The 137,270-nt window shown below is 39.0% G+C and overlaps 18 protein-coding genes across 38 annotated transcripts; 10 read left to right on the top strand and 8 right to left on the bottom strand.

Moving 5' to 3' along the window:
- Nucleotides 1-18,334: 18,334 nt before the first annotated feature.
- On the top strand, nucleotides 18,335-19,885 carry LOC108114937 (transcription factor Sp5). The gene is made up of 2 exons (XM_017226122.1): nucleotides 18,335-19,103; nucleotides 19,170-19,885. Exons 1-2 carry the CDS (start codon nucleotides 18,452-18,454, stop codon nucleotides 19,406-19,408), a joined length of 891 nt encoding a protein of 296 aa, XP_017081611.1. The 5' UTR covers nucleotides 18,335-18,451; the 3' UTR covers nucleotides 19,409-19,885.
- A 4,346-nt stretch (nucleotides 19,886-24,231) lies between these two features.
- On the bottom strand, nucleotides 24,232-26,213 carry LOC108115008. Its single transcript, XM_017226250.1, has 3 exons — nucleotides 26,065-26,213; nucleotides 25,693-25,991; nucleotides 24,232-24,988 (listed from the first exon to the last, which is right to left on the bottom strand). Exons 2-3 carry the CDS (start codon nucleotides 25,907-25,909, stop codon nucleotides 24,528-24,530), a joined length of 678 nt encoding a protein of 225 aa, XP_017081739.1. The 5' UTR covers nucleotides 25,910-25,991; nucleotides 26,065-26,213; the 3' UTR covers nucleotides 24,232-24,527.
- A 74-nt stretch (nucleotides 26,214-26,287) lies between these two features.
- LOC108115007 (S-phase kinase-associated protein 2) lies at nucleotides 26,288-28,515 on the top strand. Its single transcript, XM_017226249.2, has 5 exons — nucleotides 26,288-26,440; nucleotides 26,618-27,488; nucleotides 27,546-27,945; nucleotides 28,003-28,162; nucleotides 28,219-28,515. The coding sequence occupies exons 1-5, from the start codon at nucleotides 26,382-26,384 to the stop codon at nucleotides 28,403-28,405; spliced, it is 1,677 nt and encodes a 558-aa protein (XP_017081738.2). The 5' UTR covers nucleotides 26,288-26,381; the 3' UTR covers nucleotides 28,406-28,515.
- LOC108115009 lies at nucleotides 28,450-28,854 on the bottom strand. The gene has a single exon (XM_017226251.1). The coding sequence runs from the start codon at nucleotides 28,828-28,830 to the stop codon at nucleotides 28,537-28,539; it is 294 nt and encodes a 97-aa protein (XP_017081740.1). The 5' UTR covers nucleotides 28,831-28,854; the 3' UTR covers nucleotides 28,450-28,536.
- Nucleotides 28,855-32,772: 3,918 nt separating this feature from the next.
- LOC108114972 (zinc finger matrin-type protein CG9776) lies at nucleotides 32,773-37,902 on the top strand. The gene is given in 8 exon segments (XM_017226190.2): nucleotides 32,773-33,599; nucleotides 33,657-33,824; nucleotides 34,338-34,525; nucleotides 34,594-35,271; nucleotides 35,518-35,666; nucleotides 35,734-35,738; nucleotides 35,741-37,630; nucleotides 37,729-37,902. Coding segments are annotated over 8 exon segments (3,783 nt in total). The 5' UTR covers nucleotides 32,773-32,905; the 3' UTR covers nucleotides 37,740-37,902.
- Nucleotides 37,903-38,001: 99 nt separating this feature from the next.
- Nucleotides 38,002-46,863, bottom strand: LOC108114973. 5 transcript variants are annotated; one of them, XM_017226191.1, is made up of 10 exons: nucleotides 46,582-46,860; nucleotides 44,860-44,999; nucleotides 40,718-41,088; nucleotides 40,429-40,646; nucleotides 40,154-40,365; nucleotides 39,799-39,972; nucleotides 39,643-39,727; nucleotides 39,502-39,583; nucleotides 38,819-39,441; nucleotides 38,002-38,645 (listed from the first exon to the last, which is right to left on the bottom strand). In XM_017226191.1, the coding sequence occupies exons 1-10, from the start codon at nucleotides 46,602-46,604 to the stop codon at nucleotides 38,516-38,518; spliced, it is 2,058 nt and encodes a 685-aa protein (XP_017081680.1). In that variant the 5' UTR covers nucleotides 46,605-46,860; the 3' UTR covers nucleotides 38,002-38,515. The 5 variants fall into 5 exon arrangements, 4 of the variants coding, with proteins under 4 accessions (XP_017081680.1, XP_017081681.1, XP_017081682.1 ...); XM_017226192.1 differs by lacking the exon at nucleotides 44,860-44,999 and having other exon boundaries at nucleotides 46,582-46,859; XR_001772773.1 differs by lacking the exons at nucleotides 38,002-38,645; nucleotides 38,819-39,441 and having other exon boundaries at nucleotides 39,785-39,972; nucleotides 46,582-46,862.
- Nucleotides 46,864-48,505: 1,642 nt separating this feature from the next.
- Nucleotides 48,506-54,748, top strand: LOC108114998 (synaptotagmin-14). 2 transcript variants are annotated; one of them, XM_017226239.1, is made up of 6 exons: nucleotides 48,506-49,041; nucleotides 49,095-49,256; nucleotides 49,338-49,661; nucleotides 49,773-49,945; nucleotides 52,105-52,314; nucleotides 52,371-52,636. In XM_017226239.1, exons 1-6 carry the CDS (start codon nucleotides 48,996-48,998, stop codon nucleotides 52,530-52,532), a joined length of 1,077 nt encoding a protein of 358 aa, XP_017081728.1. In that variant the 5' UTR covers nucleotides 48,506-48,995; the 3' UTR covers nucleotides 52,533-52,636. The 2 variants fall into 2 exon arrangements, with proteins under 2 accessions (XP_017081728.1, XP_017081727.1); XM_017226238.2 differs by having other exon boundaries at nucleotides 52,105-54,748.
- LOC108114997 (ATP-dependent RNA helicase SUV3 homolog, mitochondrial) lies at nucleotides 53,523-57,490 on the bottom strand. Of its 3 annotated transcripts, none has more exons than XM_017226235.2 (7): nucleotides 57,068-57,490; nucleotides 56,507-57,010; nucleotides 56,137-56,446; nucleotides 55,949-56,083; nucleotides 55,256-55,885; nucleotides 54,777-55,187; nucleotides 53,523-54,717 (listed from the first exon to the last, which is right to left on the bottom strand). In XM_017226235.2, exons 1-6 carry the CDS (start codon nucleotides 57,375-57,377, stop codon nucleotides 54,785-54,787), a joined length of 2,292 nt encoding a protein of 763 aa, XP_017081724.1. In that variant the 5' UTR covers nucleotides 57,378-57,490; the 3' UTR covers nucleotides 53,523-54,717; nucleotides 54,777-54,784. The 3 variants fall into 3 exon arrangements, with proteins under 3 accessions (XP_017081724.1, XP_017081725.1, XP_017081726.1); XM_017226236.2 differs by lacking the exon at nucleotides 53,523-54,717 and having other exon boundaries at nucleotides 54,739-55,187; nucleotides 57,068-57,394; nucleotides 57,451-57,482; XM_017226237.2 differs by lacking the exon at nucleotides 53,523-54,717 and having other exon boundaries at nucleotides 54,739-55,187; nucleotides 56,507-56,999; nucleotides 57,068-57,149.
- Nucleotides 57,491-58,112: 622 nt separating this feature from the next.
- LOC108114962 (charged multivesicular body protein 3) lies at nucleotides 58,113-59,285 on the top strand. Its single transcript, XM_017226162.2, has 3 exons — nucleotides 58,113-58,277; nucleotides 58,378-58,618; nucleotides 58,669-59,285. The coding sequence occupies exons 1-3, from the start codon at nucleotides 58,233-58,235 to the stop codon at nucleotides 59,058-59,060; spliced, it is 678 nt and encodes a 225-aa protein (XP_017081651.1). The 5' UTR covers nucleotides 58,113-58,232; the 3' UTR covers nucleotides 59,061-59,285.
- Nucleotides 59,195-62,719, bottom strand: LOC108114960 (melanization protease 1). Its single transcript, XM_017226153.2, has 4 exons — nucleotides 62,463-62,719; nucleotides 62,135-62,298; nucleotides 60,146-60,317; nucleotides 59,195-60,090 (listed from the first exon to the last, which is right to left on the bottom strand). Exons 1-4 carry the CDS (start codon nucleotides 62,530-62,532, stop codon nucleotides 59,366-59,368), a joined length of 1,131 nt encoding a protein of 376 aa, XP_017081642.1. The 5' UTR covers nucleotides 62,533-62,719; the 3' UTR covers nucleotides 59,195-59,365.
- A 3,341-nt stretch (nucleotides 62,720-66,060) lies between these two features.
- LOC108114963 (complexin) lies at nucleotides 66,061-85,985 on the bottom strand. 8 transcript variants are annotated; one of them, XR_005993645.1, is made up of 7 exons: nucleotides 85,872-85,985; nucleotides 84,911-85,063; nucleotides 81,479-81,490; nucleotides 73,943-74,100; nucleotides 73,524-73,656; nucleotides 70,789-71,816; nucleotides 67,998-69,482 (listed from the first exon to the last, which is right to left on the bottom strand). XR_005993645.1 is itself a non-coding variant. In XM_017226167.2 (6 exons), exons 2-6 carry the CDS (start codon nucleotides 84,963-84,965, stop codon nucleotides 67,038-67,040), a joined length of 420 nt encoding a protein of 139 aa, XP_017081656.1. In that variant the 5' UTR covers nucleotides 84,966-85,063; nucleotides 85,872-85,985; the 3' UTR covers nucleotides 66,061-67,037. The 8 variants fall into 8 exon arrangements, 2 of the variants coding, with proteins under 2 accessions (XP_017081656.1, XP_017081657.1); XR_005993647.1 differs by having other exon boundaries at nucleotides 81,482-81,490; XM_017226167.2 differs by lacking the exons at nucleotides 67,998-69,482; nucleotides 70,789-71,816 and adding an exon at nucleotides 66,061-67,099.
- Nucleotides 75,083-77,569, top strand: LOC108114959 (neprilysin-1). Its single transcript, XM_017226152.2, has 2 exons — nucleotides 75,083-76,318; nucleotides 76,468-77,569. Exons 1-2 carry the CDS (start codon nucleotides 75,427-75,429, stop codon nucleotides 77,349-77,351), a joined length of 1,776 nt encoding a protein of 591 aa, XP_017081641.1. The 5' UTR covers nucleotides 75,083-75,426; the 3' UTR covers nucleotides 77,352-77,569.
- LOC108114961 (ankyrin repeat and SOCS box protein 13) lies at nucleotides 81,497-92,175 on the top strand. 7 transcript variants are annotated; one of them, XM_017226157.1, is made up of 4 exons: nucleotides 81,497-82,132; nucleotides 91,391-91,636; nucleotides 91,708-91,912; nucleotides 91,975-92,175. In XM_017226157.1, exons 1-4 carry the CDS (start codon nucleotides 82,118-82,120, stop codon nucleotides 92,166-92,168), a joined length of 660 nt encoding a protein of 219 aa, XP_017081646.1. In that variant the 5' UTR covers nucleotides 81,497-82,117; the 3' UTR covers nucleotides 92,169-92,175. The 7 variants fall into 7 exon arrangements, with proteins under 7 accessions (XP_017081646.1, XP_017081648.1, XP_017081645.1 ...); XM_017226159.1 differs by having other exon boundaries at nucleotides 81,497-82,262; XM_017226156.1 differs by lacking the exon at nucleotides 81,497-82,132 and adding an exon at nucleotides 84,234-84,467 and having other exon boundaries at nucleotides 91,978-92,175.
- Nucleotides 92,176-104,586: 12,411 nt separating this feature from the next.
- Nucleotides 104,587-106,044, bottom strand: LOC108114934. The gene is made up of 2 exons (XM_017226118.1): nucleotides 105,789-106,044; nucleotides 104,587-105,740 (listed from the first exon to the last, which is right to left on the bottom strand). Exons 1-2 carry the CDS (start codon nucleotides 106,018-106,020, stop codon nucleotides 104,788-104,790), a joined length of 1,185 nt encoding a protein of 394 aa, XP_017081607.1. The 5' UTR covers nucleotides 106,021-106,044; the 3' UTR covers nucleotides 104,587-104,787.
- A 3,365-nt stretch (nucleotides 106,045-109,409) lies between these two features.
- Nucleotides 109,410-110,552, top strand: LOC108115041. Its single transcript, XM_017226289.2, has 2 exons — nucleotides 109,410-109,518; nucleotides 109,584-110,552. The coding sequence occupies exons 1-2, from the start codon at nucleotides 109,495-109,497 to the stop codon at nucleotides 110,490-110,492; spliced, it is 933 nt and encodes a 310-aa protein (XP_017081778.1). The 5' UTR covers nucleotides 109,410-109,494; the 3' UTR covers nucleotides 110,493-110,552.
- A 349-nt stretch (nucleotides 110,553-110,901) lies between these two features.
- Nucleotides 110,902-112,269, bottom strand: LOC108115043. Its single transcript, XM_017226290.2, has 4 exons — nucleotides 112,048-112,269; nucleotides 111,857-111,985; nucleotides 111,409-111,796; nucleotides 110,902-111,183 (listed from the first exon to the last, which is right to left on the bottom strand). Exons 1-4 carry the CDS (start codon nucleotides 112,102-112,104, stop codon nucleotides 111,017-111,019), a joined length of 741 nt encoding a protein of 246 aa, XP_017081779.1. The 5' UTR covers nucleotides 112,105-112,269; the 3' UTR covers nucleotides 110,902-111,016.
- Nucleotides 112,270-118,376: 6,107 nt separating this feature from the next.
- LOC108114936 lies at nucleotides 118,377-119,352 on the top strand. The gene is made up of 2 exons (XM_017226121.1): nucleotides 118,377-118,466; nucleotides 118,529-119,352. Exons 1-2 carry the CDS (start codon nucleotides 118,452-118,454, stop codon nucleotides 119,258-119,260), a joined length of 747 nt encoding a protein of 248 aa, XP_017081610.1. The 5' UTR covers nucleotides 118,377-118,451; the 3' UTR covers nucleotides 119,261-119,352.
- Nucleotides 119,353-122,511: 3,159 nt separating this feature from the next.
- LOC108114945 (odorant receptor 82a) lies at nucleotides 122,512-124,476 on the top strand. Its single transcript, XM_017226129.1, has 6 exons — nucleotides 122,512-122,815; nucleotides 122,873-123,071; nucleotides 123,125-123,470; nucleotides 123,531-123,635; nucleotides 124,220-124,372; nucleotides 124,426-124,476. The coding sequence occupies exons 1-6, from the start codon at nucleotides 122,512-122,514 to the stop codon at nucleotides 124,474-124,476; spliced, it is 1,158 nt and encodes a 385-aa protein (XP_017081618.1).
- The last annotated feature ends 12,794 nt before the right edge of the window (nucleotides 124,477-137,270 follow it).

The raw sequence follows: 137,270 nt of genomic DNA, 5'->3' as shown, positions 1-137,270 counted from the left end.
AGTACAATGGGAGATTTTGCGTTGGTGTTTACTTCCATATAAACATGTTGCCCTTGGTAAAAAAAATCGGAACTACTCAAAAAGTATTGTCTGAATAATATACAAAATAAATTGTTTTGGAAGAATGAGGTCATTGTGAAATCATTTAGAATTTAAAACCCGTTACTCGTAGAGTAAAATGGTATAAACAATAATAGATTCGTTAATAAATATGTAACAGGTAGAAGGAATAGTTTCCGACCCTATAAAGTATATATATTCTTGATAAGAATCAATAGTGAAGTCGATTGAGTCATGTCAGTCCTTCCGTCTGTCCGTATGAACGCGGAGATCCCAGGAACTATAAGAGATTCAAAGTTGAGAATATGCATGAAGATTCTTGAGGTCCATACGCAGCGCAAGTTTATTTCAGCATCCTGCAATGCCCACTCTAACTCCCACCAAGCTCCAAATATAAGTGATAGAGAGTTCCGATTAAGCTATAGGTTTTTATGATGCCTCCAATGCGAATTGGTTTTTTCCTATCTAGCCACGCCCACCCTAACGCCCACAAAATCCGGAAAACCAAAAATGAAAAAACTTTAAGAGCTAGAGATTAGAGATGCTACTCCAACTCGACACGAGCTTAATGTATGTTATAAGGCCGCACTTGGGCAGTGACGTCACTATCAGTTACTCAACATGCTTTTTCTAACAATAGGTGGCGCTTTGTGAATTTCCATTAGAATAATTAATATGTTAAAATTGTGTAAAACAATAACTCGACTATAGCGTTTAACCTTGTTTAAACTTAAACTTGCTTCTATTAAAAATTTAAAGATATTAAAAGCACATATTTTAAAATTAGTTTTAACGACTTGTTGAGGTCGTGTGCCTAAGCTACCAATTACAAATTCCTACAAATTCCAAATTCCAACAAAAATTCCTTATTTGAAGTGTAGTGTTTTTAGATTGAGTTGCAAAATCTTCAAAATATGAATTATTTATCCCAAATTTAGGGCTTTTATAGTTCCTGATACTTTCACTCTTCTGTCCAACCGATTTTCCTATCACGTTTGTTTTAGTACAATCTCTTTGGCACAGTGCACTAGTATACTAAGGTGAGGAACAGTCCCAGATCCATTATTTATCATGCAACACCATAAGAATTATATTGCTTGGAGCAACAGGAGTGTCCATGCTTCGTTTTGCACAATTTTTCACGACAATGTGGTTGAGACTGCCGCTGATTTGATAACATCCCAAATATGAAGTAATTGCTATAGCGTTGGGGGCTCTCTCTTCCTCTCTCTAAAGAGAGTTAGTGATGAGAGCAAGTGGGGACTTTTCAACTAAATACGAACGGCCATAGGATATATAGCAAAAGCATCGTTATGAGTGCGGAGCGGGATGTAAAGACCACGGCGGCGTCTGTCTGACAGAGTGACTAACAAAACCAAAAACATCACACCACCGTAAGCGTAAACCCAGTGCCTCCCTTTTGGGCCACTCGGTCATGCCGCAAAATATCGATTTACAGTAAGGCCCCCTCCTTCGTCGACGCCACCGCCTTTGCATTCCTCTCCCTCATTCTCAAGCGCCGTTGGGTAAGGTTGCAAGAGCGGGATAGCGTACGGTTTTCGCTTGACTTTTGTCGTTAGTTCCTGTTGTTGTTACTGATGATGCTGTTGTTGCCATATCTTGGGGTAGAAATGGAAAGGGGCTTGATGGGTATGGGTAAGGGATATTGGGTACGGGTTAGTGAGATTTCACGATGACGGCGTCATCTTATAAAAATAAATAGCTATGCAAACTAAATAGACGAGGAGAAAGTAGCGGTTGTAGAGCAGAGAGTGGTGGTTTTGTGGGTCGGTGACTTGGTGTCGCAGTGGCTCGGCTTACATCATACACGCTCATATTTTCTTTCAGCGACGCAAAACAATGGAACATGAAAAAGCAAAGCGCTTCTTTTGTGCTTTTTTTGATTTGAGCCTTATTCTCCAAAAAAAAAAAAAGAATGCATGCTAACAATTGACGTGCAATTTGCATTAAGCTAAAGGATGGGATTAACAAGGCTCAGCGTTTTAGGATTGCACCTTGCGGGCCATTTCATAATCACTTTTTACCATTTTCACTAATGTCTGGTGGTGCGACGGAGGTTCACTCTCTATGGCTTACGGGTCTTATGGACCCGTTAATTACAGGCGGCTGTTGGATTTTAGCGGAAAACAGATACAGAAGAAATCGTTGCCTTGGAAAACATGTGAGGAACTAGAGAAAAAGATGAGTTCACTTGGCCAGCTTTACTAATCCATAGAGGCCTTCATCAAAGGCTCGATTTGCTATGATTTCGAAATTTGACTAGCAGATCATTTTACAAATGGCTCTTAGTCGTTTTCCTACTCCGTACGCGCGTGGGTTAGATTGTGCCGTTCGTATCGAGCACTTCGCGAGACCGAGCCGAGCTAGCTTGGTTTTCCTCCGATGACGTCTGAGCGCGGACTAATGCAGCGGCGTCGCGTCTGGCGCACAACTTCGCACGGATGGAGCGTACATTACGTTGGGAGAACCCACCACAGCCGAACGCTTCGGCCGGAAATGTGATAGTGCGACGCCTGGGAAAATGTTATGGTACTAGTGTTCATGCGAACGGCAGGGTAAGTGCGTGGGGGCAGAAAGAAGGTCGGCCCGCTTGTCCAACAGCGCCATCTATGGACCGCTTTTTGAGGCACAGTTCGAATTCGTAAAATTTGTAAAACTTTAAATGGTGGAGAGCTTTCACGAACAAGCAGGTGGTAGTGACATTGACCCATTCAGACGGTATGATAATGAGCAAGTATATGTAGCATATACGAAGATTGCATTGGGAATAATAATAAAACTGTGCCCAATCTATAAGTCACGCCTTTAAATCCTATTCTTTTAAATCAATTTTCTAGACTTTAATGTATTCACCTCCTGATAAAATGCACCTAAATTCTCAAAACATGCAAAAAGGTCCATTTTCACTATAGCCATCAGCGACTTCTTCGATTCAGTTTTTATTTCCTTAATCGACTTGAAACGCATTCCTCGAAGTGGTCTTTTGAGTTTTGGGAATAGCCACGCACAGAGCAAATTACGCCGAATTGATTACGAATTATGTATGTACAAGTGCAGTTGCGACGCAAAAACCAAAAATTGCTGGCTTATATGATAACTCTCAAATAATATTTTTTATCAGCAGTTTGGTGAGGTGGTAAGAATGCACTAATAGGAAAAAACTGCCATAATGACCATCATTTTGATCGACTTTTACGCGCTCTTGTCGGTCTGGCCTCGCCTTAAGCAAGCATCAATCTAAGTCTCGTAACCCGCAACACTGCATTTGAGCTTGTCTTGACAGTCAAAAAGCAGAAAGCAAGAAATTGATCGTTTTCGATACCCAAATCGAAAATTGAACTTTTGGTCGATCAGTAATTAAAAGCGAAAATATATTACTTATAATGACATTAACAGGAAATTACAACCGAGAGTCTTCGATGTGACTTCAAAATATTAGCTGTTACAAATAATAAGTTAAGTAGAATCTGCTGCACGAAATAAGCTACGGCATGGAAAAGCCTGAAAATGTTTTTTAATAAATTAATTAATTTATTTTTATTTTATGATTATGAAAATCGCTTCACTTTATTAAACATCTTAATATTCCCAGTTAAAAAGAACTTCGTTTAAATTTGTTTATTTATTTTTAATTTAGCAGAAATATGCTGCGGGCCACTTTATGAAGTTAACAATTCTAAATTAGACTTGATTAATCCACTTTCGTCTCAATTATTTGTAGTTCCTAAGATCTCCACGTTCCTACAAAAAGGGTTAGAGTAACCGTAGCAGGAAAATTAAACCACCTTGAGCAATGCAGCCTAATCAAGAAAGTACCTGCTGAATCTCAGAATTCTAGTTCCTATAGAGGGTGTGGCCATATGCGGAATGGAATCTGCATGCTTAATACCGAACCTTCTATACTTAAAATTTCAGGTGCGTCCTCTTCCTACAGATGATTGGTGTGCGTAAGAGTGATCGTATCAGGATACTACCTTGAGGTGATCTGGTTTTATCTCTAAACTTTTTATATCTGAATTTTTTATGTCTTATAGACCAGCGTTAATACAAACAGACGGAAAGGCGGACAAACAGATTTGGCTAAATTGAATTGGCTATTGATCCTCAGCAAAAATATACATTTTTTTACGCACGCAAATTATTCGTACACTTCTCATTCTTGACTTCTATTTCTGAATTCAACGGCAATCCGCGATTCTTTTTATACCCGTTACTCGTAGAGTAAAAGGGTATACTAGATTCGTTGAAAAATATATAACAGATAGAAGGAAGCGTTTGCGACCCTATAAAGTATATATTATCTTGATCAGGATCAACAGCGAAGTCGAATGAGTCCACTTAATTCGCCAACTTTTCGTGCAAAAGTTTCACTCGTTGGTAAGAAATCTATTTTTAAGCTGTTTGTGTCTGTTGGCTATTTTGTGGGTTAAGGTTAACTATATTATGAAAATTGAATGCTTTGGATTTTACGATATTTTGAAATTTTTTTCCAATTTTGTTGTTCCTTTTAATGGTATTTCATCTTGGTCAATAAATAAATAAAATTATTTACTTAAAAATAGTTTGACTAAAAAATTTTTGTTAAATCGATTGTATTAGAAAAGAATATTTTTCAAGGTAAAACCCAAACACAATTATTAATGTTTAATGTATATGCCACAGTTGTTCATGGTTATGGGGTGAAAGAGTGGGCGGGGCGGAGCAATTTAAAAAAATATATTTTAAAAACAGACGATCCATCTACGCCACTATAAATATTATGGACTATAACTTCTTTGAAGTGGCTTGGTTAACTTTAAATAAATATTAGCAAAAGCTGCGCAAGCAACCACTTAGTTCTTACCGATCCTGAGAGCTCAGCACATAAAAAGATCTACTTAGCTAGTGTTCCTTCTTAAGAGTTTAACATTTAAACGGAAAGGCTGGTTTCCAACTTTACAATATGGCCTTCACTTAAGGTGGGGAGGTGGTTGATAATATAAAAATCTTCTCGATGAGATCTACGGAACCCCTGGTAAACCGGCAATTGCATTCAAATTCAACTCGGAACTGAATGTCATCCATATGGGCCAGAATCCTCGTGTCGGGACATGGCGTTGCATAGCTCCAAAGGTCTTAAGTCAGCCACCGGATCCCAAGCAGTTCGAGTAGTTTAAGCGGGTGAAGATGTATTCAATAGTTCTAATCCTACGGGAGATGGGCTGTTGCTGTTACACTTCGGGAACCAAGACAACGACCTTCTAGGATTACTCCGATGTTGTGACCTCGGATAGAGCTGTAAACAATTCGATTTTTAAATCGATTTAATCGATCTTTTTAGATAAGCGAAAAAATCAATTCTTTTTTAGGGAATCGATGCATCGACAAATTTGCTCATCTAAAAAAAAAATTAAGTAAGCGAAAATAGTATTTTAAAGTAATATAACTCAAGTAAACTAATAAATATTAATCACTTCCAGAATCAGTGTGTGTTGGTGTTGAGGAAAAAAAAGAGAACTTGATAACTATGTTCGTTTTCCAAATAAATAATGTAGATTGTTGTCCGCTCTGGATGCATAGTCACCGACCGCATAGCATCCTTGAAACCCAAAAACGTAGACATGCCTGTATTTACAAAAAAAAGCCCATTGTTAAAAAAAAAAACATTAAAACAAACAAATCAAACAAATTTTTTAATTTTTTAATTTTACTTTTGTTTGGAACTGTCAATTTGGTCTTTTCCTTAAAACTTTTTAAGTGAAATGTTCCTTTTTTATAAATTTTTTTTTCGTTTTCGGTCTTAAATCGATTTAACCGATTCTTTGAAGAATTTAAACGAAAAGGATCGATTCTCAAAAAGTAGAATTGGTTACAGCTCTACCCTCGGATCTTACGTTCGGGGACATGCACGCCTATAACATCACGCTGGCTGGAAGTAGAGCTGTAAACAATGGACAGCTTTGAGACGATTTCTCATGGAAGAAACTAACTTTTTAATGGATTCCACTGGAATTTTTGGCCATTCTTCCATAGGAACAGTATTCCGATCATTTTTGGTCGAAATCTTCTTCTTGTTTACAGCGACTTCCAACATTCCCCATAAATTTTCGATCACAAGTAAATCTAGATACTGTACTGGCGTTATATCGACACGAGGGCAACTCCTGATAAGACAGGACTTCACTTTTCCTGTTGAATGCTGCGGATGGTTGACCTGGTAAAATCGAAAACGATCGTGTATGCTCAGTTTTTTAGCAGTTTGCAGTAGGTTTTCCTGTAAAATATTGAGGTACATTTTGGCGTCCATAATCACATAAATGAAAATGAGGTTGCCCCCGCCAGTGGCTGCTATACAGGCCCAAACCATGACGTGTCCCCCGACATGTTTGACCATATATTTTAGGTGCTTAATTTCCAACTCTGTATTTGGTCGCCGCCACACAAATTGTCGTCTATCTGAACCAAAAATGTTATCTTTAGCAAAAAATATTGTCTTTAGCAAATATAACGTCATCCCAGAATGAAATCGGTAAAAGTATGTGCTCCTTTTTAAACAGCCAAGCAGCAAATTTATTTTATTAAGTAAGTTTTTTTTATGATTATGGAAATCGTTTAAGTTTAATAACATGTTAATATACCCTATTAAATTTTTTTGATATCTTTATAAGTTTAGGAGGAATAACGACTCAAACTTTTGTTAGGTAATTGCACGAAATAAGCTGCGAGCCACTGCACTATGTGGAATTTGACCCGTTTTTGTGGCCAAAATTAATATTTTTAAAATTAACAAGATTTTCCACTACAGGTTTCTTGTATAATGATGGTTATGACTAAAGGAAGATATTTTTGAAAAGTGGGCGTGGCAACGCCCCCCTCCGCCCACAAAAGTTTAATATTTAGCGCATGTTAGAGACCCCAATTTTGGAACACAGGATGAATGTCCGATTTCAATTGTGTCCTGCAAATTTGGTCCAGATCGGATAATAAATTTAGAAGTTATTAAAAAAGAAATTTTTTTGGTAGTATTATTCTAGTTATTCATTTTCAACTGCATCATTTTCATCAATTTCATTATTATTATATAAAAAAAGTATGTTTTTTTGTATATTTTCAAAAAATGAGTTTTGGCCACAAAAACGGGTCAAATTCCACATAGTGCACTGTATGCATATAGATCTGGAAGTTGCTTATTCGAAAAAGTGCTCTTGTTTTGTGTAGTTAGCAAATGAGTTCATAGATCGGTAACGATAGAGATATACAGTATATAAATTATATATTATATATCGTTATAAGCATTTCTGTAAATACTATATACATATGCATGTATATGTGGCCGTTTTAATTATCTAGGAGAGTTCTAATAAAGTTACCTTGTTTAAGCTAGATTTGACAGAATAGTGTGTTGGGTCAAAAATAAACTAAAAAAAAACTAGATATATGTATGTTTGGTAGTAAAGCGTTTAGGTAATTTATTCAAAAATTAAGAAATAAAAATAAAAAATATAGCTACAGTTCTTTAAATCAACAGAAACGGCTTTGATATCTGAAATTTGTTGAATATTATTTATTTGAGCCAAACCCCCTTGCCCATCCCCCGACAAGCGTCAAGTACTATGGCAAACAACAATCAAACGATGTCTGTCTGCACATCAATTGAAGTGCCGCAGAGGACAGCCATTGTTTGGATTTTGCCACATTATCCTTTAGGTTGTGGCTGGGCGACTCCAACAGAATCTTTGCTCAGCAAAGTGATATGCCGCATCCTTTGATCGGCCCGACATCCTTGCCTTCTCCTTGCGAAAACAAAGTTATTTATAGGATGTCTCTGGATCGTCACCTACAAAAAGTCCATTAGAGTAACGATTTTACCTGTTGACACCTTACAATTCCTCCAACTAATAGGAGCAGTCAAGGTAGTTTTGAGCTCATCCAATAAATATGACGGCTTCTCAATTGTGGTAGGTTCTTTGGCTCAATTACTAGTCGATGGAAGACTCACTGTCTGCAGAGCTCGGGAAATATTCGGATTTCCAAGAAAGAACAGAGGTTTCCTTTTTGGAAGACAACGCGGAAAAATCACATTAATTTCATTCACAACAAGATGAAACGCTATAGTCGAGTGCCGCAACTATACGATACCCGTTACTGTTTTATACAATTTTAAAATATTTATTTTGCTAGTGGAAATTACCCAAACGCAACCTATTGTCGGAGAAAGCATGTCGAGTAACTGATAGTGACGTCACTGCCCATGTGAGGCCTTATAACCTAAATTTATTCATAAGTAGCGAAACAATGTTCCGATTTGAAAAATCTTTGGTAAATCGATAGATATAAATAGAAATAAGTTATGCAACGTCAAACGAGGGCTTTCATAATATTATTATAGACGCCACAGTGTTCCGCGGTTTGTAGGCGTTAGAGTGGTTGTGGCCGAATAAAAACTCGTGGGAAGTTGCAGTGGCATCACTTAAATACGTATTCTTATGCCTAATCTTCTAGCTCTTTTAGTTCCCGAGATTTTTGCATTGTTGGCTGTTCAGGTTTTGTGGGCGTTAGTGTGGGCGTGGCTTGATCGGAAAAAAAACAATTCTCATTTGGGGCATCATAAAAATCGACATGTTTAATCCGAACTTTCTGTCACTTATAGTTACCGAGATATTAGGTTTTCTTGAAAATGCGAAAAACGTCTTTTGAGCCTTGTTGGCGTATGGGTGGGTGTGGCCAGATAATAGTACCACTAAAAGATGGGCTGACATCCAAAGTTTATACATACTGAATTTCAACTTTCTAGCTCTAATAGTTCCCGAGATTTTAGTTTTTCGCGATTTGTGAGCGTGGCAGGATGCTGAAATAAACTTGCGCTGTCCAGGGACCTCAAGAATCTTTATGCTTAATCTCAACTTTGTATCTGCTATAGTTCCTGAGATCTCAGCTTTCATACGGACGGACGGACAGACGGACATGGCTCAATCGACTTCGCTATTGATCCTGATCAAGAATATATATACTTTATAGGGTCGGAAACGCTTCCTTCTATCTGTTACATAATTTTCAACGAATCTAGTATACCCTTTTACTCTACGAGAAACGGGTATAAAAACTGAAATATTAAAGTCAATCAGATCATTATTAATGGTATTTGGTGATATATACTCTTATGATTTACATGTAAAAAGTTAATATACATTGTTATTAACAATTAATTACATACTATCTGGAAAACAGACGCCTTGAAACGGCATCTACATACATATGTACAGTGGATCGCAGCTTATTTCGTGCAGCTACCAAAAACAGTTTGAGCCGTTATTCCTGCCAAACTATAAAAGATATCAAAAAAATGTAAACGCAGTTTTTTAACAGGGAATACTAACATACTTATTAAACTAAAACGATTTTCATAATCATAACAAGAAAAAGCTTATGTAATAAAAACATAAAATTCAGCCTTTTTCATGCCAGAGCTTATTTGGTTCAGCAGACTCTACTTAAATTATTATTTGTAATTTAACACATACTATTTTGTATGTTATATTTTCTGGTTCAGGACAGCTTTGAGATGATTCCTCATGGAAGAAACTAACTTTTTGGTGGATGCCACTAGGATATTTGGCCATTCTTCCATAGGAACAGTATTCCCATCGTTTTTGGTCGAAATCTTCCTCTTCCTTACATTCTCGATCACTATTAAATCTACATACTGTACTGGCGTTATATCGACATGAGGGCAGCTACTGATAAGCCAGGACTTCACTTTTCCTACTGAATGCAGCGTATTTTGAACAGGTAAAATCGAAAACGATCGTGTATGCCCCGTTTTTCAGCAGGTTTTCCTGTAAAATGTTAAGGTACATTTTGGCATCCATGATCCCATCAATGAAAATGAGGTTGCCCGCGCCAGAGGCTGCCATACAGGCCCAAACCATGACGTGTCCCCCGCCATGTTTGACCATAGATTTGAGGTGCCTAATTTCCCACTCTGTATTTGGTCGCCGCCACAATTGAGTCCATCTGAACCAAAAATATTATATTTTGACTCTTTAGCAAATATAACGTCATCCCAGAATGAAATCGGTAAAAGTATGTGCTCCTTTTTAAAAAGCGAAGCAGCAAATTTATTTTATTAAATAAGTTTTTTTTTATGATTATAAAAATCGTTTAAGTTTAATAACATGTTAATATACCCTATTAAATTTTTTTGATATCTTTATTAGTTTAGGAGGGATAACGACTCAAACTTTTTTTGGTAGCTGCACGAAATAAGCTGCGGCTATGTTATGTGTTAGTAGCCCCTTATAGCGTTCGTTCTCGATTTAATTGTAAGGTTAAACCTATTCCAAGAAGTTACTACAAATCCAACCTTATTTTGGGACAAAAGTTAATATGCAATCGAGGGCGTCTAAAACGGTATACTGCAGATCTCTCGCCTGGTGTCATACTCGTACTTTACGGGTCGCACAGTTTCAAATTGAGTTTAAAATGAATTACAAATTCGTCGGCCAAAATGTGGCAGCTAATCGATTGCGCACGCTCAATTTAAGCGGCCCAGAAGCACGGCAAGAGGACAGGCTAGCCACATTGGCGACCACACCGCCACAGGACTCCTTGACTGCCGGAGCGCTGCAAGGGGTGTCACGTCATTGTTGAAGCTGATACAATTACCCGAGCGGTCATAATGGAGGAGTATAATCTGAGTTGACTCGTCTTTTGACGCAACTACCCGAAATTGGCTCGCTTGTCATTATTCATATCCCACTTTCTATACAAAGAAATCTGGGGAAGGTGTCAGCCCAAGGTGTCGTAGCGGTTACTTCCATTCTTGGTAGGGGAAAGACGTGCCGCTACTTTCCTTCTCCTGGATCCTTGTCTTCGGGTCCATTGTTCGTTTGTATTGTTGCTTTTTGCTTCATCGAGTGGCTGGGCCGTGGTTTATAGCGGAGATGAATGCCGAATAGGGGATGAGACAATACTTTGTATATGGCGACTCAATAAAACACTTATTGTGGACAAATTTCGACAGTTTTCTAGCGGTGTTTTCGTTTGTCTAGAATGTGTTCGATGTGTATGGCTGTGTTTCATCGGATTCAAAGGGAATGCTTGACTCTTAGCTAGAATCAATTTATTTTATGCGAAATAATCGTGTTGATGGCTTCGTTCTCGCCCCTTTTGCTCTTTCGGATACCCTTAGCTCCCTGCTACTATTTAGCTCTTATTCTCACTCCACTTACTGCGACATTTGGGTTTGGTTTCTGGCTGCGTCAACCCCCTAACAGCGATAGCCTGCAAACCTTCGGGCTGGATTCGGGCTCAGACTTGAAGCGACTAGGCGAAAAGAGGTGGAGGAAATTTTAATTTAGCCCATTTAGGTTTTGCGGTTTTCCACTCGGTCACATTACCTACTGATGCTTAATGATCTATTGGTTATATGGGGCGCAAAAATATAAGATTTCAAACCGATTTAAGTATTCTAGGTTAGTTACATAGTCTATAAGCGTTACTAAATATAATTTCGAGTTTGGGCAAATGCTGTAAATGTAATGTATCACTTTTCGTATTTTCGATTATTTATCATCATCATCATTTCGGATATCAAACAAACAGATTCATGAAAAGACTTTAACACGTGGTTTTTATTATCGGTATCAATCAATTTTTAAAATCCAGACTTTTTGTGGCCAAATAAGGTTTTTTATGTTTAACCACTCTATCAATCAAGCAAAAATCCAATGTTGTGCAATTTCAACAATTGCATGGCCTCCACACAGCATGGGTTTTGGCATCCGTAAAGTTGATCGAGAGGTCTTCCAAACGTCATGAGGGGATTTGCGCAAAATGCACCTACAAATCGTACACAATGAGTGAGGGCTTCATTTCAGCTTGGTTTCGAACTCTGTTCATCATTCATCCGACGCTATTCATAGAAATGCCATTCATTGACCAGGAGGGCGACTCTATCCTAGCACTTGACAGCTGACCAGGAACCGGAACCCTTAGGTAAACACGAATTTACCGGTTATTATTTGCACCTTTAAATCATAATTGCACTTTAGTTGACAGACGCATCACCCAGGCCCATTTGAATAGCCAATATCCTACTGTTTCTTTTACAGATCTGTGAGTTTTTTCACGGGGGTCAGTCGACCCAAATAGTATTGATAACTATGTGTGAAAAGGCTTTTCACACAACAGTGAACATTGGTCCTACGGTAGCATTGTGCGTATTCTGGCTAAATCTTTTCCCTTAAGAGACTCCTGCAGATTTCGATTTGCATTTGACTTCCTGGCTGTTGTGGGCGAGCCAAACCACTTATGAAATAGGGAGTTGCTATTCATCTTTAGTCCCTCAAATGCCTAGGCGGATCAATGTCCAAGCCGCTCCTAGATAGCTTATTTATTTCTATAACTCGGACCCATGAAACACAATTGTAACCTATTTACACTTCTTCCTTGATGCTTGCTTGTAAAAATATAAGAGTTGCAAAAGTATTACTTTTTCCGCAATAATCTGCAAAGCGTGTAATACGGCAAATTGAACAAGGTTGAATAGGAGTAAGGCTTTTAACTAATTCCAAGGAACGAAACTTAACACTTCTCAATTTATAATGTTTTGAAATTTAACTTTAAATTGTAGAAATTCAATTTGCATATTCATTTATTTCTAGATAAGTTTTACACGATTTACAAAAAATATATATTTCACGTTGTATACATATACGTATATAATTTTACTATCTTAGAAATTGTTCTTACAATTTTAAGCGTAATCATTTAATGTATTCTTTTGTCATCATATTGTATTTATGCACCTTCGATAAAGATTTAAAATGAATTTTGTAAATATATTGGAATGTTATAGATACTTCTCCATTGTTCATTAAAAAACCAATTTGCCAACTCACATAACAGTGCAGCTTGTTTATTTATATATATATACTATAATATACTATAATGCGAATGTATTAATCCTTGCTAAACTCTTTATGACGATGTAAAAAAACTTAAACTTAAAACTTAACTTAAACACAATCCGTGTTGTCACACACAGGTAACGAAATAAGGGGACAGACTGCGACTACAACTGTGAAATTGTTTGCTGTAAATATCTGTTAATAATGGAACGATCACTGGCTAAGGTCAACACTTGGCACACACTTCCAAAGGAGGCTGCAAGGCATTAATGCGTCTAAGGCCCATATGAATATTCAAATGGAAAACCATTGTCAACAAAGACTTGCTTTAGCCGTCCAGTTGTCATCGCATGAATGGTCGGCATTACAAGCGGATTATTGGATTTGAGGTTAAGTGCTTTTCCAGTGCCGCCAACTGAGTTTATAATTTTTTGTCGAAACTCTCTTTTAAATGTTTTGACTTGGCGGTCGACAAAAACGCACCCGGGAGGCGGAGCTATCTATGGACGCCATTGCTAGACCCAGCAGCTGTTCTTGCGCTCGCAGATGGCCTGTTTCTCATTCTTGGAGAGAAGTAAGCAATCTCATATTATTCAGCTACCAAGGCAGCCCCAAGAAAAATAGAGAGGACTAGACTGGCAGCGTACGCCACGGAGAAATCGAGGAATTGATACAATTGATCACATCAAAAGCGCGCGTACCCGTACCCTGAAAAATGGGAGGGGAAACGGTCTGCAGAGGGGTGGCTTTTGTGACGAGCCATTTAATGGACGGCATGGCCACTGCTCGGGCTTCTGTGGCATTGTGTCACGGGATTAATGCTCGTCGGTACTTGGTCGTATAGCTGTACGAGCCTTTTGTTGCCTATACTATATGCTGCGCCACCAACTCCACGAAAAGAGCAACCACGTTTACCACATAAGTGTTCGCCGCAGAATTAGTAGGGTGCATTCGGCTGAAAAACTAATTTGATTTATGTTTTCGTATTTCAATCTCCATGTTTTCCCAGTTGACACCCATAACAAGGCCGCAAGCTGTTTTCAAAACGCCCCGAAAAAAACCTGGAGTTAAGAGCTTCGAAAATAATTTTACCGCGATTTTCAAAAAGCTTTAACGATTCTTAGAAGTCTATTCCCACCGGATCGCTGAGGCCCAGGATGAATGCACAGTCAATGTGTATTTTTTTTAATCTATGCAATGCTATATCGGAAAAAACAATTCGGATTTGGGGCATCTTAAAAACCTACTTGCTTGATCCGAACTTTCTATCACTTAAAGTTACCAAGATATCAGCTTTTCTACAAAAAATGGTAATGGTATCACCATAAGATGCGCTGCCATCTCAGGATTATACATACTAAATTTCAAATTTCTATCTTTAATAGTTCTTGAGATTTCAGCTATTTTAGTTTTTGTTGGCGTTAGAGTGGTCGTGGCAGGATGCTGAATAAACCTGCGCTGCGTATGGACCTCCAGAATCTTAATGCTCAATCTCAACTTTGTATCTCTTAGAGTTCGTGAGATCTCAGCGTTCATACGGACAGACGGACATGGCTCAATCTTTTACTCTACGAATAACCGGTATAATAAATCTGATTTATAAATATTAAGGCTTTTTACGGGATTTGTGTTTTGTGTTCGAAAATTATTTCCTATATTTTTAAGGAACTTATATTGTTAATAAAACTTAAATAAATAAATCAATTTTATCCTTGAAAAACTAGCAATGGCCTTTAACTGGTAAACAACTTTCATTTGTATTTCTAAAATTGTTACATATAATTTAAGAGTCTTAAATGTACTAGAAATAATAAAATGTGGGAGATATTTCAATAATTCTAATACCAAACAGTTTTCCGTTAAATTCGGATATAATTTTATTGTAGAATAGATCCTGCTATTATTAAACCATTAAGAAATTTGTATCGTAACATAAATGTATCGTAAAGAAAAATAAATGACGTTCGTTAGCGAAATAAGAATTAATAAATGCTTTTTCAATGCTGACTACAATATAATAATAACGACAATATTCTTGGACTTTATTTTAGATGGGTTAGGGATTTAGGGAAATTATGTAAATTATTTTACCTATTCCTAATTACTTACAAAATCCACTCAGTTCGCCATGATGCCATATACCATGTATGTAGTTTCGTCTAACAAATAAGATTAGACACATGACCTATTAGTTTCTTTAAGCATTTGTTTAAAAACGTTAAGATTTGACCTTTAAGTAAAAAAAAAAAAAAACTTACAGCCAAAGGATGTGGGGCGGCTCTAAGAATTATAGGAGGCCACCTTAACTTCTGACTAAAAGGATAAAACCCCAATATAAAAATTTAAAATTTGAATTGTTTATTATAGTGGTTGGTGTCATCGAAAAAATATTCTTTAAGTTTTTGTATAACTTCTAAAAGGTTTCGATAATCGAAAAATTTGAAATTCGCGAAATTTGAAGAGTCACCTTACTTTTTGAACACACCTCGTATATTTTGGTTTGACCTTGTATAACTTATTTCTGTTAATATCTATCGATTTACCAAAGATTTTTCAAATCAGAACATTATTTCGCTATTTATGAAGAAATTTAAGTTATAAGGCCTCATATGGGCAGTGACGTCACTATCAGTTACTCAACATGCTTTCTCTGACAATAGGAAGCGCATGCGGAATTTCAACAAGCAAAATTAACAATTTAAAAATGTGTAAAACATTAACGGGTATCTTATAGTAGCGGCACTCGACTATAGCATTTCCTCTTGTTTTTCGTTCTATTTATTCTTTTTATATTGTAAAACTCGTTCGATCAATATAAATTGTATTTATGTTTATCAGAATATTTATCCTGTTATCATACCTTACATACTGAAATCTCTGAAATATAATCTTTCTTTCGCTTTAAAATAGATCCCGGGGCTTATCTGTATCTGCAAATGTTGTAGTGCACAGCGTCCCCTACGTCAACTGAAGTTTAGTTAGGATGGAAGTTTCCCTAATCATTCGTTGTCTAGGGTCTCTGTTTATCTTATATCAACAGTCAACGCATATGTGGAGTGGTCAAACTCATGCATAAACACATGTAAAATTTCCTAATTAATTTAAACATATATATATGTATATCTGTTTATAAATGTATACCCATCTGTTAGAGATCCGCCACTAGGCATTCCATGAATGAAATCATAGAGTGGTGTTAATATCTCATTATTTTATAACTTCCTTTCCATCTATTTATGAGTCCCGCATTGCCTTAGGTAGGTGCCAGCTCAAAACTAGTCGGTCTGTGAGACGATTGCGTGGAAATACCGGCGCTCATTACTTAAAGAATATACTGGGGAATTTCCCAGGTGGCTGCAAGCCCAAGTCCCAGCCTACGCAAATAAGCTCGTGGATTTTACAGCCTCACAACCCCTCAAAGCAACCCAGCCAACTACCTACTTGACAACGATGAGCCATTTATCCGTCCAGCCATCGATCCACCCAGATTGCAGGCAGCACTGCTCATGGCAATCCCAGTTTATGAATGAATCCATTAAATGACCTGAGCCGTGAATGAAGAGTTCTTCGCGGCCTGCATTTATGGCTGTACCAGCACCGTACTCTAAAATCTACCTAACCCACTAAAACCGTTTGCATTCATTAGCATTGAAGAGCGATAAAGTTGGACATAATCCAAGTGATTTCCCTTTTGTTTCAAATGACACGACAGAAGGCTTAAGGCGCTAGGACTGAAGTGCAGCTCTAAGGAAAGGAACTATCTTATAGGAAGTTGATAACGTATTGGTGAAAGAGCGCAGCAAGTAATGATAAATTGGTCAAGCAACATTCTCCTTGAGCTATGCACATTTTTAATTAATTGGATCGTAAGTTAATATACTAGATATATTAGATATCAATACAATACTAGATGTAAATTTACGGATCGGTTACCACAAATCATAGTTTAGAATATACATATATACATATATATATAAGACTCGTTTTTTTCTTTTATAAAACATCTGAAAGTTTAAAAACTCTATACAAGAATTGCAATAACTGAAAAATGAATTTGAAAATACGTTCAAACATATGTGAATCAAAGGATAACGCGATGTCCCATACTGATCAATTTAAAGATAATATATACAATTTTTTGTTAATATTTCATTGCTTATATACATACATATATACCTGAAGTCGCTATATACCTCGTAAACCAATTTAATTTTATTTTTAGGTGGTAAGTAAGAAATGTTGATGGTAAAATGTATAATAATGAATGGATAAATAGTTACCCTTCTGGTTAATTAATCGTATACAAAGAAAAATATTTGGTGACCAAACACTAAAACCTTTAGATAATTTTACTTACTTTAAAAATTATGCAAAAAGAAAACCGTACTTGAAATTATAAAAGCTGACAAAAAATATTTATAAATGTATGTACCTCCCTCATCCAATGTATTCTGTATCTACTTCTCTAATCCGCAGCCCTAACGCGAATAGGGCAAACGCCCACTGAAGGCAAAGATTTCGTTGCCCATCTCCCAAAGATGAAGCAAAGGCCAACTTTTATCCAAGGCGCTCTAGTGTCAGGCCTCCTGGCAATTGCGTTAGTACTGCTTGGATCCTTGGGCACGACTTTACATATCCCGGCTTGCTCTAACCCACCCTCGACGAAACGCTTAATTCAATAATAAATTGCCATAGAGTGCCGATGATAACTAAACCGCAGATAACCGAGTTGAACATTCGGCATCTGTATCTGTTTGGGTCCGGAGGGCAACACGATAAAACAGGGAATGGGTAAAGAGGGCAAAGCAAAATCCTAAACCATCGAACCGAAAGGCACTTGGGTCTTATAGGTGGGTAAGCGTAAAATTCATAATAATGAATGCTTTACTTCAAGTTCCGCCCAAAACTAAATTCACCCTGCTGGGATCGACCAGGGCAAATGCATATAAAATGGATATACACACAAGTGGTGGTTGGAGTGCCGAAAGCGCAAGTTATGAAAGCTGCCCGGCGCTTAACTTAAGCGTAGTATTCGATTTTGCCGACAGGGAAACTACACAGGACTATACATACACCGGACTCTTATGTACTTCTGCTGCGAGTGTGTGCGTGAGTGGGCCGCCATTGTTGCGCTGACGAAACGAAACTGATTCCAAAACCAAAACCCACCCTAGAACATCCCTCTCGCTCGCACATATTCAGACAAACAACAAATCGATGAATGAAGCGACCCTCAGTGTACTTGTGCGTGTGAGCGCAGGACGAGCGGGTGCGTATGTGTAGGTAGCGAAGGTAAGAAGAGTCCTCAGCTTAAATTAAGAGTCGACGGGGTAGAAGAGCTCAGTTCGATTTGAGATTTCGCACGCAGCGCACACATAGCAGTCGCCAGTCAAGTTACAAGCCCATTCCAAATCACAAGTGTTCCAATCATTGTCGCGAACAAGACTTTAGTCCTTTTAAAGAAACAAGGAAGATAGAAAATGTCGACTATTAACCTCCACCCACCACAAACATACTCGCGCCTGTTTCGTCCCTGGGATACGCAACGTCAGGTAGCGTCCTTAGCTCCCCGGTCGGTAAAGCAGGAGCCAGAGACCATCACCGTCAAAACGGAGCTGCCAAGTAACAGCTTTGGTCGGGACTGCGACAGGGACTTTTCATCCGCGTCCTCATCGTCCTCCTCGTCGAGCAACAGCAGCAAATCCTGCTATGAGGACGCAATAAATCACAGCAGCTACACTCGGACCTCCACCCCACTGTTGGATATCACTCCCCACCCCGTCTTCCCAAGCCCCCACCCTTCGGCTTCGGAAGCACCCACAGTCAGCTCCGTATCCTTGCCTCCACCGCAGCAGCATACTCCGTTCCTGCCGGCCCCAAGCGATCTGTACTACGCCGCCGCTGCAGTAGCTGCGTCCGCTGCCACCACTCCCACTGCTGTCACCGGCTTCGGCATGGATTCCTTTACGTTTGGCTTGATGGAGCAGGAGTATGCCCGCGTAATAGCGGAGGACGCACAACTGAAGACGCTGAACGCCCGCAAGCAACGCCCAAAGAAGTTCAAATGCCCACACTGTGACGTAGCCTTCTCCAATAACGGCCAGTTAAAAGGCCATATCCGCATTCACACCGGTAAGTCGATCATATGGGTTCCTTCAATGACAGCTAAACTCACAATTCGCCATTATTTCTTTCCAGGCGAACGCCCCTTCAAGTGCGACGTCGATACCTGCGGCAAGACATTCACGCGCAACGAGGAGTTAACGCGCCACAAGCGTATTCATACTGGACTGCGACCGTATCCGTGTAATGCCTGCGGGAAAAAGTTCGGGCGCCGGGATCACCTAAAGAAGCACATGAAGACGCACATGCCGCAAGAGCGTCAATTTGGCCCTGCCATTTTTGTGCCCATGTATCCTTACTTGTATGGTTATTAAAAGTTTCCCGAATTCCTAGCCTCCTCGCCACTCATTCGATCTATGAAGCGCTTGCACGCTTTAAACAAGCATATACGAAACCAACGAAATTAATGCCGGCCTATCTTGGACAGAACTACCTCAGCCGTACCTGGCGAAAAAGGCGCACTAAGCGAACTCATTTAAAGCTTACTGCCTTTGAGACCTCCGACGATATATGCAAATATTGAGATATTTATTTATTAGCGCATACTTACACTTCAAGATACGTCACAGAAATCACCAACATGTGTAAATACCTCCTTAAGTGATCCTTCATAATATGCTAAGCGATTAAGATATTTAAGAGATACCCGATTTGTATGTTCGCGTGCACACTATCTATACTAAAATTAAACTGATATTTTAACAGTTTTATAAGCTGAACGTGTTTATTAAATATATACAATTTATTACTATTGACTAGAGAATCCAAGTTAAATATTGAAAGTTGACTTGTATGAATTATGTATACACCAGAAAATACAAAAACTAAAAATATTAAATCTTGTTGTCACTTAAAAACTATGAATGTAAATTATATCTAAGAGGGGTCATCCCTTTGCAATTCTACAACCCAGTTAATGCATTAGTTGCATTATTAAGGACCAAATGATTAGAGACCATTCTGGCTACATATGTGGCAGTGCTACTTTCTACTGACCGCATAATTTGGCAAATCGCTCGTCACGCTGACAATATCAAAAGGAAAATTGGAAAATTACCGCTACCATCAAAGGCTTAAAATGTACAAGTCACTTGGACCGAATCCATCCAACTTCTATTCATAAATGGGCATATGTACATAAAATACAAAAACAATTTAGGCAGGAGAAAACGTCAATAGGCAGAGTTTTCCTTCTAACTGTGTATAAAAACATAGTGCATTTTTCTTGATTGGCTATATTTCCCACAGTCCCCTTCTGCACAGATCGCACGACCATGTCGACTCGGCATTAGTCACCTGACAACTTGCGTCACTCTGAAGGACAATAGAGTGGTCCACCTGAGTAAAGTGACCGAAACACAAAGTCGACATTCAAAAAATTACCTATGGGTATTTTTAGAATTCGTTAGGCGAAGAAGTCATCGTCTTGTACGAGCGGACAATAGATGCAATGTATGGAGAAGGTGGGCAACTGGCCGGTACCCTATTTGGTTCGATTGATAGAGGCGTGCAGATCTTACATTATCTGTTTCTTACCTGCTCGTTGTTCCTTTAGGGCTGAGAATATTTTTACTATACACCAGACATTGCGTCGTCGACCGCATCACATTTGTGACACAATGATCTATGTCTGTAACGTATCCCTTCCATTAAAACCTAAAAACTTTTATTTGATCTCGGCAAAGGGCTCTTTATTTCGAGTATCAAGATCTGCTGACATCAACAACTTTAAATACTCATTTCTATAATTGTTATATAGATATTAACAGAAATAAGTTACACAAGGTCAAACGAAGGCATTCATAATAATATTATAGACTCCACAGTTTTCCGCGGTTTGTGGGCGTTAGAGTGGGCGTGGCCGGATGCAACTTCGTGGCAAGTTGCAGAGGCATCTCCTAAATACGTGTTCCTAAGCAAAATTGTGTAGCTTTTAAAGTTTTCGAGTTTTTTGCATTTTTGGTTTTTCGGGTTTTGTGGGCGTTAGAGTGGGAAACAATTCGCATTGGGAGCATAATAGAAACCTACATGCTTAATCCGAACTTTCTATCTCTTATAGTTACCGAGATATCAGCTTTTCTAGAAAATCCGAAAACCGTCTTTTGAGCCTTGTGGGCGTATGGGTGGGCGTGGCCGGATAGTAGTACCACTATAAGATGCGCTGCCATTTAAAGATTATACTTTTTGAATTTCAACTTTCTAACTGCAATAGTTCCTGAGATTTCAGCAATTTTAGTTTTTGGCGATTTGTGGGCGTTAGAGTGGGCGTGGCAGGATGCTGTAATAAACTTGCGCTGTCCCGGGACCTCAAGAATCTTCATGCTTAATCTCAACTTTGTATCTGCTATAGTTCCTGAGATCTCAGCGTTCATACGGACGGACGAACGGACGGACGGACGGACGGACGGACGGACGGACGGACGGACAGACGGACATGGCTCAATCGACTTCGCTATTGATCCTGATCAAGAATATATATACTTTATAGGGTCCCAAAAGCTTCCTTCTATCTGTTACATACTTTTCAACGAATCTAGTATACCCTTTTACTCTACGAGTAACGGGTATAAATAGTTCGTATACGATAGGTATAGAAAACCAATTGTAATATGTCAAGCTAAATAATAAATGTTGCAGGTCTGCACGCAACTTTTTCCGCAGTTTGAGGACGTAGCCGGATGATAAAACCACCTATAGCAGACGGATCGTATTTGTGGGATTGTATCCTCTCATACTTCCCCTGATTTTAGCGCTTTTAGTTTTGCCGTGATTATGGCGTTTAGTAGCTGGGGCACATAGTGAAACAACATATAAGACACTATTCACTTCCCGAGTTCTCAGCTGCAATAGAGACCGCCGTTTTTCGCGATTGGTGCGAGGCAGAGTAGGCGTGGTTCTATGACAGAGCAGCTATGGCTATGCATTTTACATAAGTGCTGAAATCTTAGTCTTTATGCAGACAGACGGGCACAGCTAAATCGATTCGATTATTGATCTCGATCAAAATTGTATATTCTAATAGGGTCGGAAAAGCTTGCTTCTACATATCACATCTTTTTCATATATACTCTAAGAGTAACAGGCATAACATACATAAATATTTCGTCTTTCGTTTTATAACAAGCTAGATAGAAATGTTAGTTTCAATAATAATTCCTAATAGTTTTCACCAGAACTAAGCTCAAAAAAGTTTCGATAAGGTTCCAGAAACAATAATTTAAAATAACTAAAAATTAAAATTGCTATTTTCTTACAAAAAAAAAGAAGTTTGGCTAACAATAACCTTTTGACATCCTGGAACAATTGGTGTGTTAGACATTGCCATGTCATGACCACAAAAATGCCAAACAAGATTCGTTAGGTGGTCCAGAGAAAGTTCGCAACGAGTTAATGGCCTGGACTACCAGTACCACTTTTGTAGCACCATTTCTTCCTCTCCTGCCCACCCACAGCGCCCAGACTAAGAAATTGAAATGTCTTTTGTGCACTAATAGAGAAATATACGGGTCATAAGTTCGCAATACTACAATAGCCGAACCCGGAGCAATTGAGTCAGGAGCAGAGCGAAAACCCAATAACCGAAAGGAGCAAAGATTGTACAGGAATAAAAAATGGAGTCGTAGCCCAATGGATCAAGCTACCTTTCACAGCGCCAGTTCTTAGCCGGTGCGATGATGACCGCATCATCCCCTTGCTTAGCAACCCTCATCCCTTATCAACACGGATAGGGATGAATGACAGAAAGTGAGACAAGGGCCACCCGGTGGATGGCAGGGGTAGAAGACTTCTGTACCAAGTGTCGGAGGATCCATTTAATTGGGAAATTTATTGACCTAAGGAGCAACAATCTCGCAAGAATAGGAGACAGTTCGTCTGGCCCAGTCGTTGGTTATCTTTTGTCCTGTTTGTTTTGCGGTTCTGAATAGGCTTTCTCGATGAATAGAGGAGACATGACAGGACGGACTTGCTCTAAAAAAATCTAACAAGCGGCCTGAATTAGAGTAATATTCCTTAGTTCCGAGTAGAAGCTCGGCCTCAACCTCAACGTGGGTGGTGATCAAAGTTATATTTTTTAGTTAGTTTCTGCTTTTAATTACAAAACTTAGGGCATCACGAAACTGTAAGTAGTTTTCATTATCGACGCTCTTACTTTGTCCATTGCTATTTGCAATCGTATTTTACAGAAGTCTATTCCTAGATCCTTGGCAAAAAGTGGGTATGTCCCGACACTCGCTAAACGATGCGTTTATCTGCATAAACACCCTTAATAAGTCGATAGCACCAGTCCGTAATCTTGCCTGAGCTCAAAACTATATGATATCGCCTTCCCGTGTTATATACGCAATTTGTTTTCTAATCCTAACGCCTCAAAGGAAACGTTTCTTGCCTTGGCAAAATCCCCACACATGGTCTTAAGCTGTTTGTCGAGATAAGCCGCAGACCACAAATATGAATATGCATTGAAAGTTTTACCGATACTTACATTCTCTAGGCTCCTTCTGACTATCGCTTGACTATCAAAAAACTCACCCAGTCCATCAATGCGCAATGTCAATTAAATCAAACCAGAAACCAACCAAGACAACACTCGAAAGACGCGCAGCAGGGTATTGAGCCCACAACGCAAACAGTAGGTGGTGCCGGAAGTGCAGAGGATTTTTCCCATCGCCATGAGTCCTGAAATCTAATCAAATCTAATGATGGCATAATTGACTCTATCTGCACACATTATCGACACCCAATATTTGTAGTTCTCTGTGGGTCTTGTTACTCAGTAGGAAGTGCCTCTAAGACCTAGCCACACAAATCGTCCAAAGTCCAAGAAAACAGGAAATAGGTAATGGATTTCTTTGCAAAATTGAATGCAATGACACTTAGATTTTGCGATCGCCGTGTGGTCCATGCTGCTTCCGCTCCTATAGACGTTATTTAGCTGTAAAGCTAGAAATGTTATGACATATAAGAAAAAGTATAGAAAAGGTGTGCTAGGGCAATTCATCAAGGCATTGACACATTGACTGGTTCTTCTAGCTTGGATCTTACCAAGCGAATGCGTAGCGTGTGCTCCTAAAAATTTCGAATTTACCTAGGAAGTGACCCTGATCTGATATATCAATTAGTAAACAATGCTTTTGTGTTTTGTTTCTTTTAACAATGACTGTTTTTATATTTGTAAATATGCACATAAAAATACTTGGATGCCGGTAGCAGTAAATGCATGCTATGGAGGAATAAAGGTAATACGAGTACAGGCAGTTTGCTGAGTTATTTCTTAGGTGGTGGAAGGTACCCATTAATTTAGTACATAAGAAAAGGCAACGGCATTCATAAGTAAGGCACACACATGTGGGCCACTGAGATTTCTTGGTATCCCTGCTCGGCCGCTTCCGAGCAGATTAAATGAGGTTAATTTTGTTATTGGTTTCCTCTTCCTTAGTACAGCATTGTGGCGGCCTTGTTTTTGTCATCACTTGGTGGCTCCATGCGTTTGCAGTCGCGGGCGTCTCGGCGCTCGGCGTACAGTAGAACAGCGATGTTTATCAACACCACGACAGTGGAAATCACGACCAGATAAAAGCTGTAGCCAAGGTAAGCTAGTCCTGTGCTGTACCAGTGCTGTTGTTGGTGCTCGGTCAAAAGTATATTGAGGGTGAAATACTTCCAGAACTGCACCAGCCAGGCGACAAATGCAACGACCTGAGCCCCCGCTGCAGATATATTAGCGGCCATCAGCAACACCATTGTCCCGCCCCTCTTGGCTGCAGAGGCTGACTTAAGGACTGCGGCAATGGCTGCAACTGCGGATGCCAAGAGGCCCAAGCCGGTGCCTAATGTAGTGAGCATCCAAAGCCACAAGCTGGTTTTGTCGTTCTCTGTGCGGACAAATGTGTAAACTGAAATAAAATTTTCATATGAAAAAATATATTTTTTTTAACTTTATATGTAATTTCTTAAAGTGAAGACCTTCCCTTTTGCTTCAAATTTAAGAGCAAGTTGTTTTCTATCAATGGACATCAATTAATAATTTTCAAAACTCCAAGTATCAGGCAACTACCTCATATATTCACCTCTCATACAAATTTAAGTTTATAGTTTTCCGTATTTTGTGGGCGGTCATATGAGATCATTGCATGCGTGTTCAGAATTTTCTATCACTTAAACATAGTTACCGAGATTCCAGCGTTCCTACAAAAACCTACAACAGAACATTAAAATGTTCTGGCATCTCAAGAGTATATGTACGAGTATATGCATGATTAATCCAAACTTCCTAGCTCATTTAAATCCTGAAATCTCCGAGATTTTTAGTAGGCTTAGCAGGACGCTCAAATAAACTTACCCTGCATCTCATGAATTTGCATGGCTAATCCCAACTTTGTATCTATTATAGTTTCTGAGATTTCAGCGTTTATACGGGCAGTCGAACATAGCTACATCGACTCGGATATTGATCCTTGTTAATATACTGCTGATGTCTTTTCAGCAGTTTCCTTCAAACAATTATTTACAAAGCTATACAAAGCCGTTTTGCTTATTCTTAAAAACTGGTCATCATCCCCACATCTATTTGATTTTTCTCTAGTTGGGTCAATCTTACCATCAACCGGATAAGTGCGTACGCCAAATCCAGGGTTCAGGTGCTGGCTGCCGTAGAAGAGTCCGAAGTTGACCTCTCCTTTGGCCTCCATTGAAGAATGGCGGCGTGGACTCGCCCGGACCCAATGGTTACTGGTTATGCTGACTAACAGAAGGCCAATGGCCAGGCAGCTGCCAAAAAAGGTGGAAAAGACCAACGCACGTGTGCGCATGCTCATCTTGATAGTGCTCGTGAGAAACCGGTGAGAGGGGCAGGTACGGCTAGTTTCACCATTTAGAAATCTGTAAGGCAGACTCCAGCTGCAACAAAGAAAGTCGGATCACTACGCGTAGTAGCTCAGTGACCAGTAGCCATATATAGTACGATACTTACCTTTGTCGGGTTTTAATTGACGGAATCAATCACAACTAGGGTCTTTGTTTTGCGAACAATTTATTATTATACAATTTAATAAACGGTTTTGTCTTTGTTATTTTTCTTGGGTCAAGAAACATGGACAGATTTTTCACCCTACTGAATACGGTAGCACCAATTAGTGCATTGGTCTGGCAACCATGGAAATTTTTACGTATTTCGATATCGATATAATTTTAATGTAAAAAATAGATACGGTGACAACCCGGGACACCGCAAAAATAGCGCGAAGTTTTTGTCTTTACTGAAAAAATCATTCTGTATTTTCGGTAAATATGAGCGGACGCAAGCACAGAGGCTTTGAGAATATGGAAAATCTGTGCCCTGTTACCAGGTATGTGTTTTCTCGCTAGTGTCCAATCAACTGACTAACAAACTGACGTGACGTCACAAGTTGGACAAACGGGGTCATAAAAGTAACTTATAAAATTTATGGGTTCTTGACCCCAGTCCTAGTGCTGATGAAGCACTATCGAGTTTTGCAGTTTTAATTAATTCTCAAATATTGCAGAAAACGATCTTCCAGTAAGTATCCCACATCGGTTGTGGGAGCTTTAGTTTCCGCTACAAAGTCGTCGCAGTACGAGCACCCTTCCTCGCCATCAATTCTTACTTTCGAGGCCCTGGAGGAGATGGGCATTGGGATGTTAGACTCTGAAGAGAGCAGCTCCTCAGCACTGTCAGCCATTGCTTTGGCGGTTAGTGCAAGTGCCACCAGCGACGACAACTCTAATGAAACGACACCGTATTCCAGTGCAGCGCGCATAGCGCACCAGCTTCAGAATTCGGAGCGACTAAGTTTTGGCGCCAAGGTTGATACCACTCAGCATAGCTCTTCTGTCGTGAATGCAACAGCTTTTACCCGCCAATGCGAGAAAATGGAGACGCAGGTCAAGCGCTCAGCACTGGGATCTGAAGACGGTAGCAACTCAAACACGCCTACTAAACGCTTGCGAAACCCACTGGCTTCTGTCACCTGCAACAACCAGTGTGATGTTGCGGCCCCACTTACCTTTCAGCCCTCAACCAGCAGACTTGCCCAAGTTCGTCAGACAAAGAAGCCCTTAACAGAACTTAACTCACCCCGTCCGGTGCCAACGAACAGCTTCTTTATTTATCGGACTCCGACCATGAGTGCACATATCAATAGCGGAATAAACTACTTCGACAGACTTTCAGACGAAATACTGTTGGATATTTTCAAATGGCTTCCGAAAAAGACGCTACTGCGCATGACAACTGTTTGTCGGCGCTTTAACCGATGTTCACGCGATGAGACATTGTGGACAAGACTTGATCTTGGCCTGCGAAACATTCTGCCAGGCGCTCTCGAGCACATTGTACGGCGTGGTGTTCTGGTAATACGTCTAGCCCAGGCAAGCGTAAGTATCATTTCTAACAGAATGGGGAAAGTGATTTCACAATTTTCTGTTAAGCAGATCCAGGAGCCAGCATTCGCATCATCATCGACAGGCTATACGGCTCGAATACAATATCTTGACCTGAGCATGGCCTCAATCAGCCGAAACTCCCTGCAGACTCTTTTATCACATTGCCAACATCTAAAAAAAATAAGCCTAGAGAATACTGAGCTCGATGATAGCATCTGTACTGAGATCGCCAGAAATAAAGGCTTGGAAGCAGTCAATCTGACCATGGCTAGTGGCCTTACAGCTGACAGTGTGCGACTAATGATGGAGTCTCTTACTCATCTGATAAGCTTAAACATATCGTGGACTGACCTTAGTACAGATGCCGTCACGGAGTTGGTTACTCATATCTCCCCTAATGTTATCCGGCTAAATATCGCTGGCTGTCGACGCGTTTTATTTGACTCTCGTAAGTAGTCACCCATCAGTTAACTCGAAACTCACTTAACACATATATTTTCATTAGATGTTGATTCGCTGCAAAAACGGTGCCCACAGCTTTTGGAGCTTGATCTATCAGATTGCAATAGCCTAACCCCTGCAGCTATAAGTACAATTATGAAGTTCAAGATGCTGGAATATTTGTCCGTTTCACGTTGTTATCTTATTCCTGCTACCAGATTTATGTAAGTTATTTTTGATTTACGTCTTAGCTATTTCTACCCGGACTTTTTATTTGCAGTGAGCTCAAGGGTATGCCTTGTCTGACATACTTGGACATATTTGGCATGCTTTCAGACGCTGCAATGGAAGTCCTTGAAAAGCAAATGCCTAAAATGGGAATAAACAAGTTCATACACAGTTCAGTTTCTCGACCAACTGTAGGCACTCGACGCACCTCTGTTTGGGGCCTTCGCACGCGTGATTAGATCCTAATTCTATACCTTTCAGTACCATCTTTTTGCTACTTATATCACTTCCAACGAAATTTTTTATTCTTAATTCAACAACATAAATAATCATATTCTGCTGTTATAAATATCTTGCTTTATACGTTTGGTCATTGATCCGCTTCGCTGATAGGGGCCACAGGTTTCTCCCACTCCCATTCATCCCAGCTAACACAGTTTTTAAGACTATCCATGAATCCCATCTCGTCGGGGCACTTTATTTCAATAGCTGGTTTGTTAAGAGTTTCACACTTCCAGTACGATGTAGAATCCCAATTGTTCCGGAAAACTGCTATGTCTAACTCATCTTGGGTCTTGCAGCCTGGTTGTCCATCACCATTATAGGCATTGACAAGACCAAACGAAATAATAAGGAGGACGCTAAGGGCGAGCAGAAGTTTCATCTTACCATAAACTGATGACCAACTGTCAGCATTCAAAGCCTTTTATAGGAACATTTTGTCGGTAGTATGCCATAAGTGTAGCTACTACCAGAAAATGCTTTTAAAAATTTGCATCAAAGTAAACTCTTGATAGTGTATAGATAGCAGTACTTGCTCTTCACTGTAACCTGCTTAAACGAAAACTAAAATGGTGTTAGGAAGTGATAAAGTTTTCAATTTAAAATATTAATGTCTGTGTTACAATACTAAACTTTCGAAATAGGTTTATAAATATGGAACAGAAATAAATTTGCGAAAACGTTGACCATTTACTTAAAAGTTTTACTCAAACCTTTCTTGTGAAATGTTAATATAATGGACGACGCAGTTTTCTGCCTTTTGTGGGCGTTAGAGTAGGCGTGACCAGATGTTTAAAAATACGATGTGGTAGCATTATTGGAAGCTAAAGGTTGTCTCACGAAAAATGTATTAGAAAATGACATAAAAAAATGAGGAAACGCTATAGTCGAGTGCCGCGACTATAAGATACCCGTTACTGTTTTACAAAATGTTAAAATATTATTTTGCTAGTGCAAATTCACAAGGCGCCACCTATTGTCAGAGGAAGTTTGTTGAGTATGCTAATAGTGACGTCACTGTCCATGTGAGGCCTTATAACCTTAATTTCTTCATAAATAGCGATCTAATGTTCCGATTTAGAAAATCTTTGGTAAATCGATAGATATTAACAGAAATAAGTTATACAAGGTCAAACGAAGGCATTCATAATAATATTATAGACGTCACAGTTAGCCGCGGTTGGTGGGCGTGGCTGCAACTTCGTGGCAAGTTGCAGAGGCATATCTTTAATACGTGTTCCTAAGCAAAATTATGTATAGTATAGTATATATAGTATAGTATGTATAGTTTTTGAGAATTTTGCATTTTTGGTTTTTCGGTGTTTGTGGGCGTGGCTTGATCGGAGCATCATAAAAACTTACATGCTTAATCCGAACTTTCTAACAATTATAGTTTCCGAGATATCAGCTTTTCTTTAAGCCTTGTGGGCGTATGGGTAGGTGTGGCCGGATAGTAAAACCACTTTAAGATGCGCTGGCATCTAAAGATTATACGTTCTGAATTTCAGCTATCTAGCTCCAATAGTTCCTGAGATTTCAGGAATTTTGGTTTTTTGCGATTTGTGGGCGTTAGAGTGCGCGTGGCAAGATGCTGTAATAAACTTGCGCTGTCCCGGGACCTCAAGAATCTCCATGGTTAATCTCAACCTTGTATCTATTATAATTCCTGAGCCATGGCTCAATCGTCTTCGCTATTGATCCTGATCAAGAATATATATACTTTATAGGGTCGCAAACGCTGCCTTCTATCTGTTACATACTTTTCAACGAATCTAGTATACCCTTTTACTCTACGAGTAACGGGTATAAAAAGAACGGCTTGCTAGTTTTCAATGAATAAGCATTTATTTGAAATGTTATTTCATGACATATATTTATAAAAAAAAATAATTTCCTTCAAATATCCACCAAGGCTGACTTGGCAGTACCCCATACGATCAACACAATTTTTCTGTACATTTTAAATGGTTTCTGGCATAATGGCAGCAACAGCCGCTTCAAACAAACGTCTTTAACCGCTCCGCAAAGATAATAGTCCAACAGTGACAGATCGCAGCTTCTTGGCAACCAATTCACATCACCATTTTTGCAGAATTTTCGATTTTCAAAGATTGTGTGCAAAAGATCGATTGCTGAATGGCACGTAGCGCCGTCCGTGTTGAAACCAAATATCCAAATCCAAGTCTTCCCCTTCAAGTTGATCAAAAAAAATAATCAGCCAACATGGCACGGTTGCATTTTCGAAGAAAATGAGCCAATGATGCCGCCGGACCAAAGTACGCACCAAACAGTCACTGGATATGGATTCATCGGGTTCTCCTTAATAACGTACGAGGAAATGAGCTTCGTCAGAAAGAATGATTTCTTAATTTCTCACAGTTTGAGTTGGAGACTCATTACTTTGAAAATAAGTTTTTAATATTTCCCAACTTTGTTCAAGCGAATAGCGACTCATTTCGTAAATTTCAGTCTTTATACTAAATATCTGCCACTTTCCCGATGACGTTTACCGTTTCCAATGTCAAATTATCGTAAGTTCAAGTTCGAAATGCTATGTGGGAAACCCTGTACATCAATCAATCAATATTAGTTCTTAAAGAATGCGGCTTCCGTTTTTCGCGGTTAATGGCCTTAAGAGCAGGCGTGTTGAGATGATGGTATCACCCTGAGATGCGCTTTAATCTCTAAAATAGTCTTAACCCTAACATTCTTGCTCTTATAGTTACTACCATCTTAGCGATGAGCTAAGAGCTGCTGTAGCATTTCAAGAATACGTATATCTGAACCTAACTTTCTAGCTTCATTAAAAACTACGTGCCTAGTCCCAACTTTATAGTCACCGATATCACAGTGTTCCTAGAAAATCAGGCTACCGTTTTTCGCAGTTGGTGGGCGTGGGCAGATAATGGTACCTCATTGAGATGCTCACAAAAATCATTCTCAGATTTGGTCTTACCAAAGTCAATCCAAGCTATTTTTACTGATCGAGTATCGGGTATAAAAACAAAACACCCAGATCCTTTTTAATACAATACAAGGGAACCGAACTCTTACTTAGGTTTCTGGGTAGGAGCTTGACACAATATTTCAGGTATCTTTGGTACAACTTTTTTATGTTAAGTCCGTTTGTTCGCCAACGAAAAATTTTTTTAACAAGTTCCCCAAAACAGTTTTCCAAAATAGTAGATTAAGAAAATCGAGTTAAAAATCTAAAAATTAACTTTTGAATATGATTTTCTAATTTGTTACTCGTAGAGTAAAAGGGCATATTGTACTCGTTGAAAAGTATGTAACAGGTAGACGAAAGCGTTTCCGCTTTTGCGGGAACACTGAGATCTTGGTAACTATAGGTGATATAAAGTATAACGCGCAAAAAATGCAAAGACCCAAAAACGGTAAAATCTCGGAACCTAAAATAGCCAGAATGTTAGGATTAGGCATATGTACATATGTACATTGAGCATATTTTTCATCAAGCCACGCCTAATCTAACGCCCAAAAGCCGCGGAAAAAACAATATTAAACATTTTACTTTCGTTTTCATTGTATAACATTTTTTTGTCAATATCTACCGATATATGTGAACAATATTTAGCGATTTATTAAGATGCCTAACATGGGCAATGGCGTCACCATCAGTTATTAAAAATGCATGACAAAAAGGTGTCGCTGCGTTAATTTCTGTTAGCAAAATGATTATATTAACATTAGATAAAATATAAAGGGTATCTAATAGTCGCGGCACACGTTTCTTCTTGTTTTTCTTTTATTTTGCAATTTGGATTAATTTATTTATTTTTGCATGCAAAGTAAAATGAAGTTTAACTATACAACAGTTTATTGACATACTGTATGTATGGAAACAATACTTTATGTACAATGTAAAATGAAAAAAATATGTTGAGCTTAGAATGCGCCTTATTAATAAGTGCAAAAACATAAACAAAATATTGACATGAGAGGTAATATTGATATTGATAATCTTGATACTGTCAAGAAACTGTTTAAACACTCCTGTTTTTGATGCTGTATTGCTCTTAAGAAAACAGCTCAATTCGGATTTTAATTTGGTTTGCATTAATGTACCAGCATGCCACCACCAACAACTAAAAGCCGTTCAAAATGGCATCGCTGATAAAATTTCTTAAGAACTCATTACAATTTGAAATTTTGTTAAAATATAAATAAGTCAAAATGATTTAGTATTTTTATTAAAAAAAATTCTTTAACTAATTGTATCTTATAAGTATTCCTATAAAATTTACCAGTAAAAAATGGTATTTATTTTTAGACTCGATAGGTTTTTTTTTATCGTTATCGGCTTGGTATTTCGCTATATTTTGCTATCCACACTATACGTAATTTTAGAATTTACGAGGAAAACTATTGTGCTATTACCTTTTTAACTTATCGCCAAATCGTGCGTTGAAGCCGTGAAAGCAATTCACGGATTTCAAATGGACGAAGAATCTGCTCCAAAGCAACCGAGTGATAGGCACCTGGACAACGCAGTGGATCTCGATATGCCCCCAAGTCCACCCGGCGTTGATGAGAAAAACGGTAACGAGAAAAATGAGGCCAGGACCAGTGCATCAGCAAAGCGTTGCAAGTCAGGTTCCGGCCGCCGGTCTTCTTCCCGTGGGCGTTCGGACTCTCGAAACGCTGCTTCTCCCTCGACAATGCGACGGCGGCGTTCCGTGTCCCGATCGCTGAGTCCCCCGCGACGTGGTCGTTTCGACTCGCCCGATTACGGCCGATATCCCCGACGTCGGTTTGACCGAGAACGCCGCCGTTCCCCGGACCGGTGGCGGTCTCCTCTTCGCCGAAGTCGCCGCTATGGACGTTCTCGGTCCCGTACCATCTCACCCCGTCGTGGAGGTCGTTGGTCTCCCAAAAAAAAGCCGACGTCGCCGCCTCTTCCCCCGGCGCAGGGACCGCCACCGCAAATGGCTCAGGGTTACGCGGTCATAGCGCCACAAATCTATGCTACGTACGGTGCCCCGCCAGATCTTTATGGCCATCGTTATGGAATGCCGCCTAACGCCTTCCCTCCCCAGGGACCAGCTTACGGAATGCCAGGACCTCCACCTGATCAGACATCCTTTGGTGGTGGTTATGGTCCTCCACCAACAGGCACTTGGGGCGTAAATGGTAATTACGAACTTTAAATCCCTAAACCAATTCAAACCAAGCCGATCTTTGTTGCAGAATATGGCCAACAGGTATGGATGACTCAGACCATGGACGAAGTTCAGTCGACTGTTACGGACGGCATGACGCTGGCCCATCAGGTCCCCGATGATCCGCCGGACAAGCAGCCAGGGGAAGAGCAGAAGAGGCCAGCGCACGATAGCGCAGGTTTGCCGCCGCAGGACGGTAAGTGTGAAAATGAATTACAATGTGGTCATTATGAACATTCACATGCAAACCTCTCACATTATGTTTTATTACTGTTGTCATGATTACTTGTACTTGTAACTTAAGTGCGCGCTAAAGACTCGCAAACCAGAAATTACCAAAAATATAGGGTAAAGATCAGATCTATCAGAATCTAGCCGTATACTCTCGCCAAGCCCGACTCTCGGAATGTCATTCCGTTTCAAATAAAAATCGCAGTTTTGCCGTTCTTGTGTGGCAGTAGTCGAAAGACGGACTTACGCCAACCTAGACGTCCGTCGTCGTCACCTCAACTGGCGCTTCATCTACAACGAGGACTGGCTTAACAAGCAATCACGACGCGGTCAGAACCGGCGAACCGTGTGTATCTAGCCGGTGAAATGCTCTTAAGAATGCATTTGTAAATGAAATTTTAAATTTAATTCCTCAAAAAAGAATGTTTTTTAATGTTGCTTCTTTGTTATCCTCATCTGTATAACCGTCAAACGGCAGCCGTGGCACAAGAGGCGGAAAAACAAAAGGACGAGCTGAAAAAACAGCGGGCCAACTACGTCAAGAAGGTAACTCTACTCCAGAAAGAAATGAAAGTTCTTAGGGACCAGCGTGACGACTTGGCGGCAGGCGAAGCTCCACCCTCTCCAACTACCAAAAACTTTATCGAGGAAAACGAACGTCTGCAGGTTAATTAAATCCCCACAGTGCGATATTTGGTTATTCTAACCTTGATATAAACATTTCTTTTGTATAGGTGCAAATCAAGAAGAAACTAGACACAATTGAAAACGTTATAGACATGCTGAACGGCATAATTGGTTATGAAGAACTTGATGATGAGCCTCGAAATCCGAAGATACATGGAAAAGCTCATCCTGATCAGCAGGGTAGCCGATCCCACTCCTCCAGCAATAGCTCCGATGACAGCTCAGATTCGAGTTCATCGTCGGGCAGTTCTTCCGATTCGTCAACCAATGGCGAGATCGAGAAGGATGCGGGAGGTGCTGGTAGTAGTCCCACTACTCGGCTCAAGCATCGCGTAATGAAGTCGATGAAGTCAAAACAGCGACATGATGAAACGAAGCCAATATCACCTCCTGCACAAAACTACAATTTTGTGTTCTTCGATCCTGAACAGCATTGGTGCGAGAGCTGTGGTGTTTTTCCAAATTCCGCGAGAGACTATTTAAAGCACTTGCATGCCGAAGAACATATGAATCGCGAGACTATAGAAACTCCATGGCACATAGGAATTGAACACGACCCTTTTCCAACATTTGAAAATGCGCCTGCCAAGCGCGTCCCTGTTCGCGGAATGCAATTCCTGGTGCCAGCAAACGCCTGGTTCTGCAAGCTCTGCAGTGTTTGGATTGGAGACTTGCACTGCGCATCCGCTCATCTTAAGTCCAGGTTACACTCTAACAAATATGAGGTGAGTGACAAAATGTGGAGGATTAGCAAATTCACAGCTCTTAAAAATAAAGTTAAAGGTCGTTCAAAAATCATTTCCACACGAAAACCGAAGCGTTGATAAGCAAATATGTAAGACTTTTATTTTGAAAAATTTTAATTGTTTGCTTATGCAAAATTTGGCTTCCATTATTGTTTTTCAATATCATATATTTTCTTCTTTGATAATAGAATTTCAGATTATTTATAAAATGAAATTTTGTTGTAGATATTTTTAAATGATAATCCTAACTATGAAATCGATTGGCAAGCAAGCCGTGAGCGGGCGATAATACAACAGAAAGGGAGCGATGACTTAAAGAATAAAAAGACCAAACAGGAGGAGGACAAAACGTCAAAAAAACGCAAAAAAAGAAGGTGAGGAATATAAGATAAATATTTATACAAGACAAAATATATGATTCGTTATCGTTCTCATATGCAGTGGTGACAGAAAAAAAAAAAGCGAAAGCATGGAAAGAAAAGCAAGCAAAGTACAATCGACGCGAACAGCACGTCGTCATCCACAGAAATATCTTCGTCGGAAGATGACGGTCCACATCTACCAAAGCAAGACCGTGCCGAGGAGTCATCAAGTGGTAAAGCTGATAAGTCCATTAATGCAGCATCAATACGTGTTACCATACGAAAGCAGGAAACTCCCGTAACATCTTTCAAGCCTTTGCAGTCTGCGGCCCCACCGCCGCCCCCAATCATAAAGAAGTATAAAAGGGCTTCAAGCCGGGGTAAATGGACTTCTACCAGTGGAGAAGAACAAAAGGAGGACCAAAAGAAACGGGACGATGTCATGTTAAAACCATTTAATACTGTCCAGCCTGTAATAAGTGAAAGTGAAAAAAAACTACTAGAACATCTTAAAGGCAGGTTGAGGAACAAGGGACCCCGTGATTTGGAGGACCATAAAGAATCACATACAGCATTTGGAGGTGAAGAAAAGTTAAGGAGAGGGGGGGGCCGTCGTTCTCGTTCCCGTTCTAAACGGGTTAGCCACTCTCGTAGTATAAGCCGTGGTCGGGATAGAGATTGGCGTGATCGTGACCGGGATAGAGACCGTGGTCGACGGCGTCGATCTCGTAGCCGTGGCCGGCACTTTTCTCGTTCGCCCCTAAAATCCAGCAGAAGAAGTCGATCTCGAGAGGGTCGAAGCCGTCGCAGCCGTAGCCGAACAGCTGATCGGATAGAGCGTCCCGTGATAAAGCATTCCGAATTCCGCCCCCGAACAGTACCCGAACGCAAGCAAACCGATACTAAGCGAGAGAAGAAAGATGCGGAGACCAAAGCAAAGCAGGTCAAACCCAGCAGTAAATGTCTGCCTGGAGGCAAGAAGCTGCCGTTTATCGGTAAGATGCCAGTATTTAAAAAGCAACCCGTTTCGACTTCCAATTACGATTGTGCCGCCATTTATACTAATGGCTGCTTAGATGCACCACCTCCACCACCTCCGCCGATGTGTGGAACAACGGGACTTGTAGCTTTGCGTCAACCCGCACCGACAGCGGCGCAGATTCAAATGGCCATGATGGAAGATGCTTTCGGAAATGCTCCTCCATTTCATCCAGATGCGGGTATGGTAGTGGATTACGACGAGTTAATGCCAGATCCTGTTCAGTTCGCCAATTTAATGACAAGCTGCCCACCACCTCCTCCGCCCGGAGAAGGCTCTGACGGGGAAACCCATGGTGCAGACGACAGAGGACTAAATGAGAAACAAAAAAGTTTTGGAAAGGAAGTCCTACCCCCAGGTATTGATGAAGCTGACTCTGATCTCACAACGCAGACATTAGAAGCTTCTACAAAACCAAGGGGCAGAGACCTGCCCAAAGACCTTGCTGAGGCACTTGACATTATATTTCCCGGCGAGGGAGCGACACTTGAAGAAACCAATCAAAGCAGTGAAAAACAAGGTGAACCTCAGACTATCATAACTATCGTTGACGACGAAGCAGTGCTCAGTGAGCATAATCTTCAAGACCTGGCAAAGCAGGGAATTCATCTCGTAACCATTGACAAGTCAGAAGTTCCAAATTCAACTACTCAAGCACCCAAGGAGGATGAGGAGTTGAAAATTCTGAATGGTAAATCTGAAGCTGCAGCAAACTTAAAACAGATTGATGCTGAGGACATCCCAATGCCAACTTCCCCTCCAGCAGCTCAAGTGTCAAACGATTTGGCAAAAAACAACACCACTAAGAAAAACACCGATATTTCGAACATACCACAGCCCCCGGCATCACCATCAGACAGTGAGAAGTTGCGGCGTCAAGCGGAGCTCGATGAGTTGGCTATGCTAGGAATCGACAGCAGCGACTTAGCGGCACAATGTATGTAGAATGAATCTTTTTGATAAAAATATTAAATGCAAATTTTTTTTTCAATATCGAACATTTCATCTTTTTAATTTAATATATATAACTAATAGATGCGTTGTAATAATTGAATTGACTTGGCTGCAGAAAAGTGAAAACGGAGACGCTGCCTACGTTAACGGAGCGGAGTGGCCAATAAGAAATGAAACTGTTTTAGAATATAGTTTGACACCGATGTAAGAGTGATTGTCACGAAATTTTTAATAAATGCCCATATATTTATGTAATATATGTATGAAGGATCCTAGAAATGTGGTTTGGGTAAAAATTGTTTAACATTTTAAGACATTAAATAAATAAAAATACATTGGTATAAAGTAATTTTATTTATACTAATATACTTTATTTTCTGTTTAATAAAATGGCACTTAAAAAATATGATCTACAAATGAGCCACCCCTTTTCATTTACATATATTTTTAGCCATATTTTGATTTCTGCTCATTCAAATATGTACGCGTTATTTCATAGATAGATGTCTTTCATACAATCCTAATATTTTCTTTAGATAACGCACTAAATCTACATTTAAAAAGAATTTAATGCCTGATATAGGAATATCATAATCGTCATAGATTTTAAGTAACAGGTCTTATTTTTAGCCAAAAACAAGTTTTTTTCCGAGCCGAATACACAATTTAAAAATTGGTAAAATTAAAATTTAGTTGAGGTGTGGTAAAAAGCATTATAACGATTACAATAAAGTTATTGAATTATTTATAATTGTAATATTAAAGGATGTTGATGTGACCTTTTTTGTCCATCCTCTTGTTACAAGTGAGTGACACGGGTTGTCTGTGTCTGGCCGATTCGTTTGGTGCCAGTAATAATTAGCTAAAACTATAAGTCTGTAATCACACTTTTAGCCAACCTTAATTTTGTTGCGTCGGATGCTGCGCCAGATTCGTTATTGTTCCCATTTTGCTGGCCGTTTACTTGGATACTTAGGTTTTTAACCAATTTTTCAAGCCTAAAATATTGTCATCCGTCGAAAGATAAGATCGGAAATTAAGTATTTTATAATTAGTCACATGGATATGTTTGTGCATATTAATAGTGTCTTTGAAAGCGTTCATGCATGTGCAATAAAATGGTAATAGGTTAGTTATAGAATACAAAATAGAGAACATAGACTACACCCACGCAATTAAACGTTGATTTGCCTCCATACGTGCGGCGGCCGTTTCACTGCTCTCTCGTTTTATGTGTGCATTTTCCCTTTTGGGCGGCTGTGGATATTCTGGAATATCCTGATCCGAAATCAGAGAAAAAGTGGGAGGACTACTGATAGATTGTTGCGGTGAAGTTGAGCTCCTGGAGTGGTGGATTGATTTTGAGAGCGTCAGTATACCATTACTGCGGAACTCATTGCTCGAGCACAATAGCCGTTTACTTTGAGTAATCGGTTGGTCTTTACTCTCGACTTCTTTTTGTTCTTGCAACTGTTCCTCTTTTATTTTGTCGTGCTCTTCCAGAGGGCGCGTTGTTTGGCTCGGCGTTTGATGCATCGTACCGTAGTGCAGGTTTAATGATTGTGCCCGTCGGACTTCAAGGGCACCGGTACCCACAAAATCAACACCACCTCCATTTGGGAATGGCTTTGGGGATCCACGGGCACGCTCATTTTCGTAGGTTATATTGTTAAATGATTGCTTCTGATTATAGCAAATGGATATAGCCTGGCGCAGCCATTTGTTTTCGGCCTCCAAATGCGACAAACGTTTGTTAGTTTCGTTTTTCTCCAATCGCAACTGAAATATATGGGACTGTCGAAAAATGATCAGGAATGTTAAATCTAAGGATATGCTCAAATGTTCAATACGCACCTTTAGCTCATTAATATCTCGCAAAATATGGACATTACCCTCGTGTAAAGCCCACTGACGCTCATCAACCATTGCTTTTACTCTGAGAGGGAAAACATAGAAAATGTTTTCAGCTTATAACCCAAATGTTTGACTTCTTACCGACTAAGCAGTGCATCTTCGCGTATGCGCGCGGCCTCCTTCACCTCTCGTACTACGTCAGTCATCATTCCTGGAGTGTAAGCGCCTGAAAAAAAGTAATCGATAGAAAGTGATCACCGATTTGAAGCCATAATAGGAGTACCATTTTGTTGATACCTGAATGAAAGGTGGATGCCGGGCTGTGAGTGCCACCCATACCCCCGCCAAACACCAAAGGTTGACTATGAGTGCTTAATCCGCTTAAGCTATCTCTACGGTGCCGCATAGTGCCCGAGCCGACACCGGCCCAAGTTTGACCACCAGGTGTGTGCTTTAAAGCTTCGATATCAACTGCATTTTTGTACCAGCGCAATAGAGTTAATAAAAAAGGGTATTAGTGGCAATACATTTTAACGATTGATGTAAAATAGCGAGGACGTAAAAAAATAAGGAGAGTTGTTTAACTAAGAAGCTTATTTTAATACGCATTTGTTAAATGACTTGCATTTTCTACAAGTCAGAAAAAACAAACCTTTTGTTTCGTGTAAGTTCTGACAGATCTTAGAATTGGTGTCATGCAGTATGTTTATTTGTTCCATTAGGGCTGCAAATAATTTATTTTGCTGTGCTAGATCACAGCCACTGTCATTGTAGTAGCCATTCCGACAATCTGGGGTATTCTGACCACTTAGCTTTGAATCGTTGTCGGAGGGATTCAAAAGGCACGGCTCGCTGAATCGAAACCTGAAATTAGGAAGGTAGGGTAACTATTAGATTTAACTGTTAGGAATGAATTTCCTGGCTTACCCTTTGTTAAAACTGGGATTACTTCCGCTTGCTCCGAGAACATCTGCTGAATTGGGATCATTTTCTGAGCCAGCGCCTTCTGCCCCTCCCATCATATTGACCTGAGGGGGTAAGCTGGCGAAATCGTGGCTATCATCGCCACCGTAGCTTATACCGTGGCAATTAAGGCTCGGCGGTGGAAATAGCATCGGGTATCGATGACTAAGAGAGTGCGAATGCTGTACCACAGTAAATTTCGTTATGTTTGCGTTGAACTCAAAATATAGATTTTAATTTCGTGCCTACTCACACGTTGAATCCCAAAACTATAGGGCGTGCTTGGGCTTATTCCATATCTTTGTAAGGGGTTTTGCAATTCCTGCTGCTTCTTGTGCTGTAGTAGCTGTTGACGAACAAAAACGTGCTTGTGAGCTGCTGCTGTGGACGGTAAAAATTCTAAAAACTCAGAAGATGACGATTGTTGGGTGTTGGTAGCATCACGTAAGCAGGTTTCCAGCCATTCGTCGAGATGATCCTTGGAATAGCTGTGCTCTTTTATGTTAACTTTACTGGAGTTGGAGTAGTTAACGGGAGACGCCAGTCCAGTTTCAGTTTTTTTCGCTGGAGATAAAGCTGGAGCGTTGCGCGGTTTCATTTTCTTGCGCATAGTGGCTTCTATACCTAAAATAAAGTATTGGAAGAACAGATATTTTCGACGCTTAATAGCCTGACATAGAAAGTAGAAAAGTGTCTGAAACTGACAAAATCAAAAATAACTCTTAGTCGAAGCTTTGTTAACTTATTTCAGCCCACTACTGTTAACAAGGACAAAGAATGCCGCAACTACAGTGTTAACGGCACAATTTTTCGTACTTCGTGGGCGTCAGAGTGGTTACGGTGGTATGATGAAACCACCTTAAGCTGCACTGGCATCTGTAACTTATCCAAGCTTAATCCCAACTGTCCACATCGAACCTAATCGATTTATTATGGTATAGATTGGTACATTTTTTAGTTTTTCTTGGTAAACACATAAGGTAGTTTACCATCGATTACATACACATATTTTTTATCAGGCTCTCTATCGAACTTTATTTTGGTATTATATTTTAGTAGTAGCTGACCACGTCCCTCAATAGCTTTCTGCTGGTATAATTATTTTCAAATTTGGTATCAAATTAACGGAACTGGTAAACGGAGCGACCGTATAAAGTATATTTCGTCTTGATCAGGATCAATAGACAAGTCGATTTCGTCATTTGTGTCTATCCGTCCATCTGTCTAAATGAACGCTAGGATCTCGGAAACTATTAGAGACAGAAAGTTGGGACTACAATATCTCTCTAGCGCACACAATCCGTGAGAATCTATTGGCGCTAGAAAGCATCCATATTCTAGAAATCAAATTAAAACGATTACTGACCGTAAACTCGGAAAATTTGTATAGGTGAAATCAATTGTTAAACGTGGGAATACTACTATTGACCATTTTGTTCATACTATTTTCTAAGCCAAAGACTGTACCGTTTAATTTTTAAATTCTGCTTTGCACGCGTTTTGTGTCAGAGTGGGCGTGGCCGGATGAAATCTAGGGACAAGTTGCAGTGGCATCTCTTTAATACGTATTCTTAAGCACAATTTTCTAGCTCTTATGTTTTTCGGGTTTTGTGGACGTTAGAGTGGGCGTGGCTTGATCGAAAAAAAACTACGTCAGATGTAAGTTTTTCTAGAAATGCGAAAACCGCCTTTCGAGCTTGGTGGGCGTAACAGTGGGTGTGGCCGGATACCACCATAAGATGCGCTGGATTCTCAAGATTATGCATACTTAATTTCAACTTTCTAGCTTTAATAGTTCCTGGGATTTCAGCGAATTTAGTTTTCCGAGATTTGTGGGCATTAGAGTAGGCGCGGCAGGTTGCTAAAATAAACTTCCGCTGCGTAGGGACCTCAAAAATCTGTCGGCTTAGTCTTTGTATCTCTTATAGGTTCTAGGATATCAGCGTTCATACGGACTTGGGTATTGATACTGATCACGAATATATATACTTTATATGGTCGAAAACGCTTCTTTCTACCTGTTACATACTTTGCAACGAATCTAGTATACCCTTTTACTCTACGAGTAACGGGTATAAAAACAGTCTGGCACCAATCAGCAAATCCTGACGCTTCGCTCTGTGGAAGCTGGGATCTCCCAGAACTAAATTGGCAGGTACCTTCCACTTGGACACATCTATGTTTAGACCAGGTTGACGCTCTGCGATGTAAGACGCTTCAACTGCCTCAATGCATACCGAATACGTGGATGAGACTTCAGGCAAACATTAACCGATGCCCAATCCGTAATGAATTCAGTGCCTTTAAGGCCAGTCACCGCTACAGAGCCGTTAAAGCTGAAATTGGCTGGCTAGCCGTGATGTGATGAGGTGAACTTGTGAGCCGGAATCAAGTAGCCCTCGGCAGGGAAGAAAGTCTTCTGATCGGCCACGAACGAAAATGTTGGCGGTTGGCAAGAACACTGCTTCAGCGATAAGTGGCGATCCTGGGTCACAAAGTTATTAGCTGGCAAAGCCTGAGAGGTTCTGCCTCATTGGCAGGATCCAAGACGGAAGCGGGAACGAAAGCAGTGCTGGGCAAGGATGTAACAGGGCATGATGTCGCGAGCGAAGTGTCCAGACTTGCAAATGAAGCAAAGGGCAAGACGTCGGACTTCATCGTATCGTTCCTTAACTGACAAGGCGAGGAACCTTGAGCAAGAAGCCACAGCATGTACCAGGATACCGCACAGGGCACACGGAGCCGGCGGCGCATTAAGGAGCATGCACGAACGACTATGATGCGAAGTTAAGGCCAAATCCACAGTCTCAAGTGTACGGCACCTTTGTTCCAAAAACCGAGCCATAGATCCCCAAGCTGGCAGGCTGTCAGCACTGTTTCCTGCGAGAAAGCTTTCAAACTTCGTCTTTGTGGCAGGTTGACTTTTAAAAGATGATCTGGATGAGGAGGCATCCTTGAAATTCGTCCCCCGTCACGGAACTCATGTGGGCCCGCATATGACCATTGAATCGGTCGGATAACTCTCAAAGAGTTGCAACGGACTCGACTTTCCTTAGCTGTAGGATATCGTTGATGTGAGCCTGGAATATTAACCGTCGATTACTAAACCAGTTGCGCAAATATCAAGGGCAACATCATAATTCGCGTCAATAATCTGCAACGCTCTCACAGTCTCCAAGGCTGACTTCCGCAGACATGAGATGAGCTTCTCCATCTTGGTAAAGTGAGGATGACTGTCAATCGTAGTCTTAAACGGTCCGCATCGCAGCCTTGACTTTCTGATGCAGGACCTCCATTTCTTGACAGGTCACCTCTGCTCGTCTTTGCAGCAGCAGATCCAGTGGCTTCAGCTCCAGACTCCATTATGTAACTTAAGTGCACGGTGCACAATAATCAAAACGGGATGCGAACACGTCGGGATCACCGGGGCAGTTCAAATTCCGTATTTGTATTCCGAATTCAAAACAAAACCAAATCAACCTCGCAACAAAACCATGCCGAATGCAAGGGTATAAGCTTAACAACAAAAGCTTGACCTACAGCAGTTCTACCAATAGCGTATGCACTACAAAGTAACAGTAAAACTCATAAAAAACTGGCAGAAAAAAAACTGCTGATAAACCCGCCGCTGCTCATCCGTCTTTCTCTTTGGCTGCTTGGCACAACATGCACATTAATAAACGTTCTTCTCATTATAGAATGAACTCATTCGTCCATGAAGAAATTTATTCAACTATTTTTAAATGCCCAATGAAGGGAGCAAAAGTAATGCCACACATTAAAATGCAGAGATATCGGTAAGTTTGAAAATTAAATAATGTAACATATAATATAATACATTTTTGAAAAGTCGTTGATGCAGTGCTCATTGGCTTGGTAATGCCTTGAACAACCAGTGAGCAACTGAGCATCTGAGCAATGAGAGTTGACTCTTTTAAAAAGAAGAACAAGTGAACATGTTCCCATTAACGAGCAGTATTTACACAACACTGATTCTAACACCCACAAAACGCATAAAACTATAAATGCTAAGATCTCGGGAAATATAGAAGGTAGAAAGTTTGAATAAGCATACATACATATTTTAGAGATGACATTTCAGCTAATGGTGGTAAACGGTGCATTTATAGTATTAAAATTTATGACTTGATTGACTTTGTATTATTTTTGTCAATACCTATTGATTTATAAAAAAAAGTTAATATCGGACACTATTATAATATACAATTCGACCATATATTTTAAACCAGGGGTGCTCAGCGCCCATGCTCTGAGTGCTGATTTGTTTTTGTAAATGCTCGGAGCATGCTCGCCCGTAAGCTTTAGGCGCTCGCGGCGATATTACAATAACAATTTTTTATCTTGTTTTTGGTGCCATATATGTATATCGCTCACCTATCTGCGTGCTGTTTAAATCCACTTCGGTAGGGACATTCTTTTGAACTTCGTAAGTCTTAGATAAACAAGAAGGGTTTGTACTCATATACCTCAGACTTGTGCTATCCATTTCTTCAGGGAAAAGGTTCTGGCCGCTGCTGTAATATTAACAAAGTAACCTTTTTATTAAATGTGGAAAATATGCTTGTCTGAATGTTTGCAACATTAAGACAACTGCGCATTTTCGGAAAACATCTTTAACGAAAAGTAAAAAGCAAAATCTCCCGTTTCTAACAAATTGGAAAACATTTTCACAAGGGATCTCGATTTGAAATGAAATAATAAACCCATTTAAAAGCTATTGTCGAGTGCCGCAACTATAAGATGCAGTTACTAGACAGTAACGGTAAGATTACTGTTAAAAATGCCCCCTTTCGTCAGAAAAATAACGTTTATTTGCGAAATATTGTTCGAGCTTAGTGGGCATAGCCGGATAGCGCTACCACCCATAGATGCAGTGACATTTTAAGATTATAATTTTTTAATCTTTCTAGCTGTAATAGTTCCTGAGATCTCAGCTATTTTAGTTTTGGTGTAGTATTACTAAAAATTTAGCTTTAATAATTATTTAAGGCGAAAAAGGCTTTTTTTTTGTCACCGAAGTGTATTATTATTTTTTTTAAATGTGTCTACAACCACTTTACCGTCCCTAAAACGCAATAATGTTCAGCTCGATGTCGTTTTTCAGACAGCCACGCACACTCTAACTACCACAAACCGCGTAAAAGTGTGGAGTCCTTAATATTAAAATTGATGTACTCGTTTGACCATGAATAACATTTTCAGTCAATATCTATCGGTTTACCAAACATTATTCAAATCGAAATATTTCACAATTTGTTAAGAAATGTAGGTTATGAGACCTCACATGGGTAGTACCGTTATCATCAGTTATTGCGTTCTGATTATTTTTGTTTTATTGAAAATGCTGCTAACATTTTTTAAATTCAAATTTTCAACCCACTCTCAAAAGCTAACTTACATTATGTGCGGACTTAATACAGAAAAGCCTAATCGAATTCACTTTTAACCATGATTTTTTTTAATAGGTAGTAAAGTCTACCTATTCCAATCATATCCAATCACCATGTTATCGAAAGCGATGAATGGATAAATATACACGCCACCGAAGAGCGGCAGTAGCAGGTCGTTTGGTTTTTTGCTTCGAAGTAGGTTCAGGTACTCCAATGAAATATATATATGTACATATGTACATTTCTTGAATAATGATCAATTCAACAATTGGTAATTTATTTACAAAGAACGTTGTCAGTATTTAAAATTAAGCTCACTAAATTGAAAGAGTGACAGATTTTTTATTTCGTCCATTTTACATTATGTGAGGGAAGTGCTCCGCAACGATTTCTTTTCCACTGCGGTCTGGTGGGTTGCTGTGGGAAAGACTCGGGTTTCCCAATAACAATCCCATCCCCCTCCAATTCACATTGTATTGGTAGTGCCTGCTGGTGGGAAATGAAAAGGGAAATGGCTGAGATGGAGATGACGTCGCCAAATGGCTTTTTAATGCCTGAACAGTTTATGCTGGGAAGTCAGGTTCTCCAAGCTTAGAATCACAGCTTAAAAGAAGGACACTAGTACTCTCGGGATATAACTCTTTGAGTGACACACTGCTTAACTTTCACTGTATTAAAAGAATTATTGAGCACACTGAGTACTTACAGTTGCACTTGCCAATTGGCCATCTAAAATAAACTCGCGTCACGCCAATGAATTTAATTTTATGATATTTTTACCGAGCGCGGGGTGTGGTCACAGCTTAAGCGCGAGTCTGGTAAGCGCAGACATTGCAAATTGAACAAAAACCAAGACTATTATTTATCGTAAAACAGTGCAGCAAATTATCTTAGTTAAAGTTAAATATATAAAAAGAAAACAGTTTGTAAACTGAGTCAACGAGTTTGATATGTACAAGCTAGAGCTGTAAACAATTCGATGTTTAAATCGATTTAATCAATCTTTTTGGATGAGCGAACAAATCGATTCTTTTTTAGGGAATCAATGCATCGACAAATTTTCTTACCTGAAAAAAATTGAGTAAGCGAAAAAATTATTTTAAAGTAATGTAACTCAAGTAAACTAATAAATATTAATCACTTCACTTGGTGTTGAGGAAAAAAAGAGATATTGATAACTACATATGTTCGTTTTTCAATTAATAATGTATACTGTTGTCCGCTCTGGATGCATAGTCACCAATCGCAAAGCGTCCTTGAAAACCAAAAACGTAGGCAAGCTTATACTCATAAATAAAAACACATGGGGCTTAAATAAATATCCAGAAACATTGATGTCAAACAATTTTTTTTAACGAATTTTACTTTTGTTTGCAACTGTAAAATCGGTGTTCCCCCTACTATTTTTAAGCAAAAATTTGATTTTTCATTAAAAATATTTTTTTTCGTTTTCGATCTTAAATCGACTTAATCGTTTTTTTTCAAGAATTTAATCGAAAAGAATCGATTCTCAAAAAGTAGAATTGTTTACAGCTCTAGTGCAAGCCACTATTGTGACCGATAACGAAAACGATAGCACTAGCCGATAATCAGCATTTGACATTCTACATTTTACAAAAATGTTAAAATGTTTCGATAGTTAGGTATTATTACTAGAAGGGAACCAAGAACGATAGTGATTTGTATAGATATTTGTTTCCGTTTATCGGTGTCATCATTGCCCAAGTGAGGAATCTACATTTTTTAATACAATACTAAAATTATTCGTATTCAAATAAACCTAACCTAAGCCTTGATATTAAAGAGCCACAGTGCTCAGTCCCAACATTCTTGCTCTTATTCTTCAAGAGATCTCAACGTTTTTAGTTTTTCGTGTTTTGTGAACGTAGTCAGATTGGATCTTTGAAAAAGCAGCAGCTTATCTCAACATGTCTTTTTGTACAACTTAATAATGAAATAAAGAAAATTAAAAATTTGTATCGACGAATTTGTTATCAAAGACTATTCTGTTTTTTGGATTGACATTTAATCTATTAGATTTTTGATATATTTTGTTATATTTGACGTTTTTGGTACATCGATATTGGGGAGAAAGGAATTTTTAAAGGTGCCCCAGTAGACCCGTTTTATGCATCCTTAATTCAAACTGCTTTAATTTTACTACATTTTACTTCTATAGATCCGTTTATTCGGCCGGATGGACAGAAGGCCATTGCATTTTATAAAATATAATCACCTTATTTTACCTTTACGTAAGATATTTTATCGTGTAAAACAGACAATAATCGATAAACAACAAGGCAATTTATGGATGGGCCAAACTAAACATTTATTTAATATTTTTAAAGTGCATACCCAATTTTTTAATGTAGTTTATCATGTGATTTTAAAATTATAAATGGTTGTCACATATAATTTATATTGAATACAAAAACAAAATTATATCAATCGATTTGGAAAATCTCATGGAATGCAGGATTTTGGGCTGATCGATAAATTATGGATAACGTTAGAGTCAATTGCGGATGGATATGTTATCGTCTTCTCCAGTACTATGTAATAAGCAACAGTTGTTACTTTGATGCAACTGTCAAAACAGAGCTTTTGCGAGCACTTTATGTACACATTTTAGGGGTAGAGGGTTTAAGCTCACAAGTGTTTCCTTTTGAACATTTTTTCCATTGAGTGTAAGAACAGTTTATGTGAACGCAATGGAAACCAGTCTCGAGTCCTAGCTGTTTTTTTATATATGAAATGCCTAAAGTTTACTTCGAAGACTTATTAAATGTTAAATCGACTAAACGAACACAAGAGTGCTTATAAGAAAATACAAATTGCTTCTTATTTGATTTGATAAATAATTTACGATTTTACGAATTTCAATATTCGGTTGCGGAAATAAGTTTTAACGAAAATACCCCACTTCGGAATCCGCAGCCTCCAAAAAACCACATTGAATCCAATTCCCTGCCATTGACCTGCGAAAAATCGATTTCAGTTATCCTTAACCACTGTACTGTCATATTTTAGAGCTTTCGCTTTCACATTGCGGTAAAGGCAATCTCTTGGTTGGTCCACGCGAAATGTGTTTCCAGTAGAGGTCGTCGTTTCTGTCAGGCAATGATCGTTACTTCCACTTCCGGTCTGGATAGCACTCCTACATTAGGTAAGACCGAGCACCTCCTTAGCCATGATTTGTGAGCTGATCATATTTATTAGGCACCGTTGAGGTGACCACACTTCTAGGCGCCTTCCTTGGCGTGCTCGTCCTGTTGCTTCTGCTTTTCCTTTACATAAGTCGCAAATGCTGCTTCCACTACCGCCATGCCGTTAATTGCTGCGACGAGCGCTACTTGGCGGCGAAGTGCGTGCAGAAGATAAGTGAGTACCATAGGCGGGGCGTTATGATAACTTAATCCGGGAAGGAAGACACGATAATCTTTTTACTCCCTGTCCTAAAAGCACGCAAACGACGCTATGATAACACCAGCTCCGATTCGGACGAGGACATTCTGCGGCGACTGCGTTGGCACCAGCAGCACCAATTGGGAGAAAAGACTGGTGGATATGGTTTAGGGATCAGCCAGATGAATCCGCTGTCAGCACAGAACTTCAACTACCACCAGTCAAGCGTTGACCTGGAGGTGAAGGTGACGCGTGACCCATTAGCTATCGCCGAGGGAGGCAAGGTCGGCATCCCATCGTCGCACAGCGAATGCAGCTCGAACGACTCGATAGAGGCCTCCGTGGATAGTAACACCGGCATTTTGACGGGCTTGAGCAAGGGTAAGCTACACGGAGTTAAGGGCAGATAATTGATAGGCTTTGAAATAAGTCTCGACTTCTTAAATGACAAAGCTCTTCACCTGTCGCCATGCTTTCCTACTTTATGTGCAGAACATCGGGCCAAGGCGCAAGCTCTAAAGTACCATCACAGGGTCGAGGTGGCTGCTCCCCCTAAGCTTGAGAAGGAGCGGGACAACACAGTCGTAGTGCCCATTGCCGGTGCATACAGCAGTATCGACAACAATAGTACCACCAATTACAATCCTACCAACAACAACGATGATGTAAGTCTCATTCAAGTCAGAATATCCATATTTTTTAATATTCGAATAAATTAAAAAAAATTTTTGGTATTTGAAAAAAATTAAAGCAAGTTAGTTGAAATAAGCCTGATCGAAAAAAAGTCACCTTAAAAGTTATTGAGTTTAACATTAGCAGCATGTAAAATAAAGTCCTCATGAGTAAAGGCGCTCTTTCAGCTACAATAAGCCAACGAGGGCTTGGCCCTTTTAATATTATTTAACATGGATATCGACTTGAGCCAAAAGGCGTATTTAGCCATTTTGTTTAACCGATTCCGATCAATTAGGAAGTTCCTGGCCCGATTGCTAGTTATTAAAGATAATAATTTAATCAAACTACCAATAATTTTGGAGATTGTTTATTATACGTCTCTAAGCTTTATTTCTAATGTTTTGTTTCTTATATTTATTCTTGGGCAATATTAAATATATCTAAATGTAATGATAATTATATTCGTATGTAGGTTACAATTTAGGGTATAAAGTTTATGATAAACTAAGGGAAACTATTTTAACTAACTATTATTATTAATGTTAATATTAAAATTCAGTTTTTAACAATAGTCATGTACGGTATGTTCAGTTGGTTTATTCAAACCTCCAGTGCGCGGTAAAAGTCTTTTCAGACTGGCACTAAGCCCACTAATATCTGGCGCTACTCTCAGATTCTCATTCAAAAACAAGAGGAAACGCTATAGTCGAGTGCCGCAACTATAAGATACCCGTTACCGTTTTTCAAAATTTTAAAATATTATTTTGCTAGTGCAAATTCACGAGGCGTATGAGTATGCTTATAGTGACGTCACTGCCCATGTGAGGCCTTATAACCTTAATTTCTTTATAAATAGCGAAATAATGTTCCGATTTGAAAAATCCTTTGTCAAATCAATAGATATTAACAGAAATAAGTTATAAAAAGTCAATCGAAGGCATTCATAATAATAGTATAGACGCCACAGTTTTCCGCGGTTTGTGGGCGTTAGAGTGGGCGTGGCCAGATGCAACTTCGTGGAAAGTTGCAGAAGCATCTCTTAAATACGTATTTTTATTCAAAGTTTTTAAGCTTTTATAGTTTTTGAGGTTTTTGCATTTTTGGTTTTTCGGGTTTTGTGGGCGTTAGAGTGGGCGTTGCTTGATCGGAAAAAAACAATTCGCATTGGGAGCATCATAGAAACGTACATGCTTAATCCGAACTTTCTATTTCTTATAGTTACCGAGATATCAGCTTTTCTAGAAAATCCGAAAACCGTCTCTTGAGCCTTGTGGGCGTATGGGTGGGTGTGGCCGGATAGTGTTACCACTATAAGATGCGCTGCCATCTAAAGATTATACTTTTTGAATTTCAACTTTCTAACTGCAATAGTTCCTGAGATTTCAGCAATTTTAGTTTATTGCGATTTGTGGGCGTTAGAGTGGGCGTGGCAGGATGCTGTAATAAACTTGCGCTGTCCCGGGACCTCAAGAATCTTCATGCTTAATCTCAACTTTGTATCTGCTATAGTTTCTGAGATCTCAGCGTTCATACGGACTGACGGACGGACGGACGGACAGACGGACATGGCTCAATCGACTTCGCTATTGATCCTGATTAAGAATATATATACTTTATAGGGTCGGAAACCCTTCCTTCTGCATGTTACATATTTTTCAACGAATCTAGTATACCCTTTACTCTACGAGTAACGGGTATAATAATTATGCTAACATTTCACCACCGCCATGTTTTATAACTGACGGTGGCGTCACTGCCCATGTAGGGTCGTATAATCTACTCCTCTAAAATAGTTTTGATGTGAAAAAGTCTATATCGTAGGTTGGCTGCTGAAACATGCTGCTTAATCTCTACTTTCAAAATCTCAACGTTTATGCGTTCTTCTGCATAAGTCCATATGTATATGTAGGTAAAGCGGCACGGAAAAGTTTCCTTTTACCTTTTACTTACATATGCATTAATTTTTTTTATTTTATTACCTTTTACCTTTTGGGGCATAACAAAAATACAAAAAGCTTTCTAGTTTTGTTTAAACATTGTCTAAACATTTTCAACGACCTTCGAAACGCCTTAGATTTTTAGGATAGAGATTTCTGCGCTTTCCCTTGACTAAAGCAGCAGATAAAGCTTATAACTTTTCTCTTTCCAGGAACCCCTGTTTGACACTAGTGATCTGCGCTCTATCAAGTCGGACGACCTGTTAGTGGGGATCGATCCCAGGGGAGTATCCATCCAACGTGGGCCCATCGAGCTCGAGTTATCACTGCTCTACGACGCACCAATGCGGAAGATGACTGTGCATGTGATGCAGGCCAGAAGCCTTCCGCCTTTGAGCACTGGTCAACCCACCCACACACAGGTGCGGATGTTGATGCTACCCAGCAAGAAGCAAAAGCTTAAGACCAAGATCCGCAGTGGCGAGAACCCTCAGTACATGGAAAGCTTTCTGCTGCACCGAGTCAACCCGGAGGAGGTAAACAACATGGGGCTTCGGGTGCGGATTTACGGTTGCGAGCGGCTGCGGAAGGAGAGGTTGATTGGGGAGGCTTACGTGAGCTTCGCCACCGTAGACCTTGAGCTTGAGACAAACCTGTGGCTACCGCTCGAGCCCCGCAACACCTCAGGCCTGGGATCCACCAGTGATTTGCTTAGCCTTGCAAGGTCGGAGAGCGCAGGCTCCACCTCTTCCATGCAGCACGGAGGTGTCTCCGAGTTGTTGCTGGGCCTAAGCTATAACGGCGTTACTGGGCGGTTAAGCGTAGAGATCATCAAGGGCAGCCAGTTTCGTAGCCTGTTACTAAACAAGGCGCCCGACACGTACGTCAAGATGGTAATGGTGAGCAGCATTGGGCAGGAGATCTCTCGGGCCAAAACTTCAACCCGTCGGGGTCAGCCAAACCCGCTTTTTAAGGAGACATTCGCGTTCCAGGTGGCACTGTTTCAACTTAACGACGTCACTCTGATGATTTCTGTTTACGCCAAGCGGCACATGAAGAAAAACGAGATGGTCGGCTGGTTCAGCCTGGGTTTAAATTCTTCCGGTTCGGAAGAAGTGGCCCACTGGGCGGACGTGTGTGAAATGCCCAAGGGTGAGATGCTTGCTCGCTGGCACGTCCTGGTGGACTCCTGATTCGAACAGATGGGCCAGTCCTCGAGACGCAGCAAAAGGGCCCTCGGTATGCTGGGTCTCGCTGCGTTCAAGGATCGGTCCCGTGAAAAAGGTCCAAAGGAGTCGCATCAGGAGGACGAAGGAGTCCGGTTTTCGCCAGACAATGCGGTTGCACTCGAAATTGAGCCGGGTCTCGAGCTTGACTTTGTCTAAACCAAAGATCTACGTATTGTTAATTGTTTTACGAGAGTGCAAAAACGTACCACTACTCATAATGTCGATTTATCAGTCAGGGATAAGTCCGAACAACAGGTTTGGAATATTCGTAATTTAACCCTGTCTGAACAAAAAAATATTTTTATTTTTTAATTAACTGGGCACACATTTTGTTTATAAAATGTGAGAAATATGCAAAACTAAAAAAAAAAGTAGAATATTGAAATTTTATACGCAATGAAACGCAAAGTGCATGCAAATACTTAAATTACTACTCAAAATTTGAATTTTACGATTGTTTGTGATAATGAATACGATATGAATAACCGGAGGTGCATCATTTGTTCATCTGAACTAATTTAAGGATGAGTGGCAACTTTTTGTAATAAACATTTCTGCATCCTGATATTTAAGTATTAACCCTGGCATAGGCTGCCCAAAGTCTGTTAAATCTAGCACTTTTTTATTACCAAAAATATGAAAATTGAATATGAAAACCAAAAATACTTAGGAATAATTTTAGTAAAAATAATCGTACATATATACATACGTTTTACCTGCAAATTTACATACATTAAAACAAAAAATCATATTTTGATCAATAATATGCAGTATCAGTTTTGATATTCAGAAAAATACAAAAATTTATCTGTTCTATAAGATAAAGAGAGAAGATAATTTGGTAACAAAAATTTTATAAAATCATAATATAACCTGCGATTGGGCTTCATAGAGCTTTACTTGACATCGGCTTAAAAATGGTCCTCAAATAAAATAACCGGCACGATTGGTGTGATTCGATTACCAAAAACTCTATTAATTAAGAGAATTTAGTTTTTGCATTAAATCTGCGTGAATGAAATAAGTTTAACTTATAAACCTAAAATGGAAAGCTTTAATAAATATCTAAACAATTTTTTTCACTCAAGTTGAATCGCAGCATAAAAAAATAACTTAAGCTATGGCAATAAGCGTGCAAGAAACTTAACGGTAATTTCTATATGAAACCATAAAAATGTATTTGGAATTCATAATATTTATGTATATCTGTTAAAAATCTTTTTGTCTTGAGTGTCGAATATTTTATAATTGCAATGAAAGTGAATGTGTGTTCGTTGTTACAACAAATGATAAATGTATATATAACCTAAGTCTGCAACTACATTTTGGAAGGAAAGCGAGGCTCAATTTATTTAACTAATCGGAAGGGATCTATTACACACTTTTCAATTTTAACATTACAACCGCAATTAGCTCAAGTGCGGAGTTGTTGTCAAGTATTTCAGACTCTGAGTAGAAACTCCCTCATAAAATGCAAGAAAATAAACTAATTATTATTTTTACTGAGACGGATACCATATTTCTACTCTTCAATTTAAGAATTATATTGTCATTGTTGAATATCAAAGAATCATTTTAATATTACTTAATTGACACCTAAAATAAAACGATATTATATAAAAACCCATACTATACACAGCTATTTATTAATATACCTCGTAGTTTATTTTCTGCGTTTTTTCCCAATTTTTCGTACGGTCTCTGAGTCATTGTTATCGTCATCATTTTCCGCACTTAGTTCCGAACTATCCTTAGAACGTGGGTTTAAATTGTAAACTTGCTGGGTGTCCCATTCTTTGCGTAGCTCACTAAGCATACCAGGGGTCAACAGCCCTTGCGCGAGAAGCCTTTCGGTAAGACGTCCACGCGACAAGCTGGGAAGGCGTGGTTCCTTGACGCGAGTCATTCGACGCGGTGGATAATATGAAGCTTCTCCGTCCTGGCTAGCCTCAGTGTTCTTCAGCAAGCGAGTTATTTGAAAGACGCCTTGCTGTATAATCCCGTCCAGTTCCTTCTGAGCTTCTCGAACGTTGGTTGCATCGGGAAAAAGATCCATGAACCGATAGCTGTAACAAAACGTGTTAAGTGTTTTACGTACGGTAGACTAAAGTACGTAGACTAAAGTGAAACTTGCCTTAGCCAAAGATACAAATCCATTACGTCAAAAACTGCCTCCAGGTGGACTAAATCCAAGATAGTTTTCGGTAGCTTGTATGGCCAGCCACAGTTCTTTCGAATGAAATCAAAACTAATAGGCTCATTACGGCTATATTGCCGTGTTAACTTAAGGAAGATGGAGCAAACAAAGGGCATCTTGCGATTGATTGGGGCACAGCAAAATACGTAGCGGGCCCGCAAAGGCAGTGGAACATGTTGTATCATCTCGGCCAAGAACTTAAAGTCCTCGATGTTGCACATAAAGTATAGAGAATCATCAACAGTACACAGATTTACAAATATGTCCATTAGGTTGCTTAAGGATGAACTTGGAAGGTGGTAAGCGTAGAGCTCAATCTGATCTGCAGTGGGATGCAAGCCCGCCTGCTTCAATGGGTCAGGAGTCTGGGCCAATATGCACTGCAGAGTCTTTAAGTCCTCAGGCTTGAGGGCAGTTACAAATCCGTGCTCCCACTGAGTGTGGAAGCGGCCCGCTCTTCCCGCAATCTGAAGGGCTGATGAAACCGATATTGTGTCGATTTCACGCTCTCCGCGCTCGTTCATCGTCGGCTTGATCAAGGAATAAAATATGATTCGACGAATGCTCCTGTAGGTATATAATATGCACATTAGATCTGTCCGGAAAAAGTATACAGAATATTGTACTTACAAATTCAAGCCCATTCCGATTGCGTCTGTCGCAACCATTACCTTGCAGCTATTTGCTGGATCATTGAACTTGGCAGCTTGGGCGAGCTTGGTACCAGGTGGTAGACCGCCATATATTACAGCTACCTCCTTGCCCCTAAAAAATTTCGGTCAGCGCTAATTCAGAAAACATTACAAACCTATACTGACCTAGCCTCTATTTCGCGTGAAACTGAATATATATCATGTTTGCTGAAGCACACGATGCAATCACCGGGTACGACATTGTCCAATGATCCGAGAGCACTATTTTCTACTGTCAGCTCAGTAAGACGATCGTATCGCTTAACTTCAACTGTTTCACCGGTGGTTTCACAAATTTTTTGCAACAGATCCAACGCACCTGGTTCCCCACATACGTGGACTTCATCCGCGATCAGTCCGAGGAAAGCCCGCGTCCATGCCCATCCGCGCTGAGGATCACGGATCTGTTGTATTTCATCGATTACACCCACCTCATCTAAAACGAATTAGGCTGCACAGATTATAGCTGGGCATGGTAGCGAAGCACGTCACCTACATGGAGTGTTGACCGATGTCATTTCGACAGTGCACGCGACATGGTTCGCTGGAGAACTTTCGCTGATACCAAACTTGCGCTCTTCCCCGGTCACTAAGTCGCAATTGGTTCCCAGCTCATTGGCTTTGTTGTACACTTCAGTGGCCAAAAGCTTTAAGGGTCCACAGTAAACGCCGGATTTCGCTTTTAGAAACCTCTCCATGGCATGGAAAGTCTTTCCGGAGTTCGTAGGTCCCGCGTGAAACACTATCTTTCGCGTAATGGCGCGAGCATTGCTATACCAGTTTGCAGGCTGCCTAAGGTCGGAGATCTTCTTTAGGTCGTCCATGCAGTCCAGGTGCGGAAACACTGTCTTTGCATGGCTCAGAAAGTATGGGAAAATGTTATCTATATGACCTGCTCCTTGTGTAATGTCGCTGAAAGTTATGTGCAGGTCCACAGGAAGATTTTCCGCTTCGATACAGTATCTTCGGAATGAGCCGAATGCTTGTTGCTGTAAATAAGCTTGGAACGTTTGGAATGTAAGACGTGGATGAGTAGAACCAATTGGCGATCACGTACCGTCTAGCCCATTTTCGCTGCAAAGAGACTTGATTTCCCGGCGTTGTGTGAACTTATTGAGAATCTTCAGCAGCTCAACCTTTTCCAGTTTTCCAACCAACTCGGAGCCCACGTCCTCGGACTCTGAGTTCGCCTGTACCTGCACCGGTTTAAATAGCGCCGACACGTTTGTTTCCGATTTTTTTCGCGAAAACTGAAGGGCTGCCCGGTGCAGTCGTCGTAAAGCCGGCGTAATTGAAAAGCATGGACGAAAGCAATGCGGGTGCCGCACAACACCCAGTAGGCTGATGCAGCGCATACAATTTAACATGGTTCTCCGGCCTGGTGCTATAAAAATCCGGTTTTAATTCATCTATTCGTGTAACTTTAAATCGGAAACCCACGTTTTGGGTTCTGATATAACAAATGGAGGATACAGCTGACTGTCAGCTGATTGTAAGGTGGTAACTGCTTGAACTATCTGCTTTTCTGTTTGCGTGACGTCATTAGTCACTAAATGTCGTTGCCACATCTAATTTACAATAAAATTTATTTTTATAATTTTGTAAAAATATAGGCCACTAATTATTACTCGTCATAATATATTATACGGGTGTTTATTTAATTGGCGTAATTGTCGTCAAAAATAAAATTTATATACATACATTTGTTCATATTGCCGTTTATTTTTATCTTAGCATTACGTACTTGTTGATAAATGTTTATTTTTATAAAACCTTATAGTTCATTGGCAAAGTACTTTTTCAGAGCATGTTCTTGAGGTAGTGGATCTGATAAAGACGCTAGTTTTTAATGTTATTTAAAGTGTATGATAAATTTGATAAGATGTTTTGTAGCAAATGCCAAAAATATATAAACAGAAAAAAATTTGTAACTACATTTTTAATAATTTGTGTGTAATTCCGAAAAACCCCCAAATACAGAAATTTCCCACATATTGAAAATTACTTAATAAATCTTTTTATATGCTATATTTCAACACGACTCTATGGCGCATTTCTTGATAATACACTGTAAACGGTTGTTATTAAATCGCTCATCTCTATTCTTCTATTGCTGTGGCAACGCTGTGCATTAATTGTCAGAAACAAAATGACTCACATAAAATTAAAAAAAAACTAATTTAAATAGTATAAATTGGCAAGATTAAAAAGTCGACAGTGCAATGGGCTTATTTGGAAAAACCTCCAGTAGGGATCCCAAAGAGCAGGTACTGACATATTTTCGGGGCATTAATGTCATCATAGTTGTTTTGATTCAATCACTTGTTCCTGTCTTGGTGTGCGTTATGCTTTGATTATATTGATTAGGTACAAGAATGGACCCACAAGTTACGGAAGGAGGGTAACCAGCTGGATCGCCAAATTCGGAGTATCCAGAGGGAGGAGGAGAAGGTAAAGCGTTCCCTTAGGCAGGCGGCCCAGAAAAATGACCGCGATACCTGCGTCATTCTTGCAAAGGAGATTGTAAACGCGCGGAAGGCTATTAACCGCATATACACGTCTAAGGCGCACCTCAATTCCATCCAGATGCAGATGAAAAACCAGCTATGTAAGTGGTCTCGCTCCCCGTTTACTTGAAACTAACGTTTTCCTTTCCAGCCACTTTGCGAGTAGCGGGATCCCTGCAAAAGTCCACAGAGGTCATGCAGGCCATGCAGAGTCTTGTACGATATCCGGAGCTGGCCGGCATCATGCGCGACATGTCCAAGGAAATGATGAAGGCCGGTATTATAGAGGAAATGCTGGACGAGACCATGGACTCTCTGGAAGAGTCCGAGGAGCTGGAGTTGGAGGCAGGGAAGGAGGTGGACAAGGTTTTGTGGGAGATCACGGATGGCAAGCTCGGAGAAGCTCCCCTGCCTCCCGAGGCAACTCCGGCGGACAAAGCGACTACAACTGTTGCTAGCGTCGAGGTTTCGGTTGTGGAAGATGATGAAGAAGGCGAAGAACTGCAGGAGATGCAAAGCCGCCTAGCATCGCTGAGATCTTAGAATAACTCTTTCATCGATTGCTAATAGATTTGAAATTAAGAGCAACTGATTCCCAATAGCGGGCTCTTTCAAAATACTAAACGACAAAAACCCATAAGCGCTTAATTATAGAAATCAAAATAATCTTTAGAAACTAATATTCACTTTATATATTTTAAGTGTACAGTGCAACCGCTCTATTTGTGTTTAACTGCACGACTTATACCATTAAATTTACAAAAGTTACATTCATTTCATTGTTATTAATTTATGTATATATTTTGTGGAATTTTTCAAGTAAAAGGGGTCGATTTTGTAAGTTGCGACTAGGACCTTACGTTGTTTTCTATCCAGTCTAGATATGCCGCAACCCTTGTGTACACGCCCGGCCACCCCTTTAGACCGCAGGGTGTGGGTCCATAGGAGACCACTCCAGCAATATAATAGTTGGAATATCCATTGGAAAAATCTTCAAGCAGGAGGGGGCCACCGGAGTCCCCCCGGCATGAGTCGACACCCTCCATCCCGCCGGCGCACAGTTGTTTCGAAGTGAGAGTTCTGCGTTGGGTGGCATACCGTTGCTTGCAGTCGTCGCTTAGCACCGGGTCTAACTCCGCCTTAAGTTTGATGTTGGACGTAAAGTTATTCTCTGTCCGACCCCATCCGGCTACCACAACCTTGCGACCGAGGAACATATTGTTTTGCTGGGACGGTAGGGTGGGCAGGCACACTGGTGAAATAAAGTCGCTGTACTGTACCTCGTCTCGCAGACGCAGTAACGCAATATCATTTAACTGATCACGGGAATTCCCTGGGTATTGCGGGTGTGGAATTCGATCCAGAACAGGCAAGTCAACGTAGGGTTCGTTGCAGTCCCTCTGTCCGTTTTTGCCTGTTGTGCAATCCGGATTGCTGCTTGCATCCCACTCGCCCAAGCGTACACCCGTCAGCTGCCAGTCGTTGGGAATAGCGGAGACACAGTGAGCTGCTGTAAGCACATAGCGAGTGTTGATCAGGGATCCTCCGCAGTGGTGGCCCTTTATGTTGCCGGCTGGTAAAGAGGAAGATCAGTCTTTTACCTATGGTAATGGTTATGGTTTACTCACGCTTCGTGTACTCTATGAGCGCCATCCAAGGGAACTCCCGCTTGCCCGTCTCTTTACCGCCTACTACGCGATCTCCGAAGTTGTCCCCGCAATTTGGCGCCTGTGGCAACAGACTGGAACCCAGCGACTGTCCTTGATGCTGGGCATCCATGCGTGAGTTTCCACAGCAAATCTGAAAAAAATGGATTTCCATTCACAGTATATATGTATACGTATGTATATTCTTTATCAGGATCAATAGGAAAGTTGATTAGGCCATGTCCGTCTATCCGTATGAACGCTGAGACCTCAGGAACCATAACAGATACTAAGTTGGGCTCAAGCATGCACATTCTTGAGATGCCTACATAGCGCAACATTATTTTAGCATCCTGCATCGCTGAGATCTCAGGAGCTATTACAGCTAGAATGTGGTACCATTATACGGAGACTGCCACTCTTAGCACGAAAAACGGGTTTCACTATTTGTAGAAACGCTGACTTCCCGGTAACTATAGTTGATAGAACGCGGAAAACCAAGATAGTTAGGCATAGGCATACATATTCTAGAGATGCCACTGCTGCTGAAGGTGATATTTCATCCGGCCACGCGCGCTGTTACGACCATAAGCTGCGAAAAAGTGAGGCTTTAATAATATTAAAATGTATTTTTTCGGTTGATCTTGTATAACATTTTTTTGTCATATATATCGGTATCGATATGAACTATTTTATTTCAAATAGAACCGACGTCAGCATCAGTTATTAAACATGATTTTTCTGGCAAAAGGTGGCGCATCGTCAATTTGTACCAGCAAAATTAATATTTTAAAATTGATAAAACTGTAACGGGTATCTTATCGTCGCGGCACTCGTTTCCTCTTGTTATACCCGTTACTCGTAGAGTAAAAGGGTATATTAGATTCGTTGAATAGTATGTAACAGGTAGAAGGAAGCGTTTCCGACCCTATAAAGTATATATATTTTTGATCAGTATTAATAGCGAAAACGATTTAGCCATATCCGTCTGTCGGTATGAACGCAGATATCTCAGGAACTCTAAGAGATACAAAGTTCAAAATTAAGCATGAAGATTCTTGAGGTCCCTACGCAGCGCAAGGTTATTACAGCATCCTGGCACGCCCACTCTAATGCCCAAAAAATCAAATTTTTAGGAACTTTCTCGTAGTTTTCATCCTGCCACGCCCACGCTCTAACGCCCACAAACCGCAGAAAACTGTGGCGTCTATAATATTATTATGAATGCCTTCGTTTGACCTTGTATAACTTATTTCTGTTAATATCTATCGACTTACCAAATTTTTAAAATATTACATATTAAAAAATTAATATTAAAATTTTTAAATCGGAACAGTATTTTGCAAATTATGAAGAAATTTAGGTTATAAAGCCTCACATGGTTTCTGACGTCACTATCAGTTAATCAACATACTTTCTCTGACAATAGTTGGCGCCTTGTGAAATTCCACTAGCAAAATTAATATTTTAAAATTGTGTAAAACAGTAACGGGAATCTTATAGTCGCTGCACTCGACTATAGCGTTTCCTCTTCTTTTTCTATCCTGTTTTGCTCTTCTTTGGGAAAACAGTACCTTATCGTTAGCGATGACTTTGCAATTGGCGATGATAAAAAAATTACTAAAATCGCGACAAATAGTACGTTTCAAAGATGTTTTAAAAGCTTTTCGAGAAATTGAAATATTTGTTGCAGAATTTGCGGAAATGTTTTTCGTATAAAAATGAAGGAAATCTTGAAGCAATCAGCGGAAGTGGCCGTCTGCTAAAGCACATATTATTTACATATGTACATGCAAACATGCAAATATTGAATGCAATAAATCACAAACATTATACTCGGCGTTCAATAACAAAATGTTGATTATATGCTCTTCTTTTCTTTTACAGCCCTATGATTTATTTTGTAGTCACCATCGCCTTAATAATAAACTTATTTTTTTTTAATATAGAAACGTAAAAGTTGTAACTCACGAGTACTTGTCCATTGCGGTAGCCGCATTGACTGTTTTGCAGAAATTTACGTCTCTCATTCGATAGCGTTCCGCTTTCGACTAGTTGAAAGAGATATCCACATTCCCTGAGCTTAATGCAGGTTCCGCTGTTGTCATCTGGCGTTGTGCAATACCCGAAGATTTCTGGGGAACAAAGATCAAACTCGAATCAGTGATAAAGACGGGAAAGAGAATTCTCTGCATTGAGGCTCGGTTTGACGGGGTGAAGTTCAGCGCTGATAATGGATTGCTTTGTGCTGTAAAAAATGTAAATAATCCTCTACTGCGCCTTTGGTTCCTCAACTTGCCTTGTCCATAAGTTCTGCTATTTCCCATTAAGAGTACCACAAGAAGGGCCGAAAGAATGATTGGATCCATTGTAATTTTTCAAGCTGCCTTTTTCCTATGTACGTGGAAGAACAAGCCGCTAAATGAACGCCTGCTAGCACACACTAAGTATGTATATCTGGAAACTGTCGAGCTGTCGAGCTACACTCGTTCTGATGCAGAGCTTATCAGCAGTTCTCTTCCAACGACTTAACGAATCTCACCAAAATTAAGAGAGACTTTCTGAGGGTCTGGTTTACTACCAAACAACCAGGAAAGCCCAAACCAAACTTCAGTTCCGAGACGTTCAAGTCTGGCTGCTTACTTGTTTTTATTGCTGTTGCTCATCAGGGAACTTTCCACTTATACGGAACGATGCTTTTATTCATGTGTTGGACATAAGGCTGAAAGGAATTGAACTGGCTTGGGCCATTGATCTCGCCACCTTTTGTCAGAAAATAACATCTTTAGTACTGACGGTGAAGTTACTGCCCATTTCAGTGCTTAATAAATTATAATATTAATAAATTGTGAAATAATGCTAAGGTTTGTTTTTAAATCGGTAGGTATTAACAAAATAATCAGCAAGTAGACTCCACATATTTCCGCGGTTTTGTTAGAGTGGTCGTGACCAGGTGTTAAGACAATCTTGATCAAAACTTTTTTAAATCAGAAGATGTTCGACAAAATTAAGTTAATAAACATGCCTCCTCATATGATTTTAGAGTAGATTGAGCTGGTCAAGGCGAATAGTTTTCAAAGTTATTTTTCTTGCATATTTCCATCTAACTCTATGATTCAATTGTACGAGAGGTGTTGAGGTGGTCCTTTGTGGAGTAGCAAGTGTCTTAGCCGTGAGTATTTTCAGCAACTTTGAAACCGCCTGGATGGTTATATTTAAAATTGCTTTTCTTCGAAGTTTCCAAAAATGGCTAAACTCCTGGTTTTTATACCCGTTACTCGTAGATTAAAAGGGTATACTAGATTCGTTGAAAAGTATGTAACAGATAGAAGGAAGCGTTTCTGACCCTATAAAGTATATATATTCTTGATCAGGATCAATAGCGAAGTCGTCTGTCGAAAGAGTCTGTCTCTCAGGAACTATAGCAGATACAAAGTTGAGATTAAGCATGAAGATTCTTGAGGTCCCGGGACAGCGCAAGTTTATTTCCGCATCCGCCCACTCTAACGCCCGCAAATCGCGAAAAATTAAAATCTTGGGAACTATTAGAGCTAGAAAGTTGAAATTCATTATGTATAAACTTTGCATGCCAGCGCAACTTTTAGTGGTACTGTTATCTGGCCACACCCACTCATACGCCCACCAAGCTCAAAAGACGGTTTTCACATTTTCAAGAAAACCTGATATCTCGGAAACTATAAGTGATAGAAAGTTCGGATTAAACATGTAGATTTTTATGATGCCCCAAATGCGAATTGTTTTTTCCCATCTAGCCACGCCCACCATAACGCCCACAAAACCGCGGAACACTGTGGCGTCTATAACAATATTATGAAATTTATATCTATCGATTTACCAAAGATTTTTCAAATCGGAACATTGTTTCGTTACTTATGAAGAAATTTAGGATACAAGGCCTCACATGGGCAGTGATGTCACTATCAGTTACTCAACATGCTTTCTCCGACAATAGATGGCATCGTGTAAGTTTCCACTAGCAAAATGAATATTTTAAAATTGTGTAAAACAGTAACGGGTATCTTATAGTCGCGGCACTCGACTATAGCGTTTCCTCTTGTTTTTTATTGAGTATTGCTGTTACGTAGTGTTGCTACTAAAAAGTTCATGAAAAATGCTATGTTAAGTATTTTGTGATGTGTAATGGTATAATTTTTAATTAAAAAATTATCTTACATAAATATATATACATTTTGTAAATTTAGAAATCATTACATGGGTTCTGATTTTAATTTATTAAATAATGATTTGTTAAATAATAATTTGTGTACATTCATTTAAAAATATAAGGAATTCCATTTTTATTGGTTTATTTAAAATACTTTGTAAATTTAATAAGTCCTAATCTACAATTCTTATTACAATTACTTATTATTACTGAATTTTATGATTTATAGCTATAGATAAACTGTAATGTGAATTCCAAATTACATTTAGGTTCAGATTATAATCTAATTAATTTAAACAATTTGTTATAATTTCATTAAAGTGATGATCCTTAATTTGTAAGCACTTTTAGTTTGAGTTCTAATTTGATGAGTATGGCTTAAAGTGGTTTTATTCTTTATCTATACAAAATGTGTGCAATAATTAAATTGACTCTACCAATTGATTCGAACTCGAGGCATTCGAAAGATTTGGCCCCTCTAGTTTTGCCTTAAGCTCCTTTGTTAGGGCCAAGTTTCTAAATATATTGGAATCAAGAAAAAAAGCACAGCGCAACATCCGCATAATCACAGAAAAGTCTCTGAATTCCAAACACTTTGGAATGCAGCCCACAAAACGAAAGCAGCTTCAATTGTTAAGAACAGATCTTACCAAATTCCAATAAAAGCAGCTTACAATAAAAAGTGTGAGACGAATGAATTACGGTGCTGCGAAGATAGTAAATGTGGAGTCATTTGCGTTTTATTAAGACTGCGTGAGGGTAAAACATCCCAGTGATGAAAACAAACTTTTGCATTCTTGAAATTCATATTTTTTTTAGTAATGCGTTTCATGCGTTTAAAATCTCTTTATTGGAAATTAACTGTTTCTATATTGAAATACAATTCAACAGTAAATACAATATAACATATTACAATGCAATACAATATAATTCAATTCAACTCCTACAAGTTTATCTCGCATTTGCCAGGGCTAGAATGTATATTTCATGTACAAGAACATTGGCTTTTGAGAAAAATTTAATCGACAGAAATGTCAACGTAAATATCTTTCTACGTCAATAATTATTTTTAGCTGATTTCATGTACGCCAGGTAAATTTAAAAATGTTTTTTATTTTAATTGATATTTTTAAATTATACTTTTGTCGTCGGCGTCTTTAAAAAAATTATATATTTTGAATTGGAAACTTATAAAAAATCACATTAGATATGATCGTGTGATAAAAAATTTGATTGTTGTTATGCCTTGATGCTATTTTCTAATTCAATTTACTTTTATATGGTCCTAGATAATAGTGTGACCCTTTTCATGCTCCATGTTGCATCCTTTAATATTTAATGATGTGTTCATGTATACATTTATTTTAAAATTTTTAAGTGGTTAGAGTATAGAAACTTTTATATATCATTATTTTTCTTTCTTGTATATATTTTTTATTCTAGTTGCTCATTTACTTGATCATATCAATATACATATGTATATATGCAAGTATAGTTCATAAAACTTTTAACAATAAATTTCAGTCGGTCGTTTTGGTGTAAATTATATATACTTAGACTATATAATTACTTGTGATTTTTGTTTTTTATTTTTCTTTCGAATAATTTTTTTATTTTTAAATACTATTAAAAATTGTGTGGTATTTAAAATCAAGTCGCAAAAATCTTTAATTAAGTTAAAAATGCAATAAATGATTGATTAATATACAGGATAAAATAATTTGAATTGAACTGTATTAATATGTATAAAAAAGAACTTTTTCTAGTGGGAATATAAAACAATTTGTATTTGTTCTTTGTTGTTGAGCGGATGTAAATAATAAGGAAGAGTCGCCGTCTGCATTCAGCAATACTTAATTTAAATTAACACCTTCAGCTTATACTAGTCTTCCAGTGGGGCCAATGGAATTTCAGGTACTTTAAAAATCTTATGAATTATTTGGCAAACAACGAGCACATTCGAGACAACTGTATTACTCGTAATCATATATGAATGTTATAAGAAAGCGCACTTGGCGACGTTGAAAGACTCTGGGTATGCGGCGATTTTTCTATTCTAATTTCTTTAAACTAATGTCGTTGTTGTTTCATCTCTGATTTCATATAAGGTTTCTACGATTCCTTCTAGTCACTTCATAAAAATGTATCGAATTTTTGCTATCTTTTAATCAATGTGCTTAAGTTGTAACCGAAGTAGAGCTAGTAGAAGTAGCTCAATTCTCTTCCAGCACTACAACAAGAAATTGTTTTATTGCATTAATGTGCGTAGCTTCGCACTTAACTAAAAGATTTAACTATTACTAAAAAATCAAACATATTCAAACACGTTAATACTAAAAGGTTTTGAAGTCCCAAAAGTGTCTTCTCAGGTTTTTTCCCAAAGAGGGTACCGATAAAATTGTCTTATAATTGGGCATTAAATAATAGGCAATAGGGCAATTTTAGTAATGTTATATCCGCATTTAAAAATTTCTTGATATTATCTTAGTTTAGACACAATTTTGTGAAGCCGCCAATGACTTTTCTGGGTGTATCAAAATCTGGTAGGTAATGCACTTTGAAGGGTTGAAAAGATCATGGTTGGTCGTTTTACTCATTCACATATGCACATACTGAATGTGTGTAATATTTATGTAATCTGAAACCATAACCGATTCGTAGGATGTCCCTTATCTTAAAGGCCTTTGTTCAGAACAAGTTTCGCAATGGGCAATTTTTAAAAGCATCGCTCAGGCGTTTTCTCAACTTGGCTGAAAATATAAACAAGATAAAATCAATTAATTTGTACGCAACTTTTAGTATAAGCATTGAGGAACTTAGAAAAACGGCCTACGAAATTGACATGTTAAACTACATTAAGTGAAATACACAAAAAAATATAAAAATGAAATGGTAGAAGTTGATTTAAGTTTGATTGTTTTTATCCTCGAAGGGAAAGAAGATGAAAGAAATATTATTCCAATTGGATTCTCTTTCATTTTCGGAGGTTATAAAAAGTTGACGTCAGGTGGTGGATTATTATGTGATTGTTGGTAAGACTAATGTTGTGTGGTGAGGTATGGTCTGGAATTGATTACCTACCTTTCCATGGTGATGTAGAAGGCGTTAACACATTAAAATCTTACATATCCTTCGGAAATATATTATTACTTATTTATAGGAACTTACTTACTCTTTCGTTGTCTAATCGAAAGACACCCAGATATACATGTTGTTTAATAAGTGTATTGTAAGGACTGGCAATCCATTCAAACAATTGTTACATTGTCCTTAGTTTTTTTAAAGTCTACAAAAATTAGACAGGAAGTTTTCGGATTTTTTTTACATTGCAATACATGAATGCTCATGAATTGAGGTGTGAACTGTTTTGAACTGCAAGGCAGACACTTGGAGTAGTTAGACATAGATATACAGATCGTTTATGACTGATACAGAGAGATAAGAGAGAGCGGAAGAGAGACGTACACATAGATAGAAAAACATATAGACCAACAGTCATGCCAATTCAAGTTCGCTATATGTATCAGATATCAGGCAGGTAGGGAGTTAGAGTGTAATCAGGACAATGTATTTCGCCGCTTGGAGTGTTAGGTAAGTTATTGGTTACGCCTGATGATAATGGCCAACTCGGAATTAAAACCAAATGTATTATTGTGTTTTCTCATATATATTTATACATATATATTTTTTTATTAAACCTTTTGTTTTTTGTTTGTTTTAATTAAATGTTCAAAGTAACAATATAATTAATCAACTATTAACGATTTTCTTAAGTTTTTGTTAAATTTTTGCTTGTTCCTCTGTAGTGTATAGAACGTCTTTCACGTCTAATAATGACTTGAATGGTATTGTGTTCAACATTATTTTTAATATCATTTTCTGCCGTTTTTTTTTTTATTAAATTCATTTCCCTATGAAGTTACACATATACAGATATATACATATATAGGCATATATATATATATTCATATATATATTTATATTTATTAAGATAACAATGTGTAATTATCTGTGTTTTCGTGAACTTTTTGATATACAATTAATTACATTTTCATTACTACAATACTACGGTAACGTAACATCAACAAATTCAAAAAGAAAAGAAAATCGGCTGAACCATTTAACATTTCAAAAATTTATGATTACGTTAAAATCTTGGGTGAGATTGAGTATGTTTCAATTATTTCTTTTAGCTTTCTTTATATATGTTTATTTAATATATTAAACAATTAAAGTAATGCTCAACTTCATATAAGTATCAGAGGGAAAAACGCAATAGATAGAGTATAATTTAGTTCAACATTTTCAATAGTTATTTTGAAAGCCATTACGTTATAACTTTTTAGGTTCGAGCTTGAAAAGATTTTAGCTAAGAGATCTGGTTTCCGATTTAGTTAAATAGGTAGGTGCGCGATAGGGATAGCAAGTACCTTTCCTTAAGGTAGAATCACCTCTTCTTATCTTTATACATTCGCTACTCATGGTCTAGTCTTCTGAGCCGCGTTAAGGCATTCATTCATTAGTTTGATCGTTCCTAACTTTGTATGGAGCGAGGGGCACTAGGGGATTGCTTAATAAGGTTGACAGAAAGGGGAGTTAAGCCATTTTACTTTATTGATGTCCTACCGAGAGAATGAGAATGTTTTCAAAGTACTGGAAATTGCACAGTAACTGAAAATTGTACAGTCATTTAAAAATTGTGGGTATATTTAACCGCTTTAAACTGCTTTTTTAACGGATCTGTACATTGTTTTATTCTTTTACTGAACTTCATAGCCATTTAATTGCTTGTGACAAATATCCTTGTTTGTGAAATTTTATAAGCGTGTGGATGCAATGGCATTGGTAGGAAGCCTAATCCATATTAATTTACAAAGTTCAAAAATATAGTTGGGAATGTTGGCTAGCAATTGTTATGATCTTGTTCACTTGATACTGTTGTTCATGTAGCTAGCGGTTTTCTGATTTTGCTTCTCTAGTATAGATTATATCTTATTATGTATATATATATATATAGATACTTCTGTGGTAGATGTTCTTGTTGATGTTGTTCTTGTACTGGCTGTAGGCGTTTACTTGTGCTGTTGTTCTGGTTGTTGTTGATGATATTTATATAACACCGAGAGTACATGTCTAAGAGAGACCATCATGTCGTTGTTGTGAAGAATTGGTAGAATTGTTGTTGATGTTATAATTGTTGATATTGTTGTTTTTTCGTGTTGTTGCAAATGTTGTAGATATAAAATTTTTGAGGCATAGTAGAAGTGGCGCAGATTAAATATTCAAAAGAGAGTGTTTTTAAACAAAAGAAGGGGAAGAGAGAGACAACATAGAAAGAGAGAAAGAGAGAGAGAGAGAGAGAGATATATATATATATATATATATGTATGTATAAAATGCAGTGTAATTAAACCATGTATTATTATATGTTAAAGTACATTAACTTTTATTAATTTTAAAAAAATATTCAATTGAATAATTATAGCCGGTTACCCGGAGCACAGCTGTCCTTTCCGAAAAAATATGTATTCTTATATACACGGTTCGTCTAAACTCGGCAATTAAGTGGATAAAATCAAAAACTTATTTCCAAGTCAGGAAGGGCACATTTCATACATGTGCGTATGTGTAATATGATATAAGTCTTTAGATTAAGATAGATAACAAATAAGCCGTTTACGTTACAAATCGCATGCAAACTGAAATCCACTTGCACTGGATTGTCTCTCTCATAGACAATTTCACGGAAACCTGATAGCAGCGAATGGTGCCGTCGAACATAAAAAGTGCCTCGGTTTAAAACAGGGACTGCTCGTCTTATTGTACGTACATTCATGCATACAATAATGCGATTTGTACCTTAGAAAATATCAGTGAACTACAGTTAGAGACCCGTATATCAGTATATACAATTTTGGTGACACCGAATAGTTTTTCTGAGCGGAGTTTTTGAGTATGTGGGAGTAAACATGTATCCAAGTATGTTTATACCTTTTACAAACGAATTTAGTGGATAATCAGTGCAAAGGGGTAGGCTCGCTCTTGGAATTGTAAAGGTTACTTGTTGGTGTATTTCGTAAGCTTTGGTATCTTTGATTTTTGTGGCCGACTTGCATGCATGTTTCCCTTTTGTTATATGCCTTGATGGTTTAAACTTATCAATTTTCAAAGAAAATCTATGCTAAATGTATCACAGCATTATGCTCTAGAACTGCTTAGCATATCTTATAAGCTATTGCTTTGTCTAAATCGTTACAGCTATAATTTTGCCGTTAAGTATTGTTGTACAATACTTTCTGCGAAATAGCCTTAATAGAATCAAAACGTAACCGTTATGAATTCAAATAAGTGGGAAAGGAAACTTAGGACCGGTATTTTTTTATATATCAGTAGTTTAAGGTAATGTATTAAAAGGAATATAGTAATCTCATTTACTTACATTTCAGAAGCATCAATCATTTTTCAAAGAGTTAGAAATTCTCAATTGTAGTGTAGGTATGTTGTTTGTATAAGAAAGAAACAAAATGTAACAGCTATTAAAGATCTTTTGTTTCGAATTTTCCAAAACAAATTGACATAAAATTGTTTTTTAAACTTTTTCTTTCCAGTTGTTAGTACACAATTTAAAGAATCAGCAATAATATCTCCAGTCAATTTGCTTGCAATTATATTATTTTACTCTTGGTTAAACTCATTAAATTTACATATATACATAACAGGTGAGTATATATTAAAATGACGATTTCAACATATTCGCCGATTTAGTTTAAATTCTTTCTATAGATGGATTTAAATTCTTTCTATATTTATAGATGGATTTAAAGTCCAAGGCGATTTCAGCAACATACTTTGACGGTCCGACATGAACGACATAGCAGCCTCCTCTCTCGCACCAAATGTTTTATATTATTTTATTTATAATGCCAATTAAGTATTTCAATAGTATTTCAGTAGTTATTTTAAATGTATGTTATTAACCAAACAACGCATATGTTTTGTAGATTGGGTTTAAGTATATTATATTGTTATTGAAGCAAAGTGATTTGAATATTATGTTCACTATAGTTGGGCTTTAAATAATTTGGCTGATGGTTTAGCTACTTTAAAATTCATTAGGAGTTCAAAGTTCCACATTTTTATTTCGCATATCTGCTTCGGTTCTGATTATAGGTGTCACCGATTGAGTGACTTATTGTTTAATGTGTTCTAAGTTGCTGCCGGGTTACAGGTATGCTCTAGCTTTGCAATGTTTTTATTCGTTTTAACAGATTTCATGTTAATAATTCAATTTCAAGTCCAGGTTAATCATGATCCTTTTATGGGTAAATGTTATCAGTATTATTTTGATTTTACCATTATATTTATTTGTTTTTATATTATGATGACTGACATATCACTGCATGACACATTTTCCCTCTATTTGAGTTTTTAGCTCATTTACTTGCGTTTCTATTTGATTTTTCAGTTCTGTAAAAGAAATTGAGTATGGAAACAGCAATAAATAAGCATATTTTGTAGAGTAGACTACAAATGTTTGAGATGTTAACTGGTATGTATATGTATTTATTAATGATCTTGTACTGTAACTGGGTAGCTGTAACTATTATGTGTGTAGTAATTTTATAGTTAAACAATAAATACCGCGGAAGGTTATCGTTCTTGTACAAGTATAAATCTTAAAAATTAAAACAAGAAAGCATTTATTAAGAAATTATTCGTTTTGTTAGCAGTAAGGGCAACGTCACAGTTAAAGTTCGACTAATTAAAGTTTAGTTATAGTTATATTAGATTGATAGAGATATAATGACAAATATATAGAATTTGGTGCAGAGAAAATACACATACATATGCAGTATATGAGCAATATATATATTTCACATATGATTTCCCATTATGTAAAATGCATATAGTACGCACATTGAAGGAGAAAGTAAACGAGAGGGAAAAAGTTTGGTATTTGTATCTCGTCCATTTATGGGTAATATTTTTTAGTATTTCGTTTATATTTGGTTTATATTTACTTTGTTATGAGTTTAAAGTTTTAAAATGCAGTTCCATATACAAATAGAAGGTTTTTTTAGTTAGATGTAAAATGATTCTAATAAAAGTGCGTTTCGTGAGATTAATATTTAAAAAAAAATTATTTGATATAAAAAAACAGTCCCTAAAGTATCTGCTCTAACCTAACTAAATTTTAAATTTGATTTTAGAATAGTTATTTATGTTTAATGCACCCTTTTCTGAGGGCGGCTTGTCACTTGGTGATTCAGATTTGTCTTTTCAAGCTCTGCATTCCAAGTCTTATTTAGGGGGAATAGAAAGTAGTAGTAAAAAAAATGGTGGTGTGGGTGGCGGAAAAGTAGTTCTTGAATACAAATGTACCACAACAATTTTACCACACAAACATAATTAAAAGTTTTTACAAATAATCACACTTACCTTATTCTATTTATTTGAATAATATAAAACCTAATTACAATTAATTCGTCAGCTAAATCCAATCAATTATTTTCATCGTTTACCCATATATAAAAATGTATACAAATGTATTCAATAAAAAGTAAAAAAAAAATTTTAAGCATATACTTCCTTATATAAATACTGCCTAGATTTCTCTGAGACTTTCTAATTTATATAGTAATGTTTAGATTAAGCTGGGAAATTGAGTAAAATTAAACAAGTAAATGATGTGCACGCTTGTTATATAAATATGGTTTTGAAAATGTTTATATTCGTCGTTGCATTACATTTCAAAAAAATATCTTAGATAGATAGGGTTGCAGTTAGAGATAGAATAAGCATTACGTTTGGTTGTTTGATTGCATTTAGATAAGAAATACACACAAATAAACAAACAAAATCACAGTTACTAGATACGAGCTCAGTACATTAATTAGATCATATTTATTTGGTTTTTTTATGGTTCTGGCTTTAATAGTTAGTCAACTTGATTAGGTACTGTTTAGATTTGCAAAGCCTCTCGTAAACTGCTGGCATAGTAATAGGTAAAAAACTAAAAGCAAATTAAAATAGTGAATCTAGTACTGTTACAGAATAGGAGCAATCGGGGCAGACTCGAAGGCTTGTTTTATTGGTAGGTTAACTTGCTGTATATAAGATGCCAGTCGCTGAGCAAAAGGTTAACAGGAATCGACAGCGACAGCGACAACTTACTTGTAAAATCGTCTAGCTCTTCTTGCTCCGCTTCGGCGGCGAGTTCTTCGGGCGTCTTCTTTTTCCTCATTAGGGGATTGGGCTCTTCTTGTGGTGCCGCCTCTACGATTTCCTCCTTTTTCTTAATGTTGTACTGAATGAATAATGTGAGGTTGGCAGATCAACAGATTGATTAGATCGTTGAACATTGGTTATAGTGTAATTTCTAATTAGATAACACTTTTAAGAACTGCTCCTTTGTTGTTTGCTCCTTTGAAATTCAATCTGACTCCGTTAGGGAGTCGCTCGATATAAGGACTCCCTACTAGAGTCAATTTGAACAGCGTCAGGATTTGTTATCATCTATATCAGATACAGGACTTATTTTATAGATCACATTCACGGTATTTGTGCAGATGCCACAGTTCCGAATTACCCACCTTATCGCGAATATCTTGTCTCATCTTCTCGCGCTCTTCCTCCATTTTCCGGTGCTTTTCTTTACGCCGGTCCTCGGCCTCTTTAATGGCTTCCTGACGCTCTCTCTCCTCCTCCTCTGCCTTTTCTTTGTCGTCGCCATCATCGCCTCCATCACCACCTACAGCGCCTGCGTTAAAAATAAAATTATTGTTTTAAAATTTAAGTAAGAATTTTAAAAAATACGTCATGTAAATCTTAGCGCGTAAAAAACTTAGTTAAAACTCGAAGGTGATCAATTTAAAACAAGAAGAAACGTTATAGTCGAGTGTCGCGACTATAAAATACCCGTTACTGTTTTATAAATATTGTGTGTTGTTAGTGGAAATTCACAAAGTGGCATCTATTGTCATAGAAAGCATGTTGAGTAACTGGTTGTGACGCTGCTGGCCATGTAAGGCCTTATAACATATATTTCTTCACAATTTCGCCACAATTTTCCGCGATTTGTGGGCGTTAGGGTGGGCGTGGCCGGATGAAAACTCTCATCGAGTTGCAGTGGTATCTCTGAAATACGTATTCTTAAGCACAATTTTGTAGCTCTTATAGTTTTATTTTGAATTTTTGGTTTTCCGGTTTATGTGGGCGTTAGGTCATAAAAACCTACATACTTAAGCAAAACTTTCTATCACTCATAGTTACCGAGAGATATCAGCTTTTTTACAAAATGCGAAAACCTTCTTTCGAGCTTGGTGGGCGTAACAGTGGCTGTGGCCGGATAATGGTACCACCATAAGATGCGCTGGCATCTCAAGATTATACATACTTCATATTAACTTTCTAGCTCTAATAGCTTTTGCGTTTTTAGCGATTTTAATTTTTCGTTATATGTGGTCGTTCGAGTGGGAGTGGCAGGATGCTGAAATAAACTTGCGCTGCATAGGGAGCTCAAGAATCTTCATGCTTAATCTAAACTTTGTATCTTTTATTCCTTTAGATCTCAGCGTTCATACGGTCGGACGGACGGACAGACGGACATGGCTCAATCGACTTCGCTATTGATCGTGATCAAGAATATATACACTTCATAAAGTGGGAAGAGCTTCCTTCTATCTATTACATACTTTTCAACGAATCTAGTATACCCTTTTACTCTACGAGTAACGGGTATAAACACACAAAGCTCGACATTTTGACTCGTTATCGCCTACTGGGTTATCATTTCGTGATTTTCATATTCATTCCAGTGCCACTTTCGGGGACAGGGGAAAACGAATGGAAACGCGATTATTTGGGATTTAGAAATAGCATTGGCCGCCCAAGCGACTTAGTGTGTTTGAGAAGAGGTCTGAAAGCTGATGTGCGGAAGTGTGCCGAGTCACTAGCAGCGACCCTTGGCATTCCGACCTCCGAGCAGAAAATCAAGGCCTAGTACCTTCGACATAAGCGGTGTACAGTGGTGGATTTATTTCAATTCGAGTGGCCACAGAATCAGCACTGAACTAAAATGCTCTCGATTGTACTAGCTATTCTCTTAATGGCTGTCATTGCTTGCGGCCAAGATTCCCAGACAAGGGAGAACGACCTGCTGACATTTTCGTACAAGCTCGAGCAGTACCTGGATACAAGCAAGCAGCCTTGTCAGGACTTCTACGGCTATGTCTGTTCGCGCAGTGCCAATCTCAGCCAGACAGGAAGGGAGAGATTGCAAAGCTTGCTCAAGGAAGTGGAAGTCGCTCAATTGATGGACATGGAACTCCAGTTGGTTAACTTCTTCAAGTCCTGCGAGAATGGACGCGGCATAGAGGCGCTCAAGGCGTCGCAGCTGTTTAGGCTAAGTGGGGGTTGGCCTGTCCTGGATGCCAATAAGGTTAACGCCAGTCAGCGGTCAAACCAGGCCCAGAGTTGGACAGCTATTCTCGGGTACTTTCACGAAGTGGGAGCTCCTTACTTTTTTGAGGCAGTAGTAACCATACAGTCAAACAAGCGGCTCGTTGTGTTGCAGCCCGATTCCACGCACCGCAACACTTTAAGAAAGTTTGAGCAAAGAGTAAGCGAGGTCCTGCAGAGCTTTGGAATCGAACAAAGCCGCGCCCACGTAACTGCCCTTGAAGTTCTCAGCTTGGAGCGCAGTCGTAGGGACATTGTAAATGCGGAGCATATAAAGGACCAGGTGGAGTTCAGCTACGGCAATTTTAAGCGCATTGCTTTTGAAAATTCCACGTCGGCCAAAGTAGACTGGGATGGATACTTTCGGAAACTGTTGGGCGGAAAAACACCCCAGGCTAGTGATACGATAGTAGTCAAAGAACTTCCTAGATTGATTGAATACATCGGGTTGCTCCAAAATACCAGCATGATTCGGTTGCTCAACTGGATCTGGACGGACTATTTAATGGGTAAGTTTCCCAAGAATCCCAGTATCTTACTCAAAACGGAAAATATTAATTCTACTTTAGGGTGTAGTATAACTGTGGCTGGTTTTTTCTTCATAATAAAATAACTTGTTCAGTTTTTTTTTATTAAGATGTGCACTTCCTTCTTTTAGATATCGTGGATGCAGACTGCCATCAGTTGGCAGAGACTTATGCAGGCGACGTTTACGCTCATGTAAAGCAACGGGTCACAGTAAATCGACCCGAATTGGCTCAAATGTACTCTACGCTGGGAAAAGCGTACGTGAACCAGCTGGTCGGCAGTGTGTGGATTGATGAGATCTCACAGCAGAGCTCAAAACAGTTCTTAGGCACCGTCATGCATCTAACCCTTAATGGAGACGAACGCTTGAACGCCGCATACCACGAGATCTTGCTTGGCCGTCGGAGCCTTTATCGCAACCTTGAGAAGCTCCGTAAGTTCCAACGTCTCAAGCATCCGCCCTCACAATCCAATCAACAGGTGCGCCGGTACGGCCAGGTATTTTCTGCGGTTAGTGCTCTTTTAGGGCAAAGCCACCTGAGTACACCTCTCAACTACCTTCTATTAGGTGAATTCTTTTCCCGAAGTCTTGTAGCTGCCGGTAGCAGCTCTCGCACACCGGGCGCGTGGCGAGGCTCAGACTCGGAGTGGCGATTCAGCAACTTTCAATCGTGTGTCGCAGTAAAGGAGAGTGCAAACGACGTCCTTCTTGGCCTCCTATCTCAAAGGCAAGCACTGAGTGAGTACCAGCAGTGGCTATCTACCCGAAAGACGTTTCACGAGAAAATGGACGAACTTCTATCCGCCGGACGAACTAAGATGACCCTACTGAAACTCTTTTTCGTGGGTAGCCTGCTCGTGGATTGCCACCCCGAGCTGGACATCTCTGAGCAAGATTACAAGCGACAGGTAACGCACGCCAAGCTGCGCAACTCGAAGGAGTTTGGAGAGGCCTTTCAGTGTCGCCCCGGTGAAAGCCTCTATCTGCAGCACCACCTCTGCAATCCCTTCTAGTGTCGGACCTTGATGCGATTGTGCTAAAAATCGATAGAAAGTGCTTGTAACTACTGCAGGTCTCTCTTAGACCAACCCCCAATCGATTGATTTTTTTCCTTCCCACTACACACATTTGCACCCTACGGCCACGAACCCAACTTATTTTTCCAGATAGGTTACGTTACGTATGAGCGATTAAGATACAAAATAAACGATTAGATTTTCGCTTGCAATAACTTACATGGGACACAATTGCAGTGAGAGTTACAACATTTTGTGTTTTGGCGAGTTGAGGAGTAGTTTGGTTGAGTGGTGGAAACGTGTTGTTGAAAGGGAAGAAGACGAAATCAATGAGTTCGCCGCTGACGTTGTAAGGCAGTGCTGGAAGGCAGACTGTGGCTTAGACATGAACTAGGCTTCTTACCGATGAAATTCATGATTTCAGGGCGCTTTTGGCCACTGCTATCTGTCCGTCTTCGAGTTTTGTGTTCTTCGCCTTCTTCCGCGTTTTCTTCCCGAGCAGATACAACCGTTGGGTGAACCGTTACTAGTACTACTGTTCACAGTTTCAGCCAGGAGCTGCACTGTCTGCGAGCCACTGATTCGGCCGCAGTCGTCGTGCCGTCGTTTCCATGGCCATCTTAATCAATTCAAAGCCCGAAGTGCTGTGCGAACGCGACCACGAGTTAAAGTGAACTGAGCGAAGGAAAAAGTCTCGACAGGCGCACAGAAAAGGACAGGACAGATGAACTTTAGTCGCAGCTGGGCGAGCCCCGAGTAGGAGTGTTGGCAGTCTTGGCCCTGTCTTTTATGTCCTGACGACGTGAAAATTTCCGCGGTCGCGTCGCAGTTGGCAATGGACCGAGCAGAGATCCCAGCGTCACGCAGTCACGCGCTTGCGCTGTTCCACTATATTGAGTTCGACTCGGATCCCAATTTTGGTTTGGGCATGACTGCGATGAGCAGCAAGTCCGCTTCACTGTTCAGTGTAATGGCATTTTTTGTGGGGCGACAGAGACGGCGAAGGCCCGCCGCTCTTGAGCTTTTCTCTGGACCATTGGGTAGATAGAGAACGAAGTCAGGGGATGTGGAATACCCCAGTTGGCTCATTGTCGCTTCGCTAGGTTTCCCTCTATCTCTATCTTTATTTATTTCTAGCACACCTTCTTTCTATCTCTTTTATATATATATATCCATTTCTCTCTTGCCGGGTGCAAAAGGCATCGCACATTAAATAGAATTTATAGTCATACATTTGCTAAATAGCTCTGTGAATGATTTTTTTAGAGTGACTGTGGCATGACTTACAGACGCATTTATTGATTTCATAAAATAGTCAAAGTATTTCCGACCGAAATTCATATTTCTTGCTTCTCATTGTGTGTGTCTTGCTAACTCACACACGGGAAGATACGAATGCCATTGCGAATGTGACTGCCATTTTAAATAACTTGTCCCCTGAAGTTGTTGGTGAATTTTCCCTCCAGTTACAAATTCAAGATGACCCTTAAATTAACCCATAATTAAATTGAAACTAATCAAGCCTTTTTCATGCCAACATAATTAACACCATTGAAAAAGGGGTCACTTCCCATCTCCATATTGTCTAAGCACTGTACTCCCTTTATTTTTCTTAATTTTCTCTTGTTGGCCTCCACACTGGAATTGGACAATCCGTTAGCCAGATTCATTGATGGCTCTTTAAAGCTGGGAAGACTTATATTTAACATGAAAAATGCTTCTGACAGGCAAAAAAATCTGCCGTACAAATAGGTTGTTGGTTCATGAGTTTTTGCCTCCATTAATTTTATTTTGCTGCCGTTAAAAGCTTTACGTTCCTTTTCGTGTCCTGGGCGAAATAAGGGTATTTTATTTCTATCTGCTACTAGGAGCTGTATGGGGTGGCTCTTTGGGGTTGAGCGCGTACTGCCGTCACTCAGAATATCACAAAGCTTTCGTTTAATACATAGGTCTGATATACGAGACACAGTTTTTGGATAAGCCATAGAGAGAGTTTTATTTTTTCCGCTGTTGTTTTGAATGCCAACCCATCAGAGCAACCGAATAATGAATACGTTGGAAAACGCGGCCGCAAATCTAACGGGGCGACCCCAAAAAGCAACTGCCGAGCCAGCTCAATCATAAGTATAGGGATAAGCCTCAACCGAGTCGGACAGGATAATGTGCTGGAGTACGTGGTTGGGTGATAATACATGCTCGTCGAGAAATGCAACCTTACAGTTCTATTTCCATTTTTATTGCGGAAATGGAGAGTGGGAATAGCGTGGTCAAATATTTTTTGCACACTTGCCTTCTTTGTTTCGGCTGCATTATTTTTCGCTGCATCTCCGCTAAGAATATCCACGAACAGCAAATTATTTTTTAATCAGGTAACGGACAATGGCCTAATCTCATATAAGAGATCTCACCTTTCAGCTAATGTTTTTATTTTTATAGTCGTTAACATTAAAAGGCCCGATATTAACTAAGTCTTAAGGGTGTGAGTGGTTAAGTAAGAAGACATGGGCGTGTGTAAGTGTTGAAATTATGCCGACGCTGCGCCTTTGTCTGAAGCGAAACGCGAAGGGCTCTTGGTTAGGACGGTCACGACTTTCTTTTATAATGCCCCCAATTAGTCGTGTGCCTCCTCTATAGTCGTGAAAACATTTCTCTTCTACATCTACTTAGAGAGCATTTCCCAAGCAGATCAGAAATGCGGCGACATGCCAGCAGAGGACAGAATTTTCAAAAATGCAGAATTGCGTATTGTGCGGTGATACCCATAAGCAAATATTTTGGCCTGAATTTATCCGGAGGAATCAAGGAATTTTTAATATACATAATTTATGCATATTTTTTATTCTGACAAGCTATGCTATGTATGTATATACTACACTGCCTTAATTAAATCGTTTACGGGTCGATTATTCTTATTCCTTAGTAATATTGGCTTAAATATAATCTTGAATTATTTCAAAACACTACGTCAGATGTGCCTTAAATTCAGCTATCGCAGGGTTCCCTACTATTTGGCAAGAATATAAAGTGGAATTTCTCAAGAACTTGTGTAGATTATAAATATTTTCTAATAGTCATATGTCAGAATACCTGCCACTTCTACGGATAAATTTAGCAACGGGTGTGTGTTGATTGGGCTATTTTTATTGGGATCTTTGCAACTTCGATGTTAACTAGTAGAACTAACTAGTGTATACAATAACACTCTTGTATTATGTTTAATATGTATTAAATATTCTTTTGTTTTCTATGTTGTTCTTAAATTACATTTTGTTAATTTTTTTTAGTATATACTTTTTACTCATACTTTACCTCATTGTAAATTCGTAGTATATAAGTTGTAGTTGAGTTGTAATTAGAGTAGTTATAGTAGATAGTAGAAGATGTAAGTAGTTTTGTAGTTAGTATGGTTCCATAATGGTGTAAGTAGTACATAGCAGTAGTAGAAGAAGTTCAATAGAAGAGTAGTAGTAGAAGAAGTAGATAAAAAACGTTTTAAAAAACAATTTTTGCGGAAAGCTGGAGTTTGAGGGTAAGAGTATCATTCGTATAACACAAAATTAAATTTCTAGAACTAAAAAATAGCGTCGAACCAAATATAATTCATTTGATCCCTAATTAGACTAGTGTTCTTGAATTTTTAACCTAAAGAAATCATGTCTTGTGAACAATTTCGGTAAGTGAGTTGAAGAAAATCTAATATTACTAAGTTTTAATGAACTGTCAAATCAATCAAGCGCGTAAATTCGTTTGAATTTCTTTTCTTCTTCTTTTCTTTTTATTTTTCATCTATTATTCTGAAAATTTTCAATTATTTGCAGAATAAGTTTTGGGGAATAAAAAGAAAGAGAACGAAATGGCTTTTGATTAATCTTATATAGTGTACTGAAAACGAAGGGGTTTAGCTGTTGGTTACTACCAACTGAACGGATGCACGTATTGAGACTGGTGTAAACTATAATTTATAATTTTTAGTATATAATGGCATCAATTTGGTACTAATTCTAGTGGAAATGCATGTCCAATAAACTCGGTATATCGACGATGTTAATTACTTCATGGCTAAGTCATAAAAGATTTTTTTTACAGATAGTTGAATAATACAATAAGGTAAGTAGAGAAATTACCACCTGCAGCATCTGTCAAGCGTGTGGCCAAGGAAGTAAAGGAAGAGTTTTATTAATATTGCACTCTGTTTAGATTTACTAAGACGCTTAATAAAATATTTTTAGGAATTTTAAGTTAAGTATTAGTGAATAGTTGCACATATTTTTAATGATAGAAGTTCAATAAGTATAAAAGTTCTCTGTAGAGATAGCAAACTTGGTGATAAATAAAATGGCTGGGATTGAGGACAATTGTCCACGGAAGAATGTTGTATGTAATATGACAGAACTGGTTTGATTGACCATATATCCGGTTCAAGTTCAAATTTTCGTAGCTTTGGAAGTTGAGGTCATGTATCAGGATTGGCTTGGGAGAAGCATATATAAGAAGACGAGAGTTGGTATTAGTGTAAAATTCAAATAGAAGAAACTGAATCGTGTTTTCTGTATGTTATTATTTTTGTATTGGTTCTTGTCATTCGAGGTGTACTTTCTATTTCTGTCGAGTTTTTACTGTAGCTGGAAGTGGGCTTAGTGGGAGAAGGTTTGAGTGAAGATGTGGGCTGTTGTCAAAGAGTGGAACTCTCCCTCATATTGCTGTGCACTTGGTAGTCGTTCTGTGTGATTGGCAGGGTGTGTTTGTCAAGCTCTTGTGTTTGTATGTTTTACAATGAGGTAAAGTTCGGCTGTGAAGGCATTCTAAGAATGAACATATATGTATATAAATTATTTTGGTTTTGTTTTCGGTGTGCGGCTGGGTGGGACTATCACTCGGGAGAAATTTTTCATATGTGCTGTATTTTAGGTATGTTTAGTTACACTGGTTACGATAACTTTATTATATTAATGTTTTGAGAAGTCTAAGAGTAATTACATTTCGTTAAAAAATAATTTAATCTTGAGAAAAGCAAATGTCTAGATATTGAAGATATTTGATATTTTTTAGCAACTAATGGCTATGCTCCACTTATGATTTCAAATCCAGTATCTTTTGAAAATAAGCTTTCGACTATATTTATATTTTTGTACATTAAATAAGTATTCCTCAATATCAATACATTCGGAGGTAAGTGTATACACCGCTTTGTACATATGTAACTCTCCACCTCCTAGTTATTTTGAAGGAACACTGCGTTTTCTTATCGGTTTTATCAATTTAATTTAAAAAATTTGTATGTAAGTTAATTAATTTTTTCCCGGTTATGAGAATATGAGATTTATTTAAAAGCTAGCGCCATATTAAGAGGTTCAAAACTTTCAATGTACAGGGATAAGCTTATGTTAGTCATTTTTAAATTACTTTTATAGGGATTTTAGTCTTAAACGTATTATTACTATTCGTACATTTTAATAGTTTATTCATGCTGTTGCCAATAAATAAAACCTAGTCTCTATTCAAAGCAGGCACAGAAGCGGTGAATTGTAAATAGGTAGTGCCACAAAAACAATGCTTTAAACTATAAAAGATTTAATTATTGTTAATGAATAATTTAATAATGGGTTAGATTTTTTTAATATGGTAATGCAGATAATGAGTGGGTTGATTTATCAGAAACTTACACACTTTATTTATAAGACAGTCAATTTTTTTTTAACGCTTACCTGGAAAAAAGTAAATGTAATTAATATTCTCGAATATCATAATAACATATAGATACCAAATTATTTATAAATATTTACAAATATTCAACGAAAAGTTATAACAAATCCTTAAAATATCTTTATCCAATATATCCTATATCCAATAGGAATAAACCGTGAAGCGAGCTAAAGTTAATTTCTGGTTCAGAGTGCAAATAATTCAAGTAAAGGTTTTCGCAACCCACTACGATCTAAGCACAACTCGCAATCAACATCTATAAATCATATTTTGAGTGGATTAGTACTGAAAAACCTCTTGCGCTGGAACCAAACCGCATACATACGAGGTGTGTTCAAAAAGTAAGGTGACTCTTCAAATTTCGCGAATTTCAAATTTTTCGATTATCGATTTTTTTGTTTTGTTATATTGGTACACTCTTCCCTAACATCTGTACCAAGTTTCAATGGAACATCCTCTTTTGTTTGGTTGTGAGAGGCGTAAAGTTACAAGTTGTTTTGCGAGCTCGGCGATTTTTTGCTATCGAAAAATATGGATCAAAGGATTTGGATTTTTTGGCCAAAAACAACACCACAATAATGCCTCAGCCACCATATTCACCGGATTTGGCCCCATGTGACTTTTTCTTGTTCCCAAAACTGAAGATAATCGAAAAATTTGAAAAATTTGAAATTTGAAAAGTCACCTTACTTTTTGAACACACCTCGTATAACTTCTAAAAGGTTTCGATAATCGAAAAATTTGAAATTCGCGAAATTTGAAGAGTCACCTTACTTTTTGAACACACCTCGTATACATATATCTAATCAATTTATATACTTTTATGGGTATATATTATTTCGCTTTCATCCCTCACGCGTTTTTTATGTTGAGCATTAAGTAGATGCTATTCTGCATCGTTGGCACTTTTAAGTAATTGCTAAAGGCCAAAAGAAGAAGGTGCCTAAAACAGTATCTTATGCAGCCTTCCTCTATAATGACAATATTTTATACAGGTTTTCAAATATTCTTTCTTTCTGACGACTCTAGAACCTATTGGTCAATCGTACTAAGCGCCATCTCGAATTGTGCCGTGACTGACACCTAATAAGCAGATTAAGTGGCTTGAATTGGCTCTGAATTCTGCCCCGGCAACATCTATTCTTCTTCCTCTTCTTTTACGGCTCCCAATTCAAAAAAAGTGTGAAGAATGTGGAGACCGTGTGAGGTGAGAGCAAGAGACTGTGACAAATTTAGCATCAATCTACACATTATATAGTATATATGTTCACCACTTTCCTGCGCATTCGTGCAGAATGTCTGCGTTTGATAAGAGGTCTAGCAATTGCTTTTGCCCAGCTCAGCTGCGCCTTTTGGGATTGTGGTTGGACCAATCGTTGGAGAGGAACTGTAAATCGAACAAGTGGATGGGTAAGTGGAGCTACATTATGTCACATGTAAATACCCAGTCTCTAAAAGGGCCCATGTGTTGCCGGTCGATAAGAATTTCAACTTAAATATTCTCGCCCTCGACTTAGCTCTATTTTCCCTTTGAAAGTATTCGATGATTTTCCAAACGATTGCACAACCGCTGATTATACAGTGGCGGCATTGTAATTCAATGACTTTACCCAATGTGCCGGGCTGAAGATATGGATGAGAATGAGAAAGTGGGGGCGGGAAAGTCCTTGTTGTGTATCTGAAAACATTCCCCGCCTTCATGTATGCTAAATTTTTTTTTTGCGCAGCAGCTTTACATGAGATATACATATTCATGTACATATTTGAACGTTCAAATCAAAGTTTATTGATCGGATGCCAAAAATAAAATGCTCAGGGGTGACTTGCGACTAGCTGTGTTCGATGCGACTTACCTTTAACGGCACTTAATTGGTTTCCAACCATCTGCTTTGCTATAAAGGCCGCCATATTTGGACTGTTGTTCTAGAGGAGTTGCTTCTGTTGGGTACTTCGACTAAAGAATTTGCTTGATCTCTGACGTTTACGCTTGATTTTACGTCTGTAAGCTAAGAGCAACAGAGTAAAGATAAAAGATAAAATTAATTTAGTGTGTAACTTAATACAAGACAATGGAGTGCCCCGTCATCTGGGCCAACCTTCCGACTTTACGGGATAAAATTTTGCCAATAGCTCTTGAATGACATCACATTTCATTAATTGCAGCCGTCACAAATGTTTTACAAGGTCAAACCTAAACATAAATTTTAATATTATGAATGCTACTTTTGGTTTGTTAGAGTGGGCATGAATAAAGCCACCTTAGGAAGTGCTGGCATCTCAAGAATATGCACGCTTAGTCCTAACTTTCTAGCTCTTATAGATTCTGATCTCAGCGGAATGTCAGACGGAAAGATGGATTGGATTTTCATCCTGATCAAGAATATATTATATGTCGGAAACGCTTCCTTCTACCTGTTACATACTTTTTAACAAAGAAAAAGGTTATATTACTCTACAAGTTACAGGAGGTTAAAGGTTTAGTACCAACAGAAGATTGCTCCGCTCCCTTTCTAATTACTTAACCATTGGCAATAGATAAGGTTGACTCGACCTATATATATATAATGGTTATGGTTATTAAACAGTTAGTAAAAAGCCAGCCAGTTTTTGGCCATCGGAATTAAATATACTTCAATACCATCTCAGAAACTTTTGAAGAATCCTAAGATTGAGCTTGGAGCTTTTTATCGACGTAAAGCACACTACGCGCAAAAGGGGCAAAATAACTTTTCGCAAGTATTCGAAGTTAAATGTATACGTTAAAATATGAAGAATATTGTGGAATATTTTCGGATTGCTAGGCCACTCACTTACCTGGCCTTAGTTCAGTTACGAATCCTCTAATATTTTCCCTGCAGGTTCCTGTAAAGTTCAAAAATTGTCTGCGTCAAAGCGTTTTTATTTTCAGGAAATCCACGGAGAAGAGCGGGCATTAGGCGGACAGGATTTCTGAAATGAAAAAAAAGGTAGGGTTGACAGTTTTGAGTTTTCCATCTATATTTTTGGCGCTAATTTAAAACAAGAAAAAACCTAGTTCAGAGCAGCGACTGTTAGATGTTCGTTACTTTCTATACAATTTTAAAATAAAAATGATACCAGCAAGTAACATGTTATATAATTTCAATACGCTAACTGCTGGTAAAATCATAAACTGATGTATTTTTCGAAACGTGCGCAGAAATTCCTAGTACAAGTAAGCTAAGGCCGACTTTCTAGCTCTATTAGTGGTATACAGAAAAACACGTGTAGAGATGGACTGTCCACACACTGGCTATTCCGACCGGGAATATAGAGCTTTAATACTTTACAATAAATACACTATATTCTAATATATATCTACAAGTATGAATAGCAGACACGCGTGGTATTTCGTGTCGTCGCTGTTATTTTGTCGCCATGCCCTTTGCTTTTTTGCTTTTATCAATATTTCTTTATTAGGGTTTTTTTATGGGAGCGGTCACGTAAGAGCCTTTTTTATGTCTTTGTAGTGAATGAAATGCGGGTCCGCAAACAAAAAAAAAAATTCTTTACGTAACTCAAGCAGCAAGCTCAATCAATTGAATTTCAAGTGCTGGGCTTTCCAGCTCAGAAAGAATTCCTTTGGAGTTGATTGAGTCTCGTTTTTTCAATTATTACATAAAGTTGCGCTCGCACTAGAGTACTCAGTTAACTGGTCAAGCAGTTCGCTCGTTAAAATAAATTATTTTCATCGTTTTAGATTTTCATTCGTGCCGGGGACTCTTAGTCAACTGTTAAATACCACAAAAGGCCAGTATCGCTATACGAATATATGATACCTATGTGTATGTTTGGCCCCTATATACAATCACACTCGTTGTTGGTGTGTTGTGTGCAGTGTGTGTGTTTTATACTTTCCCACTATGTTTCCACTTTTCACCTAGGCCGCCGATATGTTTTATTCAACGCTTCTTACTTCGTGCTATGCTTGCACTCTTCTGCACGCCACTGTCGAGTTCCCTATATGGAAAACTCGGTTCGACCCCGTGGCACCGCTTTAAAAACGATGTATCAAGGCGTCGGCGTCGGCAGCAACGAGGACGGCGACTGCGGCCTCAAAATCCGATACAGAACCAGCAAGGGGTGGAGCTTTGGCCCTTTCCAATATTTCGTGGGCTCGGAATGAGTGCTTTCGTCGCCCGAGCTGCCGAGCGGGTACGAGCGGCACCTGGATTTAAATAAAGAGAAGAACACCAAGGCTTGTTTTAAGGTAGAACCCTTAAGGCGCGAAAGTCCTACAGCAAAAATTGTTGCTGTAGACTTATGGGACTGCTCTCTCTACGACTGTAGGACTAGAGAACTTGTCCCCCTGCACAGTGTTCTGGCTTTATATAACTCTAGTTGGTTTTTTGCATCTCACTATGATAAATAATATACTTATCTGCTTCTACTTCTTGTCTGTTACATAATTAAATTTCTTTCTCTGTATACCTCTCTTGACAATTTGACTTTGAAATAACCAGCCGAAAGCATTGTATACATTTGTGCGCTGGCGCCTGCGCCGAGTGCACTTGAGGTACTGTATTGATTTCACCAATAGTAGTATGCGTAATTTGGCCAGCAGGCCCTTCTGATAAGAAGCTAGTTCAGTCATTATCATCTCTCGGAGACAGCCCTAGAAACTTCGCAGCCCTTGCATTCACACCAGACTTTATCGAATCATACACATCAGCCTTTGTTCTCATATCAGTTGACATTCCAGGTTTTTTATATGTACGATAATGTGTCAAGAGCATAAACAGGGACTGGAAGCGCAGAAAAGGAAAGAACTATAAAAAAGGAAATTGCACGATTCTGGCCATGGCTGCTCTTCCGTCAGCCCGCGAGTCGTGGTCGACATTGTCGTGATAGTGGGGTTGTCTTGCGAAAACTAATTTTCCATGGCTCCATACCATTCCCTTTAATGGGTTTCATTGGTTTCAACTCAATCAATTATAGTGTTTTTGCTATTTGACAGGCTATACATTGCTTTTTACTTATGGTTGAGACGTGATTGGTCTTGGCCATCACGGCATTGCTACCTCTTAAGTAATAGTTCACTGACTAATAGGATTGATTCTGGGACTGCAGAGAATTATATGAAAGACTGAACATCTAAAAGGTATTAAGATTGGCTCACTGCCTACCTAAAACCTTCTTAGCACCGACAATAACACAATTATTGGTATTTATTGCACAGCACTCACCGCGACTCATATTTTCAAGCAGAACACTTCGCCGCTCCTGCTGACTAAAACTGTTAGCCAGTGTAAAGTTTTTGCCAATATGGAGAGAGCCTCGGACGGTGAGAGAACTATGGCAAGTGACAGTTGACAACCAAACCAGGCTAAAGTTTGCTCCCCGAAAGCTTTCAGCGAAATTGTAGTCTAATGAGAACTTTTTTTGATTCAAAAAAGTCGTTCTAGAAGTAAATTCCCGCCTGCCTTCCAGACGCGTGCCATAATAATATATTTTATTAGCTCGCTCGGTTGGGGAACCGGCGACAGGTTTTCCTTTACTAATTTCCCCGCAGTCATGCGCTTTACCGCTTAAAAATTTTATATAACAACCGGAAGGTATCAATTAATAACAGCTAATGTCATCCTTGATACTCAGAACTTGCTTGTAAATTCCTGCGGGTGTGGATGGAAGGAAGCTGTAGAAGGTGGTTGCGGTAGGCGATGTATATATTTTTCATTAAATAATTTTCTTATCAAATGAATTACTCCAAATTTAAGCTTCATTGAGTGTGTTTTCATCATAAGCCTGTCAAGAACTAAAAGAGATAAAAGTAGGGACTGCGCATGCTTGATTTATGAGATACATACGCATCACAAGTTTATTTCAGCATATTTTCACTCCCACATAAATAGAAAAGAATATTGGGGTTCACCTTCTTTTATAAAGTTATCTATTAGTAGGCAAGAAAAAACTTTACTTTATTTATTCTTCGGAACCACTTCATGTTTATTTATTCGGAATATGTTTGAACTTTTTGGGAGTCTGTGAAGAACTAATTAATGCTAACTTAAATGTTCCCCAACAACGCCACGCAGAAGGGCGACAGTTACGGGCAAAATTGCTGTTTTCCTTGGTCGGTGGGATTTCCGCTGCTTAGTATTGCACTCAGCATCTCGGAACTCGCGTTCCATGTTATATATATAGATATGTATGCGTATATCATAATACATAAATACTGAAACTTAAAAAAAGTCTAGCTCTTATAGGTAGACTGCCAGTTGGTTCTTCGTTGATTTAAATACTATAATAACTACTTCTTATATGTCAAAGACTTTGGCTTTCTTGTTACTTACTTTGTCGTAAAATATTAAGTTGCAACCCGTTGAGTATTCCAGTTTCAGCTAAATGAGTTATAGCAAAAATGAATAAGCTTACTTTAAATGTACTGTAAAACGCCATCTGCAAAATGAATTTAATAAATCCCTTGTCACGAAATAATGATATTAAACACCCGCTGTAGCCAGCACTAACCGTCTTATCTTGTGTCTCTTGTGCAAAAATGACAACTCAACCTCTCTTCATTTTACTTCAACCACAGATATTTTCATTTTGGACAGGCAAAAGCTCAATCTTGCCGCCTTAGAATGCGGTGCGGGTCGAGATGGTAGAGTAGCTAAATTTAAAACGGTTTCATGTTGCGATTTGACAAATGATAATATTTTGCCTGTGGTTGTGTCAGTCTTTGTGTTTTTACATATCAGCCGAGACTCTGGATGACTCCAGGACGACTCCTGGCATCCAGATAAGAGTATATCTGTGGGCCGGTGCCACTGTCTACATAGCGTTTGACGATCTGACACTTTTGGCCGACAGATTAAATTCGAAATTTCTAAAGTAACAGTGGATAACTGTAATATTCGATTATTTATTTTTGAAAGTTTAAACGCAAATAAAATGGTTAAAACTAGCTTAGAAAGCAAAATTAAATTACATTTTCCAAAAGTCTAAGAAACGCAACCTGATATCAATTCTATTGAGAATTTGTGCAGTGAATTGGACCGCCATGTGTACCGACACCGATAAGCCGATAAAACGGTCTTAAGAAGAGTAAGGAGTAGAAATCGTGAAAACACTTATCTCTGAAATTCTTAGAGCTATAATATTGGGAAGCATACATACGCAATACGATGACACCGCAGCTTATATTTTAATGCCCACAAAACGCTGAAACCTTAATTCGATAGGATTTAGGAAACAATTAGAGCTGGTATGATGCCACCTCAGCTCAAGTTAAATCAACCGTCTCATCCTTCTTGATGCCCACAAACCGCGGAAAACTGTGGCATCAGCACTATTTCAAGTAAATTTTTGGTTTAACCTTTATAAATTTTTTTGTCATCACCTATCGACTTACCAAAAATAACATAATCTATTGATTTTAAGCAAAATTATATATGTACCATCTTACTTTCAACAAATTCCGGTAACCATGGCTTTTGCCAAGACTGTTGCTAAAGCATATGCTATTGGAAAGTTTGCAGGAGTGTGGAATAACAAGTTTATCGTTCGGTCGTTTTTCAGAATGTCACATAACGAAAAAAAGCAAAGTGAAGAAGAGCTTACAACTATATTATCCGAAAAGGGACCAGAACTTCATTGGCCTAATTTCAAGGCATATATTTCCAATCCTACAGTTAATAGCGTGAGACTTGAATGGTCTTTGCTTAAAAATGCATTAGTCTACAGCGTAGAGAAGTTCCATAGAAGCCTTGGCTGGGTGCAGTTGGAGTGGAGCTCAAGTTCTCCCGTACATATTACCAATCTGGAAGAAAACTTTGGTTATCGATTGCGCGTAAAAGCCTTGTATGCTTCTATTGACGGTCATCGATATTTGGCTTTAGCAATCTCTCCGGATATAATTGTAATTAAATATTATTAAAGAAGTTCAGGATCATCAACTCTTTTGACCAACTGAATGAAATCAAAGAACTCTTATTGCCCTATTAACTGTCGAGTGACACAGTGTTAAGAGAAGTACAATTAAAAAGATAAAGTATTGGATCGGCACCCGATCTGTAAGGAAGCAGTTGGCATACATTAGTATTTGAGAATATCATTTGATAGAGAAGATTATTCATAAATAACGTATATAATGAAGGGCACAAAAGACTACCCTGCGGAACTTCAGATATATCGTATAACGTTTTGAAGAAATAGTTTTTGAACATAATCTTCTTAATAAATTGTTTGCTTCCCGAGCTTATCTCATATAAATATAGGAAAAGGATGGTTCATTATTTGTAGAGTTTAAACAGCTTATACAAATTTTACCATATTATTATATCCGTTTGACAAAAAATGTATGAATATTTAAGGCCTGCACGACGTCAGAACTCCCGTCAACCAATTGCTTAAACTACGCCATTAAAAAGGGACAGCAGTTTCTTGTTAAGCGTATGCTGCGGAGACGACCTAGTTTGACAGAATACCCCGCTCCTAACGGATTTCTGCCACTTGCCAATGCGATTATTCAGGGTGAAATGTGTATTATCGACGTGCTGCTCTCGGCCGGCTGCAGCGTTCATCTCGGAAATCTTGGAACCGGACGGACCCCGCTGCATGTCGGTAATCAATCGAAATATAATTGACGTGTTTATTTATAATATAAAAGACGTGTTTGACATCGTTGCAGCTAGCTTTTTATTACGGTCACTTGCCATCCGCGAAAATTTTGTTAAACAAGAAGGCCCAACTGGAGGCTACGGACGCCAATGGTATGACTCCCGCACACTGCGCAATCGATGCCGATCAGCTGGAAATGGTAAAGTTCGCTCTCGAGGCGGGTGCGAATGTTGAAGCCAGGGATATCTGCGGTTGGACCCTTCTTATGCGTGCAGGTTTGGCTAAAGATATTAATGGGCGTTCTACACAAATCGAATTTTAATTGACTTTTTGGTAGCAGTCGTTATGAACGCAAGCATAAAGCTTATCAAAGTGCTTGTTACACATGGTGCAGACCTGGCCGCTTTGGATGATTTTGGCAAAACCTGCTCTGAATTAGCGAAACTTTATCGTAGGCACGAGGCAAAGGATTACTTTGACAATGTTGAAAAATGTAGGCTGGAAAAGTACAATAAATATAAAACCCCATAAACAAGTTTTAAGTATAGTAGCATAAATGTAAAAAAACTATAATAGTCACTTTAATAAATTGTGATTTTCAAAAAAATTATTAACGACAAAATGTTTGGCTTGGATACAGGGAGTGTGTTCTTCACTATTTTGGGGGAGCAAAGCTCCTTTTAGGAAAAGATTCGTAAAAACGAATTTAATTACAATAATTTTGTTATTTTTTGAACATTTTCAGGCCTATAAATTGTATTATAATATTTAATTACACCATTACACCAGTCCCTAGGCGCAAAACACCAGTGACGAAGAGATATTAAGTGACTATATGGCGAAGGAACGATGACAAAAGATGCGTCATTAATGCGTTATTAAGTAATTAAGTAATTAAGTAATTAAGTAATTAAGTACTTAAGTAATTAAGTAATTAAGTAATTAAGTAATTAAGTAATTAAGTAATTAAGTAATTAAGTAATTAAGTAATTAAGTAATTAAGTAATTAAGTAATTAAGTAATTAAGTAATTAAGTAATTAAGTAATTAAGTAATTAAGTAATTAAGTAATTAAGTAATTAAGTAATTAAGTAATTAAGTAATTAAGTAATTAAGTAATTAAGTAATTAAGTAATTAAGTAATTAAGTAATTAAGTAATTAAGTAATTAAGTAATTAAGTAATTAAGTAATTAAGTAATTAAGTAATTAAGTAATTAAGTAATTAAGTAATTAAGTAATTAAGTAATTAAGTAATTAAGTAATTAAGTAATTAAGTAATTAAGTAATTAAGTAATTAAGTAATTAAGTAATTAAGTAATTAAGTAATTAAGTAATTAAATAATTAAGTAATTAAGTAATTAAGTAATTAAGTAATTAAGTAATTAAGTAATTAAGTAATTAAGTAATTAAGTAATTAAGTAATTAAGTAATTAAGTAATTAAGTAATTAAGTAATTAAGTAATTAAGTAATTAAATAATTAAGTAATTAAGTAATTAAGTAATTAAGTAATTAAGTAATTAAGTAATTAAGTAATTAAGTAATTAAGTAATTAAGTAATTAAGTAATTAAGTAATTAAGTAATTAAGTAATTAAGTAATTAAGTAATTAAGTAATTAAGTAATTAAGTAATTAAGTAATTAAGTAATTAAGTAATTAAGTAATTAAGTAATTAAGTAATTAAGTAATTAAGTAATTAAGTAATTAAGTAATTAAGTAATTAAGTAATTAAGTAATTAAGTAATTAAGTAATTAAAGTAATTAAGTAATTAAGTAATTAAGTAATTAAGTAATTAAGTAATTAAGTAATTAAGTAATTAAGTAATTAAGTAATTAAGTAATTAAGTAATTAAGTAATTAAGTAATTAAGTAATTAAGTAATTAAGTAATTAAGTAATTAAGTAATTAAGTAATTAAGTAATTAAGTAATTAAGTAATTAAGTAATTAAGTAATTAAGTAATTAAGTAATTAAGTAATTAAGTAATTAAGTAATTAAGTAATTAAGTAATTAAGTAATTAAGTAATTAAGTAATTAAGTAATTAAGTAATTAAGTAATTAAGTAATTAAGTAATTAAGTAATTAAGTAATTAAGTAATTAAGTAATTAAGTAATTAAGTAATTAAGTAATTAAGTAATTAAGTAATTAAGTAATTAAGTAATTAAGTAATTAAGTAATTAAATAATTAAGTAATTAAGTAATTAAGTAATTAAGTAATTAAGTAATTAAGTAATTAAGTAATTAAGTAAGTAATTAAGTAATTAAGTAATTAAGTAATTAAGTAATTAAGCAATTAAGTAATATAAAATAAACATACATAAGTGAAATTAAATAAAACCCCACATATACATATATACATACTTACAAGTATGTACATAGATCTTTTTGCATTTCTCAATTGCAGCATTTATTTAAATTGAGTGACTGCCTAGCTTCTTATCGGGGATCCAACCATCGGGTTGCTCAGGTGTGAGTAGGTCCACGATAGTTGGATATGTCGGCAAACAGTGTTCAAGCCGGTCGGAAAATGAACCAAGAGCTTATCCATTAGCTCAGCAGCAATGCATAATCTAGTGCAGCAAAGAGCGGACCGCAGACTCGAGAAAGATCAGCAGAGGGTGGCTTGAAATCAGTATAACCAACCACCGCCGTCCAAACTACCGCGTATTACCTATTAGGCCAGAGAGGAGCAGCAGATGCCGATATCGGAGACGCCCTGGGAAGGGGAACTGGTTCCGGAGTAGCTCTGGTTCATTAGTGGCTCAAGACAGATTTAAAACTCGCAAATCGCTCTCTCTCGAGAAGCTAATTGAGTCCACTACAAGTCCACTAGAGGGAATATCAAAACAATTTGAAAGCTGAGAAGAAGTAGAAGTGATCCAGCCCAACATTTTTCCCAACCTCAAGCGCCAAAAGTATATTCTGGAAGTCTGGGAGGAAAAGGAAAATAACAGTACCGCAGTATCGCAGCCCATACTGGGTGGCGCCAGGTTTTTTATTTTTAAGATTAAATTTAAAAGTTATTAAGACTCCTATTGCTTAAACTCCACTATATATATATACCCTCTTATAAAATAATCTACCTAATGTAAGCCTTCATATTCTTCTTCCTTTATTCTTGTAATTATTTATCTATGTTTAATGTATTCGTCCCAGGTTAGGAAATTAGGAACCAAGGAATTGTGAATTAAAGTGATAAAAAAATAAAAAAAGTGAGAAGATTTTTCAAATTGGGTGAGGTGACGAGGTACACCCCCAATATCCAGTACTAGGGGAGTTGCCCAAAAAGAAGTTCCAGCAGCTCAAGGATGGGATATTCCGCGGCCATCAACTACAGGTCGGTAGTCCTTGTTTCAGTCTCTCAATATTACCATCAGGTCTGAAGAAAAAAACCAGAGAAAACGAGTGCTGCTACTTACTATAAGATACCCGTTACTGATTACACAATTTTAGAATATTAATTTTGCTAGTGGAAATTTACAATGCGCCACCTATCGTCAGACATAGCTTGTCGAGTATCTGACAGTGACGTCACTGCCCATGTGACGCCTTATAAACTGAATTTCTTCATAAATAGCGAAATAATGTTCGGATTTGAAAAATCTTTGGTAAATCGATAGATATTGACAACAATATGTTATGCAAGGTCAAAGGAAGACATACACTATAATATTATGGACTCCACAGTGTTTCGCGGTTTGTGGGCTTGGCAGCTCACGTCGAGCTGCAGTGGCATTTCTAAAATACATATTCCTAACTTTTAAGCTTTTATAGTTGTGGGCTTTACAGTGGGCGTGGCTAGATCGGAAAACAACAATTCGCATTTGGGGCATCATAAAAACCTATATGCTTAATCCTAACTTTCTACCACTTACAGTTACCGAGATATAAGCTTTTTTATTTCGGTGGGCGTAAAAGGACGCATCTCAATAATAAATTTTAACTTTCTAGGTCTTTAACTTTCTAGCTCTAATCCTGCGATTTCAGCAATTTTAGTTTTTCATGATTTGTGGTCGTTAGACTGCGCGTGGCAAGATTCTGAAATCTTCTTCGCTGCAGAATCTTCATGCTTAATCTAAACTTTCCATCTCTTCTAGTTCCTGAGATCTGAGCGTTCATACGGACGGACGGACAGACGGACATACGGACGGATAGACGGACATCGCTTGATCGACTTCGCTATTGATACTGATCAAGAATATATAATATATACTTTATAGGGTCGGAAACGCTTCCTTCTACCTGTTACATACTTACTACGAATTTTATATACAGTCGGCACATAATTTATTCGTACATCCATGAGTTGGAAGTTTATTCCTTAATATCTCGAGAAATACGTAACGGAAATTAAAATGTAATATGTGAAATGACAGATATACATTTCGAGCATATATTTTAAACATAAAATTAACAAGTTTTAACTTAAAGATTAGCTAATTGCCTTAATAACACAAAAAAGTCATTTTTTACGCACAAAAATTATTTGTATCCTTTTACTCTACGAATAACGGGTATAAAAGTTTCACAATTTATATAAAATCTTATTTAAATAACATAAAAAAACCTTTAATACCTAAAAAAATTTTCAAATATAATTGTTTAAAAACGGGCCGACAGCTTAATTTTTAAAGAGTTGCCACATAATGCCTCAGCTGTTAAGGGCTAGAGCTGCCAAATATAAATTATCAGAGCTTTACTCAATTTTAAATTTTCTTAATTTTCAATTTCGACGAACTTTTCTCGCTTATGATTTCTACACACGCCCGGAGCCCCCTTGAACAGGTACAAAAAATTTCATTAAAATCGGTCCAGCCGTTTACGAGTCTATAGCGGACATATATGGTTACATTCAGTTTTATATATATAGATAGAAATAGAAAACGAACTTCGAAAGATTGCAAAGATCTCACTGAACATTAAAAAGCAATGTAAGCTGTTGCCGTCTAGTTGTACTTAAACGTACTTGTATTTTAAGATAAGAAATGTGCACAAATATTATGAATAAATTTGATGCCAGTCGATTTTAGTGACATTCTCGTGCGCTCATTTTATAGGCATTTAGTATAACAATAAGATTTCAGTTTTACCTTAAAGTTTTTTTAATAAAATTTTAAAAGTCATCCTATCAATTTACTTATTGTCCGTTATCCTTATAAAGTATATAATTCTTGATCAGGATCAAAAGCCAAGCCTGTCAGTTTGTCTGACTGTTCGGATAAAACATGTAGATTCTTCAGATGCATACAAAGCGCAATTTTATTCAGCATCCCTTCACGGGATGCTAATCTAAACTAAACTAAAATCGTTGAGATTTCTGACACTAGTAGAAAATTGGGATTAAGCAAAATAGTAATATACTATTGAAATGGCAGCCGATCCTAAGGTAGTATCATTATCCGGTCACGCCCACTCTTACGCCTACCAAGCTCGAAAATTTCCTGCTTTTTGTAGAAACGCTGAGATCTCGGAATCTTTGCTTTTTGAACTATAGATAGTTTGGACTTTGGCATTTGGAATGTCATTGTCAATGTGTCAGATATTTAGTAGAAGGTTTGCGGTTTACTATATGGTTAAGCTTACACTCGAAGAAAATTGGGAAGTATTGAAAACTTTCTTCCAAAATGGAGAGTCTTCAACCGAAACTGCAACAAAATTGCGGTTTAAATTTGGAAAAAATAACGCGCTTTTTAGGCAGTTTGTAGATAGTTTTGTGAAGCGTGTGCGTGAGACTGAGTCCTTAATGGATAAAACGTGTTATGTTGTATTCGTTCGGTCGAAAATATCGCTGCGGTGGCCGAAAGTGTCAATGACAATCCGTCGACGTCAACATGGCACCGTGCTCAAGAGTTGGACATTTCGCGGACTTCCCTGCAACGGATTTTAACCAAAGACCTCCGTCTAAGGCCATATAATAATAAGCAAAACTGTCGCAATTGGGGTTCAGAAAATCCACATGTCGCCTTGGAGAAGCCAATGCATCCACAACAAGTTACTTTTTGTGCGGTATGTGATCGGGTGGCATCATTGGGTCGTTTTTCTTTGAAAACGAGGAAGGAGCCGCCCTAACCGTTAATAGTGTCCGCTAACACGGCATGTTGGAACACTTTTTCTTTCCCCGAATGGAAGAGGAAGACATAGACGAAATAGGTTCCAGCAGGTCGGCGCTACGTGCCACACAACCAACGTCACAATCGATCTTTTTTAAATCGCAAATCTTTCCTGGGACACCCTGTATAAAAAAAACGCGACTTAAAATATACTTGTTACTGTTTTGATCAATTGTAAAATATTCATTTTGCTATTGTCAGAGAAAGCATGTTGAGTAATTGATTGTGACGTCACTGTCGATGTAAGGCCTTATAACCTACATTTCTTTATAAATACCTAAATAATTATCCGGCTTGAAAATTTGTTGGTAAATCGATAGATATTGACAAAAAATTTATACAAGGTCAAACGAAGACATACACTAATATAGAATTGGCGTTAGAATTGGCGTGGCCGGCTAATCACTGACGTAGAGCTGCAGTACCTAAAATAAGTATTCCTAAGCCTAAGAACTTTCAATCTTTTATAGTTCCCGAGATTTTTGCTTTTTTTGCTTTAGGGTGGGCGTAGCTAGATAGGAAATAAAAAATTCGCATTTCTAGCACTTATAGTTACCGAGATATCAGCTTTTCTTTTAAACTTTTACAAAATGGCAGGATGCTGTAGGGACCTCCAGAACCTGCCTGCTTAAGATACAGAGTAGATCTTTTATAGTTCCTGAGATCTGAGAGTTCATACGGACGCACGCACGGTCAGACAGACATGTCTCCATCGACTTGGCTATTGATCCTGATCAAGAATATATATACTTTTTACTGTCAGAAACACTTCCTTCTACCTGTTAGGTAGAAAATTATGTATCTTTAGAAGGAAGCATTTCCGACCCTGTAAAGTTATATACTAATCTGGGTCAGTATCAATACACACAATAGCATTAAGTCCGTCTGTCCGCATGAACGCTGAGATCTCAGGAACTAAAAGAGATTCACAAGTTATATCAGAATATTGCCACGCCCACTCTAACGCCCATAAAGCAAGGAAAATTGTGGCGTCCATAATATTATAATGTAAGTAGTGTAGAATTCTCGTGTAGAATTTTTTTTGTCAATATCTATCGATTTACCAAGATTTTTCGCTATTTATGAAGAAATTTAGGTTATAAGGCCTAATATGGACAATCTATTAGAAAACGTGCTTTTTTGACAAAAGGTGGCTCTGTGTCCATTTCAACCAGCAAAATTAATATTTTACAATTGTATAAAGCAGTAATGGGTAGGTTTTATTCGCGGCACTTGCCTAAAGCGCTTCATTTTGTTTTTTTATATTGTTGTTGATTTAACAGTTTTTTTTCTAACAGGTGGGTCAAATATAATTATTGCTGGGCTGAGAGGTCGTTGCGCCGTAGTCCAGTTCTGTCAGAGGTCATGGTTAGGTTTCGAACACTTTAGGCCTTAATATCTCTTCTTATTATTATTAATATACCATAGTTCAAAGAATTTTTGATTGCGCCCGCTGGATAATGTCAATGTTGCTCCTACTTGCATTTTCCAATAGCTTAGAGCCGTATGCCAACATTGGTTTAAGGATGACGTTGTAGGGCAGGATCTTGTAGTCTACGCGCAGAAGAGATCGAAAGTTCATGCTCCAGGGGAGACTGCATGCCTTAATGTCATTTGGAGTTTTTACACCCGATATGCATTCGCCATGTTAGACGGTTATCCAGGTGGACACATAGATAAGTTATTTCGCTAACTGGCGGGATTTGAGTGTTTTTCAAGGTTATTGGAGGGCATGACTGTCTGTTCAGAGTGAACGTAATGTGTTCTCTTTTTTATTCGTTGAGTCAGTCAGACAGCCACCTCTCAACTAACACTAGGTGATTCGCTAGTTGCTCTATAGCTCGAGTCGGACACTTCGACCGGTTCAGTATGGCGGTTTCGTCAGCCAAAGTGGATGAAGTTAGACACTCATTTGATGATGGATTAGTTTTGTCATTTCTAGATTTCGGAATCATTATTATAATCGTTATTTTCCATTTTTCTGGGTAGTAGCCAAGACTCGTTATCCCTTTGAAGAGAAGCAGATAGCGCAATTCGTCAGTCTTATTATTATATTTGGGTTATTTGATCTGCACCCGGTGCCTTCTTGGATGTTTTTTGATAATTGTAGCAATCTCAGTGGAGCGGGTCCGTTGCTAGAGCTTGTTTGTGGTAAAGCGAACGAATTACTGTTGTTGCACAGTTGGGCTGAAAAGCGGTTCTTAGGTCCTGCAAAAATGTTTTTTTGCTGTCATCGTCGCCACGGGCCAAATTTCCTTTAGTATATCTAATTGGGGTGATTGTTTCACTAAGTTGCTTACATTTGGATGGGCTTGCCACAAAGGAAGCTGGCCGCTGATAACTTTTTCAGCATTTTGTTTTATGACGTTTGGAGAGATTGCTTAAGACTTTCTTAAGTAGCTTCTTCGATGCTGACGATCTGCTGGTTTGACAGACCCTATGCAGGCGTCTCTCTCTCCAGAGCAAGATGTTGGTTCAGAAGGTTTCTTAGCTACGGATTTGGCGATTCATAATTTCTCTTTGGTGTTGAAATTTGTATGCTGAACAAGGAAATTGTGCAGAACCAACGTTAACTCTCGTCTCAGTCCACAATAGCGTGTTTGCAGCAGAGGCAAACTCAGAGGTCGACTGGTGGATAGACAACGGTGCAACAAAACACGTTGTGAAGACTGCGACGTATTTCGAGCATTTTGAGAAGTTTGAGAATCCGAGTTGGATAAGAGCAGCTGGAAATGAAACCTTGTCAGCTTTGGGCCAGGGCACAATCAAAGTCAAAACGATTGTCAATGGAAAAATTCTTTTTCTTTCTTTGAAAAATGTATGGTTTATTCACCCTCTTCAACAGCTTTATAGGTTATGATTAGTTATGTGTTTATGATTCGATACTATCGTACTAACGATATGATATTTCAAGGGCCCTCTGACTTGGCGGGTAATTTTGAATTAGAAATTCTATGTATGGTTTGTTCCCAATATAATGAAGAACCTGTTTTCAGTTTTGGCTGCCCAAGACAATAATCCAAGTAGTCGTTTTGAGTCGTCAGCAACCGAGTGCACCCTCAAAATAAACGACAAGATTGTCCTTGTTGGAGCCAGAGAAGTTGGAGGAACATTCTACAGAGCAGCGATCGAGCCCATACTTCCAGAACGAAACGTCGATGTCAACGTCGCAACTTCAGGAACTTCAATTCTCCAACTCTACCACGAGAGGTGGGGACATCAAGACAAGAATCACATCAAGGACATGCTCAAAAGAGAAATGGGCATTCAAATCAAGATTGAGAGTAGCTTTTGCGAGCCTTGCATCCTTGGAAAGGCGCATCGATTGCCATTTGGAACGAGGAAACCAGCGATGAAGCCAGGGGAACTGATGTCTGGCGATGTTTGCGGCCCATTTGAGGATTCTTTCCAGAAGAAGAGGTATCTGGTAGTTTTTAAGGATCATTTCACCAGGTTTCGATACGGGTACATCGTCAAGCAGAAGTCAGAGGTCAAGGACGTGCTGCGACACATGGTTTCTCACTCCAAGCAACAAGGGCACACAATTCGGGAATTCCTGAGCGACAATGGAGGAGAATTCGACTGTGCAGGAGTAAGAGAACTCTTCAGGAAGCTGGTATAACTTTTCGACTCACCGCTCCCTATACTCCAGAACAAAACGGTGGTGTCGAGAGAGAGAATCGAACGATAGTCGAAATGGCGAGAACTTTCAAGTATTCTAATACAGAAATAAAATTTCCAGAAGCAATTTGGGCCGAGTTGGTCAGCACAGCAGTCTACGTTCTCAATAGGACGGGCAAATCTTCATTGAAGGGTTTGAGCCCTTACCAACTTTGGCGGGGCAAGAAGCCAAGAATCAAACACCTTCGAATCGTAGGAATCACATTCCATGCCAAAAAAGGAAGAAGATGGACGAAAAAGCTGAAAAGGGGTACCTGGTGGGTTACGACGGCGATGAGAGATATCGTATTTACTTACCAGAGAAGCACAAAGTAGTCGTGTCGAGGGACGTAAAATTTCAAGAGAAATTCAGCAATTGTGAACCAGGCGTCGACCTACCTTTTCAAGATTTTGAATCCAAGGACGTCGTAGAAAATAAGGAAGAAGAAGACGTGAGCTTGCACCAGAGCGAGGACGAAGACACACTTCAGGAGCAAGACGTGAAAAAAGACACAGCCGAAACAGGAAGCGAAAGCAGTTACGAAACCGGAGTAGAAACAAGCTTTGACGAAGAAGAAAACAACAAGAGAAAAATGCAATCAATGCGGTTGAGGGATCGTTCGAAGTTGAAGAGACCGGAGCATCTGGATGACTACGTAGCAGCAGCCGAGAATTTTGTGCTGGAGAGTCCAGATTCCTTCCATGAAGCCATTAACAGCAACGTCGAGTGGAAAAAGGCAATGGACAGGGAAATTGATTCCTTATATCAGAAGGAACTTGGGACTTGACAAGACTCCCCAGAGGATCGAAAGCACTTCCGTGCAAGTGGGTCTATCGAGTCAAAACCCACCCCGACGGAAGTATCGACAAATACAAAGCTTAGCTCTGTCGCAAGAATGGAAACAATCCGCTCAGTGTTGAGGGTTGCAGCCAAAAATAATGTGTTTTTGGTCCAGTTTGACGTCTCGACAGCTTTTCTATACGGTGAATTGGACGACAAGGAGATTTACATGCAACAACCTGAGGGATACGAGCAAGGACAGGGGCTTGTTTGCAGATTGAAGAAGAGTCTCTACGGGCTTAAGCAAGGGCCGAGATGTTGGCAAGAACGCTTCGGAGGTTTCCTGCGGAAACACAATTTCAAAGTCAGCGAGGCAGATCCATGTCTCTACATCAGGGAAAGAAATGGCAAAAAGATTCTACTCGTTATTTACGTAGATGACGGACTCTCCGCAGCAACAGATACGCAAGATTTGGAAGAATTTTTGGACGAGCTAAAATCAGAGTTCAAAATTGTCTCAAGCAAGGCTGAGTGCTTCTTGGGACTTGAAATCATGAAACAAGAAAATGGACTAAAAATCAACAAGGGTATGCCACAAGGATTTTCGAGCGATTCAGATTCACTGATTGCAAAGCTGTTTCAACCCCACTTCTCAAGAATTTGGAAATTACGACAGCAGGGAAAGAATCAGAGACGACTGCGTTCCCTTATCGCCAAGCCATCGGAGCTCTCATGTACCTCATGCTTGGAACTAGGCCAGACTTGGCTTTCAGCATCGGATTTCTTTCAAGAACGCTTGAAAATCCTGCAAAAGAAAACATTGTTCAAGTGAAGAGGGTTTTCCGTTACATTTCCGGTACAATCAACGTTGGGATAGTCTATCGGAAACAGAAGAAGGGAATCCTCGAATGCTACAGCGATGCTGACTTTGGTGGCTGTACTAGGACCGGAAGATCTACATCAGGGATCATCATCATGTTTGCTTCAGGAGCCATAGAATCAAAGTCAAAGGCAGGCTATGGTGGCCATTTCTACTACTGAGGCTGAGATCGTAGCAGCAAATGAAGCTGCAAAAGAAATAATTTGGCTAAAGAGATTGTTCCAGGAAATCGACAGATTGGACCGAGATTCTCCAGGTCGATAATGTTGCTGCCATGAGACTGGCCCAAAACCCCGAATTCCATCGCAGGACCAAGCACATAGCCAACAAGCATTTCTTTATCAGGGAAAGAATTGCTGAGGGAGAATTTGGGATAGAACAAATCCCGACTGAGGAACAACTTGCTGATATGATGACGAAGCCGATCCTCAATACTCGTCTCCGGATTCTTTGCACCAGGATTGGACTCTTCTGAAGGAGAAAAAACACCATTTATTTTTACTTTATATAGTCATAAGTTTAGAATTTTGAATTCTCACAAGGGAAAGTGTTGAAGATAAATGTTTCTAATTCAAAATTACCCGCCAAGTCAGAGGGCCCTTGAAATATCATATCGTTAGTACGATAGTATCGAATCATAAACACATAACTAATCATAACCTAAAAAGCAGTTGAAGAGGGTGAACAAACACGCGGTTGAGTTTTCAATAAATATTGTTTATTAACTGGCCTAAATAACAAATAAATAAAAGTTATAATAATTTTTGCTGCTGCGACAAGTACTAATTCCAGAGCGATGGTTGAGCTGTCGATGTATTTTGGCCAATTCGTTGTGTGCGACATCAACCTATGGAAGTGGTTTATGATTTCGGGGCTATGAAGAGGCGTTACTAGTATAGGGGAGTCAGATGAGAGGTCCGGGAGTGATTTGGCCGTTAGGAGTACCACTCCTCCTGGAGCATTTGTGGGAGAAAGTCCAGGAGGAGTGGTACTCCATTAAGCCAGCAATATGCTCCAATCCTGTGGAGTCTATGCCTCGTAGGTGTGCCGGAATTTCTGAAAAATCATGATAATGCAACAAAATATTAAACCTGAAAACATTTCATGGTTAATTTTGCTAAGCTAGTCAATTTGGATGACGATAAGTCACTTCGTTTCTATTTTTATTTCCAAGTCAAAAACATAAAATTTGACTTAAATATATTTTTTTAGCTAAATGAATAAAGTTAAATGAATTTTTGTTTTTTAGTATGTAAGCTAGATGTAAGTAAATAAAAAAAAATAAAAATATCCAATCATCACCACGTTCCTTATTAAAAGTACGTATTCAAACCCAAATTGAAAAATCGTTTCTATTATTTTTTCCATCACTGTATATATTTTATTAACTGGGAAATGTTAAAATATATTGGTTCTAAAATGAAATTTAGGGTCCATTGGTACTGATTATAGTTCACTTTATTTACCCTCTCGTTATGAAGTCAGTAAATCCTTCCAATTAAATGAAAACGGAAAGTTTATTAAGGGTGTCATTTAAATTTATTTAATTCACAATAAACAATTTATCATTATACAGAAAATAGGAGTTAAAGAAATATTATTGGAAAAAGAGCGAGAAAAAAAAGTAGTTCAAGTAGAAAAGCGTTTGAAAAATAGAATCTCACATTTTTCATGCCGTGTCACCCATGATTATCTATTTTACATGTATAACTAAAAATCTTTTATACACACGTCATAGTGTTTTTCGTTTGAAACCCACATGAGTATATGTCAAAGAAGTCTTTATTTTGCTTAAGGCCCAGATAGAAGACGTTTTCAGCCAGATCTTTGCCAAACTCACAAAAGTTTTGAGCGTAAAGTGTAAAAAAGATGCGCTTATTGTCAAGATTGTATTTTTGAAGGATGCTGTTCTCGTAATCGTAGATACCATTGTTCTGTGGTGGTGTTTTTATCCAGGTGCTGTAGTCTACCCAGGCGGCTCGAAAGCTCTTTAAGTAGATCACGGCCAGCATTCTGGCTTCATCCAGGACATTTACTAATTGCGGCAGCCGCAGACACTCAACTTCTTCGCGGAATCGCGTGAAATCACGCTGACGGTCCTGACCGTTAAAAAGCATCATGTACAAGTGCACGGTAAACGTTGAGTAAAAATACGACATGGGTTTGTTACGGCTCTGGAAAAGATATATGCTCCAATCCAGCATGATGCGCTGAACACCAGTCTCGTAAGTTGAATTCTGCTTTCGATGGAACTCTAGGTAGCGAACGTTGTGCTCGTAGCTCTCCCGGTAGATGTGTAGTTCCTGGTACTCTCGGCTGAGATCTCTGGCGTAAAAGTAGACACGTGGCGTTTTGAACTTTTGCTTGTACGTGGCAAGTTTGCCGAGAATGGGATTCGAGTCTCTGTTTTTCTGCATCCTCGCGACGAAGCGGTCCAAAATGCCCAGAAAGACGTCTAGCTCCTGGGATCCTTCATAAAGCAAGTTTTTTGTAATAATGTACCCAAAAAGTGGCTTAAAGAACTCAAAGGTTTCTCGATAGCAATCTTCCAGCTCATGTTGCAAGTTGCAAGATATAAAGAAGTCCATCATTTTTTGCTTTGCCTCGAACTGCTCTGGGTCATTCTGAAGTTCTGTCAGCAACTGCATCAGGTCGCTCATCTGTGGCTTGTGGCCTAAGATTGTGTATTTGTATTAGGTACTCCCTCAAGATGCCAACATACCTATGATGGAGAAAAGTGGTCGATTTCGGCTGCATACATAGTCGAAGTAACTCTCGCATGCGTACTTGTCAGTATTAATGGAGCTCTGGATGTGAACAGCCAAGTCCTCAAGCCCTTTAATCCGCAGCTCCGAGAGGTGCCGCACGTAACGCACTTGGCATTGCAATTTTTCAGGCCACACCCAAAGAATTAGTGCCACAGATGCGGCAAAAGCTAAATAAGAGGTCGCCATCACAAAACTCTGGTTGTGTTTGTATCGCTTATTCAAAGCTACTGGGAGCCGAACTTTATTTCTTAAGCATATCAGACCAATTCGACGGATGTCGGATTTCATTGCACGGTGGTAGCGCTTATATTGGAATAGCGTGTGAAATAAAGTTTATTCTTATTAAAAATATTTTATTTTTTTTTTATTAATAAATGGAAATCTTAAAAAACTGCAGAGTATATTTCTATTGTTAATATTATATATAACATATACGAGTATTCAAGTTACAAAAAGATTATGTACAAATTACAATAAGTTATTAAACCAATTTTAAAATTTATTGAACATTTATTGACCTATAAAGTGTATTCTTTAATTTAAATACACCATATTTTGTTTGTACATCATAGATTTCTTCACCCAGTGCACGGGTCCCAGTAAGTGACTGGCTAGCCTAGCAAGTGTATTTTTATGCAGATAAGCCATGCTTATTAGGAGGCAAAGTCATAAAAGATTATTGTATAGTATTTGTTAAATTATTGTTTGCTTGGCACTGTTTATCATAGCATATGTATATATATGCATGGTGCAATTTAGTATGGGTATTTCTAAGTACTACGGTAGGTCTTTGAGAGTGAGTGCCCCCCGGCATTTGCCCGAATGTCGCCTTAAAGCTCTGAGGTAGCCATATCGTCCTTAAAACAGTTTTCAGGTCACTTCCACCTTTGCAGGCTTAAGGCAACGCATCTGTACAAATACAAGTATGTTTAATACAAATTTAATTATAAATGTCCTATTCGACCAATCATTGTATTCAGCTAAGCTAAGTGTCGGCCTAAGGCTCAATATGGACTGTAGGCAGTATTATAGAATACATAAGCATTTCCGAATGATTGCTGAAGATTTAGAATATAAAGTAAGTTGTTAAAGTCAGGTTGTACTCAAACGTATAACGTGGAAATTATTTAATATATTCTTTATTATTAATTAATTATATACTCTTGATAAGAATCAATAGCCAAGCCTGTCAATCTGCCCGGCTGTTAATATAAACCCTGAGAGATACAAAGTTGGAATCAAGCATGTAGATTCTTGCAGGGCAAGGATTCAGCATTCTGTAACGCCTGAGTGTAAGAAAGCCCACAAACACCAAAAAAATAAATCGCTGAGATCTCATAAACTATTAGAGATGGAAAATTGGTATTAAACAGTATAGTCTTGAAATGGTAGCGCATGTTAAGGTGCTACCATCATGCGACCACGTCCACTCTTTCGCCTACCAAGAACGAAAAACAGATCCCGCTTTTTGTAGAAACGCTGGAATCTCGGTAATTATAAGTGATAGAATGTTGGGATTAAGCCTGTTGCTTTCAATGATGTCACCGAAGCATATTACTTTGACTGGCCGCTCCCACTGCAACATCCACAAATGACGAAAAACTAAAATCAATGAAATCTCAGGAACTGTAAGAGTAAGAAAATGTTTACAATCGGAAAATTATTTCGCGATTTATTAAGAAATTTTGGAATTTCTGTCTGTCTGTTTAAAATATTGCTACAGTCGGTTTAGAAATATATCTTAATTTACAGAGTTTCAAACAGATAGGGCCTCATTTCCTTTACATATTTATTATTATACCCGTTACTCGTAGAGTAAAAGGGTGTATTAGATTCGTTGAAAAGTATGTAACAGGTAGAAGGAAGCGTTTCCGACCCTATAAATTATATATATCCATATTGATCCATGTCCGTCTGTCCGACTGTCCGTCTGTCCGTATGAACGCTGAGATCTCTGGAACTATAACAGATACAAAGTTGAGATTAAGCATGAAGATTCTTGAGGTCCATAGGCAGCGCAAGTTTATTTCCACGCCAAATCCAAATCTAAAATCTAAAACTAAAATCCCTTAAATCTCAGGGGTTATTAGAGCTAGAAAGTTGAAATTCAGTATGTATAATCTTGGGATGCCAGCGCATCTTATGGTGGAACTATTTTCTGGCCACGCCCACGTTTACGCCCACCAAGTGCAAAAGAAAAGTTTTTCGCATTTTTTAGGAAAGTTGATACCTCGGTAACTATAAGCGATAGAAAGTTCGGGTTAAGCATGTAGGTTTTTATGATGCTCCCAATGCGATTTTTTTTTTCCGATCAAGCCTACACAAAACCCGAGAAACCGAAACCGAAAACTGCAGCTTGTCACGAATTTTGATTCTGCCACGCCCTTTCAAACGCCCATAAACCGCGGAAAACTGTGGCGTCTATAATATTATTATGAATGCCTTCGTTTGACTTTGTTTTCTTGACCTTTCAGTTAATATCTAGCGATTTGCCAATGATTTTTTAAATCGGAACATTAATTTAGGTTATGAGGCCTCACATGAGCAGTGACGTCACTATCAGTTACTCATCATGCGTTCTCTGACAATGGGTGGCGCCTTGTGAATTTCGACTAGCAAAATGAATATTTTAAAATTGTATATAACAGTAACGGGTATCTTATAGTCGCGGCACTCGACTATAGCGTTTCTTCTTGTTGTTTTAGTTTATTTTTCTGCTAATCCTAGACTAATGCTAGACCGAAGCCATGAGGTCCCAGGAAATATAAGAATTTAAAGTTGGGACTAGGCGTACATATTATTATTTTTTAATACAGCCACTTCCACTCTCACACCCACAATATACAATACTCAAAATAATTGTGTAGGTTATTGTTTATTATTTTTTAAATGATACCTATTAATTTACCAAATTTTTTTAATCGAATGAATACTACATAATGCATTACGATATGTAGGCCATACGAGTAAGATGGACTCTAACGAAACTAACAGTAAATAATCATGTTTTATATGGATCTGGTAAAAAGTTGCGATAGTAAAATTACATACGGCGTCGGTACGTCCGTCAAAATTATTATTTTAAAAATTGTTAATACTTAAAAAATAGTTTACACAGTAAAGGGTATGTGATATTTGCATGACTCGGTACTAGCGTTTCTTATGGTTTTACTTTTGAAGAAAAGCCCAAAATGTAATCTATGCATCCGTGACCCAGCCAGTTTTGAACCAACATCGACATCGACTTTAGCCAGTCCAACTAATCAGTGATAATTAATGCAGATCGTTCCTGATAATTTCGTATTGATTTCTATGCATAAAACTGACTTTCTTTTTATTATCCGAATTTGGTTAATAAAAGCGAAGCTTTACTCACTATGCGATTATAAAACGATTATTTAAATATCAATACATATTGACGATATATTGGGCGTCGGGTTAGATAATATCAGACTATTGAAATAAATTTATCTTCACATACATATATATCTGATGTTTGGCAACAGCCTATGGTGTTGCGTTACATATTCGATCTTATGACGTCCATAATACATGCAATCGTTTTTCTTTTGAAAAACCAGGCTGATCATCTATAAAAACATAGATACTGCGAAGGCAGGTATCAGAAGACCTTTGCGGCTCAGGCAGTTCAAAGTTAAAATGAAGCAGTTTATCGTTCTAATGGTAAGGAAAAAGATCACTGTAAAAAATTCGAACGCAAAAGTTAATACATGATGTCATCCTCATAGAGCCTAGTTGCAATCACAGCAGCAGCTCCCCAGGGATACAAGTACCAGCCACAGGGGACGGCCCTACCCATCGGCAATCTTCGACCGCAAACACCCGCCTCAACAAGTGGAATTTATTCTGGTGATACCATCCCAAATCTGGCCCAGACTGGTAGCCAGACTCACCAGAGCCAGCCTGCCGTACCAATTCCGCCTCCCTTGCCAATAGCTCTACATCAGCAACGCGTGATTAATGTTCTGCCCCAACAAAACCTAATCAGCTCTTCGCAGCAAGTGCTACAGACCCAGTACGTCCAACGACCTGCGATTGTCACAAAAGATATATATATCCACTCCGCACCTGAAGAGACAGATGAGTTCCTGCAGGAAGAGCAACATTTGGAAAAACTACCTATTCGAAAGAACTACCGCATTGTCTTCATCAAGGCGCCGTTCCAGAACCCGAAGTACACCGCTGCCGCACTAAAACATGCGCAGTCTAGCAACGAGGAAAAGACTGTCATCTATGTGCTCTCAAAGAAACCCGATATTACCGAGATTCAGCAGCAGCTACAGGTCAGCCAGTCCGATGTCAAAGTGCACAAGCCTGAGGTCTACTTCATCAAATACAAGACCCAGGAAGAGGCCCAACGCGCCCAACAAGAAATCCAAGCTCAATACGACGCTCTAGGTGGAGCCACTCACATTACGGACGAGGGCGTTGCCCCTATCACAAGCGTTTCCAATGACTCCTTCAAAATAGATTCCTTTGCGCCCCAGAAGTCCCAAGCGCAGGCCATCATTCAGACCCCTCCGCAACACATTGTTCAGTTTCCAGCTTTAAGCCAGAGTGCTCAGCAGCAATCCACCGGGTCCTTTGCACCCTCAGTGCTGGCAAGGAATTACATTCCAGCCAAGAATTTTATATAAGTGTATTGCAGTTTATTGATTTTATTTTATTATTTGTATTTATTATACATGCAAAATTTGAGAATTAAAAAAACATAAATTTTAATTTAAATCGTAAAATTGTGTTGATATATAAGTTGGTAATGGCCGTTGGCCGTTAAAATATAAGAGACAATGCACTTAGAAGATGGAATATTTTAAAATTTAAATGATTGATATAAAATATATTAACACATGCCATATTTTAATTTAGCCATTAAAACCAAGTTTTCATGGTATTTATTCGTTGGTTTATACGACTCATAAAATGCTAATTAATGCAACCAGTTTTCCCACTGCTCTTGGTCGCCATTGATCATTGTAGTAATGGTCAAAATAGGCCTTAGGCAAGACTTTAAAAAATTTGTGAATCGAAACACGTTTTTGTCAATTATTCTTTTTAGTCATTGGGACGGTTGCCAAATGATCAACTTTATTTAACTAAATATTTACAAAAGTAGTTATGTAAAAAATACGACCTTTCGTTCTTAGTCATCGTTTTTTATCTAAGTATTCAAATTGGAGGGCAAGTAGTTGTTAGCCAAGGAGACCGAAAATTTTCCGGTAGAAACCCCACTCGTGCGGTGGTTGTCTAAGACACCTATCACAGACGTAACAGGAGCAATTCCCTCATCGGAGACCTGTGAGGTGCCTCCAAGCTGGTCATATTGAGCTGAAAGAAGATGGAAGCACTATGAATAACTCGGCAAAAAAAACGAAATAATCCCCAACAATATATTATACCAAATAAGTATTTACTTAAAATCGCTGAATTAATAAAATTAAAAATTTAAAAGATGCGTTAGAAAATTATATAGCCTAAACTCCATCAGGAAGTATAAAAAATAAAAGAAAAAAAGAAGAAATTATTAATCTGATCGGTCCTGGTGTTGCTTACCTTGAATGGTGCGTTGCGCATGCTCAGCTTCCTCCTGAGTCTTGTACTTAATAAAGAAGACCTCTGGCTTACTGATCTGCTTGGGCGCTATTTTCTCAATGGCAGTCTGTAAGTCCAGTGGGTCAGTCTTCTTCGTTAGCACGTAGATAATGGTCTTCTCCTCCACAGGAGCCTCCTTAATGCGCAGAGCCGTCTTAGTGGCACTGGGAGTCGGAGTCTTAATGAACACAATGCGGTAATGCTTGCGAGGGGGCGCGGGCGGAAGGACAGACTGAGGATAACCTATTTCCGGCTCATCTGCGGGTGGCACATGTACATAGATGTCTTTTGAGATAAGCTGCTGCTGCGGCTGAGAATGGTGTCCCACATTCCCGCCAAGCTGAGTCAGCTGTGGTTGATGAACAGAGTTATGGTTGTGCTGGGCTGATGTGGAGTAAGCTTTGATTACCTGACTTCCAGACGAGTAATGCTGCACTTCTGGGGCCAGAAGTGCTTGTTGCGGAAGTCCCTGCTCTGGAAATCTCTGGTTGTTGTATCCCTGCTGAGTTGCCGCAGCAACACCTAAAAGGCACGATACCTAAAACAGAAGGACATTTAAATCGTATGCATGGATGTTTGGACAGGCATCCGATGTCTTACAATAAAAAAATGCATTTCCGATTGGGTTGAAGGCCCCGGCCCGTTGGCTACCAACATTTAACTAAATGATAATCAATAGCAGCACAGACTTATATGTTGATCCAAAAACACCGCTTACGAAAAAGTTTTGCTGATGAGGTGAAAATTTTAAATGATACCAAAACCTCAAATGAGCATTAAGCCACACGAAAAAAGAAACGAAGAACGACCACTGAGCAACTGATTTACACTGACTCGCTTGCGTTTTTAAACAGCCTTGAGACAGCGGTAACTTTCTACCAGTTATCGAAACCCCAAAGCTCGTCTAAAAGCGCCGCGACAGCTTAAGTATAAGCGGGAATAGTCATCTAGCCGGAAGTCATTGGAGTATGATATATAAAAGTGTAGAGAGAATAACATGGTGGGATTTCCCTGGCTTTCATCGTGTTTATTATGGCATAGATTGGCTGTCATATTTGTCTGAGCTTTGGAACAGTCTCATTAGATATGTTTTTGCCTTAAAGAGCAAGCGTTTGTTGATTATATATTGTAATTTTAATATACTTCTTGATTTTTCTTAACAAAATTATTAAAACTGTCGGAACATTAGCTCGGAGTACAAATTAAATTAATATAGTAAGTATGAAATTGACAACTTTTTTTGGGAATCGTAAAAGACAATTTTTGACTATGATGCCGTGTGTAACATTTGAAGAGGGCACTGATGGCAAGGTGAATGATGCAATGTTTTGAAATCTGTCTGCTCATTTGTTACAATACAAATATCAGTTGGAGGGTCAAAAACAAAAATAATCACTTCCAATGAAAAAGTTTCGTGCGTTTCCTCACTAATCCGTTATTAGTGTGCAATTACTGCGGTATCGCAATAATGACCAGCAAAATATGCAAGCTCTCTTTTTAAAGATAATATAAGCAAAAAAGGTATGAGCCAGTAATTCCTCTCACACTTCTTAAAAACTCAATTTTGCACACAAAAAGAGAGCATTGCCTACGAAGTTACGCAATAGTCTTTAACTTTGAATCGAAGTCTTGAAAATACAACAAAAAAAAACTTCATTCGACATTAACAAACATACGCAGCGTAAGTTTATTCAGCATTCTGCCACTCTGCCACAAATACCGAAAAACTAAAATCGCTGAGATCTTATGAACTATTAGAGCTAGAAAATTGGGATAAAGGATGTATAATCTTGAAATCCATTATCCGGCCACACCTACCTTTACGCCCACAATCCGGCCGGCATACATATTCTAGAGATGCCATCGCAGCTCTCGCTGGTTTTTCATCCGGCCATGCCCACTGCGTCCATTTTTGATAGCAAAATTATTATTTTAAATTGGATAAGAAAGTAAAGAGTATCTTATAGTCGCGTCACTCAACTATAGATATTCTGCTTGTTTTTGTGTTAGTGTTTCGCTATAACTTAAGTATGTATGTTAGTGTGTCCCAAGGAAACAGGTGGAATTTTTTTTTAAATTAAAATCGCGAACTCTTTATTTATTTTAATTTAATGACCTTATGAACATAGAAAATAAATATTATGGCGATTGAATCAGGACAACCCGTGCTGACTTAATATCGAACATAAAATCTAAATTTCTGTACAGAATAAGTATTAAAGATTACTAAAAAAATCGAGTTTATTTAGGTCATCAAATATTTATATAAACGAAACATATTGCTATTTATTATTATGTATTTGTGAAAATACAAATTTCTTTTTTTATGTTTGTTTTTCACAGTCTGGATAAATCTTCCGGTGTTCTTCTATGCAGCGTATTAAAAACTGTTTTTGTTCCTCTTCAACAGTAATTAATGCATGAAACTCTTGCATCATCTTAACCGCCTTTTCAGCAACATCATTGATTGCCCTTAGCATTGAAACCTTTTTCTTGGCATCTTGAAAAGAAGCGATGTTTGGCCATAGTTCTTCGTTCAGAAAACTGTCATCCATTTGAAGCCGGGTGAACAGCGCTTTACTTTTGACTGATACGAAGTCGTAAATGTTTTTGTCTGAAATATAAAATAGAAGAAAATTACTAATTTGTTTTACAAAATATAAGACAAAAGAAAGTATCCTTGTTTGTCATTTTCAGTTGAGCGCTTAGAAGTGCTTTTTTCAGTGCATAATTCGCCCTCGCCATCCACTGAGATTGGTGCACCGGGAGGTAGAATTTTTAATTTTTGATTCTTATCTCCGCATAAAAATATCACTGAGAGCTCAATTAGTTCTCGATAGTCATCTCGGACTGTATCTTTGGTCAATTCAGATTGGTAAAACGATAAAATGTCGATTGTCCGAATCAGATAAGTCTTCTTAAAAGGATCAAATGAGGATGTTGATGGGGTTGACTCTGCGATATATTTAGATCGCCGTTTCTCTTCCTTAATAATTCTCAGGCGCGCCCTTTCGTCTTTATCGGTCGCTTTTTTGTCTACTCCACCTAAGTGACCCGGACGACCTGGCTCCCGTTGCCGTTGCAAAAAGTCCTTATTAATATCTTCAATCAATCGATCAATCGATCAATCTATCAATCTTATCTTAGCAATATCAAATAAGAAGACCAAGTTCCTGACAAATATTTGTCGACGCTGTTTAAACACGTCTTGGGTTTTCTGTGCATATTTTTGCAAAGTTTTTTAACACAATTGGGAAAAGATTTCGTGGGTATACGAGCTTTTTTCCAGTATATAATGCACTCCCGAATTTCGTGGGTATACGAGCTTTTTCCCAGTATATAATGCACTCCCGAATACTAAGATTTGCACTTTCATTTAAAGTTAAATTCACTTGACGCATGTTGAAGAATAAAACTGCTAAGACTTGCTTATTAGAAGGGCGTTTTGAACCCGGCATTTGGTGTTCTGCATAACCTATTAAGAATATATTATTTTTAGCACTTCGTAATTCAACTGGCATGTAGACCGAACGAAAACTATTTGTCTGAAGTGGAAGAAAGTCTTTATAAACAATGGCACATTGACCGTTCGAACGTTTCGACCGTAGTAATGAAGTATCGACAAGTTAAAATGCAAGTCGGCACGGGTTTTCGTTATCCTACCCACTCCAAATCGCGTTGTCAATTTCTTTCAACATCATTCAAACAAATTTAGAGGGTATGCTTTAAAAAGAAATGTATACTTCTTTGGGACACCCTAACGTATGTCTCTCCTTTAGTTAAAGCAATAACCAAAAATTCTTTTTCGTAGAGTAATTTATAAAGCAATTTTCAGCAATATAATCGGTCTTATATCTTCTTTGGTGCACGGATCACTTAATTGTTTTCGGGCTTTCAATCTACCAGATATCTTTTGGCCTTAATTTGATAACTACTTTGTTGATGGGTTTCTTTACAACAAATAAGTTTTACCCAAAACTCTCAAAATAAAAAATAAGATCTTATATTTCTCATAATCCCGTCCGAGTATGTGATAACTAGGACTGACGCTCTTGTTGTCTTAAAGGACAATTATGCTTGAATTAACTTTCTTTCTGCCAAACAAGTACCTTATTTAGCTTTACATTGTCAAACTGAAATAAAGCCACTTTATATCCGAATATTAAACCATTGTATTTACGTGGAAAAGGAATTTATTATTTTATGACATTTTAAACTAATTTTTATAAAGATTGCAATAATTGTTTTAATGAAATCGATTTAAAAATGGATATTTGTATAATATGAAAGATTTTTCTATTTTTTTTATTTTCATCGAAACATAATAATTCTATTTAGGCATCCACTATCTCTGGCATTGCCAGGTGATGGGTGATATCACATTTTATTTCCCAATAATTTGAAAACCTATCCTTAAATCCATAATATGGTAAATTTCCAGATTTCCATGCCATCTGGAAGGTCAGGTACATAACAGCCATAAAAATCTAAACAAAAAATATGTTTTTATCTCTTCCTTACGGGGTTTGAACTTAGCCTTAGTTCATAATATTATAGTCTATGTCTTCGCGTGACCTTGTAAAACATTTTTTTGTCAATATTTATAGATTTCCAAAATTTTTTAAATCGGAAAATTTGTTCTATGGGCAGTGACGTCACTATCAGTTACTCAACATGCTTTTTCTGACAACAGGTGGTGCTTTGTGAATTTCCACTAGCAAAATTAATATTTTAAAATTGTGTAAAACTGTAACGGGTATCTTATAGTCGCGGCACTCGACTATAGCACTTTCCCTTATTTTACCTTATTAAAGGAAAAAAGAAGAAATGCGCTACTTTGATAATTCATTTTAAAATATTAATTTTGCTATCAAATATTTATGTGGTGTACATTTTACATTTTTTTAATTAGCGGACGGTGACATCACAGCCCATGAGGGAGCTTGAAACCTAAACTTCAAAATACGTTTATAAATATAATAGTACTTAAAAATGTTTGATAGTCCGATAGATGTTGATAGAAGCCTAACACTTATAACCTTGAGCTGTGTTTGTTCTTGTAGTTTTGTTGTAGAGTGGACATGGTAGGAATGTGAAACTAACTAGCGCTTTCCAGTAGTGTATAAAACTTAAATCTTTAATTTTATTTTTATTTTAATTTCTATCTCTTATAGTTCCCGACATTTCTGCGTTCATACGGACGAACGGACGTGCGAAAAATAAGACAAATATGGCTATTGATCCTTATCAAGAATTTATAGATTTTGTACGGTAGGAAACGCTTTTCATTTACATTACATTTTACAAACTTTTCAAAGAATTGATTATATTAACAGAATGAAATTCTTAAGTCGAGCGCCGCGACTATGAGATACCCTTTGCTGTGTTATACAAATTTAAAGTACAATTTGTTTAATTTTAATTGACAAGTAAACGAACGCGCAGTACGCACTGTCAAAAAAATGTTGTACAAGGTCAAATGAAAACGAACATTTGAATGGTATGGAGGCCACAGTTTTCCGAGATTTGTCGGCGTTAGACTGGGCGTGGTCAGATGAAAAGGCACCGAGAGCAGTGTCATCTCTAAACTATGTATTAATGGTTCTACCGTTCTAGCTCTTATTGTTAGCGAGATTGGAGCGCTTTGGGTTTTCCGTGTTTTAATAATAATCTATGCGTTCATACGGGCAGACGGACATGAAACAGTCGGACGTAGACACGGCTCTTAAACCTGATGAAGAATATATACAGTGGATCCAAGCTTATTTCGTGCAAGAATAAATCAAAAAAAAAAAATTACGCAGTTATGTTAAGAATGTCGCATATTATTAAAATAATAACAAAAGTTTTTACTAATTTAAAAAACAAAATAATTTTTCATACAAAAACTAAAATATATGGCAATTTTGACGAAAAAGCTTATTTCGTGCAAGCACTTTAATGGTTAATGTATAATGGTTGGTAATGGTAATGGTAAGCTGTATGTTTTAAAGGCTCGGAAACGCTTCCTTCTACTTGTTACTAACTTTTCAACGAACACATTATACCGCCTTACTCTACCAGTAACGAGTATAATACTCAACTTTAATATACTTTTTTGATCTTGAATGGGTGTTCCACACTTGCAAGACTATTAATGTAATCCGTTTTTAAAATAAGGTGAAATCCGTAAATGAAAAATGAACATGCCAAGTTCATTAAGGTATACCAAAAATTGAGGGACGGATTTTGAATTTACTTTATAAATAAAAAAGACTATTGAGTCTCTAGGTGGTAGAGTAAGGGAGTGAGGGAGAAAGTTAATGCTGACCGCTAGAGATGATAAATGAGTTTTGTTGCAACTGATGAAGAAACGATCGGTTTAAGAGAAGAGGAAAAATATTGACCTCGTCGAATTAACTAATCCAGGCAACGCAAATCGGCGGTGGCTTAGACTGAAGATACTGAATTTTTTTACTTCTCTGGAGCTAAGGCGATCGGTGATATTTACACCGCGCTACGATAATCAGCTCTATGCTGCTCTTAATAAGCTGCTTTTGTAATTATGTTTTTAATACAGCGGTGGGATGTTCGCGGATCGATGTCAGAGTATCGGGGCTAACAATTAAGCACCACAACAAAGACTCTTTTGGGGGAACAACGTTATTTGGCCATGTATTGACAGCAACTAAAAGCAACTCTCGACATTTAATGAGAAATGCTAAGGTGAGCGGCAAAGAGTAGCAGAAGACGAAGTAAGCTAAAACAAATACAATGAACATGCAACAAATGGAGGCTACGCGCATTTTTTTTTTGGCAGATGTGATGCTGTTTTCATGGCTCTGCAGCGAATTTTCGAACTTCACTTAATACCTTTCGAGTGCCAGTTTCGTTGTCAGACTTAAAAATGTGAGTTATGTATAAAAACCCATCGAGCAAACCAAAAGTCATACAGTTCACTACGAGCTACTTAGGCAGTCAAAACATAAGTCCTTCCCGTCCAACTTAATCAGCTCAACCTAGAAATGAGAGGATTCATTGTACATACTTAGAGATACCTACCAATTAGTTACCAGACTAATCCTTTATTATTACTCATTAGGTTTTCTGTTTTTCTGCCGTTGCGCTGGCTGCGCCTCAGGGTTATAACTACAATCCTGTCCCCTCCGGTTTTAATGGCATCAGCACGGCGAGTGGTGGCGCATCCTTCTTCCAGGGAGCCTCTCACCCACAGGCCATCTACCAGCAGCCAGCAGTACAGGTTCACAATCATCAACAGCAGGTACAGTCGGTACAGCATGCCCAGCACCAGCAAGCAATCGTGTCCAAGCGCTTCTTCATCCACTCAGCCCCAGAGGAGTCTGAGGACTACAAAGAGAGTCACATTACCGTCGGCGTCCCTAAGCGGAACTATAATGTGGTGTTCATAAAGTCGCCCCAGCGTAATAATAAGAAAACCATTAAGATCAGTCCCGCCGTTAACGAGGAGAAGACCGTCATTTACGTGTTAAGTAAGAAGAGCGAGAACGATGTAAACGCTGAGGTCGTGGAGCAAGCCAGCTCTACTAGCAAACCGGAGGTCTTCTTCATAAAGTACAAGACCAACGAAGAGGCCGCCCACGCTCAGCAACAGATCCAAGCGCAATATGACGCATTGGGCGGAAGCAGCCAGCTGACAGATGAGGGTGTGGCCCCCGTTACCTCTGTTATTGGAGCACTTGGAGGCAGTGATGGGCACACCGAAGCCGGATCCGCCGTAACAGGCGCTGGAGCTGGGCAAGTCCTCTCCGTCGGGACGCAAACGGGCAATGCATACCTTCCACCCAACTTTTAACCGTTATGTCATGATCCCCAGAAGCAACTTCACAGTCCCAAGTATAAAAATTTGTTAATATAATTATAAAACTTCATTGCTCTTGAATTTAACCAAAAGGTGTTGTTTTATTTGGCTATTGTCAAAACAAATATTCTTAACTGTGAAAACAAATTTTAAAATAATAGTTTTGTTTTAGTTAATTTTTGACGCCGTGCACAAACTTACCAGCGCCACTCATTGCCAGAACAATATTAAGCATGTTTAATTATCGATGGTTAAGTAACTTAGAGGGCTTTATAAGCTTAATATTTTAATGAAATTTTTAGGATTTGAATAATTGTTGGTATATTGATAAGTGTTGACCCAAAAATGCCATGAGTCAAATAAAACATAAACAATGTTGTTGCGAATAAAGAGTAGGAGTGTCCGGATGACGAAAACATGATGAATATAAACTTAAGCTTGACCTTTAGTATACATTTAAAGTATTTCGAGATTACCTTTTACGTTACGTTTTACATTACTTCTTACTTACACTGTTTTTGACGATGGATTGACTTGCCACTACACATGATATTTGCGCAATTTTTTTATTTTGGTATAAAAATTTTATATGAAATCAAATAAATCAATAATGGTTAAAAAAAATTGTGTTTTGGGCGTGTCGTTGTGTAAACTAATGCCGCTCCGGTATTGTCCGCTTGTTGGCGTCAAAAGCTCGAAACCAAAAAAGCAATTTGGACATAACCTTTATTAACTATTGAAAAATTTGACAAAATGTTAAAAATTTGAAATAAAAACTTTTTTTACCAAATTTGTCTTTTAGCTCAAAAGACCTGGACTGTAAGATATAAAAAAAAAGTTTTTCAAAAACCCTTGTGTCGAAACTTAGCCATATTTTTTGTAAGTCAATAACAATTTACAATTTCGTGTCAACACTTTGAAAACACTCCACTTTGGAAAAAAAACGTTTGAAAATAAATGAGCGATCGAAAACAACGGGTGGGTCCGGCTTCGGAGCTCGATATCTCGTAAACCAGTAAGCTTTCGATGAATCATTTACAAGTCATGTTTTCAGTTATTCATTTAGATATTTAACCGTGACTGTCTTAACAATAGCAGTTAACAGGCGTAGTAGCATTTTTTGTGAGCCACTTTAGTAAAAGTAAAAAAATGTTATACGATGTTAAATGAAAACATACACCTCAGACTTCCGCGGTTTGTAGGCATGGCCGGATGAAAAATCACCTTGAACTGCGGTGGCATCTCTAGAATACTAATGCCTAAGCTCAACTGTTTTTAACTCGTATGGTTCCCGAGATCTTAGCGTTCTTAGTTTTCCGAGTTTTCTGGGCGTAAGAGTGGGCTTGGCCAGATGGGGAAAACAAAGACAAGTTGGGGGCAGCATTAGAAACTACATGCTTAATTACCGATAACTTATTCTTTGAGAATGCGGCTACCGTTTTTCGTTGTTTGCGGCGCTAGCACTTCTTACTCTTATAATTTCTGGGATCTCACCGATTTTTTTGTGAGCGGTGGTGGCATCCCACGAATAATTATATTTGATCCTAGTTTTCTAGCTTTTTCACTTACCGAGATCTTAGCATTTTTGGTTTTATTAGTTTTGTGGGCGTTAGAGTGGGCGCGGCCAGATGGAGAAAAAATAACACGCATTGGGGGGATCATTATAAACTACATGCTTAATGCCAATTTTTTTTTTGCTTATATCTATCTAAAGAGTTGTCAAATCGGAACATTATTACGCTCCTTATAAAGAAATGTAGGTTATTAGGCCCCGCATGGAAAGTGACGTCAATAACTGATGGTATTGAACATACTTTTTCTACCAAAAGGTTGCTAAGGTTTCCCCTAGCAAAATCAATATTTTAAAATGGATAAAACAGTAACGGTACTAGACGCGGTACTAGACTATATCGTTTCCACTTTATTTCGATTAAAGGCCACATGGGTTTTCAAAGCGTACTGCGCCAATAATAAATAACAGAGAGCTTATATGCTTGAAACTCAATGCGGTATTATCCGTGCCGTCGTTGTTGCCGATCGCCCGCCCGTAGTTCTCTGGCAGTTTAAGCCTTTAGAAATGTCAACAAGTGCTAGTAACAATTGTTATATAAACTTTTGAATTGAAGTATTGAAGTATGTTATTAAAAATTAATTATTTGTTTCGCCGATGATATATTTTAAACTGTGGGCTAATTTCTCTTATTGCCGATGTAAAATCGTCGTGCTGACACGCTTATCCGCACTTTGATTACAAAATTGTTGCTATTAAAGGCCAAGAAATAATGGTATAAGGTATCCTTAAAAAAATTAATTGGTATATTAGAGTGCCGCGACTATAAGATACCCGTTACTGTATTACTAGTTTGAAATGGACAAAGCGCCACCTTTTTTTAGAAAGCATGTTTACTAAATGATTCTGACGTCACTGTCTATGTGAGGCCACTATCCGGCTACGCCGGCTTTTTGTAGAAACGCTGAGATCTTGGTAACTATAAGTGATAATAAGTTGGGACTTAGCATGTGGTTGCTAATGATGCCCCAATGCGTATTATTTTTTTCCCATCTGGCTACGCCTACTCGATGCGGAAAACCAAAAAAGCAAAAATCTCGGGAACTAAAAGAGCTAGAGAGTTTGCTTTTTCTGACAAAAGGTGGGGCTTTTTGAATTTCCACTTGCAAACTGAATATTTTAAAATTATATAAAACATTTACGGGTATCTTATAGTTGCCACACTCGAATATAGCGTTTCATCTTGTTTTTATATTGATATACAGTTCTTTTTGATTTAAAAAACATAATAAATATTGTATTTGACAAATAATTAATTTTTGGCCGTAATGGTGGATATGGTATTACCATAATATGCGCTGGCATCCCAAGATTATACATTCTGACGTTCAAATTTCTAACTCGAATAGTTCCAGAGATTTCAGAGATTTTAGTTTTTCGTGATTTGTGGGCGTTAGAGTGGGCGTGGCAGGATGCTAATATAAATAAATAAACTTGCGCTGCGTATGGACATCAAGAACCTTCAGGCTTATTCTCAACTTTCTATCTCTTATAGTTCCTGAGAGTCATTAGTGTGTCAGCACAATGCTTTACATCTTAAATAACGGTAATTAGCCTTATAGTTTGTAATACATCATTTCGAAAACCAATAAATAAATTATTAATTCAAATGTTTCCTAAGTTTATATAACAGTCCTAACCAAAAGAATACGTTGTAACTTTGAAAAATCGTATCATGGGCGAACTATTTGAACTGCAGGAGAATTGCCTGCGGGCGATGGGGCATAGCGATGACATGGATAGTACCGAGCTTAGATCTTTGAGCTTCAAACATATAAGCTCTCTCCTTTTAGTCACATCAGCCCAGTATCCTTTGATATCTTATGCAGCCTACAATCGAAATGAAGTGGAAAAAGTCACAGCTTGTTTGAGTGTAATGCTTACCAACTTTCTAACAGTTATTAAAATTACTACATTTCTGGTAAACAGGCAAGCTTTTTGGGATATGATTCGCCGCTTCAGAAAAATGCAACACCAATGTAAATAGGATGGTAAATTCTTGGATATATAATTTCTGATAACATTTTAATTTTAAGCAGCAAAGCAAACGCCCAGAAACGCAAAAGGTTTAGACTACGTAACTAAAGCTAATAAACAAGCAGCATTTTTGGGAAAGGCGTATTGCGTGTCCTGCGGCTTAACAGGGCTTTATTTCATGCTGGGGCCCATTATAAAAATGTTGACCAGTAGTTCGCATAAAACAATATATGTAAGGGAGCTGCCTATGCCTATGAAGTAAGAAATAAATAAGGGTTTGTCGAATTTATTGGTTTATTTGCTCTTTTTAGGTTCCCATTTAGCGACCTTCAAAGTCCAGGATATGAACTTGTTTTTCTATATACTGTCGTAGTCACTGTTATTGTTGTTGCCTACGCCTCAGCGGTGGACGGGTTATTTATATCATTCGCTATAAATCTGCGAGCTCATTTTCGGACATTGCAGGATATAATTGAAAACTCGAAATTTTCTTCATCCGAAAAGAAGGTACAAGAGGGATTAACATCAATTGTAAGGTACCACCAGCTACTTATATTATTATCCGGAAAACTGCGAGCGACTTATACCGCCACCGTGTTTGGTCAATTTGTAATAACATCGTTGCAGGTTGGTGTTATAATTTATCAGCTAGTAAAGGTAGGTAAACAGTTTTCCTGAATTACCATTACTTAAGGAACAAGTTACTCCCTTATTCAGAACATGGACTCGGTTATGGATCTGTTATTGTATGCGTCATTTTTTGGATCCATCATGCTACAATTATTTATATACTGTTATGGCGGAGAAATCATAAAGGCTGAGGTGAGTTTTATAAATATTTATACCAGTTATAAGTCGAGTAAAAGGATCTAATGCATATGTTGAAAAGTATGTAACAGGTAAAAGGATGCGTTTCCGCCCCTATACAGCAGGGGTGCTCAAATTCGTCTTATGGAAGAGCATTTACTAACACAAATACAAGAACAAGAATAGCCCCGCGAGCGCACAAAGCTTATGTCTGAGAAAGCCCATATGAGCAAAACATTTACAAAAACAATTGAGCACTGAGAGCATTGGAGTTGAGCACCCCTGATATAAAGTGTATATTCTTAATCAGAATCAATAGCAATTAGGATTAAACATCCCAATGATGCTTAGTTATAGTTATAGTTATTGGGAAATATATGAGCTGGAAAGTCAGGATTGAGCGTTTTTTTATTTGGTCACGCCCACATCCCGCCTCAATGGGCAATAGCCTTTTTCTGACAAAATGATGCGCTAGTGAAATTATTTACTGTGTCAAATTCTGCCAGCAAAATTATCTTAAAATAGAAAATCACTCTAACGGGTATCTGTAGTCGACTATAGCGCTTCTTCTTGTTTTTTACTTTTTACATTTATTGTAGAGTCTACAAATTGACATCGCTTTTCGGCTTTCCAACTGGTATCTGGCTTCTCCGAAATTACGAAGATCTTTGTCAGTAATCATACAACAATCTCAAAAGGAAATTCTTATTAGGGCTGGTTTTTTTGTTGCATCTCTGGCCAATTTCGTTGGGGTAAAATCATAATATGTATAACAAAATTTAAAGTTATCCTATTTTTTTTGCAGATCTGTCGCACAGCATTGTCATTTATTACGGTAATAAAATCTATTGAGTAAAAAAAAGTTTCTCAACAAATCTTTGGTAATATAATTTGGATAGATATTGACAAATGTTACTCAAGGCCAAACGAAGACATACATTATAACATAACGGTCGCCACAGTTTTCCGAGTTTTGTGGGTTTTACAGTGGTCGTGGCAGCTCACGTCGAGCTGCAGTGGCAAAATACCTTTTCTTAAGACTAACTTTTTAGCTTTTATAGTTCCCGAGATTTTCGCATATTTGGTTTTCCGTGTTTTGTGGACGCTATAGTGGCCGTGGGTAGATGTGTAAATTGAAATTATTTCGCATTGGTTCATCATGAAAAACTACATGCTTAATCCCAATTTTCTATCACATATATTTATCGAGATATCAGCCTTTCTACAAAAGGGAAAACATTTCGAGCTTGGTCAGTGTAAGAGTAGGCATAGGCAGATAAGGGTGGGCTGGCATCTCAAGATTATACATACTCAATCCCAACTTTCTAGCTCAATCGTTTCTGAGATTTCAGGAATAATAGTTTTCTGTGCTTTATGGGCGTGGCAAGATGCTGTTATAACTTCTGATGCGTATGGACCAGAGAACGTAAAGGGTGTCTTTTTTCGGCACCCGAATCACACTTATACATTTCGAGTGTTTGTCGCACTCATGAACAGCAAGAAAAGAGCACACACCCGAGTGCACAGATCGCTTTGTGTGTTTTGAGTGTTTGCGTTTTTGTCACCCACTCAATTCTATGCACATGATTCTAATGCACAGACACCCAAAACACTCATAGCAATTGAAGGGAGTGTCTGAAACACCCATGTTTTTGGGATGAGTGAGTCGGGTGTCTTCAACTGATCTGAGTGTTTCGGGTGTCTTCAGCTGTATTGCATGAGCAGGTCATTGAGGGTTGACCGAATAATTTTACATGAACGCTGAGATCTCAGGAACTATAACAGATACAAAGTTGGGATAAAGCATGAAGATTCTTGAGGTCCCGGGACAGCGCAAGTTTATTTCAGCATCCTGCCACGCCCACTCTAACGCCCACAAATCGCGAAAAACTAAAATCGCTGAAATCTCGGGAACCATTAGAGCTAGAATATTCAAATTCAGTATGTATAAACTTTGGATGCCAGCGCATCTTTTAGTGGTACTATTATCTGGCCACACCCACACATAAGCCCACCAAGTTCAAAAGACGGTTTTCGCATTTTCAAGTAAGCCTGATATCTCGGTAACTATAAGTGATAGAAAGTTCGGATTAAGCATGTAGATTTTTATGATGCCCTAAATGCGAATTGCTTTTTTTCATCTAGACACGCCCACCCTAACGCCCACAAAACCCGAAAAACCAAAAATGCAAATATCTCGGAAAGTAAAAGAGCTACAAAGTTAGGTTTAAGAATATGTATTTTAGGGATGCCACTGCAACTTGCCACGAGTTTTCATACGGCCGCGCCCACTCTAACGCCCACAAACCGCGGAACACTGTGGCGTCTATAATAATATTATGAATGCCTTCGTTTGACCTTGTATAACTTATTTCTGTTAATATTTATCGATTTTCCAAAGATTTTTCAAATCGGAAAATTATTTGACAGTGACGTCACTATCAATTACTCGACATGATTTCTCCGACAATAGGTGGCGCCTTGTAAATTTGCACACGCAAAATGAATATTTTAAAATTGTGTAAAACAGTTACGGGTATCGTCGCGGCACTCGACTATAGCGTATCGTCTTGTTTGTGTTTTTGTGTGTTTATGCAATAGAATCGAGTGCATAGAATTGAGTGTACTCTTTTCTTGATGGTCGCGAATGCGGCAAACACTTAAAATGTATAAGTGTGAATCGGGTGCCAAAAAAAACACCCATGACGTTCTCTGCAATCGCAGCTCTAAGTGGTATTTTCATGCAACCACGCCCACTCTAACGCCTTCGAACCACGAAAACGATGGTGTCCAAAATATTTAAATGTATCCCTTTGTTTGCTTGGAATAATATTTCTAGTTTTTATCTATTGATTTACCAAAGAATTTTCAAATCGCAACATCAACGTCACCATCAGTTACTCAATATAGTTTTTCTGATAAAAGGCACTTTGTGTAATTCTACTAGCAAAATTAATATTTTGAAATTGCGTAAAACTGGAATAGGTATCTTATAGTGGCGGCACTCCACTATAGAGTTTCCTCTTGTTTTCATTAAAAATGAAAAATATTTTCATCTGCGCGTTGGCTACATACTCATGTACGCTTAATCTTAACTTTGTATGTCTTTTATTTCCTAAGATCTCTGCGTTCATACGGACGGACGGATAGACAAGGCTTAATAGACTTCGCTATTGATCCTGATCAAGAATATTTATATATACTTTAAAGGGTCACTTCCTTATACCTGTTACATACTTTTCAACGAATCTAATATTTCCTTTTACTCGACGAGTTACCGGTATAAATGTACAAAATTTATCTGGATCATAATAATAAACATACCTTAGGAAACTAACATGCATTTGATAGCCGCGGCACTCGACATTAAGTTTCTAATTTTCTAATGAAGGAAAGAGTGGCAAATGATCAATCTAAGGATAATATAATAAATAATAGCAAGCCTTTTATGTGCTTTTAATGTTTTAGTATGACCATTTTTAAGTTTATGTGTTTCCACTTAGATAGTATTGTCTATTTAATAGTATAATGTATATTGTATAATATATAACATCTACGATGAAATAAAGCGATTGTATAAAAAATATTTAAGCTTTTAAGGTACTTTATAAATACAAAACAGATTTATTTTTCATTATAATAATATAATATAATGATTTATAATGAAAATCATACAATATTATATGAGTTAAACCCCTTAAAAAGTTTAATCCCGAAAGTATGATGTTTTATTATTCAAGATTGCCTTAACAAAAATGCCTATGCAAAAGCCAACGGCTTTTCGATCGCTATGCTTACAAAGATAATAAGGACAAATGTAATTGGGCCAGGGTTATCGATAACAGCTTTGAAGTTAAAGCCCTGGGCATCTTTTTCAAAATTAGCTGTTTGCATATCAACATTAAAACAAATAGAAAAGGAAGTAAAACAAGAAAAAATGCGATTGCCGCGACTATAAGATATCTGTTACAGTTTTACACAATTTTAAAATATTAATTTTGCTAGTGGAATTACACAAAGAGCCTTTTGTCAGAAAAACTATATTGAGTAACTGATGGTGACGTTGATGTTACGATTTGAAAATTCTTTGGTAAATCAATAGATAAAAACTAGAAATATTATTTCAAGTAAACAAAGGGATACATTTAAATATTTTGGACACCACCGTTTTCGTCGTTCGAAGGCGTTAGAGTGGGCGTGGCTGCATGAAAATACCACTTAGAGCTGCGATTGCAGAGAACGTCATGGGTGTCTTTTTTGGCACCCGAATCACACTTATACATTTCGAGTGTTTGCCGCACTCGCGACCATCAAGAAAAGAGTACACCGGAACGCACGAATCGCTTTTGGTGTTTTGTGTATTTGCTTTTTTGTCACTCACTCAATTCTATGCACTCGATTCTATTGCATAAACACACAAAAACACAAACAAGACGAAACGCTATAGTCGAGTGCCGTGACGATACCCGTTACTGTTTTAGACAATTTTAAATATTCATTTTGGGTGTGGAAACTTACAAGGCGCCACCTATTGTCAGAGAAAGCATGTTGAGTAACTGATAGTGACACCACTGCCCATGTGAGGCCTTATAACCTAAATTTTTTCATAAGTATAGAAATAATGTTCCAATTTGAAAAATCGATAGATATTGACAGAAATAAGTTATACAACGACAAACGAAGGCATTCATAATATTATTATAGTCGCAACAGTGTTCCGCGGTTTGTAAGCGTAAGAATGGGCGTGGCCGGATAAAAACTCGTGGAAAGTTGCAGTGGCATCTCTTAAATAATTATTCTTAAGCCTAATTTTCTAGCTATTATAGTTCCCGAGATTTCCGCGATTTTAATTTTTCGTGATTTTTGGGCGTTATAGTGGACGTGGCAGAATCTCCATGCTTAATCTCATCTTTGTATCTTGTACAGTTCCTGAGATCTCAGCGTTCATACGGACGGATAGACTCACATAGCTCAATCGACTTCGGTATTGATCCTGATCAAGAATATATATAATATATAGGGTCGAAAACGGTTCTTTCTATCTCTTACATTCTTTTCAACCAATCTAGTATACCCTTTTACTCCACGAGTAAAGAGTATAAAAAGGGAGTGTTCCAAACACCCAAGTTTCGGGATGAGTGATTCGGGTGTCTTCAACTGATTTGAATGTCTTCATTCATTAAGGATGTCATTGAGGATTGACCGCATTACTTTACGTAAAAGACAAACAGATGGCCAACAAGACAGACAGAAAAACAGGTATGTAGCAAGTCGGAGGACCTTTTATTTTTGGACTCCGTCTACCCCCAACCAACCTTTTGATGTATTATTAGACGTATTCATAGACACGTACCAGTAGCTTATACTATTTCTTATACCAGATCAACAGGCAGGGAGACAGTCATTCGGACAGTCAGGAAAATAAGAAGTCAGAGAGAAAGATAGTCAGACAGACAGCAACACAGACAAGCAGACAGGCAGAAGCACAAGCAAACAGACAGGCAGACGGATGGACAGACGGACATACAGGCAGGCAGGCAAACACCAAGGCAGGCGGTCAGGCAAACAGACAGGCAGCAGACATACAGACAGACAGACTGGTGGACATACATACGGACAGGAAATCAGACAGGCAGGCAGACAGACAGGCAGGTATCCGGACAGGCAGGTATCCGGACAGACCTACGGACAGACAGACAGACAGACGGACCGACAGCCAGACAAGTAGGCAGATGCACAAACAGAAAGGCAGACAGGCAGACAAAGAGGCTTACAAACTTGCAATCAGGTAGGCAGTCGGACAGACAGACAAATGGGCAGTCCGAAAGACATGCAGACAAGCAGACAGACGGACATTCAGAAAGACAGAAAGGCAGACCGACAGGCAGACAATCAGAAAGGCAGACAAGCAGGCAGATGCACAGACAGCCAGAAAGATAGACAGAAAGACAGTCAGACAGAAAGACAAGCGGACACGCAGACAGGCATTCAGACAGTCAGGTAAACAGACATACAGGCAAACAAGAAGTCAGAGGGAAAGCCAGGCAGTCAGACAGACAGCCGGACAGACAGGCAGGCGGACAGACATACGGGTAGACCGACAGACAGACAGGCAGACGGATCGACAGACAGACAATCAGACGGACGGAGAGACAAAAAGGCAGAAAGACAGGCAGACAAGCAGGCAGATGGACAGTCAGATAGACAGACAGACAACCAGGCAAACAGACTGGCAGACAAACCGGCAAACGGATCAAAAGACACACAGACAGATAAGCAGAGAGACGGACAGAAAGGCAGTCAGACAGACAGAATAACAGGCAGCAGCCAGATAGACAAACAGATGGCCAACAAGACAGACAGAAAAACAGGTAGGTAGCAAGTCGGAGGACCTTTTATTTTTACAGACAGACTGGCGGACATACATACGGACAGGCAACCATACAGGCAGGCAGACAGTCAGACAGACAGACAGACAGGTATCCAGACAGATCACGGACAGACAGACAGACAGACGGACCGACAGCCAGACAAGTAGGCAGATGCATAAACAGAAAGGCAGACATATTGGCTTACAAACTAGCAAGCAGGCAGGCAGAAGGACAGGCAGTCGGACCGACAGACAAACGGGCAGACAGAAAGACAGGCAAACAAGCAGACAGACGGACATACAGAAAAGCAGAAAGACAGACCGACAGGCAGACAATCAGAAAGGCAGACAAGCAGGCAGATGCACAGACAGCCAGAATGATTGACAGTCAGACAGAATGACAAGCAGACACGCAGACAGGCATTCAGACAGTCAGGCAAACAGACACACAGGCAAACAAGAAGTCAGAGAGAAAGCCAGGCAGTTATACAGACAGCCGGACAGACAGACAGGCGGACAGACATACGGGTAGACCGACAGACAGACAGGCAGACGGATCGACAGACAGACAATCAGACGGACGGAAAGACAAAAAGGCAGAAAGACAGGTAGACAAGCAGGCAGATGGACAATCAGATAGACAGGCAGACAACGAGGCAAGCAGACTGGCAGACAAACCGGCAAACGGATCAAAAGACACACAGACAGATAAGCAGACAGACGGACAAAAAGGCAGACAGACAGGCAGGTATCCGGAAAGACATACGGACAGACAGACAGGCAGACGGACCGACAGCCAGACAAGTAGGCAGATGCACAAACAGAAAGGCAGACAGAGAGGCTTACAAACTTACAATCAGGCAGGCAGACGGACAGGCAGTCGGACAGACAGACAAACGGGCAGACAGAAAGACAGGCAGACAGACGGACATACAGAAAGGCAGAAAGACAGACCGACAGGCAGACAATCAGAAAGGGAGACAAGCAGGCAGATGCACAGACAGCCAGAAAGATAGACAGAAAGACAGTCAGACAGAAAGACAAGCAGACACGCAGACAGGCATTCAGACAGTCAGGTAAACAGACATACAGGCAAACAAGAAGTCCGAGGGAAAGCCAGGCAGTCAGACAGACAGCCGGACAGACAGGCAGGCGGACAGACATACGGGTAGACCGACAGACAGACAGGCAGACGGATCGACAGACAGACAATCAGACGGACGGAGAGACAAAAAGGCAGAAAGACAGGCAGACAAGCAGGCAGATGGACAGTCAGATAGACAGACAGACAACCAGGCAAACAGACTGGCAGACAAACCGGCAAACGGATCAAAAGACAAACAGACAGATAAGCAGAGAGACGGACAGAAAGGCAGTCAGACAGACAGAATAACAGGCAGCAGCCAGATAGACAAACAGATGGCCAACAAGACAGACAGAAAAACAGGTAGGTAGCAAGTCGGAGGACCTTTTATTTTTGGCCTCCGTCTACCCCCACCCAACCTTTTGATGTCATATTAGACGTATTCATAGACACGTACCAGTAGCTTATACTATTTCTTATACCAGATCAACAGGAAGGCAGACAGTCATTCGGACAGTCTGGAAAATAAGAAGTCAGAGAGAAAGATAGTCAGACAGATAGCCACACAGACAAGCAGACAGGCAGAAGCACAAGCAAACAGACAGGCAGACGGATGGACAGACGGACATACAGGCAGGCAGGCAATGACCAAGGCAGGCGGCCAGGCAAACAGACGAGCAGCGGACATACAGAAAGACAGACTGGCGGACATACATACGGACAGGCAACCATACAGGCAGGCAGACAGTCAGACAGACAGACAGGCAGGTATCCAGACAGATCACGGACAGACAGACAGACAGACGGACCGACAGCCAGACAAGTAGGCAGATGCATAAACAGAAAGGCAGACATATTGGCTTACAAACTAGCAAGCAGGCAGGCAGAAGGACAGGCAGTCGGACCGACAGACAAACGGGCAGACAGAAAGACAGGCAAACAAGCAGACAGACGGACATACAGAAAAGCAGAAAGACAGACCGACAGGCAGACAATCAGAAAGGCAGACAAGCAGGCAGATGCACAGACAGCCAGAATGATTGACAGTCAGACAGAATGACAAGCAGACACGCAGACAGGCATTCAGACAGTCAGGCAAACAGACACACAGGCAAACAAGAAGTCAGAGAGAAGCCAGGCAGTTATACAGACAGCCGGACAGACAGACAGGCGGACAGACATACGGGTAGACCGACAGACAGACAGGCAGACGGATCGACAGACAGACAATCAGACGGACGGACAGACAAAAAGGCAGAAAGACAGGTAGACAAGCAGGCAGATGGACAATAAGATAGACAGGCAGACAACGAGGCAAGCAGACTGGCAGACAAACCGGCAAACGGATCAAAAGACACACAGACAGATAAGCAGACAGACGGACAAAAAGGCAGACAGACAAGCAGACAGACAGGCAGGTATCCGGACAGACATACGGACAATCAGAAAGTCAGACAAGCAGGCAGATGCACAGACAGCCAGAAAGATTGACAGAAAGACAGTCAGACAGAAAGACAAGCAGGCAGGCAGACAGGCATTCAGACAGTCAGGCAAACAGACGTACAGGCAAACAAAAAGTCAGAGAGAAAGCCAGGCAGTCAGACAGACAGGCAGTCAGTCAGACAGGTAGACAGCCAGACAAGTAGGCAGATGCATAAACAGAAAGGACGACATATTGGCTTACAAACTAGCAAGCAGGCAGGCAGAAGGACAGGCAGTCGGACCGACAGACAATCGGGCAGACAGAAAGACCGGCAGACAAGCAGAAAGACGGACATACAGAAAGGCAGACCGACAGGCAGACAATCAGAAAGGCAGACAAGCAGGCAGATGCACAGACAGCCAGAAAGATAGACAGAAAGACAGTCAGACAGAAAGACAAGCAGGCAGGCAGACAGGCATTCAGACAGTCAGGCAAACAGACGTACAGGCAAACAAAAAGTCAGAGAGAAAGCCAGGCAGTCAGACAGACAGGCAGTCAGTCAGACAGGCAGACAGATGGACATACGAACATACAGGCAGAAAGACAGACAGCAAGGCAGACGGATAGGCAAGCAGAAAGGCAGACAGACACACAGACAGATAGGCAGACAGATGGACAGAAAGGCAGACAGACAAGCAGACAGACAGAATGACAAGCAGGCAGGTAGACTGGCAAACAGACAGACAAACATACGGATAGGCAGACGGCATATTAGACGCATTCATAGACACGTACCAGTAGCTTATACTATTTCTTATACCAGATCAACAGGCAAGCAGACAGTCATTCGGACAGTCGGGAAAACAAGAAGTCAGAGAGAAAGATAGTCAGACAGACATCCACACAGACAAGCAGACAGGCAGAAGCACAAGCAAACAGACAGGCAGACGGATGGACAGACGGACATACAGGCAGGCAGGCAAACACCAAGGCAGGCGGTCAGGCAAACAGACAGGCAGCAGACATACAGACAGACAGACTGGTGGACATACATACGGACAGGAAACCAGACAGGCAGGCAGACAGACAGGCAGGTATCCGGACAGACCTACGGACAGACAGACAGACAGACGGACCGACAGCCAGACAAGTAGGCAGATGCACAAACAGAAAGGCAGACAGGCAGACAAAGAGGCTTACAAACTTGCAATCAGGTAGGCAGTCGGACAGACAGACAAATGGGCAGTCCGAAAGACAGACAGATAAGCAGACAGACGGACATTCAGAAAGGCAGAAAGGCAGACCGACAGGCAGACAATCAGAAAGGCAGACAAGCAGGCAGATGCACAGACAGCCAGAAAAATAGACAGAAAGACAGTCAGACAGAAACACAAGCAGGCAGGCATTCAGACAGTCAGGCAAACAGACATACAGCCAAACAAAAAATCAGAGAGAAAGCCAGACAGTCAGACAGACAGGCAGTCAGTCAGACAGGCATACAGATGGACATACGGACATACAGGGAGAAAGACAGACAGCAAGGCAGACGGATAGGCAAGCAGAAAGGCAGACAGACAGACAGCCGGACAGACAGACAGGCAGACAGACATACGGCTAGACCGACAGACAGGCAGACGGATCGACAGACAGACAATCAGACGGACGGACAGACAAAAAGGCAGAAAGACAGGCAGACAAGCAGGCAGATGGACAGTCAGATAGACAGACAAACAGGCAGACAACCAGGCAAGCTGGCAGGTTGGACGGCTAGCCAAGTAGAAAGGCAGACAGACAGACAGCCGAAAAAACAGACAGGCGGACAGACAAACGGGCAGACAGAAAGACAGGCAGACAAGCAGACAGACGGACATACAGAAAGGCAGAAAGACAGGCAGACAGTCAGAAAGGCAGACAATCAGGCAGATGCACAGACAGCAAGAAAGATAGATAGAAAGACAGTCAGACAGAAAGACAAGCAGACACGCAGACAGGCATTCAGACAGTCAGGCAAACAGACATACAGGCAAACAAGAAGTCAGAGAGAAAGCCAGGCAGTCAGACAGACAGCCGGACAGACAGACAGGCGGACAGACATACGGGTAGACCGACAGACAGACAGGTAGACGGATCGACAGACAGACAATCAGACGGACGGACAGACAAAAAGGCAGAAAGACTGGCAGACAAGCAGGCAGATGGACAGTCAGATAGACAGGCAGACAACCAGGCAAGCAGACTGGCAGACAACCCGGCAAACGAAAGGCAGAGAGACAAGCAGACAGACAGGCAGGTATCCGGACAGACATACGGACAGACAGACAGGCAGACGGATCGACAGACAGACAATCAGACGGACGGACAGACAATAAGGCAGAAAGACAGGCAGACAAGAAGGCAGATGGACAGTCAGATAGACAGACAGACAGGCAGCAGACATACAGACAGACAGACTGGTGGACATACATACGGACAGGAAACCAGACAGGCAGGCAGACAGACAGGCAGGTATCCGGACAGACCTACGGACAGACAGACAGACAGACGGACCGACAGCCAGACAAGTAGGCAGATGCACAAACAGAAAGGCAGACAGGCAGACAGAGAGGCTTACAAACTTGCAATCAGGTAGGCAGTCGGACAGACAGACAAATGGACAGTCCGAAAGACAGGCAGACAAGCAGACAGACGGACATTCAGAAAGGCAGAAAGGCAGACCGACAGGCAGACAATCAGAAAGGCAGACAAGCAGGCAGATGCACAGACAGCCAGAAAAATAGACAGAAAGACAGTCAGACAGAAACACAAGCAGGCAGGCATTCAGACAGTCAGGCAAACAGACATACAGCCAAACAAAAAATCAGAGAGAAAGCCAGGCAGTCAGACAGACAGTCAGTCAGTCAGACAGGCAGACAATCAGAAAGGCAGACAATCAGGCAGATGCACAGACAGCAAGAAAGATAGATAGAAAGACAGTCAGACAGAAAGACAAGCAGACACGCAGACAGGCATTCAGACAGTCAGGCAAACAGACATAGAGGCAAACAAGAAGTCAGAGAGAAAGCCAGGCAGTCAGACAGACAGCCGGACAGACAGACAGGCGGACAGACATACGGGTAGACCGACAGACAGACAGGTAGACGGATCGACAGACAGACAATCAGACGGACGGACAGACAAAAAGGCAGAAAGACAGGCAGACAAGCAGGCAGATGGACCGTCAGATAGACAGGCAGACAACCAGGCAAGCAGTCTGGCAGACAAACCGGCAAACGGATCAAAAGACACACAGACAGATAAGCAGACAGACGGACAGAAAGGCTTACAAACTTGCAATCAGGCAGGCAGACGGCCAGGCAGTCGGACAGACAGACAATCGGGCAGACAGAAAGACCGGCAGACAAGCAGAAAGACGGACATACAGAAAGGCAGAAAGACAGACCGACAGGCAGACAATCAGAAAGGCAGACAAGCAGGCAGATGCACAGACAGCCAGAAAGATAGACAGAAAGACAGTCAGACAGAAAGACAAGCAGGCAGGCAGACAGGCATTCAGGCAGTCAGGCAAACAGACATACAGGCAAACAAAAAGTCAGAGAGAAAGCCAGGGAGTCAGACAGACAGGCAGTCAGTCAGACAGGCAGACAGATGAACATACGGACATACAGGCAGAAAGACAGACAGCAAGGCAGACGGATAGGCAAGCAGAAAGGCAGACAGACAGACAGCCGGACAGACAGACAGGCGGACAGACATACGGGTAGACCGACAGACAGACAGGCAGACGGATCGACAGGCAGACAAGCAGGCAGATGGACAGTCAGATAGACAGACAGACAACCAGGCAAGCAGACTGGCAGACAACCCGGCAAACGAAAGGCAGACAGACAAGCAGACAGACAGGCAGGTATCCGGACAGACATACGGACAGACAGACAGGCAGACGGATCGATAGACAGACAATCAGACGGACGGACAGACAAAAAGGCAGAAAGACAGGCAGACAAGCAGGCAGATGGACAGTCAGATAGACAGACAGACAGGCAGACAACCAGGCAAGCAGACTGGCAGACAAACCGGCAAACGGATCAAAAGACACACAGACAGATAAGCAGACAGACGGACAGAAAGGCAGACAGACAAGCGGACAGACTGAATGACAAGCAGGCAAGCAGACTGGCAAACAGGCAGACAAACGGATAGGCAGACAGGCAGACATAAAGAAAGACAGGCAAAAATATAGACAGATACCAGACAGACAGACGGGAAGGCGGATATACGGACCGGGAAATAGACAGACATAAAGACAGGTAGACAGAGAGACAGCCACACAGCAAGGCTTAGATAACCCAGACAGACACGGATTGAGGCAGACAGACAGGCAGGTATCCGGACAGACCTACGGACAGACAGACAGACAGATGGACCGACAGCTAGACAAGTAGGCAGATGCGCAAACAGAAAGGCAGACAGGCAGACAGAGAGGCTTACAAACTTTCAGTCAGGCAGGCAGACGGACAGACAGACAAACGGGCAGACAGAAAGACAGGAAGACGAGCAGACAGACGGACATACAGAAAGGCAGAAAGCCAGACCGACAGGCAGACAAGCAGATAAGCAGACAGACGAACAGAAAGACAGACAGACCGGCAGGTATCCGGAAAGACATACGGACAGACAGACAGGCAGACGGACCGACAGCCAGACAATTAGGCAGATGCGCAAACAGAAAGGCAGACAGGCAGACAGAGAGGCTTACTGACAAGCAGGCAGGCA

The sequence above is a fragment of the Drosophila eugracilis genome, unplaced genomic scaffold, assembly GCF_018153835.1.
Source record: "Drosophila eugracilis isolate 14026-0451.02 unplaced genomic scaffold, ASM1815383v1 contig_1897, whole genome shotgun sequence".
Lineage (NCBI taxonomy): Eukaryota > Metazoa > Arthropoda > Insecta > Diptera > Drosophilidae > Drosophila > Drosophila eugracilis.
The sequence above is the reverse complement of the archived record's forward strand: the minus strand, read 5'-3'. Positions and strand labels throughout refer to the sequence as shown.

What these genes read in the sequence shown, in the direction of transcription:
- LOC108114934 (XM_017226118.1), bottom strand. Translation starts at nt 106,020, where the DNA reads ATGGCGACCTCTTATTTAGCTTTTGCCGCATCTGTGGCACTAATTCTT. An exon ending in ACCACTTTTCTCCATCATAG is followed by an intron (nt 105,741 to 105,788) that starts GTATGTTGGCAT and finishes ACACAATCTTAG; the next exon opens with GCCACAAGCCACAGATGAGC.
- LOC108115043 (XM_017226290.2), bottom strand. Translation starts at nt 112,104, where the DNA reads ATGTTGGTAGCCAACGGGCCGGGGCCTTCAACCCAATCGGAAATGCAT. An exon ending in CGGAAATGCATTTTTTTATT is followed by an intron (nt 111,986 to 112,047) that starts GTAAGACATCGG and finishes CTTCTGTTTTAG; the next exon opens with GTATCGTGCCTTTTAGGTGT. An exon ending in ATTACTCGTCTGGAAGTCAG is followed by an intron (nt 111,797 to 111,856) that starts GTAATCAAAGCT and finishes CATCAACCACAG; the next exon opens with CTGACTCAGCTTGGCGGGAA.
- LOC108114962 (XM_017226162.2), top strand. Translation starts at nt 58,233, where the DNA reads ATGGGCTTATTTGGAAAAACCTCCAGTAGGGATCCCAAAGAGCAG. An exon ending in GTAGGGATCCCAAAGAGCAG is followed by an intron (nt 58,278 to 58,377) that starts GTACTGACATAT and finishes TATATTGATTAG; the next exon opens with GTACAAGAATGGACCCACAA. An exon ending in GCAGATGAAAAACCAGCTAT is followed by an intron (nt 58,619 to 58,668) that starts GTAAGTGGTCTC and finishes TTTCCTTTCCAG; the next exon opens with CCACTTTGCGAGTAGCGGGA.
- LOC108115009 (XM_017226251.1), bottom strand. Translation starts at nt 28,830, where the DNA reads ATGAAACTTCTGCTCGCCCTTAGCGTCCTCCTTATTATTTCGTTTGGT.
- LOC108114998 (XM_017226238.2), top strand. Translation starts at nt 48,996, where the DNA reads ATGATCGTTACTTCCACTTCCGGTCTGGATAGCACTCCTACATTAG. An exon ending in GGATAGCACTCCTACATTAG is followed by an intron (nt 49,042 to 49,094) that starts GTAAGACCGAGC and finishes CATATTTATTAG; the next exon opens with GCACCGTTGAGGTGACCACA. An exon ending in CTACCAACAACAACGATGAT is followed by an intron (nt 49,946 to 52,104) that starts GTAAGTCTCATT and finishes TTCTCTTTCCAG; the next exon opens with GAACCCCTGTTTGACACTAG.
- LOC108114997 (XM_017226235.2), bottom strand. Translation starts at nt 57,377, where the DNA reads ATGTTAAATTGTATGCGCTGCATCAGCCTACTGGGTGTTGTGCGGCAC. An exon ending in CAGCGAAAATGGGCTAGACG is followed by an intron (nt 57,011 to 57,067) that starts GTACGTGATCGC and finishes AAACGTTCCAAG; the next exon opens with CTTATTTACAGCAACAAGCA. An exon ending in ATCGGAATGGGCTTGAATTT is followed by an intron (nt 55,886 to 55,948) that starts GTAAGTACAATA and finishes ATATACCTACAG; the next exon opens with GAGCATTCGTCGAATCATAT.
- LOC108114973 (XM_017226191.1), bottom strand. Translation starts at nt 46,604, where the DNA reads ATGGCCAATTGGCAAGTGCAACT. An exon ending in GAGATATTAATGAGCTAAAG is followed by an intron (nt 39,442 to 39,501) that starts GTGCGTATTGAA and finishes ATTTTTCGACAG; the next exon opens with TCCCATATATTTCAGTTGCG. An exon ending in GCAAATCAACGTTTAATTGC is followed by an intron (nt 38,646 to 38,818) that starts GTGGGTGTAGTC and finishes ACAATATTTTAG; the next exon opens with GCTTGAAAAATTGGTTAAAA.
- LOC108114961 (XM_017226161.1), top strand. Translation starts at nt 90,505, where the DNA reads ATGGCTTTTGCCAAGACTGTTGCTAAAGCATATGCTATTGGAAAGTTT. An exon ending in CAATCTCTCCGGATATAATT is followed by an intron (nt 90,937 to 91,390) that starts GTAATTAAATAT and finishes TGAATATTTAAG; the next exon opens with GCCTGCACGACGTCAGAACT. An exon ending in GACCCTTCTTATGCGTGCAG is followed by an intron (nt 91,913 to 91,977) that starts GTTTGGCTAAAG and finishes TTTTGGTAGCAG; the next exon opens with TCGTTATGAACGCAAGCATA.
- LOC108115041 (XM_017226289.2), top strand. Translation starts at nt 109,495, where the DNA reads ATGAAGCAGTTTATCGTTCTAATG. An exon ending in AGCAGTTTATCGTTCTAATG is followed by an intron (nt 109,519 to 109,583) that starts GTAAGGAAAAAG and finishes TCATCCTCATAG; the next exon opens with AGCCTAGTTGCAATCACAGC.
- LOC108114945 (XM_017226129.1), top strand. Translation starts at nt 122,512, where the DNA reads ATGGGCGAACTATTTGAACTGCAGGAGAATTGCCTGCGGGCGATGGGG. An exon ending in CAGAAAAATGCAACACCAAT is followed by an intron (nt 122,816 to 122,872) that starts GTAAATAGGATG and finishes TTTAATTTTAAG; the next exon opens with CAGCAAAGCAAACGCCCAGA. An exon ending in CTCTGGCCAATTTCGTTGGG is followed by an intron (nt 124,373 to 124,425) that starts GTAAAATCATAA and finishes TTTTTTTTGCAG; the next exon opens with ATCTGTCGCACAGCATTGTC.
- LOC108114937 (XM_017226122.1), top strand. Translation starts at nt 18,452, where the DNA reads ATGTCGACTATTAACCTCCACCCACCACAAACATACTCGCGCCTGTTT. An exon ending in CCATATCCGCATTCACACCG is followed by an intron (nt 19,104 to 19,169) that starts GTAAGTCGATCA and finishes ATTTCTTTCCAG; the next exon opens with GCGAACGCCCCTTCAAGTGC.
- LOC108114960 (XM_017226153.2), bottom strand. Translation starts at nt 62,532, where the DNA reads ATGGATCCAATCATTCTTTCGGCCCTTCTTGTGGTACTCTTAATGGGA. An exon ending in ACCGCAATGGACAAGTACTC is followed by an intron (nt 60,318 to 62,134) that starts GTGAGTTACAAC and finishes CATTTTTTTCAG; the next exon opens with ATTTGCTGTGGAAACTCACG. An exon ending in GCTCATAGAGTACACGAAGC is followed by an intron (nt 60,091 to 60,145) that starts GTGAGTAAACCA and finishes CCTCTTTACCAG; the next exon opens with CCGGCAACATAAAGGGCCAC.
- LOC108115008 (XM_017226250.1), bottom strand. Translation starts at nt 25,909, where the DNA reads ATGAGCATGCGCACACGTGCGTTGGTCTTTTCCACCTTTTTTGGCAGC. An exon ending in ACGCACTTATCCGGTTGATG is followed by an intron (nt 24,989 to 25,692) that starts GTAAGATTGACC and finishes ATTTTATTTCAG; the next exon opens with TTTACACATTTGTCCGCACA.
- LOC108114963 (XM_017226167.2), bottom strand. Translation starts at nt 84,965, where the DNA reads ATGGCGGCCTTTATAGCAAAGCAGATGGTTGGAAACCAATTAAGTGCC. An exon ending in GACAAGATATTCGCGATAAG is followed by an intron (nt 73,657 to 73,942) that starts GTGGGTAATTCG and finishes TTATTCATTCAG; the next exon opens with TACAACATTAAGAAAAAGGA. An exon ending in AGAGCTAGACGATTTTACAA is followed by an intron (nt 67,100 to 73,523) that starts GTAAGTTGTCGC and finishes TTATATTTTCAG; the next exon opens with CCAAGTTGAGAAAACGCCTG.
- LOC108114959 (XM_017226152.2), top strand. Translation starts at nt 75,427, where the DNA reads ATGCTCTCGATTGTACTAGCTATTCTCTTAATGGCTGTCATTGCTTGC. An exon ending in CTGGACGGACTATTTAATGG is followed by an intron (nt 76,319 to 76,467) that starts GTAAGTTTCCCA and finishes TCCTTCTTTTAG; the next exon opens with ATATCGTGGATGCAGACTGC.
- LOC108115007 (XM_017226249.2), top strand. Translation starts at nt 26,382, where the DNA reads ATGAGCGGACGCAAGCACAGAGGCTTTGAGAATATGGAAAATCTGTGC. An exon ending in TACGTCTAGCCCAGGCAAGC is followed by an intron (nt 27,489 to 27,545) that starts GTAAGTATCATT and finishes TCTGTTAAGCAG; the next exon opens with ATCCAGGAGCCAGCATTCGC. An exon ending in ATTCCTGCTACCAGATTTAT is followed by an intron (nt 28,163 to 28,218) that starts GTAAGTTATTTT and finishes TTTTATTTGCAG; the next exon opens with TGAGCTCAAGGGTATGCCTT.